The sequence below is a fragment of the Tympanuchus pallidicinctus genome, unplaced genomic scaffold (genome assembly GCF_026119805.1).
Source record: "Tympanuchus pallidicinctus isolate F22 unplaced genomic scaffold, pur_lepc_1.0 scaffold3, whole genome shotgun sequence".
Taxonomy (NCBI): Eukaryota; Metazoa; Chordata; class Aves; order Galliformes; family Phasianidae; genus Tympanuchus; species Tympanuchus pallidicinctus.
Window position 1 is genome coordinate 7,938,492 of NW_026294747.1, and position 144,179 is coordinate 8,082,670.

At 36.4% G+C, this 144,179-nt stretch overlaps 2 long non-coding RNA genes across 2 annotated transcripts; both read right to left on the minus strand.

Annotated features, from left to right (window-relative positions):
• Positions 1-2,927: 2,927 nt before the first annotated feature.
• Positions 2,928-92,979, minus strand: LOC128086562 (uncharacterized). Its single transcript, XR_008209420.1, has 4 exons — positions 92,849-92,979; positions 36,648-36,801; positions 5,087-5,147; positions 2,928-3,467 (listed from the first exon to the last, which is right to left on the minus strand). It is a non-coding gene; the product is annotated as an uncharacterized LOC128086562 (long non-coding RNA).
• A 36,560-nt stretch (positions 92,980-129,539) lies between these two features.
• Positions 129,540-135,783, minus strand: LOC128086246 (uncharacterized). The gene is made up of 3 exons (XR_008209303.1): positions 135,499-135,783; positions 130,172-130,236; positions 129,540-129,639 (listed from the first exon to the last, which is right to left on the minus strand). It is a non-coding gene; the product is annotated as an uncharacterized LOC128086246 (long non-coding RNA).
• Positions 135,784-144,179: the final 8,396 nt, after the last annotated feature.

Sequence of the window (144,179 nt, forward strand, 5' to 3'; positions counted from 1 at the left end):
CACTGGTGCCGAGCACAAGATGTTCAACATCTTGGGCACAGACTGTAACAATTTGGGTGCCAACCCCATCTGGCAGACTCTTTCAAAAGAAAAAAATTACAGGGCAGCCTGTGAAGAAGCTGATGCTGTTGCATGCTCTGAGAATTTGTACTGCGATAGGAGACTGAAGAAAAGAGAAACTTGAGCAAAGTCCCTGGACTACACTTTCACAAGACTTACAGCTGTTTCGGTGAAAAATGAGGTGACTGATAGTCTTAAACTTCTGCATGCATAAAACACAGAGCTGTGTGCATGTATTTTTATATAAAGAACTTAAAAATATTTTACAGGATTATATCCCTATCCTTCCACACCATGTGTAAACTAATTGCAATGTGAGGAAACAGAACATGCCTGTTGAAATGCTAGTGTCTTCTTTTTAACTGTATCAGTCTCCTTGCACCACATTCTTTATGTGTGGCCACCAACAACAACCTGAGATATGACTAAGATAAAGTGCGATGCAGTTTTTAACCCAGTGATTTAAGACACAGGATTGGAAAAAGAATTTAATTAGATACATTGAAAATAACATGGTATTAATTCCTTGACTTCCATCAATAAGATTATTTAAAAATATATTCAGTTGTACTCAGTTATGTGGACTATGCATAGGTGATAGCTTTTAAGCTCTTTGACTTCATTCTCATTTCAGTGCATTTACAAAGTGCATGGCTATGTAAAACCATCATAAGTAAGGAAAGTGCAAAGAACTTCAGACTGTGCTGTTATTGAAAACAGTACCGGTATAAACAATTTATGGCACTGCTAAAAGCATGTTACTATTTCAAACCTGAATGTTAACAGTAGCTCCCTGAGTTGCTAATTCTACTCTGAAATTACTTGGACTTCTCAGCATTCTACTTTTTGTGGACGAATAGACACTGGCATCAAGTTCCTCATTGTTTTTTATGCCATTTTTACATATTTTATCCAGTTTTAAAATGAAATAGATTTTTTTTTTATTTTCCAATATCTAAACATCTGTTTTTTCATATATGCAACTATGATTTTTGTTAGAAATTTTTAGTTCTGCTCCATGTGTCTCTTTGCTTCACAAAGCAAAAATATAAATGCATATATGTATACTATGGATAGTATATTCAACCTGCCACATTGCCTGATTATGTATAAATATTCAAGGATCAGCTATAAACATTTGCTGCCAGAGCAGAATTTCTTTTTTAAAAGAACATTATTCTTTTTCTGCATATAACATAATCAGGAAATGGTGGATGACGTTCATTTTTTCAGTTACTTGTTTACTAGGTCCCTTCACCTATAAAACTTGATCGGTACAGAAATTTGCTTATTATCATTTATGTTAAAAGGCTTCTCAATTACCTGACAGTTACATGTCAATTTAATTTGTTCCCCTTGATAAAATTTCTTTAAAAAATGATAACTTCACAGACTACTTACAGATATGAAGAGATCATAGTGTGTCTCTTTACCTATCTTTAACTTTCTGTCCCTACAGAAGGCAGTATTAGGAATAAGGTTCAAAGGGCTAGTAAGCAAGCCTACTCATTTACTCATGTAGATATGCACTGAAATGCATGGCTGCTTTCACGCTATGCACAGAATCATAGAATCACAAGGTTGGAAAGGACCTATAAGATCATCTAGTCCAATCGTTCTCCCACCACCATTGCTACCACAAGCTACTAACCCATATCTTTAGTGCCTCATCCAGACGCCTCTTGAACACTGCCAGGGAAGATGACTCCACCACCTCCCTGGGCAGCCATTCCAGTGCCTGACCACTATCTGAGAGAAAAAGTTTTTCCTTATGTTTAGTCTAAATCTCCCATGGCACAGCTTGCGACCATTTCCTCAGGTCCTGTTTGTTGCTGAGAGAATAGGCCAAACCCTTCCTCATCACAACCTCCTTTCAGGAAGTTGTAGAGTGCAATGAGGTCTGCCCTGAGCCTCCTCTTCTCCAGACTAAATAATCCCAGCTCTCTCAGCCACTCCTCATAAGACTTGTGCTCCAGACCCCCACTAGTTTTGTTGCCCTTCTCTGGACACGTTCCAGGACCTCAATGTCTTTCTTGTAGTAAGGGGCCCAAATGTTTGATGTTTCCAGGACTACATTTAGGATTCAAAGTTAGAATTTGTTGGCTGACAAAAGAAAGTGGGTATCTGTGTTTCAATAACCTGCAGCATCTCTGTAAAAACAATTTCATTTCTGCCTGGCAAAGTGAAGTTCGAGTTAATTAGTTTATTAATTTCATTTATACTGCCAGCATCTTTTTCAGGGTGATGGCAGTGTTCTCTGATCTCAACAATGTAATATTTTTTATGCAGAAACGAATTCTTAGCTTCCTTATTGCTGCTGCCAGTATGCGTAAATAAAAATAATATATTACTGCTCTAGTATGTATTCAGCTGATCTATGATTCTTATATTATGTTCCCCCTTGAACTTCACAACTTGTTCACTCAGGTATAATAAATGATGTCAGATGTTACACTTTGCTTAAAGATAGCGGCAATAAAAATCATCTCAAAAGCTGAGAAGTTACTCAGCTTTCAGACTTTGAAATATCTGCTTAGTTTGATATTTCTATGCACAGCTCTATATATTGCTTGTAAATTAATATTAAAGTATCAAATATCCCAGGATTGATTTACTGATATAAATCAAAGTGTGACCCTTATCAGTCATAATGCTGTGTGTTTGTTGTTTTTTTTTTTAATTATAGATTGGTTGATCTTTCTAATTAAGAGCCAGAGGACAGTTTGCTACACTAATGCTTAGTCCCTAGAATAACAGTAGGACAGCAGAATAGAAGATCAGAAATTCTCCACACTAGGTGAATCTTCTCACTTCAGAAACAGACCTTCTTCAGGTGTTCAATGGTAAGACCTTACCGAGAATAGGCTATGTGGAACTTCATATGGCCTTGTAGAGGGGTTCCAGAGTGTGTGTTCCTTTTTTTCAGGGATTTTTTTTTTTTTTTTTTTTCCCAGAGGAAAAAGGTTCAGACAAAAGGCCACAGAATTTTACTTCTACTATATTTAATAATTAAGACATTGAGGGAAACAGCAAACTGATATGACACTTGTCAATAGCATAATATTGAAAAAGGTATGGGTTATTGGATTGAGGATGCATAAGTGAAATTTCTTTTTAAGCCCTTTATTCTTCTGTGCAAGGTCTTTTTATCAACCTATTCAGTAATTGCACTCTAGAGAATAAAATTACTTTGTACTTATTTCGTTTTTCACATAGCAAAAACTTAAACAGAGATAAAAACATAAAACAGTTTCCCAATCAGACCAGGAGGACATGGGATGTTTTGCATACTTTTGGACTACAGCAGAGGAAGAGTACCCTCAAGATGTCATTTAAGGGGCAACCCTAGAAAATGATGTGTGTTACAACCTCACATTTTCTTCAGGATGCTTTGTGCTGCTGAGTTACTGCAAAGAGACAGGAAAACTATATCTGAGAAATCCTATCCTGAGAAGTGAGACACTGAAAACAGAGAACAACATATAAATATAGACTGAAGCCAATCCTCTGCTACGACCTGTGTGTGAGACTGTTCTCCAAGTGCAACTGGGCGTAGTTGGCTTTTGAATGCCTTGAAAGTCCAAAATTTCAGCTGGGGACATCCAACAGATGTTATATACAGTTCTGAACAAGAAAATAGTGTACTTATTGAATAGTAAGCATGAGCCATCTGAATTGAAGGTTACCCTCACTTAAGTGAGGGACAGCATTGTTATTTTATTTATTTATTGCCACAAGACTGTACATCTTTTCCGTCAAGATATTCCAGGTCTAGAAATGGCTTCACGCGTGGGATTCACTGTAGTTTAATCACACACACCATAAACTACTCCCCAGTGAGTTAGATCTGATTCCTCAGCTGAATTTCTAATCTCTAACCACACACACTTTGGGAAATTGGATGAGAATTATCTCATGACATAGGAATTTACTGCTATTTTGTCTTCAGCAGCTTTCCTTTCATGTGGTGAGAGAAGGCAATGTTACCAAGGGCTAACACAACAAATGCTTCCTTCTAAGATCATCCAAAATCATTTTGATTTTTTTTTCTAGTGGACAATGGGTAAAAATCTGTAACTGTAGAATAAACAAGGAAATAAAAATTATTTTTAAATGTTTGCCATTTATATCACTTGTTTATCCAGTTCATAATACTCTCTGCATTTTACTGCATCATGAATCCCTCATTCATACAATTACTGTTTTTCCTTTAAACATTTTTCTTCCTTGTGGTGTTGCTGTGTTCTTTTCTCTAAGAAATGGCTGTTATCACTGTTAGATAATAGAAAAACAGGCAATGTTTGTTTTGCTTTTGATCACAGTTGCTATTGCATCCTATTACTCTTTTTCTTTTTCCAAGCAGTGAACACCACATGGGTTTCATTTTCTAATCCAGAAAAAAGATGCTGCAACCAAATTAGCTTGGATTGGAAACACTGAGATTTCCTTTTTCATCACTGTCTCCACACATAGCAACGACAGATACTTCACAAAACATTGAGAACAGATTTATTTACATGACTGTAATTAGTCTTATCCATGCAATTACGGAAACAGAACTACACTCTCAAAGCTTAAATATACGCTTTCTACTTAATACTGATCCACTTGAAATCCCTCCCATCTTATTTGTACATATTTCCAAGTGTGATATGAACTGTTTATATCAACCACTTTAGTAGTTCTTCAAAAGCCGTGAATTACTTAATTATAAACAAACTGGCACACTTAATGGGTCCTACAAATAACATATCTCAGGTATGTGAATGATATCCAGCTATTAGCAGTGATGCAGTTCACTCAATGATGCCAAACACTAGAACCCTTTTAGTACCAAAAGGCACGTCTGTGTGCTTAGAAAAGAAAATAACGTACCTTCAGTATATAAAAAAAGCACACGTGCACTGTGTTCAGATAAACTGATGTGGTCACTTAAGTGTAAGCAACTAACTCTGAACTTACATTAAAAGAGAAAGATCTCACATGATACTTATGTTCTTATAGAATAAACAAGATGCATACTTACTGAAACAATGTCTTGTCACTCATCATCTCAATCAAAAATGAGCAGCTGTAGTTTTGTTTCCCTGTAAAATAAAGAAATATACAGAAACTAAGTACATGAAGTAACTTAATCCTATTTAGCAAACTGACAAACAATCTGTTTATCAACTTATCTAGACTGTTTTATATGGCCATTTAAACATTCTCTCTATGAGAATTAGAACTTACGGTTTTGCAGAAGGCTTCATGGAGATAAATATATCCAACGTCCACTTTTTTTTCAGCTTTGCTATCAAGCAAAGCCTTATGAGTGGTAGAATTCAGAAGCTTCAAAGAACACTCCTGACTTTCATACTTACTACCAAAGACTAAAATATAGTGCCGTATACAGGGTCACTACAAATACCAAGCAGAAGCATGTTGACATCATTCAGCTATGAAAAAAATACTGAAGGGAGATATGGTACAACAATTCATGCATTTCTTCAATATTTTGGGACTAACTTCATTTTTCAAAGATTTGATGCTGTGCCTCCCCTTAGCTCAGTGGTTAAAACCTTTACAAAGAAGAAATCTGGGCTGTTTCTGAGGAGCATTTAAAATCACTTAAACTTTTTCTCCAGCAAAGATATTAAAGTTTAACTAAACCACTTGGAAGGCAGATAAAGAGGCAAATACAGATATGCTCTCAAAATCAATCTCACAATCAGTTGACTTCATCTGTAATTGATTATGTATTTACAAAGGAATAAAGACCAACAGCGCTCTTCTGCACAGTGTACCACACAACCACATACCGTGCAAAGTTCCCCATCTAGAAGACATCACTTGATGATATGGAACGATGTGCAACAGAAAATGCCTTGAAAATTTTCTTTCATGGTACCCCTGCTAAAACAAACCCCAAGCTGGAACAGTCTACCAGGGTGTCCACCCATTAAAATACCTGTTAAACTGCAATTTCCTTTCACAAATGGAAGTCCCAGAAATAATACAAACTGTTTACAGCTGCCTTGCATCCTGAACATACTTTGCTGAGCTAAAAAATTCCACTACAGTTGCAGAAGTTTTACACCACTATTAACTTTTCTTGTATTTTCTGTCTTGAGAGAGCTAAATAGGTGACAGAGCAGATGTTTTCTACCTTTAATTTCTCTATTTGTATATATCACTAGATACATTAATATAAAGAAAGCTATGGGTTAGGTCTACCTTGAATATTTTTGCCCTATAACAGCATTATAGGTCTAATGTTTCTCTCTGCAAAAGTGACTACAGAGAAGAGTTTTCTAAATTGTCCAAATCTAAGTTTCAGTGACAAAGTGACTCAAGAGCCCACGGGTTCTGATATGTAGAGGTCTGTCCAATTTTTTAACCTGATTAAAACACATTTAGCATTTTCTCCACTCAGAATAGGTACAGAAATTTCACCCTGTCTCAGCATCTTTAAAAGTCAAGTTCATTATTGGGCTCGGAGATTTCCTGCCAAAGCCGGATGTGAGACATGTACATTCATCCTTATTCTCACCTGTTTCCAGTTCAGAAAATTTCAAGGTTTCTGGCAGATGAGAACGTTGACCTGTCCTAGAGCTTCGCTATCAGTTATCAAACTAATAGTTCACACAGTTACCTGCACTTCATTTTTCGTTTGCTCAGGTTTTGAGCTAGAGTTTCAGAGCACTGATTTATTTCTTTGTTACAGTTCAGATACTGCTGTTTATTAATGAAGTCCATATGAACAATAGCTGTTCTCCTTGGCTTTCTTAAATCACAGATGTGACATCTCTTACTTTTATGCTAAGAATGGAAATATTTTACTTTAAATGTAGTAACACTATGCACTACTAAACAACATTTTCTTTTATTATCTTATTTGAAGCTCTAGGTTTAGTCATGTCATATAGGTGTACAATGTGAAACAATCCTTTATTTAAAAAATAAAAATAAAAATAAAAATAGTTCTCCAGTCCTCTTCCACTTTGCTTTGATTCCATGTTGCTTTTGCCTAAACTATTTCACAGGAAGATTTATTCTGCTACTCATGAACTGTGTTGTTCTCTGTCATCTCAGGGGATTCAGCTGAACCGTAAGAACTGTTACACCAACAGAATTACCTATAAATAAGGGAGCCTGTATGTCAAAGGAAGCGCAAATTATCTCAGTAATGCTGAAGAGATACAGCACTGGTATGACCCTACTGAAAAAGTTTTGTGTTTTCTTCGCTTAAATAAAACCTGGAATGAGTTGAAGAGTAGCCAGACCTCCCACTTTCTACCATCAACAATTAGGGAACCGTTGACAAATTTTTTTTAAAATTTAGGCACTTCTAATATAAAGCAAATCCCCTAAATAATTAACAAATTTATTAAAAGATACCTATAAATATTTCACCATCGAATCATCTCTACCTTCTCTGCCTACATGAAAAGAAATGTTTGCTGCTTTGTATCATCAGCACTGCCATCAGCATGTGTGCCACACAGCTTTAAATCACTGGGATTGCAACAGGAAATCATTCATGGAAATAATGACCTTCCCATAATTCGTTTCTATGTGTATTGAGGAAGAAATCCTTTCAGGCACAAAAGCAACCTGCAAGAAAAGTGTTTGAGAAAAGGTGTAGATTTAAACAAGAATCAAGATTCAGTTCACTATCTATGCCTAGTTCCAAATTCAGGGATTCAAGGTTATGACAAGATCTGTATTGTAGGTAATACTGATCATCTTATGTCTCCACTTAGATTCAGTGCATTGCACAGTACCAGAATCTCCATCAATTATGCCAAAGACTATTCAGAGGAATATTTAAAATGGGTGCCATTTCCCTTTTACATATTTTGATATAAGCCAAAATGCATTTTGCAGAAGATCTTGCATAGTATTAATCTCTAACACAAAGTTTTCACTGAGAGCTTTTTTGAATTGTTATAAAATTGTACATCTACCATAATAATACACAGCTTCATTTACTACAAAAGAAAAATATCATATGATTGTAATCATCGCTGAACAGTTCAACTAAAATTTAGGCAACCAAAAATGTTATTGTTTTTTAATGAGCAAACAAGATGCAGATCCGACACTTCAAAAATCTTCTAGAGCTTGATATCTGGCACATACAGCTGCCAAGTCTGTTTTCTAAGGAGCAATACCAACAGAGAAAGCAGTTGAAAGAGAGTCCTGTTTACATTTTTCACCATAATAAAAGATAAGTACTTCAAATGTTCTATTTAGACATCTGTATTTGAGGCTGCAGTGCTACCTGAGTAGCTATTTTTTTAACCTTAAGTAATGTCCTAAAAATACCAGCTATTTTCTGTTCATGTGTGCACAAGGTAAGAACTTAGAATGCATGTTAAAAATTTACAAGGCAATATAACAGTTGTTAGCTCCTCTGACAATACAGAGACCAAAATATTATTGAACAGCTAGAGATATCAAGTACCAAGGCAGTGGATTATAACTCCACTAGTCATCTAAGATTTTTCTAAAGGGACTACGATTTTATCGTCACTGGCAATTCTGGAATGAAATGGATCTTTAGTGTCAAGCAGCTTTCTCATCTCTTTCCTATCTCCACACTATTTCAAGTGATGACAATCATCAAGCGATGACCAAGACACAGATTTAGTTTTTAAATCTGTGGACAATGAAGTTCAAACTATAAAATTCATAAAAATCAAACCTCAAGCCTCCTCAAAACTGCTTATACATACGTGCATTTATTAAATAAAAGACCTTCATTAGCTGTAATAATTTTAAAAAAACTAGATGTCTCCTGCTTTTGGACCCAATTCCTTCATTATTATGACAACTGAATTGAAAAATATCACTATAAACACTACGATGCTGGTAAAGAGCCAATAAAAAGGTGCAATCAGTACCTTGAAACAGTACAAAAAAGGACAAGTATGTCTGATGAAAGGTGGTGCTATGCATAGCCCACGATACATAATTTGAGTTTTCCAATGTAATGTTGTAAGCGTTTTCTTTGCACTTATTATCTACATGAAATCTCAAATTACTTATGTCATTCATAGATTTCAAGTTTTACACTGAAGGCATATGGGAATACTTTCTATCCTCTCATCAGGTAAGTTCTGAGAACCTGACCATAAGTTGGATACTTGGGCAACTTCATAAGGAACCTCATTCATGTAAAAATGGGTATCTTGCATTGCATGATTTTGTACGGTGGATTGATGATTTATGAAAAAAACACAATTCTTCTTGACAATAAAGGTGATAGCACCTTAGTCAACATTTATACAAATCTTCTTCCATCAGATCAAAAGTGCACACAGAAAAAAGGGTTACCAGTCCACTCAATTTGTGTGGAAATGTCCTCAGAGTTCACAGAAGCTTTTGATGGTGGAAGTTCACATTTTATCATGCTGAGAGTGTTTGAGATTTTATTTGATATTTTATTTTTATGAAATTTTTATTTGAGATTTTATTTTATATTAAATATTTGATCGTATGAGACATACTATGTTTAAAGTACTTCACTGAGAGTGTTAGAAAAAGCTTTTCATCCAGAAATCATTTATGACTGTCCATTTATGACTTAGGTTCTTCTAGAATTCCTTAAACTTAGCATACTTTCTCAGTAATTTATTTCCTTTTGTTTTTCTGTTGAAGAGATGGCATGACCCTAAAAAAAAGAAAAATTCTCAGGAATGTCAGGCTATTCCACTCACGAAAAACACTATTCATTCCCTAGTCTTACTCAGATGACAGTTTACTTACTAAATAGGTTTTTTTTTCTCTGTTACTGTGTACAGAAAAGATTTGGAGTTTTACTTCTTCATAAACAGGACATTCAAAAGAAATAGTGTAGATTTGATGACTACAGGTTCTACCTTTTGGCAATGTCATTTTTTCTAGGTTGATCCAGAAGCAGGTGAAGTGCACAGGTTCTCTAACAGATTGAAAGCTAAGGATTGGTTCTGGTTCTCCACTCAGAACTGTGCAATGGACCAGATCTCTAGATCTCCTCTGCACCTTGTTTCTGTAGCCTAGTATCAGTCATACAAGTCATTTTAGACTGTATGCTTGTATTCCTGAGCAAAGATGAAGAATTATGAAGTAATCATTTCAGCTGGACTTGGGAAGTCCAGATAAGCAAAATGCATTCTTTTTCTCACCTCTTCTCCTCCCTCTATTCATTAACAACGTTTAAAACCCCAATGTTCACTTCCAATTCTGTTACCTTTTCTTAGATTAAACCATTTATAGAACCTCTTCATGAAGGGCTGTTCTCCCCTCCTCTCTTGCTTCGTAACTTTCAATAGCTTTGCCAAGGAAATGATGAGAAGATTCCTGTTTTGTTTCTTTTTAATTTAATGGAATAAAAGCCATGGTAGTTCCGTAGTTTTCTACTGGTCATCTGGTGACATATAGTACTAATTACTAGGACAATATTAAAAATTAACAAAAGAAAATACTTAGAAATGATGTTGTTAAATTAAAAAGGCTATCACAAGAAGGCAGATTAAATGTTTGCTTAAAAACTTACTGAAATTAAAGTTATTGCACTGCAAATAATATCCAAAAGAAAAACATATTTTTGAATCCACCAGTGTAAACTGATATGTTCAGAGATGCAACATTCTCAGATTTTAATCATCTGTGAAAACAAAAACAGCCAGTCATTCACTTATCTTTTGGCTGCCTTTCATGTAAGCCTCCTTTATGGAGCTTGGAGTCCAGCAGCAAGAAAGAAATCACTGCTCCTTGGGCTACAGCCTCCTGTTATGATCCTTCACCATCATGTGGTCCTACAGGGCAGAACTGTATGACACCCTCTGGTGATCTACTGTGCAGTGCCTCAGCTTAAAAAAGTTGAAGTCTGTCTTCTACCTGGTAGAATTGTTTTTATCATAAAAAAATAAAGAGTTACCAAATAACAGATTCCAGTCACATCTCACAAAGTATTTCTAAGGAAGGCAGGGTCTCAAAGAGTCTTTTATTTAACTATTGTACTTGTGCCTCAGAGGGATGAAGCAACATTCAATCTAAACCTGCCCTAAAACTGTCTCCTTGTCTCCCTCGGGTCTACTTCTTGTTAGATACTTGCACAGTTCACAGTCTGGCATTGTGTCACATCCCTTCTCACAAAACAGCAATACCTCCAATGTCTGAACAATGTCATATGAAGGTCAAGAAATTGCTGAAGCCTGAACACAATTACTCATTTACCCTTATAAACACAATTTTCTTTTAATAGATGATGGCAGTTTTGTAGACACATCCATGCAGCTCTACATTAAACATTTTTTAAACTCAGGTTTCTTCCTTCAAACACTGCCAGTTATTCCAAATATTGTAGCATATAGACCCTAAACCATGATAAAAAAGCAAAGAGAAGAGAGTACAACTACACAGCATGCAACTGTGTAGAATAACAACAGTCCGAATCTTAAAACTCTCCAGTAAGAGTATTAAAAGATTATTTTGGAGAAGTATGTTGCCCTGGTTTTGGCTTGGATAGAGCTAATTTTCTTCCCTGCAGCTGGTATGGTGCTATGTTTTGGACTTAGGATGAGAACAATGTTAATAGCATGTCAGTGTTTTTGTTGTTGCTGAGCAGTACTTACACTAGGTCAAAGATGTTTCAGTCACTTGATTCAATGCCAGCAAACCTGGGTTGATGCAGCATATTTCAAAAAGGCACAGTTCTGTATCAAATGGCTGTTATAGGAGTCATATAAATATCTGGAACTTGACCTCTCATGTATGTAACTGTAACTGCGAAAAACAGTTACTGACATAATGAAAATAATTATTCAAACTGCCTGAGTCACTTGTTGACAGAGAGGTTAATTCAGTTTATGCACTTTTCTGAGAATAACCTGAACCTAAATAGTGATATAATAATTAAAACAATTACAGTAACTACATTTCAGGAAACCTGGCTCCGTTCTCAGATCAGAATAGCAGAAGCTTCTTGTTATCTGTATCTACTAACCAAATGAACGTCCACAGATCTTTGCAATAAAATCTGTTTTACTTCTGTCAGACTTGATGTCTCAGAAAAGTTTACGTCTTTAATTGCTTCTGTGTAAATATAACTAAGATGACAGTTCAGCAAACTCACTGCACTATAACAAAAAAACAATTGCATTAACAATAACAGTGCTTCTGATCTAAGATTTAGCACTCCACTCCTGAGGGAAAGCAATGGGCATTTGGTTGTACTGAGTATATCTACTTGATGTCAGATCTGTGGGAAAATCCTCATCAGCTTTTTAACTGATCCTCTGATTACAGCAGTAGAAGTCTGTAGAAGACCGGATGAAAACATTTGGGTAAATTCACCAGAGTCTGTTCAAAGATAATAATGGTATTATATCAGCAAAACTCAGAATACTTTACAAAATAAGTATTTGTGCTTCCAGCAAGAGAAACAGCTAGTTTCCAAGTAATAAGAAACATTGCAGCAGGTCAAAGGAACAAGTTGGAGTTAAACCTGCATTCTCTTCATCTGTTTTTACAGTATTAGTTCCAGATTCTACATGATCCTTACAAAGAGCTCACTGAAACAAACAGCAAGATCTCACAGAGAGAAAAGCTTTGAAGCAAATCATACACACAGATCTTGAGAAAGAACTCTTTGAATTGAGCAACAAACAGAATTGAGCTAACACTGGGAGTAAAGCTCTCTACTACAGCAGAGAATCCTAAATTCATTCATTGACTGTTAACTAACTGTCAAAATATTTCACCACCCTTGAATGCCAAAACTCAGGTATTACCAATTACAAGCTTTCTGGAATAGTTACTTAGCTAGAGCAAATGTAATTCAGTGAACACTGCTAATTTTACACTTCCATTGGTTTACATTGCAATTGACTACAGCCTCAAGTCATTCTGTTGACTACCATTTTACGGAGTCATGGGCATGCTCCATTCCTATTGAAGTCTGAGAGGGTTGACAGTGTTTATGCTCTCTCAAGAATGTGTTCTATATGATTTGCAAAAGATGTGTATAGCTTTTTAATAATAAAATATGTATGTATACTGGTCTTCTAGCATTTTATTCTCAATAACATGCTCTAGGAACTGGAGATGATATTTCTCTTTTCTTCGCTTGCTGCCCTGCCCTATAATGAATCCTTCTACATTCAATCCAATAACCTAAAAAATTAACCAAAGAATAACAAGAGTTTAGAAACTGATGGCATAAAGGATTTTAGACTATTAACCACAACACATGACTTTTGTCCCTTAAACAGTTTTGTTCAATAAAATGAAATTACAAACAAGTAACACAGGATTTTCTTTTTCTCCCTGTTTTCCATTAGAAAACAACCAGCTCAAAGAAAAGAATATCAATATTGCATTATTTACTTGACAAGAATGCCAGGAAGAAACAGCATGATTTAAGTCCTGAAAATATCCTGACTTGCGAAATGCTTCGTTCCATTTTAGACTCAGTTATCAATGATTCTACGTTCATCATCTATTACTCTTGTAATTGTTGATGACTGTGAACGTCATTCAACTGTGTTCTAAATCATGAAACTGAGTGTTTTCTATATGGTTGGAATGGAGTTAAATTTCTTTGTAACAGCCCATATGGTATAGCGTTTTGGATTTGTTACTAAAACAGTGCCAATAACACACCAGTGTTTTATTTATTTGTAAGAAATACTTGTACAGCATTGAGGTTTTGGCTTTTTCCCAGTTTCCCCCCTCAGTGTCAGCCAAAAGTGGGCAAAAATTTGGAAAGGATTATAACCTGGACAACTGACCCAAACTGACCAAAAGAATATAAGGCTGTAAAAAGTCAAGCTCAGATGAAAAATTGAGGAAAGATGATCTGGGGGATTCAAACACTGCTCATAGACTGTCTAGTCCTATCTGCCTGCTTAGGAGGGATGGTGAATCAATGCAACCTTGGTTTAGGCATTTTCTTTTTCTCTTCATTCTTCTGTTTCCCAGATTTTTTTGTCTCAAACCACGAGTTTTCTCTTTGGGTAGGGGCCAACGACTGAAGAGCTGTTGGCTGGGGCCAACTCACCAAATGAGATTTAAAAAGTAAATTCACATCAACTACATGGACACTCCCATACCATATCAGTCTCCTGCAGCTACTGGTTTTGCAGTATACCATACCAACGCTAAAGCTCTGTTTTCTTCCTCTGAGCAGTTCGAAATACTGAGACACCCTGATACCTAGGAAACAAGAGGGCCTCAGAGCTGTATTAAGATCAGCATTGCCTTAGGTGAGACTGTAAAACAGAACCCTAAGTTCTTTTTAAAGCTTTTAGAGAGATTTGAATATATAGTTGGAAAAAAAGCTGTGGGCATGTAAGTTGGCACTGCTCCCTTTTGAGTGGAAATACCCCGTGTTAGTGAGAGATTCACTGATGGGCACAGATGGTTTAACAGAAAATGAACAAGACAACTATCAATTTCCATGCCTGCAATTCTTTTTTACACTGCCATTCCTCATATGGCTCCTTGACTTAACGGAACAGGTTACACAAGGCTTTAAGGAAGATGCCACAGCTGTGCTAAGAAATAGTGCAATTTCCATTTAAAATTTTCTGAATGTGTAATTTTCCAAGGCTTTAGTCCAAGATTTTCTCTTTCTACTGAGAAAATCTTACCATTTTACTGTCTAGGTATTAGTAGTTCAAGCTAAGTATACATTTCCTGACCCTAAAAACAATTTCAAATTTTCTATTTCATCATCTTTTTAAATGATCAGAAGTAGTCAGTAGTTTTACTATACAGCTTTTCATCCGGCCACACTACTATTTAATCACTGAGGAAAGTAATAAGTTAAATCTGACACTGGTGGAATACGAAAGAAATTGTGTCTCATAGTTAGCAACGTTAGCCTAGTTTAAATGCTGCTGTTGCTCACCACTGGAAAAGGCATTGCTCAAATTTTTAGTAGATATTTATGAATATTTAAAATCCCTTACTCATATATTGAAATGCAAATTGCTGCTGCCATGTTACAATAATCACCTCAAAAGACTGCACTATAGATTGCAAATATTTGCTCCAATTTTGGAAAAACATTTATTAGCAATGGATCTGTAAGCTGTACTTTTTTTTTTTTTTTTTTTTTGCTGTTGGAATTCCTTTAAAGGTTTACAAATATTTGTGACTTACTGCTGATTTTTCACTCAGTGCCAAAAAAGCTCTGAATGCTTTGCAGATTAAACGAACAGGCATTTTCTATGTGAGCTTATAACTCAACTGCAGGGTAATAAATGGAAAGATCAAATAATAGATCACAGGAAATATTAATATTCCTATTGAGTTTAGCAATAAGTTCAAAATAATGGGCACTATGTACTGATTAAGTTGCCTTTGAGGTAGACAATATATTTTGCACTAAGAAATGTACCATGCAAGATAGAAGGTACCTCAGAGAAATGAAAGAGAAAGGGACAATAGCTAATCACACCTTTTGGTTAATCGATTTCAAAAATCTGCTCCACAAATCTGTAAGTTAGTCCAGATGTACTGTTGTTTGAAAAACTGATCAAAAACATGAAATGCAAGTTCTTAAGAAAGGTCCCAAGTCTAAAATTACATTTTCCATTACAGTCTTCTAATTTCCGCAGTTTTAAAATACACATTTTGAAATACACTCTAGGGGAAAAAAAAATAATGGATAAGCAAATCATGGATTGCTTTTCTCCTTCTGAAACAATACACTTACAAACTTCCTCTTCGTTCTTCTGTGAACATTTCATTGTAAAGTCACAGAAAATGGACATTTCCCTCCTGAAGCTGATCACAGATTACTTTTCTCAGAGCAATTCCGTACTGTTTTCATGCCAGTTGAATCCTCAACAATGCCATGCTGTGAGTTGCTGATTATATATCAGGTATGTATCACAGCTTGATGATTTCATAGCTCAGAGAAGCGCTCAACTAGGAAACATTTCAGTTACACTCCAGACTGTCACAGATGTCCAGACCAGACCCAACAGTTAACATCTAACACTCATTAGAAGAAACCCACATAGAGAGGTCCAGTAACATTGCTAAGATTTACAAATCAGAGTAACACGATGATAATTCTTCCAAAATGGAAATATTAATTGCTCCTTTTTGTCAGCTTCAGTTTCTGTTGTGTATTTATGCAATAACTTCTGAGTAAAGACTTGGTGTGTATCCAATCTGCATGCAGTTACTGATATAATTGTTCTCAGTCCTGCTGTTTTCAACCGTGTCTGCAAAACAAGTACATAGTAAAAAGGGAACCATTCATTTTGCCACCAAAAAAAAAACGATTCACAGACCTTGCGGAAAGGTGGTTTCAGTTCTAATAAATGCTTGCTATTGAGTTCTTTTGGGCTGAAATAGCTGCTGTAGATTTAATAGTGAAGTTAATTCATAGTTAATAGAGAAGTTTAATTCATAACTCTGTTAATTGGTAACATACTATAATATTCAACATCAACAGCTAACGGGCATTTACTTCTGTATCTTTTTCAGATTCATGCAGGGGATGACAATATTAGCCTTCAAAATATTGTTTGTATGCTCTTCAGGATCTAAACCGTTCTTCATGCTCATCAAAGTATATGGTTTGTTTAATTCTTAGCTTCTCTAGAAGTAGATTGGTCAAAACTGCTTTTCCCAAAAGGAGCAAAATCAGAGAATACTCTTCTATTCCAGGTACTAGCAAACTGCATCATAAACTCTCAGTTCTTCAGTGCACTCTTTTTCCAAAGATATTTTCAGTTGGCTGTAACCTCTACTGAATTTTTCTTATTGAAAATTCACTTCAGGAATAATATAGAAATAGCTTGAAGAGATTTATACATTTTTATTTCTTCACCTTCTCTTGAGTGAAATGACCTAACACTGTAGCATTCTTTGTTATCAAAAAATTAAACACCTAATTACTTTTGATAGGGCTTTTGACCACAAATGTCATTAATTTCAGTTATCCCCATGCAAATTGCACTACATTGCAACTGTGCACAGAAGATTATTATCATTTTCATCTTCAGAACAATTTAAATGAGTGTATTTATAATTTAATGTCAATCCTGAAACTACTTTTAAATCTTAGCAACTTTTCCTATACTTCATTTACTGACAGTTTTCTTCTAGTCTGCTTTTAAACTCACAATTGACTATGAATAAAAAGGCTACTCGGTTTTTTATTTTTATTTTTTCTATTTCCCTCTAGGAATGGTTACCAATAATGCAAAAACAATGGTACTTCTTATGCAGTGAAGGGGAAGATAAGCCCAAATGTAAAGCAAAGAAACAAACAAACAAAAAAGCACAACGTTGAATATTCAGATACGGATACACTGAGAGAATAACACAAGGAATGCATCAGTGGAACAGGACTAAGTCCTCACACAATTTCTGTACTAGTCTAACAATCCAAGCACAAGGCTTTAGAAATGTAGAGCATTGCTACAGGACTTTTATAACTCCATAGGCAAAGTCTGTGCAAGACTGTCTAATGGATTCTGAGTTTTTGTTGTTGTTGTATTTATGTATACACCTGCAGAAATTACTAAAATGTAAGTATTTGTTTTCAGGTTCAAATAACTAAATGCTACAGACTGAAATACTTAATCCTAGCAGAACATCCTTTCAGAATGCCTTCTGTCTGTGAAAGTCAGTCTCCAAAGAATCCATTCTAATGAAAGTTTACAGTAAAAAAAAAATGTATTCTAGCTTTTAGTACTGTCCAATTTCAAGTCTGATTCCAAAAAAGACAGTGCTGAAATACAAAACCTTGGTAGGGTGGAACAGCAGGATGAATCTTCTGAAGGCTGTAATTTATTCTTGATGCTAAAGCAGCTAACTAAAGATACTGTAGATAAAAAAATATTTTGTATAATAAAGTAAAATTTCAAGGTTTTTGCCATCTTTGAATTAACTGCAGTGACAGATAATGAGACATCAAAAGGAAACAGATGCTAAACTCTAACTCAGTACACAGTGGAGGTTCCTACCCGTGTAGTACAAGAGCATGTATACTACACAAAAACATTTCCAGAGTATATTAAAGCCGCGTGATTGAACTCCCAAATAAAAAGACACAATTGTTCTAATGCAGCACTCACAATCCTTTTTACCCACATTTATCAAAGCACAATACTATACTCTACTATCACATACAATTTATTACATATAATCCAAAATTATCAGCAGGTTATCTTATAAAGAAATTGTCACCAACACCACACAAAAGCCAGAAATACATACAAAAAAGCTAAACAGTGGCATGTTACAGTAATTGGATTGATTTTCTGCCATCATCTGTACAATATCTGAATGGAAAAATTATGCTCATCCCAGAAAAATTATCTCTTGCCCTGGCTTCCTGACAGTGTGTTAGAGTTGCTATAGTTCACATAGCTGAGACAGCTGTCTTCTCCAAACTTAGAGAAAGGAAGATTTCCTTTGGTATATTAAATAATCAGGTCATATCAAACCAAATCCTACAGAATCTAAAACGAAATACAGCATTACATGACAGTCTGTCAGTGGTATAAACATTAACATAATAGGGGCTGCTTAGGGTAGAAAAATGAGATGGGAAGAAACGTCCTGAACAGAGAGATTAATGAAAATAGATAAATAGGAAACCTAATTACATCTCCTAAATAACTGAAGTATTCATGCCATCCAGAAATGATGTATTATTTGACTATTTCTACTACTAAGAATAGTACTAGCATTCTTCAGTAGAAAGTCCAACTCTAAATCTGTATTTCTGTCCTAATTATGTGTTTATTTCTTGATTAAAGAAGCATTTTTAGTCATAATAGTACATAATTACAGACTTCATTTCAAGCACTTACAATATGGTTCATTTTAGATTTTTGCTTACCTCCTACTGAATAAATGTTTTAAAGCAAAAAATAATTTGCATATTGAAAATGAACTGCTCTATTTCTCTTGGAGAAATTCTGGGTACAATAAATAGTGAAGGAATCCTAAAAATCAAAAAGGAGAAAAAACTGAATATTGTATCCAGCTGAAACCCTAAAAATTTGGCCATTCAACTGTATTTTTTATTTTGAGCTTTGTAGGGTGAAATGGACCTGACAGTAGAGCTCAAATGTGTATGTGAACTTGCAAAGAACTGCATTTGATTGTCTACAATTATGCCTTTCCTTTCAACACTTTTCTACAAATTTAAATACAGGGAAGTGGAAGAGTGATAAGGATATACACTTGTGCCAGCTATAAGGCTCTGCTCTTTTCCTATCCTAATTTTCTCTGTCCTTGAGTCTTTTTCTGGTTTCTTTTTTCATACTCTCCATTTTTTACCCTCAATTCCATGTTTTATTGGACACTTTCTCTATTCTGCTAGATCCCTAAATACCTTCCACCGCAGCCCAGCAGTTAATAGCAATAAAACTCTCGATAACAAACAAGAATCTTTCAAAGGACAATACCATTCTCATTCTTGTGACCTCAGGAGAAGACAATAGTATCTTGTGCTTTTTGAACTATAAATTCAAGGAGTGTAAATGGCAATACATTTAGTTCACAGCTTGAAGAAAAGATTTGCGAGCTGAAAGATCATTAAAAAAAAAAAAAATTACTAAAAGATTAATTCTCCTGTGCCCATAGAAGACAGCAAAGATAACTACCTGATATCCGTGGTATCTCCAGGGAGAAAGAAACTCGACTGAAATTAGATCAGTGTAATTTCCTTCCTGCATATTACGTAAACAGTAATACTGAAGCAACAAAGATTCTGAGAGGCATGGCACAGAATTACAACTTGAATGAAACAGTGAGCTAACCTACCAATTTCAGATCCTGTTCTGATGTAGTGTTGTGACTTATGCAGTACTCACTTGGTTTTTGCTAAATTAATCGGTGGACAGATTCACTCTATTCCATTATTCCATTTGGCATCACAAAAAGTAATTAAAGAAACCTAAGCCCTTGATGCACCATAAAACTACTGAATAAACTCAAAAGATTAGGGGAGAAGAGTTTTATATTGGAATAATAAATGAAGGGGTTTTTTTGATACAGCCAGTGCTTGGGGGGTTTTGCTTCTTGTCTGTGGGGATAAAAAAAATAATAATCAAAAGTGTCTGAATAAATTACCAATCTTGCTTATGGCAACAGCCTTCTCTCCCTAAGCATTAATACACTTCATAATAGAACACATACATAAAAAAAGAACATGCAAATGTCTTCAAAGAGTGCAACAGGATTTTTCCCCCCATTTTCCTGTACTTGGAATAAAACTAATCTCTTAATGTTTTGGAATATTCTGCCTCTTTTCTGTCATTCTCTGAAGTCTGTTCAATGCTAGAATTTTCAAGGAAAAGGGTAAAACCAAAGATCATACAAGTTACTTGTAATTTGGCTATCATCTGAAAAGTCAGTGAATGGTTCATAATTAGGATTAGAAAATAAGGCCATTTTATTTCAAAAATTATCACATATTCAATCCACAGTTTATCACTGGAGTTTATAAATGAGATATTCCATCCTGTCTAAAGTTATAGCTATAGATTAGTAGATTGCACCTTTCCCACTTAATTTTTTCATCAGCTTGCTGCTACATCACAGTTCTACTAACCTCTCTAGAAGTCAATACATTCTCCTTCACTCTCTAACGGTTGCTTTGTAGAAAGTGTTTTTCTCTGAAGAAAGCACTCAAAACAGAGGTGTAGTGGAGACTCGTTGTAAAGGTACTGTGGAGCAGAGTATATCTCTGAAATCACAATCTGTCCAATAAAGCCACTCTTCCCAAATAAATACTTGTAAAGAAAACTTCAAGTAAACTGATTTCAACTTAGTCCCCAGCGTAATTCATAGACTGTCATGAATAGGTTTTTAAACAGGTTTGAGGATCACAACTCACATATTGACAAATACCAGCAAAGGAGAATGGTAATTCACACAGGGGGAAATCTTTGGTCACAGAGATGACTTCAGAAATCCCCCACTACCCTGCGCTAAGTCTCATGTGAGTCACACCATGCTCAAATCCTTAAGTTGCTGTTTTAATTGAAGCAAATTCTGTTCAATCACCGTGTTAAACTGGCTGATGATTAAGTGCCAATTAACTGCTGTTAAGAATCATATGATCTAATCTCATGATTTACCAGAAAAAAGTATTAATCAATCCTAAATTATTGCTAAAGTAAAGATTTTTAGAAATCTATTCACAGCATAGACAGGACGCTTGTCTGAATTGCATACACTGCAATTCATCTAGTGCCTGTGAATGAACAAATAGGGTCTGTCATCCATGATATCTCTCTATGGAACATTCATTGAGTACAAATATCTGCACAGAGGAGTTATATCTCATGAGGTTGGTAGCATAGGAAAATTCTACCATCAAGACTTCATAACATTATTTGCATTTTAATTGGAAATCTAACTCAGTAGATGGTTTTCTAATATTCTAGTATTTTTCTACACCCTAAAAAGAACCTTAAGAGCATACATCCAGGAAAATGACTTGTTTAAAAATATACCCCTAGAACATGTGGTATGCCTAGTAGAAGACACATCTCACATCTCCTGCAATAAAAGAAGGTGGTCCTGTTCTGCAGCTGACTCTGCGTTCAGACTATTCAATCTTTCATCACTAGAACCAGCTTAGTAACATCTGCATACTATATATAAATCTTATTATAAACAACAAAAAGCAGAGACAGCATTTCAAGGTTAAGGTACTTCATTTGCAAGACATGGCAATGGTGTGAAATGATGATTTGGTGAATAAAGCCATTCACAACTGGAAACTACAAGTTACAAGTCCTGGCACGGCTAATGAGATGGTGAAAGATAGAAGAAAAGCAGAAGATTGGTGGATGTGCTGTAGCTGCCTCTGGGCACACCACACTGAGTTGATGCCAAACATAAATATGGGAGGTAAATACTCTGGGCTTTATTCCATAAATGAAAAAAAATGAAAATAATCCAACCACTTATTCAGAGTGAATAGGATGTTAGCATATAACATCCTGTATAACGACAATAGCAGAAAGAGTTGTCTATTTTATGCCAAAGGACTTAGAAGTGTTCTGTGGAGCCCAGTGGAAATTTCCAAGGGGCAGCACTGAAGCCTAAATCCATTCTGTGCACAAATACAGCAAGAGCAGCAGCAGTGCAATCTCTCCCTGATGGTTCTTCTCAGATATCTCGGTTCTGAGCTTCTGAATAAAAGTTAATGTATGAGCCATACTTAGGACACTTAAACTGCCTGCACTGCAACTGAGAGGTGAGATCACAGTTCCTGCTAATATCCCAAACATGTCAGAACTACCTAGAATAGGTAACTGTAGAAGAATGACTGTGGCATTCAACATGGAATAACTAAAACTTTTGCATAACCACAGCAAAGCATTTAAAAGTAAGAAAAATTATCAAAACTTGCATCATTGAAGCTCTAGGGAAATTGGCAGTTAGATGCCTTTACAAGTAGAGTTACAGCTGTAGATTTTGGTGCTCATGGGCCCACAATAGGGCATCTACATTCATGGTTCAGTTCAAATCAACGGTACGTATACTTTTGAATACGTATTTTGAAGAATAATTGAATAATTATTCTTACCGTTGTCACTTTTTACAGTGCTTTACTTTGAAATGTAAATGTTTTTGTACTACAAAAAATGAGAACAGAAATATAAATAGCTCAATAAATATCATTCCTCTCCATATAGTGCTCCCTCATGCAATTAGAGGTTATGTTGTTTCTGAAGAGTATTCTGCTTTATTTTCTCTAATAAATGAGTATACTAAGAGCATTGCAAGGCTGCAAACAAAGACTGTGTAGAAGCGCACAAAAACAAAATATATGAATGCAATATGTTTACAGTAACTGAGAATAATACTTCATAGTACTGAGAAGAATAAAGTTATGAATTCTAGATATACATAGGGATCCAATGGTGGTGACTGGCTCGTTATGACACTAATTGCGGTGGCAACACTTTTATTGCATTGTTGCATTTTGACAATTAGATGAAGGTGTATTCTTGTGGGAAGAAACAAGCTCCTGCTTCCTTACTTCAGTTATGCTACCTCCTTCTGACTATTGGATGCATCTTCCATAAGGGAAGAATCTGAATTTTGCAGCAAAAAAGTGAGCAGACAGCACAACAAATTATTAAAAGGGACATTTTCTTACTCAAAGTGACTTCATCTTAATTGTACATTCTCTTAGCAACTTTTGGCACATAATATTATGATTAGGGTGATTGATCATGGGAGAAGATGCTATGTCCTAAATCCTGTACTTTTATTCCAAGCCATTTCTGTTTCAATTTGGAATAGTGCATCTGTCCTAGAAAAAAAAAAAAAAGAATAGACTCAGAATCTTCTGTCCCAAATGTTTCCTGTGAACTAAAATAATTCCTAAAGTAAATCTGAAGGGCCAATGTTTCCAGGCATCTTCTCACAATATTTTCATTGGCATCTGTAATGTCCAGGCTTACATGCTTCCAACATCTCTCTTTGTATCAACTAAACTCACTCATTGTTTTTGTTTCTTTCCTTCACATCTGCTACTTCTCTCCCTGTGTAATTAATAAAGCCACATCATCAAACCTGAGCAGTATATGTACAGGAATGTGTCTTGAAACTCCAGAGAAAACACAAGGAAAGGAGGAGGTGCATAAGGAGAAGAATGAGCAAGAAAGGAGGAAAAATACCGACCAACTGATCCTTTTCACATCAATGAGCTTTCATTGTGGTGGAAATTGTGTTACTACCTGGTGGAATTACACAAATAGCTTAGGGTTAATTCAGAAAATAAAGACACAAGTAGCACTTGAAACAGAAAGGAATGATTTGAAAAGCCAGTGAAACAAACAAAAAAAGCACTTTCAGAAATGTAAGGCATCAGTAGGTTATAACGGGCTATAACACAAATGCTCCTGTTGCTTCTTTGTTTTTTCAATAAGCTGTACAGATTTTACCTCCTATACTTCAAAGGCACTGCCTATATTTCCCTTTAAGATTGATGCTAAACTTGAGAAGCGTAAGGTCTGAGATCTGATATGTGTGAAAAATGTTATCCTTAAGATAAACCTGCCTTTTACTGATATTCTGTGTATTCAGGATTTCACCCATCTAGTTCCTTTTTGTATCTATTTGGATAGATTTCAAGAAGGAAAACAACACTCTTAAAGGGAATAAAGCAAATAGCAATACAACATAATTGTGATTTCCTCTCCTTAGTTGTAGCACAAACCGACATACTGACAATACACAAGTACTAGTTAATTCTGTCTCATCTTATATTACCGTGCAAACATGATATGAAAGAAAAACAGGAACGTTGTTATTCTTGCAGGGTGAACTGAAATAAACTCTATTCAGTATAAAAAAAAAAGTTAAAGTAAAATTAATTTTTAAATTAATTTTAAAAATAAAAAAATAATTTTTAAAGCGAATACTGTTGTTAAGCCACTAACATCAAATAGGAATGCTGTGGTGTTCAGACCTCATTAATATGTTACAGAACTTTGTATAATGCTGACACAGAACTGTTTGAAGAAATCTTTCATGTGGCACACATTACCTTCCGCTATATGGGTGCATTTAAGAGTTTAGATACTTTAAATAAGGAATGAGATTCTATTTCACATCAAATTCCACTGAGGTTCCTCTACATTACAAAAAACGTGTTTCTGCAGTGATATAAGCCTATGAGCAATTCAAACATAGCTCTCAGTTATTTAATGGTTCCTTGAAAAATCATACAGAAAACCTACAGATTCAGGCCCTATAAGATTTTATCTGGTAAAACACTGCTTTAAGCTCAATGTGACCTCTATAATATGGTAACAAATAGCAGGGAGAATTCATAACAAATGGCAATATTTCATGCAACTGTACTTCAAACACATTGCAGTTTTCTATTACAATTCTGTACTTAGAATCAGTAAATGAAAGTTTGAAAATGCTGTTACAAATGAAGACAGAGATACAATACCAAAAGGAATGTGCTACAAATAAAATCACTGGCATCACAGAATCTCCAAGAACTATCTGGAAAGCGACCAGATGCCTGCGTTTTAAGAAGCTTCATTGCAATCTAGTAGTCACTTAGTTATCCTCATTCATAGTGATTTTCTGGTGTTCCCAGTTCAAAATAGACCTCTGTCCCCTATTTCAACTATGCAAAAAGAAACTGTTGGGAGCAGCTTTAGGTCATGTACTGGGATATTTAGGATTTAAGCGCGTAAGAGCAGAAAAATTGAATGATCAAATTAGAACTGCTAAGGCAGCATGCCCTTGTGACATGACTCGTGATTTTGGATGACTAAGTGAGAATACACTTGAGAGCTTGATTTTCCATTAGACATCCTCAACAGTGTGTGGTAAGAATCACAGCTCTATCCCATCTTTCAGCATGATGGAACTGGAAAAAATGGTCATTTCTGAAAAATGAACTCTTCAATAAACTGTAGAAATTTAGACCTCAAGAACAACTCTGTATAAAATGTTACTGCTCTTCCTAACAAATGACCATTGTGTAGCCTTGAAAAATCAGATTGTTCTCCTTTGAGGTGATTTTGCTTAGTTTTGGACGGAAATGCAACTCAAAATTCATTACAAAAGCTTCACCTCCCTTCACCGATCATTAGAAGTAGTCTTGATCCCTTCAAGAAAGTATTACCTCATTAATTACTGTGACTGTTCCACCTGAGTTTATCTGATATCAAATTAGAGATGGAAAAGGCTTATTTTTTAAAGCAAAGCTTTTTCAAAAGTATCTCCTTGAAGGTGTGCCATGGTTTTATGATTTTTATTATCGGTATTCCACATCATAACATCATGCAATGCACTGGGACTTAAAGAGTTAATGCTGCAGTTCCAGCATTGGATTGTTGATCGTTCTGGGCACTTGGTCATAGAAGTGAAGGATAAACTACAGCTCCCAGAAGACTTCACTATTCCATTTCCATTTTCCATTCAGGGGGAAAGGTAGAACTGCTCGTGAGCCATAGGTTTGTCTCTTTCTGCTCGTCTCTGCTATGTTCTCTCTCTTATTTGATTTATTAGCTTCAATTCCAATTATACTGCAGTATATTGTGTTCTTTCAAATTTCACTATCACATTTTGTAAATCAAGATTTTCTCATTAGCTTGGTACTGCTGTTTTCCTCCTCTGGGCCTACCCTCCTCCTTCCTCCTTTCCTAGAGTCCATGAGTTCCTCCGCCCCATTAGTCACAGAACTAGACTGAAACAGGCCAGAGCTGACGACAAGGTGGCACAGATACATGTGACAAATGTATTAAAAACAAAACAAAAAAACCAAGATAATGTCAGAGAGCCTTCTGCTTCACAGTGCTTTTAACGTAGAGAATAAATCAAATACCTTAAAACAAAAAGCCTGTACAATGTGTATGACAAAGACAGAAAAATTAGTACTGCAGTTCTTCTAACCTCTCTTTTACTGGCAAGAATGACCTAGTTGTTCTAGTTGTCCCTTGGGAATTCACAGTTTTAGGCAGGAATATGGGGAGGAAAGACAGCCTTCCAGCCTGAATTCAAGCAGCTGCTCTTCAGAGTTAATGCCTCACACCATTTTGCAACCCCTGTTTCTGCAACAAAAATACTTCCTCTAGGAACCCAGAATAAAACATATAAAATAAAATACCCTCTAAAGATAATTTGGAAAGAGCAGATATATGTTGTACATGCCTCACAGTTAAACATGACCGAAGAACGTTGCAACACTGAGGTAGCTTTTTGCTCACAAAAGTGACTGCTGCAGTTTGAGGGAAATCAGGAAACTGGATTGCAAACTGCAACTCATACCTTAGCAAGCAGGCTTCCACTGATATAATACAACTAGTAGGATTTTATAGCTGAGTGAACTTGAATGTCACAACAATATGGATTATAAAGACCTGGAAACTGACCTCCTTTTGGAAAATTCTCAGGTAAAAAAGGATGCTGGAGTTGAAAATGAGCGTGGCTTTTTAAGTTATGCTGTCATTACTGCCCATTTTAAGTTGTTTCCTTCTAACTTTTCCCTAGGATTTTGCACATTCAGTAACGCAAAACATATACATAATTAAAGATGCAACATGCACGTGACTGGAATCTCTCTTGGATCAGGAGACCAAAGGTGAGGAGCAATGCAGCAAACATCAAAATGCACATGCGTGGTCTGCATAAGTTTTGAAGTTCATTCGTAGAACTTGAATCTTAATAAAAAAAAAACTGAACTTACTGGCCCTGTGCTGGTAATCAGGCGATTTCCTGATTCTTCTTCACCATCAGACTTCCATTCTTCCATGTGTAACAAATAAGCATATGCTAAAATAACAGGTTTCAGAGTAAAGAAAGTAACTTTATGAAGATTACTTAAAAGATTATAACATGCTACAATAACTGTCACCATAAATGTTGTTCGTTTTCAGGTATGAGAAGTATTCTTAAAAGAAGAAGTGAAAGTGAAGGTCCCTTAGTTTCAATCCTGCACAGACATTAACAGAACAAATGGATAAAAAGATAGAGAAGTAAACAACTTCTCCTTTAGTGACATTACTGTCCCTTATCAAAACTGCAATAGCTGTGAGGTTTATACCATCATTAGCTTCATAGATGTTAGTTATTTATTTCCCAAGACACAGCATTTTAATGTTAAACTGGTGTCACAGTGGGGGTATTTTAAACAGAACATATCTATATATGTTATTTTTATTTATTTATTTTTACATCAAAATACTGCAGACTATAACCAGTGCTGTAAAAACTTGCTTGTGAAAACGTCTTTCATAGGTAACGAGCATTAACTGCCAAGCCACTTGATAAATCAAGAGGAATATTTACAGTTAAGGTAACACAAATGAACAAGAAATCAAAACAATATGAAACATATGTAGCGCATGGTTGAAAGTGAGTGGATAGCCAATACCAGTTCTCAGCTGTGAAGCGCAACAAAGGCCTATATTTATTCAACATGTTTTTAAGACAGGAAAAAAAAAAAACCAACCCAATCCACACCTGACAGATTTCAGTACTGTTTTGTAGCTTGTTATCTGTGGACACTGTCCTCGGTACGACACCACCGTGCTCCACTTGGTGCGAAAGAACCTGACCAAAAGCTGAAAAACAGCATAATTGAAATTCAAGCAATGACTGTCCCATAAGCCCCCAGTGCCACCCGTCCTTCAAGCAGGGGATAAAAAGAAAGTAGACCCAAGTCTTTTATCTGTAACATTGTCTCTCCCTCCAGATCAGTATGCATGCAAAAGCACATTCACAGGAGTCTCAGCCAGGATTTAGGAAGTAAGTAGCAAGCCAGCTGAATGTCTCCAGCACTTAGAAATCTGAATAGATCAGACACTTGCCTTTAGTACAGATGCACCAACCAGTGTAAGTGAAGCATGAATTTGCCATTAGGGCAAACACCTTCAGTAAGCGGTGTGGTTTCCTTCTCCTCCCTTGATTTCCAGAGACAAAAATCCTACACCCTACTTCCTTGCATACGTTTTTAAAGGCATGCCTCTCTCTCACATCTTTCCTCCTGTCTCCTACTACGCTCACATCCAAAAATTTTAACAAAGGAATGTAGAAGTTAAAAAATGTTTTTATATGCCTTAACAAGAAGTTAAAGTTAACATCACCTTACACCATGCTGACATTAAGCAACTGAATTATCATTCCCATGCTTCAAAATTCTTTTCCACATCAGTTTTAAAAATGGAAAAGGAGTTCAGATACTATAGTATGTAACCTCGTACACTCCTGAAAATATGAAATGAAGAGAAAGATAATAAAAGAGACTAGCAGCTGCAGCTTCTGTCGCTCATGCTCTGTGGCCATATTCTTGCAGACTACAGATGCATCCTAGCCAAAGCCTTTATTTCTTAGATATTTGCTCTAATTACCCCAAGTTTCTGAAATGCTCAAATGATTTATAAATTCACTTTAGAACTCTAAGCTCCAAGCCTTAAAAGTGGGCCTAAGATTTTCATATAATTTCTTCTTTATAATTAGGTCTTTACATTTTCATGCAAGTTTCTACCCCCCATAACCTCTGGAGTGGATTAAAATGTCAGTCTCACAGACTGAACTGTGGGAATCTTTCAGAGGTCAGGAACTTCAGAATCCAGCTTTGGCATAAGTTCATGAATGAGATAATTGTTCCTTCAAATATTACTTTGATTTACTTGATACAAGTAAATATTTGCTTGATTTATTTGATTACTTGATTTAATTCACTTAAATGGAAGAAAGGAAGAACAAGATTTTGGCAGCATAAGGGAAGAAGACTCCTTACAATATTTAAATTGCAAGGATTTATGATTCAGACACACAAATCAGTTCTGAACAAGTAGAACAAGACTGACATGACTTCAACTACAACTGCAGCAAGGAAAGTCTCAAGATTCAACATCAAGCTCAAAAGGCACCTTTGAATCAGCATAACACTGTAATTCCATGAAAAGCCAAGGTGTTCACATCTCAACCTAATTTGCCACTCATTACCACTTCTTAAAGTGCTCAACATAAAAAAGAAATAAATGGTTTTGTCAATTTTTATACCATCATCTAAAAATTTTCCTATGATTATCCAACAAGTAGTTATCCAGTTCCTTTTTTAAAGCTTTTAAGATATGTTTTTCTTTTCTGTGAAAAATAGATTGGAAAAAAACTCTGTCCATTTATATTTTCCTAACACATTATCCCTGTGACATTGAATTTTTTATTTTTTTTTTAATGTTTCCTTTGTTGTTTTCCTGCTCTCAGCTGTCTCAGAGGTAAAATTCTCATACTCTGAGCTCCTAATTCACTTGCATTTCCTAACGAAATTGCACTAAATTTTGACTTTCGCATATCCATTTTGAAGGAACTCTTGTTTCCACAAGCAAATGACTTTTGCAGAAGAGACAGACAGGTTCTAGCCTGTAATCTGTTACTTAGCTGACAGCAAGGCCGTTCATAGGACCTTGAAGTCCCACAGTTTTTCTCCAGATTGAAGACTTCCCCCTCCCATGGTTCCCAGCAATGGCTTTAACTGACCTTGAGAGTCTCAATTCCTATCTTATTTCTACTGACACTCCAATACTCTCCAAGATTCTCTTTTCTAATAATCCTGGCACATTGTAATAAGTTCCAAATTTCTTCATGTTCTGGGGAAATGAAGAATCTGCGTCAGCCTCCAGCTCCTTTTACCAGCACATTTGAACCAATGTTGTCCAGCTGCCTCAGTGCCCACAGGAAACACACCATGTTAACATGTTTGCTAGTTGTCTGGATTCTGCCACCCTAGTAACACTTCTTCATTTGAATGCTTCACAACCAAGTCCATTCAATAATTTCTTTCATTGCTTTCACATAATGTGATCTAACTGGATTTGCACTGATGTCATAAAACTGAGTATATTGCTTGCCATTAATGTACAATTACAACACTGCAGTGCTACACACTGATGTAAAACTGATGTTGAATACATAAAACTTAAGCACTTAATAATCATATTCATTCAGGTCTCTTCCAATTTCAAAGTATACTAATATTCTTGGGGTGAATTACTGCTATATTGTTGTATTTTCAGAGCTAGTTAATTCACTTTGTACTGGCAGACAAGCGTCATTAGCTTAAGATAAGCATGCACTAATTGTCCAAAGTAGTCAATCACAGAAAGTAGCCTTTGCTATCTGAATATTTAAAACCCATTCAGAGATTTTTTCTTGCTAATGGCAGTAATATTTGTGTTCTGAGAGTGGAATTAGTGTGTATTTCCATCTACACTGCATAGCAATTGGATCAGGTTAGCCGTGGTGAGTCGCAGTTTATGAACAAACGTCAACCATATCATGACTAAAAAAATCAAAATAAAAAGTCTCATAATTTTATATGCTGACTGAATCTAGTTTACATCAGTTAAAATTTAAATAATTTTAGCTGAACTTTGGAAATTCAAAACATATCTTGCTCACAGCTGTAAACAAACTCCAAAAGATAATGTCTATGAAAGTGTACTTAGCATTAAAGTTGAATGAACAATTGTAATACAAGGCAAGCTTAATTTGTCCTATTATGTATGATTTATAAACCATGAAATGCTAACATTTTTCCACATCCAAGGAAGCATAAGCCACACAAATTCTAATATTTTTTCAACAGTGATATATTTTTTAGGCAGTTTGTAATGGATTTGGTAAGCATTTCATAGGTAGCAGACTAGTATCCAACACATTATGAATCTGTTTTTCTCATTTTTCATGGGCCTCTGCCAACAACACAAGTAAAGTGAAACCAAAGGTCTTGAAATTCTGGATTTCCTTGAATCCAAATTTCACTACCTGTGATTTCTACAGGAAAACATAAACTAACTTGGTGAAAACCAGGGCGCTTAAGGAGCTTGAAGACTTAAGAGTATTCAAAAACAGTAGGACTCAGTGAGAACCTCACAGTGAAAGTTCTTAGAGCCAAATGTTCAAGTGAAAACAACAGGTGATTTTCCAATAAATTAAAGACAAATAAATCAACCCCAGAGTAAAACTTCTTGGACAGGTATTGGGAAGCAGTTGTTACTGTGTTGAAACACAGTTCTCTAATACTTAAAGTATTGCTTGTTACTACTGGATTTGAATTCCAAATATTAAGAACACTACAAAAACTGTTATTCCTGGTTATATCACCATAAATTTCATGCTGAGTGAGATAAACAAAATGACCAAGCCTTGAACAAAATAACAGTTTGTTTTCAGAGTGATGACAGAGCTGGGTTTAGGGCTCCAACAGTATTTTAAAGTTCCCTCTTCACTAACCATAGATACTTCAGTGGTGAGAAAAAGGTATCAGAACTCAAAAAGCTCACAGCAAGAGCCAGCACTGAGGTTCTGGCCAAGTTCTTTCCACTTTCTTTCATTTGGGTATATGGATGAATATAAATGGATTCTGATTTGATGCTTCTCATTACAGATTCATAAAGTTAATCCAGATTGCCTTCAACCATGGCTTGCAATCAGCTCCAGGAGATGCAAAATTTGTAATAAGTGCTCTCTCTAGTAACACACCATACATTCTCTAACAGAAATCAAGCTTTAAAATAGGCTTTTCCCATTTCCTAAAATTTCATTTTAACTACACTCTCTATTACCTACTACAGTATTTTGCAAAATCTCTGGATTAGAGATTACCACAATCAGATCTGCAGTCTTGTCATCTGTCCATCTCATTTGAACCAGAAATGCTCTCTCACCTTACAAAACTTTATTTCCCTTACTGTATTGTATGCAGAGACGGGCTGTAGAAGCATAACTGAAATGAACAAGCCCAAAGCGTTTATAAACAAGTAATTCTGATACACTGAAGAGAATAAAAGTGCTCTGCAAGGATTAAGTTGGTTTCCAGTATAGTCTGTGGTCTAGTAATTGACAAAACAAATAAATAAAAGGGAGAAATATGTTCAAATTTATTTTTATGGCAACTTCCCCTCTGTTAAGAAAATAAGGGAGAAAATGTGTAAAATATGGCCCTAGATATCATGACACTTAATTCCTTACAGGAAATCAAAAGCCAGTATCAGAAAAAGAATTAATCTTCTTATAATGAATATTTTGGATTTCTTTTCTCTCATATCTGAAACTTGCTGAGAATTAAAATCTGCGCCAATCCTAATTAGTATGCAAATAAACTCTCCCTGCTGACGCTACAGGGTAAAGTTCAAAGGAATTTACAAAGGATGACTGTGTTTTGAAATTTTCTCCATGGAAAGATACCAATCATAAACATGGGTGATCTATATTTCAGGCAAAATACTCTCTATTGTACTTTTGAAATAACTCATTTAAAAATATTAATTAAAAGAAAAAAACATTCTCTTTTGTTTATATTTTATACAGATGTACTTTTCCCCCCATACTTAATATTCACAATAAAATACTTGAGAGCAATTAAGTCAGAAAGGATTCTTAGCATTGATGTTACAAACATCAAAAATTGAATATTCTATAAATTGTTTTATTTCATGAAACTTTCCCATCCTTAGACTTCTTTTGCCTTTTTGGTTCCAATGCAAAAATAAATTTAGTGGTTTTCTCAGTAGTCAGTCTGTATCTTTGTTTCCGTGTTAACTCAAAATGAGTCTAAGTAATCATCTCTCTAATTCTCTGCTCTTCCCAGTTTAATCTACTTATTGCAGAAGATCTAACACTATTCCCCCACTGAAACACATCCCTTAATACAACATCTAAGCCTTCCTTGAACACTTCTGCTCAACCACCTCCCTGGGAAGACAATCTTTTTTTGAAAGAGAACAACATGCTCATCACCCTTAAGTGGTGCAAAGTAAGTCATCAAGGTGATACCATATCTTGTGTTTAGTTAACCAAGGTCTGCCACAGCAGTAGGCCAGAAAAATGAAGGCAAAGAAGCAGCAGAAGGGAAGAAGTCTTTTGAATTGGCATGAAACTAGTGAAAGCCAGCTGTAGTCCTTTCACTTCACTTTCACATCCGAAGTTCTCTGCATCAGATCCTGAATACAAGAAGTCCAATGTGGAATCCAGCTGGCAAGAAACAGCAGTTTAATGCATACTGTTTGTGCAAGTGCCTACTTATAAACATGGTTGATAATACTTAACCGTTTAATGAATCCTCTTCAAAACAGTCTGGTCTGTTAAGGAGCCAAGAGACTGTGATTCTATTTTCAGCTTTACTGAATATCTGATAGGCAGCCACACACAACTCATTTTAATTCTTTAACTCCTGCTTGCATTCCAAAATAAATAATTTTTAATTTATTTTTATTTATTTTACATTGCGGCCTCTTTCAGCCAGGAAATACCTCTAAGTGTCACAATCTCATATCTTAAGATACTCAAAAAACCTGGGCTTAAATGTATTAAAATCCAATTGGAGCTCTGATTTGAGGGCATTTAGATGCCACGGTAAAATCACGTGTAAGTAATAAACACTGGACAGTTCTGCAGTCGTATTGTAGCCTTGTTTTCTCCATAGTAGACATTCCCTTTGTCAGTGTGTGTGTGTGAAAGAAAAGTTGACCAGTACAAATCAAACTCAAAAACATTCTTTCAAACAAATCAACTGGTTCTGAGAGGAGTTTACTGCATCCTGACCATGCCTTGAATAATATCATATGCAAACACCAGATTCTCTCTTTTAAAACCCTATGCTATTCCAGACTGTGCTTTCAAAAGGAAAAAAAAAAAAAAAAAAACCACCCCAAATCTTTTAAGATTCAAGAGCAATTATTTTAAAAGCATTTATGCTAAAGAAAGTACTATTGATCATTGCTCATCAGCTTTCAGCACACGTACAGTACAACAAAAGGAGAACTAAATTGAGCTGTCTAATTGCAAGGGATGCTTTGAATTACCAGAAAACAGTTCAGTAGCTCACCCTGAGAGTGAATACTGTAGATGCATGGCATTCGACATCAGAATTTCAGACTGGATTCCTATCATTAGGGATCTGTACGTATTCCAAATGTTTCACAAGATGCTTTTCACAGGACTACAGAGTATTTTACTGCTAAAAGCTAGTAATTAGAACTTTAGAATGTATCTACCTAATAGAAGCATAAACAAATATACTACATAAATTTGCAGATGACTTGTATTTAAAATTTGGAATTCTAAGCTTAAAAACTTATCAGAATGCAAATTATTTCTGGAATATAAAAATCCTACCTGAACTGAAAAGTGAACAGCATAAAAATTTAACCAATCACTTCACTGTACACTTAACTGATATTTGGAAGGAGATTAAAGATGTATATATTTATGTTTCAAGCATTATACATTTGAAGCCATGCTCAAGTCTCTTAGTTCAGTTGCATTAAAACTTTCTACATTTATTAAGTTAATAGACAGATTTCAAAAGCTAAACAAAACAAGGCCAGTAAAATTATTACATATAATTTAACAACTAAAAAGAACATTATCAAATGCCAAGATTAATTACAGAAGTGGAAACTAAACAGAAAGATTTGCAACACATTGGAAATGAAGTCAAAGCATCTGTCATCGAGTCAAGGTTGTCATTGGATAGGCAGTGCAGAATGCATATGGATGTGATTAAAATAATCCCTCCGGTAAACATATGTAGACATAAAATTTATCAAACTTAAGTACAGAGAGGATTGAAGGAGTAGCCAGCAGCAGATTGACACATTACCTTTCATTTATGCCATAATCAGCATATCTTGTGGCCTAGAAACGCTGTATTTTAGTAGCTTTTATGTATGTTTAATTTTCACACCTCTATTGCCAAGATAACTGTAAAGCACTTGCAGATGCACACTAAAACTGAAGCAAGCAAGGACTGACATAGATATAGCCTGGGAATACAAAAATGTTGAGATTAAAAGAGCCATACTGAAAAGACTCTTCCTCAAGATGTTTATTTGCTTAGTTTTGAAATGCAAAAGTTCACAAATTTGAGCATTTATTGTGAATCAGTTGGCAGAAAATTAAATTATTTACTTTACATCTTTCCATACAAGGCTGGGATAAAAAGATGGACATCAATATGTTTTCTACTTGAAATGTTAATGAATTTGGCCTCCATTTCTTCTGGATGGCCAAGTATTTGGCAGAAATTTAAGAACAACCACCAAAAACATTCAAGTATTATTAAGAGATTCTCATCCCATTCATTCTGGTTTGATATTGGACTACAACTACTGACTTAACTAGAGTGTAAATAAGAGGTAACTCAGGCTCATACTGTCAGTTTTTACATGTGTGTTCATCAGACATGAAAGATCAAAAGATCTTTTGCAGAAGTTGCTCATTTTGTTCCATGGCATTTTAGTAGTGGACTAGTTAGATATTTGCTAATGACAACTTTGATAATGATCAATAAAGGCAGCAGGTGGGCAGTCAGCAGGTTTATGCTCACTGCTGCAAGCAGCAGCTAGAAGCAACATCAAAGAAAGGAACTATTAACAGAGTTATCAGACCTGTAAAAATGTGTTTAAGTAGTTTCACAGAAACTGTTTTCAAAAAATTTCTATTAGCAAAATTGATCACACAAAACCTGAGCTCAGCTATTACATTACACAAATCACTTAGTTATTACAACATGGAGACATCAGGTTCAAGGTTCCACATCAATTGGTTGCCATACATATTATGGTGCAATAACGACGTTGTACACCACTATCTAGGACTGTAAATATAAGAACGGGAATTTAAGCAACAGAGTTAAGTCCAAATTATTTGGTACAACGAGAGGGAATGGCTTCAAGTTGCACTAGAGGAGGTTCAGGTTGGATATTAGGAACAATTTACGTACAGAAAAAGTAACAAGACACTGGAACAAGCTGCTTAGGGAGATGGTGGAGTCGCTGTCCCTGGAGCCATTCAATAAACAGGCAGACATGGCAAGTAGGGACATGGCTTAGTGGGCAAAACTGGTGGTAGGTGGATGGTTAGACTACATGACCTTAGAGGTCTTTTCCCTTCCTAATGATTTAACAGCTCTATGTATTCCTCTAGAAAAGAGACACGTTAGACCATCTAATCATCTCCTAAAGCATGCTGTGCTTCAGGTTGCACTCTGAGCACACACATTTGAATTATCTTTCTGTCAATAATGTGTAGCAACATTGTTTAGTAGTTTAAAAGCACTGCTTATATTGAAATTTACAAACCTCTTGTAGACATTCCAGCAGTAAATTGCATCTTGCTGTCACACTGGCCAAGCTCCTCCCCCTTTGTCAGGATATCCTGGGTGACGTTTCAGTGCTTCCATGCAGAACTTTCCATGCCAGTAAACAAGCTTCACTGCATTGGTGTAATAAAGGGCTGATAAAGAGATAACAAAGATCAAAAGATCACCAAAAAATAACCACATTCTTGATTCATCTCTCCTACTGCTTTCTGGGTATGAAAACAGACTTTTTTTTTTTTTTTTTTTTTGCATATTCAATAAACAATGGCCCAAGTATTAAAAGCAAAAACAATCACATCTGTTAGAAAATTAATTACCTGTTTCATATATGCAGTAATACCAACAAAAAAGATAAGACTGCTCTGAAGCAGCAGTAAATAACATTTACCAGAATCTTGGGAATATTTCCTAAGCAGAAGTGCTACAGATTTCCTTGACTTTTTGTTTCCTCTTATTATTACATTTAAATATATCAGAAAAATCAGCATTTCTCACTCCTTTCATGTTAAAACATACGTGACTTACAATTTTTCTTAACATCACCCAACAACAAAAAAAAAAAAAAAAGAAAAAGAAAAAAAAAGCAGGAAGTAATGATTGTGAGATAGTGAAGTTGTGAAAGTTTTCACTAAGAAGAATTTGTCCCATTTTGCAGTCACTTAATACCAAAGTTTGGTCTTTATTATTGCTTTTTAAGTAGACTCATCTGCAATAAAACAGAATATGTCAAGAAACATGGACATATACAGATCACATTCTATGGGGAAAAAAAAAAACAAAATACCAGCATTATTTTGTCTACAGAGAACAGATTTAGAGAATATCTTCAAAAACATATTAAAAAAATACTGCCGAAAGAAACTGTTTTCCAACTATGGCATACACATGAGACAAAGCAAAAGTACAAGATTTCTACTTGGTTTTGGACTCGGCAAAGATTTTCTAATGTAAGGGTAAAAATGCTAAAGGTATACTGTTCCATTTCCCACAGAACCTCTGGGATGCCTAGTCTAGGTCATCGCAGACAAGATGATGGACTCCTGGAGGAAATGACACTAATCCAGCTCTATTAAGCAATTGGTTTTGAGTTTTTCTGTATCAGGTAATTTGTAAGGTAAATAGCAAATCTCTTTCGACAAAATGGACATTCCTATCATCAAAACAAAAGTCCCTTCTCCAGATGTATTTTACACGTTTATTATTCTACCTTGTTTCCTTGTTCATTTAATCTCATGCATAGAAATTAGCATGTAACATTAAAAAAAAAAAAAAAAAAAAAACAAAAACCAAGCAAATTATACAATAGTTATTCTGAAATCTGTGACACTGAACAATCTGTGCTAGGGAACAGGTTAAAAAAACCTTTTGACTTCATCGATTTTTTTTTGTCAGCTGTACTAATTACAACCCGCTTACAGATTGAGAAGCAAGAAAATATGCTAAATTCATTCACTGAGTTTCTCCCTCTGAGTATTCAACTTCGCATAAGCGAGAAACCACGCTTCTTGAATTGAAAGAATACAGAAGATTCAGAATCTGTAGGGGATGAAAAGTTTTCAAGTACATTTCTTGAAAAGCTTAAACTAGAACACTTGGATTTATTAAACTTTCTACTGGGTCTTTGCACGTAACAGCATCATTTATAGGTAAAGAATTAATCTCATCTATTTAAAAACAAGGATAAAAGAAGAAAACAAAACTAGTTAACAGCTTTTGCCCTTGTTTTGCTTACAAAGAAACAAAAGTGCTTCTGACAGGTTCTCAGCGTCCAGGAAAGTATTCACAAGTAGACCACTAGTCATATGCAGAAAGAAGAGTCACCCAAGAGTTACTAGCACTCACCCAAGAGATGAAGGGGCTCTCTAACTACGCAGCACTCCTCAGGAAGCAGCCTAGGTCCAAAAGAAGTGCTCCCACCAGTGGTTGGCCGTTATATGAGCCCACATGGGCTCCGCTCTGGGTTTACTCCTTCTGGTCACATGAGGAGCACAGGTGCACACAATGTGACTGTGCTCCCTGAGCCAGCTGCACCCCTACACCAGGTGCTCAATCACCAGCTCAAGCTGTGACCTAAGGTTTTCCCTACAGTTCCCATTACCATCACTTTTAATTAACCCATGAGACATCCAAATTAAATTAGAGAAAATATTGTATCAACAGGCAGCACGTGCCAACTCTTGGTCTATTTGATAATAACTTGATAACGAGCATTTACATACACTCTTGATCTCAGCATGGAAAGCAAAAAACATTACACTAGTAGCAGATAAGTTTAATGGTGCAATTCAGTTTTATACATCAATCATACGTCTTATTTTAATGTGGTTTCTCTAACCACACTTATAGGAATATGGAAGCACCAGCAATACGAAAAATTTCTGAAGTGTATAACCTTTCTGAACAGTAAAAACTTTGGCATATGGTATCTCTGCTGCCCTTCTTTTAGCTTAGAAAAAAATCACCTTTCAGTCATCATAGGTGTAAATGAATACAACAAAAGGACTTCATTGTAAAACTAACCAACATGCAAGATCTTGTGGGACATTTTTATCTTTATTTTTTAATTCTACAATAATAACTAAAGTATTCTGATGACTATACTTCAATACTAATTTATAATTAACTTCAGGTGCTTCTTTGATCTTACTGATATATTTTTTCCCATTTTCTTATCAAGAGTCTCCATGCAGTCTGTAATTATGCTTCTTAGTGTGACAGTGAGTTTGACTAAGTAGATGCATTAATACATGCTTTGGGAAAATATTGTTTAAGCCAAAGCAAGCTCTTACCACTGAACTGGAGTATCATCTGAAGCACTGTTGATTAGAAACATATTATATAAGCTCATAAAAGGTTTGCCATAAAAAGTAAAATGTGATTCTCGATTTAAGGTAATGGATGACATGAATACTAAAACTAGTGCCTGCCCAACAATATGCACATTAAAGCATTTAGAGCATTAATATCACAACTCTATAAAAGGCATGTGTCATGTTTTACACATGCGTAGGCTCCTTTTGCTAAAGAGGAAGATATTTCAATTTTTTTCTGAATAGTGAACCAAAGGATTTTTTTTAAGTGTTAAAAGCTGTTGTAGTAAGGCAGCGATACAGCATAATGTACCTGAGGCAGTCAATAAGTAACACAAGGGTGCAGGGCAGTGCAACTCTTTCCCTCAGCTGAAGGAGTAAGCTGTAATTCTCAGAAGACAAACTTTATATTTTTGACACATAAATAAGATGTGCATCTGCAGCAAGGTAACTGAGATTCTCACTTTAAGCATTTATCTGAGAAATACTAAGCAAAATCTGTCACGGAAGTGCTAGGGGCAGCTCATCTGTGAAGACATTAGTCTACAGCTACAAATTGGGACTGATGTAACTTCTCCAGTCAGGAAATGAGTGTTTCACCATCAGGCTGCTCCTAAGTTCAACAGAGACCACAGTTCTAATTACTCATAGAAAATGTGCTTTTCACAATACAGCACTTCTTTCTACAAGCAGAATAAGTGCACTGCGGGCTCTGATAACATCAAGATGCATGAGGAGTTTATAGTGAATAACATCAGTTCCAATTCTTCCCTACCTCTCCTACGGGGTTCTGTGACACACTGCAGAGACAAGACTGCACAGCATCACCTGTCAAGTTCCTTTCTGAAAGGAAGAATCACATCTGATGCACTTGCACAAGCTCCCTTCAGCTTCTGCCTCCTTAAGAGTAAAAATAGAAGTAAATTAACAAACAAGAGAAGAATCAGAACGAGTAGTTCAATTTTGACTGCTTCATTATCACCTAGACTGTCCCCATTTATCTTGCCTCTCCAAAATAGTCACAAAATCATGGTTACAAAGGACCAGTTTATGAAAATGAAATACCGGTAAACACACTTTGCAAAAGAGCAAAAGTGGAAACAACAGCTTCCTGTAAAAGATGAAAAACTTCAAGATTTAAAAAACTTCAAGAATGTGCAAAATTCACAAGCTGAACCTAAGACTGATGGGTGACTAACATGAAACCACATCTTTCTTTTTATTAATTTTCTCTTCCTGCACTGCTGATATAAAACCAAAGTAACACAGACATTAGTTATTTGCTCTGAAATATGTACAGTCACTGTCAATCACAAACATTTTAATGAAATCAATCATAAGAAGAAAAGAATGTTTGAACAGGATCTGCACAAAATGCTGCATGACGATAAAGAAAAAAAAAAAACAACAACAAAGTACTAAAGAGATTACCCAAAACTAAAATGGCTTGTTGCCTCAGGGAATCATGAAAAAGTCTTTTAAGACAGAAAATTACAGTTCCCAGCCAGATAACACAATAGATGTTCATTTTCTTCAAAATGTTCAGTACTATAAGGCGTAAACCAAGAAGACCCAGAATGAAATTGAAATAAGAGTTAAGTGGATGATTTACTACAAGGCCGTGGAGCCTTCTCTTCTCCAAGCTAAAAGCCCAGTTCCTTCAACCTTTCTGTTTAGGAGAGGTGCTCCAGCCCTCTGATCATCTTATCGGCCCTCATCTGCACCCACTCCGAGAAGTTGACTAATTATTAGACAAGACCAATTCATTTTTATTTATTTATTTATTTATTTATTTATTTATTTTATTATTTTCCATCCTGGCTGGCATCACAGCCCCTTCCTGACCCCTGCCTGCCTGCCTTGGCTGGCTGGCTGGAGTCGTGGCCCCTGCCTGCCTGCCTTGGCTGGCTGGCTGGAGTCGTGGCCCCTGCCTGCCTGCCTTGGCTGACTGGCTGGAGTCGTGGCTCCTGCCTGCCTGCCTTGGCTGACTGGCTGGAGTCGTGGCCCCTGCCTGCCTGCCTTGGCTGGCTGGCTGGAGTAGTGGCCCCTGCCTGCCTGCCTTGGCTGGCTGGCTGGAGTCATGACCCCTGCCTGCCTGCCTTGGCTGGCTGGCTGGAGTAGTGGCCCCTGCCTGCCTGCCTTGGCTGACTGGCTGGAGTCGTGGCCCCTGCCTGCCTGCCTTGGCTGGCTGGCTGGAGTCGTGGCCCGTGCCTGCCTGCCTTGGCTGGCTGGCTGGAGTCGCTGCCCCTGCCTGCCTGCCTTGGCTGGCTGGCTGGAGTCATGACCCCTGCCTGTCCGCCTTGGCTGGCTGGCTGGAGTCGCTGCCCCTGCCTGCCTGCCTTGGCTGGCTGGCTGGAGTCACGGCCCCTGCCTGCCTGCCTTGGCTGGCTGACTGGAGTCGTGGCCCCTGCCTGCCTGCCTTGGCTGGCTGACTGGAGTCGCTGCCCCTGCCTGCCTGCCTTGGCTGGCTGACTGGAGTCATGACCCCTGCCTGCCTGCCTTGGCTGGCTGGCTGGAGTCGCTGCCCCTGCCTGCCTGCCTTGGCTGGCTGACTGGAGTCATGACCCCTGCCTGCCTGCCTTGGCTGGCTGGCTGGAGTCGCTGCCCCTGCCTGCCTGCCTTGGCTGGCTGACTGGAGTCGTGGCCCCTGCCTGCCTGCCTTGGCTGGCTGGCTGGAGTCGTGGCCCCTGCCTGTCCGCCTGGGCTGGCTGGCTGGAGTCGCTGCCCCTGCCTGCCTGCCTTGGCTGGCTGACTGGAGTCGTGGCCCCTGCCTGCCTGCCTTGGCTGGCTGGCTGGAGTCGCTGCCCCTGCCTGCCTGCCTTGGCTGGCTGACTGGAGTCGTGGCCCCTGCCTGCCTGCCTGGGCTGGCTGGCTGGAGTCGCTGCCCCTGCCTGCCTGCCTTGGCTGGCTGACTGGAGTCGTGGCCCCTGCCTGCCTGCCTTGGCTGGCTGGCTGGAGTCGCTGCCCCTGCCTGCCTGCCTTGGCTGGCTGACTGGAGTCGTGGCCCCTGCCTGCCTGCCTGGGCTGGCTGGCTGGAGTCGCTGCCCCTGCCTGCCTGCCTTGGCTGGCTGACTGGAGTCGTGGCCCCTGCCTGCCTGCCTTGGCTGGCTGACTGGAGTCGTGGCCCCTGCCTGCCTGCCTTGGCTGGCTGGCTGGAGTCGTGGCCCCTGCCTGCCTGCCTTGGCTGGCTGCCTGGAGTCTTGTCCTCTGCTTGCATCGCCTGGAGTAGTGGTCCCTGCTTGCGTCAGCTGGAGTCGTGGTCCATGCTTGTGTCGCCTGGACTCGTGGTCCCTGCCTGCCTGCCTTGGCTGGCTGGCTGGAGTCCCAGCCCCTGCCTGCCTTGGCTGGCTGGCTGGCTGGAGTCCGGGTCCCTGCATGCATCAGCTGGAGTCGTCGTCCCTGCCTGCCTGCCTTGGCTGCCTGGCTCGCTGGAGTCCCGGCCCCTGCTTGGGTTGGCTGGAGTCATGGTCTGTGCGTGCTTGCTTTGGCTGGCTGGCTGAAGTTGTGGTCCCTACTTATGTTGGCTGGAGTCAAGGCCCCCGCCTACCTACCTTGGATGGCTGGCTGGAGTCGTGGTCCCTGCTTGCGTTGGCTGGAGTCAAGGCCCCCGCCTACCTACCTTGGATGGCTGGCTGGAGTCATGGTCCCTGCTTGCATTGGCTGGAGTCAAGGCCCCCGCCTACCTACCTTGGGTGGCTGGCTGGAGTCGTGGTCCCTGCTTGCGTTGGCTGGAGTCAAGGCCCCCGCCTACCTACCTTGGATGGCTGGCTGGAGTCGTGGTCCCTGCTTGCCTTTATTGGCTGGCTGCTTTGCATCATAGCTGGTGTTCTGTTGCCAGGTTTCCCATATTTAGAGCTTTTGTCAGGGAGGCGGCTCATGGCATCATAAAGCCTTGGCTATGCATGCCTTAGAATGTCCCTTGACAACTAAAACATGGCGGCCCTGGAGGACTGGGTGACTTTGTCCTGACAGTTGCCCTATGTGTCACCACTGGGATTCTGCAGGGCTCCATTTTAAGGCCATTTCTCTATCTTGTTTTTACTGTTGATTCCAATAAAGATCTGTTAGTTGTATCAATCAATTTGTGGATGATGCTAAGCTGGGAGGAGTTTAGACCTCCTTGAGGATAAAGAGGCCTTGCCTTGAGATCTGGACAAAATGAGGGTGTTCCCATCTGCACGCAGAAGGGCGAGCGCTGGGTTCTGCACCTGGGATGGGCTGCCCTGGCTCTGTGTGCAGACATCAGGGGGGAAGTTCTGGAGCGCAGAACTAGTGCCAGCTGGACTTGTGGTCCCTGCCTGCCTGCCTTGGCTGCCTGGCTCGCTGGAGACACGGCCCCTGCTTGGGTCAGCTGGAGTCGTGGTCTGTGCGTGCTTGCTTTGGCTGGCTGGCTGAAGTCGTGGTCCCTGCTTGCGTTGGCTGGAGTGAGGCCCCCGCCTACCTACCTATCACTGCCAGGTATCAGTGATGTGATTCATTAAGGCTATGGTCACCTGTAAAATTTGTCACAAGCAAAAGGGTGAACGTACAGCTTGTCAGCTAGTTATTCATAGACATGCTGCTGTCCTGTCACACAAAGTTTGTGGTGTGGTAGAAGGCCTCGTATTAATCAAGAAGTGAAGTCAAACATATCAGTAGCTACCAGAGAATACTAGCACGCTAAAAATTCTTATTCTACTCGTGACACCTGGCTCCTGTCCTAATAGCTTGCTATGTATCTCGGGTGCCAGAGCTCCTAATTAAAACAACTTTCCTCTCAAATGTATCTGTAACTCTGTATACATGAATGTATTGTCATAATGAACCTCTGCCTCCTCTAAGGAAAGAGCCATACAAACAACCAATTAGTGATAAAAAACAATGCATGTTTTTTGCATGTGTAAACCTGCACGTATCCCTTCACTTATTTCTGCAGCTAAATTCTTCCAAAGGAAAGAGACCAAATATTTTGGAACAAATCTTATAGCATCATAAGAGTTTGGAATGATCCTTTGTGACTAACTGCTTCAATATATACAAATTCTGGTTTGTGTGGAGACACATACTGATCTGCACACATAGATTGACATTGACATTAGAGGCAAAGTGCGAACATATCCAAATCAGGCTTTCCATTCAGCAGTAAGAAGTCATTTGTCAGGAATAAGCCTTAAGAATTACAAATTATAGTCACTTTATGCAGGAATTGCTGCATGTGACTGCATCAAAATGTTGTATTTGATGCCCACTGAAGAAAAGCCAACACAAAGGCTGCAAAACTAGCCTGCATAAAGTATCTGTTGTTTTTATTAAAAGTCCCCATAATTTGTTAATTATCTTCCTTCAAAATGAGTGTTGTCACTGAGTAACTAATCCTGAGAAAACAAAGCAAGGCTTATGCTAGCACTGAGGTCCTTCCTTTCCATGTGAAAAATCCTGCTGAGATCGAGAGGAAGCTGCAACTTGTGTCTGCCCAAAATCCACAGCACTGTGCAGCACTTTAGGCTTGCAGGCTAAAACCAGTGCAAAGCCAGTTCATTGTTCAATCAGGATGCCTCACTGCAATGTCCTTCTGCCTTGTTCCCAAAGCCATGCTACCTATCTGGCTGGAGACAAGGTGCTCACCTCTTTGCAAGAGATCACTTCTCCCGCTCTGATGTTCTGACAAAATAGGCCAGAACTAACACTTTCTCCTTTCAAAAGCTAGTGAAAATAAAGTAATAGACAAATACTGGCTTGTTCACATTACAGTAAGCAGTGAATTGAAATGGCTCCATCTATGAATATTCCTTTATTCGGCAGAACCATGGAAAGTAAATTATTAACCAGTTAGATGGGAACAGCTGAATACTTTGAACCCTCAGGAAAACAAATGGACAACGGAAGCAATCAATGCAACATGAAATACTACAAAATGCACATATATCTCTGTAAAAGAGATAAAAGCCCAAGTCCTCATTGCCTCTTATTTTCATCAGCAATCCTTTTCTCAACACTCATAAAACCCCCACTGTTACAGAGGAAGATCTTTGACTACAAGGAGCCTGTTTCCCCACACAGATATACAAAAATATGTTGCCGCTATCTTCGTTCTGCTTTAATGCTGTAGATAGAACTGAAAACCTCCCATGAATAAGAATATATTCAAATTCCATCTTTAATCCCAGGTTAAATATTTCTTCCAGAATAAAAACTGCATTTTCATAACTCTAGGAGACAACGTTATAATGTTTACAGGAAAATTAGTTACTGCTTTCATTCCTTGTAAAAAAAAAAAAAAAACAAACACAAAAAAAGCACCCCTCCCTTGTATCACAGATAACTCCAGGGACAATCCTGTAACATAAAATACACAGCAACTTATTTCTTTTTTCTTTTTCTTTTTTTTTTTTAACCCTTTTTTAAGCAAAGATTTGCTAACAGAAAGTCTTGCAAACCCACACCACACACAGTGATCGCAGACTCATAGCACTTCATGGCATGACTCAGACACCTGTATCCTACCCTAATGCACACATTAAACTACACATTTTCCAAACTGACTGTTCCTGGACGCTTAACGCTGAATCCTGCGTTACATATAGGCTTAGGAAGCATGCTTGATGCCTGAACCCACTCTGTCTTGCTCTCAGCCCTCACCCAGGGCAGCCCTATAGGTGCCATATCTTCCCCTCAGATCAGCAGTATCTACATTGTCAGGAGCTCCTTTAATGGAGGCTTTGCCACTCTGTGCATCCCACATCCAGCCGCAGCTTTCATCCCGATCCACTTGTCTAAACACCAACAGACCATGACAAAAGAGAAAATGTTTCTCAGTAACATTTATGTCCTAATAGCGACTGCTTATAAAACTTTATTTTATAAATTCAGTTATACTGCCAGTGATCCATGGGAAGAATTCAGGTAGTCATTGCTTGGTTTTGCTCAATGTCAGTAATCACCTCGTGAAGTGAATAGCTTTATCCCAAATAACAACAGAGAAGTCTCATTTGCCAAGACAATTAACTCTATTGTAACTGGAAAAAGATGTCACTACCAAGCAAAATTAGTGTTTCGCTGAGAAAGGACACTTTTATTTGCTTATTTGGGGATACTTGGATTTAGAGTGAGTATCTCCAGCCTGCTGGAGGCCTTTCAGCATCATGGTGTGAGCCAGCCAGAACACCTCCTGATCTCATGAACTATTTCTTTCCACTACAGCTTGCCATGTACCACCTGCCTACCCTGTGGGCTCATGTGAGCTCTCCAGGTGCAACGGTGGAGCAGAGCTCATCTCAGAGCTGTATCCCAGGGAACCTCTCAGACCTGCAGGCATGCAGCGCTGGGGGCATGTTGGCATCCTGGTGTGGCTCAGAGAGCAGTAAGTCTTCAGCAAAACAGAAGATCCTGCTCAGCCATATGTAGGCATCAAGTTAGAGATTAATTAAGACATTTCAGTTTGGAGAAGGTTATGCCAATACCTTCAGTTTAAGACCACTCTGAACATTTTGTTCAGCATGAAGTTTTGATGCTTGGAGTTTTACTTGCTTAAGGTTGAAAATAATGTTGTAGTGGCATTTCCCTCAGGAAAAACTCTACTTTTCAGTCTTTTCTAGCTATCATTTCAATCATACCTCTTAAAATACATATACACACACATATGTTAAATGATCTGGCTAGGCATCAAACTGAGAATTATTAGAGAAAGTATGTTCTGTTATTCCATTTCTCAAAACTCCATTTACAGATTTGCAAAGCTTTTACATGCAGCCAGTATTTTTTTCTGCCTCCATAGCAATTTTGCTTTATCTCTGATCTAGCACTTTAGGAAAGAAAAAACAGAAATATTTCTTTTCTACCTTCAGAATTAGTTTTTCAACTTTTTCAAGTGTTCTCAGCCTTCTGTTTATAAACAAGAAGTGGTTTTTGTTTCTTCAAAATCTACTTTTACTGAGCATTTATAAAGAAACATAATTTGCAGCATGCCTGGCCACCTCTCCATCATTGTGGCAGCTTCTGCCCTGCATGTCCAACCATCGCTCAGCTGCAATGGACTGCTGCACGACCCCAAACCCCACCTGGGCTGAAAACAGATGGGTAATGGGTGGATGGGTTTTGACTCACTGACAAAACGTAGCCCTGTGAACAGTGAAATATATACATCCATGCTTTCTGCTCTGATAAAGGAGTTTGAGTACAGACTTGGGAATTTTCAAATCAGTGTAGAGTTGCAGTCTGAATTCCAACCGCGTCACTTCACCAGACTTTCTTCATAAGCCCTCTCTTACCACAGAGAAGTACTCCTCAGCTCTCAGTCACACCGTACTTGTGTCACCACTTTTTGGCGACACGTGCATTTGTGAACAGCAGTTTTCAAGGCTGAAGCACACAAACAGTGCTATGATCTGGATCTTTTCAACAGGGCTATCTAACAAGCACCTTGAGAGCTCACTACAGATTGCAGCTGCTGTCCTCCAACCAGGCTGACACATTACTGTCACAAAAACATGGTCACATCTCCCATTGCTTTCATGTTTTTGTTACTCTCTTCTTTACGTTTTAATAAAAAGCATTTCAAATTAAAATAAGTTTTGTTACTTACATACATTGACTATAGTATATATTTTATGGTGGCTGCTCCAAAAATAATACCTCCTATTTTATGATGTTGGCCCATACGTCAGAGGCAGATGGTGGTGGTTCAAGAGTAGGGTCTGAACCTTCGCACCAATATCCCATTACCTGTTGCTGCTGTGTGACAGACGGCAGCAGAGGGGAACTCTGACAAAATGGTGTCTGACATGGAAGAGCAAGAATTCCTCAGTGCAGAAAAAATTGCACACACTGACATTCATCACTCCTTGCTGAACATTTACAGAGGATAAACACTGTGATGTTTATCCACATCACAGTGGATGTGAGCACAGTGAGGAGGTGGGTGGTGCATTTCAGCAGTGACAGCAGCAACAGTGGCTCACCTTTTCTGGTGCAGATTTTTATCAGCACAACATGCAGGCTCTTGCTCAACACTGGTGAAAATGCATAGCTAATGCTGGTGACTATGTTCAAAGAGAGTGTTTTGCAGCTGAGAATTTGCTTTTTTAAATAGTGTTATTGTGCTCTTTGAAGCAGTTGTACTTTAGATGGAAATAATTAGGAGACATTACTTCTAGAGCAATGTTCATAGTTGCAGCCCTAGACAATTCCTCTTCACCCAATGCGACCCAGGAAAGCTAAGAGGCTGAACACCTATGATTTGCAGTATAAGAATTGCTAAAACTTTTCCTCTACTGCAGTTATTCCACTTTAAAGCCATATAATGAAAAGGTGTTAAAAGAGAGCCAGATAAAGAATAAACCTGTTAGACAAATGAAAGTAGCCAATGGTAACATGATAAAGTACTGAAAGAACTATTAAAAAAGCCCATATCTCAAACTCTCAGCTAGATGAATACATATTTTAATACCACTTGATGAAGTGCACTATCTCTCATTTTTCTTCTACACAGTCTGTATAATGAAATTCTTTACAGGAATAGATCTGTTCACCCAAGTGTTCATTTTTCATTGGCATATACATCTTAACACTCCATCTTTGTCATAGGAAGGAAATTTGTTTTACTCACCTAAGTTTGGAGCTGGAAGCTAGTGCTTTATTTACCTCCGTATCATAGAAGCACTTTCCCTATCACTTCTACATCATACCGCCCTCTACTCCTGTTTTTACAGAACAATGTTCCAGTGAAGGTAGACAGCAGCCCTCTTTGTAATTTTCTTGCCCTCTAACTTTTAAGCTTTGGAAAATTCTGTACATCCTCTGAGAAAAAGTATGCTGCCAAGACCTGCTATTAGAAATACCTTTGTCCCAGGGTAATCAGGAATATATATTTTTTGAAGTTTTATGTGACCACTACATCAATATAAAATAACTGTAGTAATTCTATAAAATCATGATATTTCAACATTGTTAATTTAAAAAACAATTATTAATTACAGCTGTTTAACAAATGATATCTAAAATGATTAATTTTTCTTTTTAATTCCATGAAAAATATTTATCCCTTATTGGATGTGAACAGGTACAACTTGGCAGGTAACAACCTAGGTTATAGTCTTTCTCTGAAATTAAGCATTATATTTGAAAGAGCAAAAGAGTTTGATCCACACAGGCAATAATTATTAATAAATATATACAGAATTGTGTGTATTTAATGCAGTTTTATGACTCACTACAACTTTAAACAAAGCCAATTTATATCACATCCCGATTCCCCCAAACACAGATTTGCTGCACGTATGATGTTGATCTCTGAGTGTACATATGATGTACTTTGTGAAATGCATGAACAAACTGGCCTCTTCATCTTCTATTGTTCTGCATCCAGGACTGTGCTTTGCCAGAAATTAGGTATACAAACAGTTACAAATGAGATCTTCTAACTCCACAAGAAAAATGATTGTGAGGCAACTTAGAGACAGGGTAGTACTGAAAGGTTTGTGCCTGTAATAACAGAAAAACCCCCAGTTACACTGGATGATTTAGGATTCCTGCTTCCTCTAACAATTGAATCAGGATCAAGACGGAGATAAATTATTAATTATGATTTCAGTTTACATACTGTTGGTGTACTATCTTTACTCATCAGTATATGAAAACAGCAGTCAGTATATATAGTCTGTATATGTTGTTTATATTTACTATACCACACATTTGCAAGTGTTAGAGTACAGAAAGATTGCTAAGTTATCAGGAGTTATCAGCTTGAATTTCCAAACAAGCCCATCGATTACCACTATTCATTGGCATTGGTTTATTATGCAAGTAGACTGAATAAAAATGTGGTGTTTGTGTCTGCACACATATAAACTCATAAACACAGCTTCAGCTAAAAACCAGTTGCCTTCTCCATTTGCCACAATATCAGCTATGTAGCAGAAAACATGTTCTCTTGCTTCTCTCTTTTACCTCATCTCTTCAACACAAAGTCACATTCAGCTTCATTTATTTAAATTTTAGTCAGCTCTCATTAATTTCTGTTAAGATCTTGATATTTCCACAGAAATCTTAAGAACATTAGGTTCATATGCATACCATCTATATTAATAATACACTGCATACATATAGTGCATACTAGTGTTCTGGAAAAAAATGCATGAAGAGCAATCACACATGCATTGTTTGCAAATCACCTATTTATTCCATGTGAAGTTGTGAGATTTTTTTCTTAGTATTACTAACAGTCATGATGTACCTCTTGTATCACCTAAATAAATGGCCCTCCAAGGAAAACTGGAAAACATTATCCAACTTTTTTTTTTTTTTTTGGCTGGCCCCAGCAGAAAAACATTTCATTACCACGGAATTTAAAGATTTTCTTTTTCAAGTCAAGCAACCAGTTCTACTTCTTAAAACATGCCTTCCACATTCATCTATTGCTGCTAGTCTTACAGAAAATTTCTTTGTAGCAGGCCAACCCCCACTGGGTGCTTTCATTACTACAAACCCATACCATGCTTAGCTTAAATATTGCTTAAATATAAACAATAGACCTAGTTTTGTAGTAATTATTTAAAAATACTTCACATCCTCTTTCTGCCGTTGTTCTTCTACTGTGATTCTTAAATCCCTCATTTAGATGACTGCGCAAGTAATTTGAAAAATTCATTGAACATGTGGCATTTCCATTTCCTATGCTATTAATAAAGATAGTAAAAGATCTGATGTATGCAAGGCACATTTCTCTTCTGGAAATTCTGGTTATTTGGGTAAGTAAAACATTTTTTAATGATATGGTATATGAATTATTTTCACATTTTAGCTGTCAGAAAGAGTAAAGCCGATACTTTTGAAGAAATTGAAGGTCTAGTTGCTAAGCTGAAGGCACTTAGCATTCCTGTCATATCATATCTGATTAGGAAGACCAGTAAAGGATTACAATTGTTAGACACTGTTCTTCTTTCAAAGCTTGTGATGTTAAAAAAATTTCCTGTCTCAAAAAATTTTAGTTACTAAGATTCTGCTAGCAAATGAAATATCTTCTGAACAGCAAAGGTTTTATTTTCCATTCTGCCGCCAGTGAACCTGAAAGGTTCTGTGGCATGGAAGGTTGACATAATAGATGTTTCCTGTGTAAAACATGATTCCATCTGGGATGGATTTTTTAATCTAACAGGGCAATCAGAGTGGTAAGCTGTTACCACATTACCTACTGTTTCAATCATTTCTTACAGGGCATAATTTCTGCCCCCCACTGTTCCCATCCAGCAGTGCATGGAATAACTTGAGGATGCAGTCAAAGATAGAATATTCTTCCACAAGAAATACCTCTAAGTCTATTCTGTTTGGTAGTATACATTTATAGTTTTCACTGAAACCAAACATCTCAGATAAGGCATACAAAGAATTAAGCAGCTTCTTAATTTTTTCCAAACAAACAAACAATCAAAAAACCAATACTGCTTTCATTTTGTAGGTCTTGTGATTAAAAGCAATACTTGAATTTTCTTCCTTGCAGTCAGGGCAGCCACATAGAATGCTAGGGGAAGTGCAGAGGTCTTATCCACTGTGTCTGGAGGTAAAATAAAAGTTTCTGCCTTATGATATCCATTCAGCCTTCTCTGTGCATCTACCAAGTCTCCTCATATGTCAGACTCCTATACATTTCTGGACCCTGCTTGTTTTGGCTGAGTACCTTTTTGGTCCTCTCTGTAGATAACAGAGGTCAAGTATCACTCTTGTAAAAAAAATTACATTAACAGATGAAGGGCTGAATCATATCAAAAAGCATGCAAGTACCTCTCTGAAATCTCCTAAGAGGCACTTTTCTTGTACAAATTGAATGTTTTCTTGAAAAAGCCTTAGGCAAAGCCTTCTTAGACTGCTGGGAACGTATCCCCATTAGTACCCATTGGCCTTCCTATTCATGAAATTGGTTGACAAATAGTGGCAGCTAGGCAGTACTGGGAACACTCCTTGCATTCACATTTTTCACTCTGCAGTTTCTGTTTCCACTCTCAGTGTTACTGCTACTATTCAGTGTTCCTGCTTCCTTACAATTGCATCTCTATTTACACTGCTACATCATCAGATGCCAGGCCATGGCACACATGTATATAATCCTTTCAAAATTTGCTCACCTTGCAACAAATAATCCTGCTCTGGTAGTAGATCCAGACTGATCTTTGCGCTGTGTGGCCAGTCAACAGAACTGGATTAACTTGACCAGCAGATACTCAGGTGCTTTGAAACTGTGTGATCAGAACTGGTTAGTCTATTTCTGTCAACTCAAGCATTTGTTATATGTAACTGCTCTTCTAAGGGGCTCTCCACAGCACAGATTCTGAAATTTAGCTTTTCCATATACTAAGGTTCATTTAGTAAAATGCACTTTCCTTTCAAGCCAGATTCCTGCATTTCCTACCTAATTTATCTCTGCAATAGCACTGTTAAGTTTTCCTGCAGGCCAGGGAAAGAAAGCAGGAAGGGTAAGAAAGCTGGTGTAACTAGTAAGACAAGTGAGAATAAACAATACTCTGGAACAATTTATCTCTTTGATAGGAGAAAGTATCGGGGGAGATTTAATTATTGGGTAGAAGTGACGATTTTGATTTTTACCCTGAGGCTTTTACAAGGTGAGACTGAATCTTTAGTCAAGCTTTAACTAAGGGGCATCAACTACAAGCTGAAGGAAACAGAGAAATTACATGACAGCACTGCCAATTCTTCCTGCAAAAGATCTACAGCATCTCACCGCAAATGAGATGTCAATCCTGTAATTAGCAATTCAGTCAGCATTAATTGTGTGTATGTTACTTCACATCAATCACTGTCATTTCTAGGATGCTTTATAGGACTTAATTTGTAAACAATATGCAAAGGTTTAATACACTTTAAATTAAAATTGTTAAACATCTAGCATAACCTTCAATGAATATAGATAACTGTGTGCACATGTGCTTTGATTCCTAAGTAGGAAAAGGGAATGTTTCTCCTACGTGTTTCCATATGCAGACTATTAAAATTGTATTAGGTCCTAGAGGAAACCAGGGATTTATCAATAGCCAAAAACATTGTAGCCAACCTGTAACATTTACCTTCAAGAATGAAAAAAGAACTGAAAAAGCAGGACTATTAAAATGAGTTAAAGGCAAAACTCACTTCAGTAATTCATAGCTTATGAAGCAGTATCTATTCTTGATTTAAGATGCTTCCAGAGAAGCATAATTCATGGCAATCCTTGGTAACTGTGGGCCCAGATACTAAAAATATTTTATCCTCCAATTCTCATTTTTCAGTTTCAAAGATCACAACTGTTTTTAATATTTATTTTTGTGTGACAGACTTTAAGAAGTCCTCCATAGCAAAAGTTCTCATATATTATGACAATATATATTTCTTACACAATGATTACTAGGACTGCACTTACACCTTTAATTTGATAGAGTAAATAGATGGAGCTCTGAGAACTATTCCTCCTTAGTATGTTTTTCCTAAGCTTTAAATATTATGCTGGCTCTTCTTACTGATGATCAACAACCTTACTCAGTTGTGAACATTTGTCTTCCACTGGGAGATCTCTGAAAGTGCCAAATAAAACTACTTAATAGTCTCGTGATGACATTAAAATCTTTTCTCTCCTATACCATAACTACTTCTGACTCAAAAGTAATTGTTCATCCATTACTTGTGTCCCAGTTAGATACTATACTTAATATAGGCAGAAGGTTCCTTAGACTCGTCTCTTACTGTAAGATTAAGGAATTGCTAAAGCACAAAAAGCATAGAAAATTTCATCTGACAGAATGTCACAAAATTAAGTGGATCCTTGACTTTAGCCTGTCTCCTCTGGAGAGCTCAGCTCAGACCACAGTCTGCAACTCTTGAGGGAAGCTGCCAAAATGCAAATTTCAAACTGGCTGCTGTCTTTTCTGTCACCTGAAACCATTAATCTAAAAGCATATGCATTGTAAAGCTTAAACGCTGGTTTGCATAGTTTTCAGTTTACAAGTCAAACTTTGTAAAAGTATGTTACTTTTTTAAAATACGAAATATCTTGTTATACAAGTTGCCAGAATCAGAGGGGCATCTTTTGCTTTTAAAATAAGGTAGTATTTTCAACACTTCATGGCTTTTGCTTACACTCCCCTTTTTTTTGCCTAATCCTTTCTTTTCACACTGCAGTCAAGAAAAGATTTCCTTTTCCTACTACCAGTTTAACATCTCAGATTCTTTTCTACAGTCGTTGTAGTCAATCTTCCTATCCCCAGTTTTTCTCCAATTCCTTTCTACAGTCAGTGCTGTCTACACTTACTAGTTCTTAGTCACACGTACGTGCTTGAGCTCATTCTTCAACTTGTGTTACCACTTTCTTACCTTTTTGCTACAGCCAATTCCCACTAAGTCTGATGACTAAAGACTTTCTCTCTTACTTGTTTTTGCAAAATGCGTCAAAACATCAACACAAGTGGCCCTGTGTGTTTCTTCAAATGGGCATTTATTTGCAGAGCAAAGAATCTTCTCAATAACATGCACAGCTAGCAGATGGAAAAGGAGAGGAAAGATCAGAAGATCCCTCTATCAAAGGATACAAACCATCCACACCAATATCTTAGGCAAAATTGACTTACATTCTAGGGCAAAAAGTATACAAAACAAAGAGTAAGAAATTTTAATTACCTTTCTGGCTAACAGATAGAAACGTATTCAATTTACTTATATGGACAATGGATATATTTTGCACTGTATTCTACTGTTATCTATAACTAAGTAATGACTTATCTACAAAACTCACTTAAAAATATGGATAAAATAATGAAGTAAACGGTTCTGCCAAGAAATAAATTCTGGAAAGCAAACCAAGTTTCAATATTTTGAGAACTTATGGATGACATTCATGGGAAATAAGATGTATCAGCAACTGTAATTTACTGTGCATGCCTTTTTTCATTGGAGGAACTACAGCAAAACGAAAGAGCCCCAAAGGAATCCTGAGCCAATGTTGTACTAGGTTCTGAAGCCACTGTTTAGGAAGACGTTTAAGAGCATGCTTGGCTTCCAGAATGATTAATCTTATTACTTTCAATGAAACTGTCGACATCGTCCAGTTACACTTGCTGAAACAGGGTATGTTTACACAAAGTGATAGGAAAGAAAATCACTGTCATCAAATTTTCACAAAACAAACTCACTAAACTAGTATTTTACTACTACAGCTTCAGCAGTTGGCTGGCCTCAAAGAGCCATTCAGCAATCAATCCACCTAAGCTTAAAGCTATGCATCATCAATCCTTTCATCTTTTTTTTGCAAATGGAAACACTTCTGCTCAGTTAAACATTGACTGGATTCCCAGCATACACCTTGTTTCTCACTTTGGCTTCTTTCACTCAGAGGAATTAGCCCTCTATTGCACCATCAAGTGCAATAGGAAACAATGCAGAGACACAAGGCAGCTTATTCAGAAACAACAACACTTAGAACGGAAAACAACTAGGTCAGGATAGACAAGCAAAGAATATATCTGTCAATATCTGGAAGCATTAATTAGTTCTGGATTGTTCCTGAATAACCATTTGTGACTCCTTTTCACAGTGTGCTTGGCAGCTTGCTTTTGTAGAGATTTTCCTGCATTCTAAGGCCTTTAAGAGCAAATGCTCACTCGGTCGTGGTGTGCCTGTTGTATGGCCATGGTAACAATGTTCATTTCAAGGTTCTTGCAAGTTCATTTGGATTTGCATTTCTGACAAATAGCTCAAGAAGGAAATTACTATCTTTGGTTCTATTAAGACACAATACAAAAGTAGATGAAGAACAGCCTCAGGTTCATTTCACAGAAAAAAAAAACAACAAAAAACCACAAGAATTGACTGCTTCTTCTACAGCTATCATTCCTCCTCCAAGTAATTTCTGTTTCTTTGAGAGTACCACAGTGAAGTTCTGCCCTTCTGAAATTAATGGCACTTTAAAGGAGTTGAGACCTCCCATGGACTCATTCCATCCATCCCCACAAACTGATTGATCGTACTGAGTGGAAAGACTAGGCCAAAACCAGGTTTGTACTAATATGCCAGGACCCACCAGCAGAGCTGTTACATTACCTCCAGATATCATTTCCACGCTGTCACTACTCCCACTCTCCAAAATTAGAAAATCAGTTTTTGTTCTTATGTGGGTTGGAACAGAGTCTATGCCATAAGTGACAAAAATGGTGTCTCCACATTGCTTATCTCAGACACATGACTTCTGTATATTTTGAGTCACAGTTTGGAGATTATCTGGCCTGATATATCCCATTTCTTTTTAAGACATGTTTCTCATCTTCAAATAGTCTTGGATCTTATACTTGCTGATGTTAGAAGCGCCCAGAACATAGCAAGAAATTTCATCAATATCACAATTTGATTTTGTATACTAATGTCTGCCTTTAAGGCAAGAAATACTACATATGAATTTACCTTTGCTATAAAAGGAAAGTGCATTTTGGTATACGGACAGAAGAGACAGATATTCTGTACTTCACAACACCTGTAGGAATATGTTCATAATAAAGCAGATAATAAGCTATGAAAATATCTTATGAAGTTCTAGCAATTAGTTTAGATGGATGCTAAGATATTAATAATCCACTCTTGCATATACTGTCGATCTATGCTCCACACTGCATTGGAACATATGCACATCAACAACTTCCTCTGCATAAGCTAATGTTGACATGGGAGCTAAACAACTTCCTCTGCATAAGCTAATGTTGACATGGGAGTTTGATAAGCTTTTGTTTCCAGTCTACAATAGCAGATGGAAGATTACCAGAGAACAGAAGAGAATGAATTTTCCCCAACATTATATTTCAGAGATGAGGAACACAAAACCGATTCCATTACATGTTTGGAACAATGGGCTCCTGTCTTTGGGCCAGATGTGAATTGCTTTTTAAAGGAAAGTGGAAATTTAATTAGAACATACTGTGGAGAGACTGACCTTACACTCATCTGAGTTTTCATTAAAGTTGCTATATAAAGCACTTGATACATTGTGGGCTGCAGCTGTCAGCTTCAAGAGCTAGTTTTGAAAGCCCTAAAAAAGAATTAATTGCACAGTAATGTTTGTAGCACTATGATTAGCACAGCTTGCAGTTCCATTTCAAGAATAACCATTTAATTACCAGCAGTCAAAAGAGGCAGTTCATACAGACTCTGGGTCAAACTTTGAAAACTATTAAGCATGCACAATTCCCTTTAATTTTGGAGGAGCTTGCCAGCTTTTATCACCTCCCAGGATCTCACTCAGTAAAAGTTTATTGCATTTTTTTTTTTCAAAAAACAAATACTTTCTTCTGAAGTTTCTAATACTAAGTCATACTTTTGGTAGGGCACATGATGAGGGCATTCACTTTTTTAAATTTTAAAATGGCATATTTACTTACAAAGAAGTGTCTACTTTAAAGAGCCTGGAGGTCTTTATTTACAAATATTCTGTATTTTTTCCACAATGGTATCAACCTACAGCATCCATTTTTTGTGACCTTATGCAAAATGACTTGAGAGGATGTCACAAAAAGAACTGAGTACCAAAGTATTTGCCAGTTTATCTCCTGCCACAATTAAATTCATAGTTTTAAGAATCCAGAACTCTTTCTTGATTTGACAGGTAGCAGAACAAAGCACTTCTATTTTAGGTGTTATCTGTCATGTTTTATCTGAGAAAATTTTTTTACATATTTCAACAATGCCAAGAATACAGGCTTCCAGATTCACATACAAAATGGTAGCTTTCATTAATCACTGATTAACTAGGCAGCAAGCCAGAATAGCAGCTTGCTCTGAGCTTGATACCAACTGTACATCCATCAATAGATCTCTAATGTATCCGAGAACATTGCGTACTTCCACTAAAAATTTCAGAAGCAGAAATGCCAGAGATTGCAATAATGAATAATTACTCATTATTACTGCCAATGAGTTAATATACTAATGGATCTCTGCCTTACTCCCTGCTTGTAAGCTAACATAATGTTAATGTATGTTTTTTATGTGGTAACATTACTCAAACCCTGAAACACGACATTAATCTTAGCAAGGAGGCTCCAATACTTTGCCGAGTAAAAATACTGAAGCACAGAATAAGTGCTCCCCCATTGTCTTGCAGTACCACTGCAGTTCTGCAGAAAGCAATGTTAAAAGCTGCTGTCTCTTCAATGGTTTCTAAATTAGCATATACACTATTACTGATTGCAGAAACATAAAAATAAATGCAACTACAATTCATTTGTTCTGTTCTTCACACAAAAACACTCAAGAGGTGAAATAATCACTGTTGTCACCGTAAATCTTTTAGCATCAGATACAGTAGTGCAGAGTTGGGCAGACATGCCCAACTCAAAAATACAAGGTTGTCTGTACAAGCACAACTGGTATTCATCTTTTGCTAGATGTAGTGATCCTATCTCTTAAAAGCTTCTGCAGCTACATCGTTCACCCAAACCTCTTGGACAAACTAAGCCACAGCCATTGAAAAAGGCATCTAACACTGGCCTAATTCTGTCTATTTGTAGAATTAGCACAAAATGTTAACCAGAAGTTTGTTCTCAGTGTCAGAATTGCCTTCATTATTACATTTGAAGTAGTCTTTTTGTTGACTTTGATGCCTCCTTCTATATCCATAAATCAAGAGCTGCTTGTATCTCTATGTGCTAGCATATATATCTGTACTGTAGCCTTCTGCACTGACACATCACCCTCTTTACTTGTATCAACCCAAGCAATAAACTTCAACTACCTGAAATATAAGACAAGCACAAATATAGCAACATTTACGTCTCCCAGGGAAACTGTAATAAATATTTCCAAGCAGACACCAATCCAGCCAACATAGTAGTTTAACTGATGGATCTAAGTCTGGATTAATAATGATGTGACATACATTTCAAAGTTTTAAAAGAGTTTTATAAACCAAAAAAGATTAAGTGCAAGCTTGTCAAGCACAGCCTACATTTAAGGGGCACCTGCAAACCACATTGGCTCTGACTGTAACCTCGACTATCTCTTGATGTAAAATATGCATATGTATTTATATTACTATTTTCTTATAAAATTTTCCATGTGTGGAGTTTGTGCATGATTGCAGGAATAGTTTGTAATAAATCACTGCTTAACTGTCTCCCCAGAATAGGCCAGCAGTCTGGAAATGGAGAAGAGTAGAATGTTAATTTCATCTTTCCATTGCATAGATAGTACATAGTTGTCCTAGTTTGCTTATGCTACAAGGCCAGGAATGGATCACGTTGGGAACCAGGAAGAGTTCTTCAGAGAACATAGAGTTTGTCCAGCAAGGCTGCTGTATAGTACAGCTCATGCATCACATTCACCTCGTGCAAAGCAAAAGTTCAAAGCCTCATAGGGCAATCAAGCCCTAATCAAAATAGTGAGGAAAAAAACCTTTCTCCAGTAAGCAGCAATAATTATTCTAACTGCCAGCAAAATAAACCAGTAAGTTTTTCAGCCCTTCTGCAGTTTCCCAATGAAGTTACAGACAGCTCTGCAGGGGCAACTTTGTTCTTCAAAGCTTTGAAGAAATATTGAATAATCTTTACATTCCTACTGTGGGCAGGAGAGCAATAGTATCTGCCAATTAAAACTATTACAGAAATAGAGGTGTAGAGAAGCTTATGAGTATAGTTCAGATGTTCTGAGTGGAAAAGATGGCCCACACATTCCTGAGCTAGAGACCACTTTCCTATATTTGAAGTTCTGTTTTTCCTTTTGCTTTGCTAAGAGACAATGCTTCTGGTATAAAGATGAGGTTCATTTTTTTCCTCTCTTCCCAATGAATTTGATGCTAATGAAAAGGTGGAGAGACAAAAGGGCCTGAATAGTATCTAGAATACCAGCTCTGTTTTGCCCATCTTTTAAAACTCACAGATAGATTTGCCTAGCTGAACATAAAAGAGGAAGTCACTCATCTTTGACTTCTACAGGAAGACAATTAGACCATCTGAATTCAAGAGAAAAAAAAAAACCCAAACATCACAAGGTAAGAACTGGGCTTGTTCAAATCTAAAAACTATATTCTCAATGATGCCCCAGCTTACTAACATACAGGAATAAGCAATATTTCTTCCCACCTTCCACAGAGATAATTCAAATGCATTTTAATGATTCAAAATGCATCATTATGCACTTCCCTATATAGAAGGAAGCAAACAAGGAGAAGGGAATCATCTTTCACTGTTCCATCTTGAATCACATTCTTTGCATGAAAGATATTGCAAATGGAAGATAATTTTGCATATTCTTCTAGAAGACAAGTAGTACATTAATGTCTAGCAGAAGACAATTCTCACTCTCTGTAATTAGCAAAAAAACAAGCACAATGCAGAAAGCAGAAGAAAAGAGATTTACTGATGCCAAATAGCAGATGAATTAAGATCCCAAAACTACTAAACACTAATTCATTGGTGCAGCTTTGTACTGTGAGGTTCCACAGTATCACAATAAGCGACCATATACAATCTCAGTACTAACAATAATCAGTTAAAAAAGAAGTCTTCCAAGAAATAACGTCTGAAAATGCATTGGGGAAATCTAGAAACATTTGTTTACGTGCAGTCAAAGTAAATGGTTTGTTTAGTTCACTCTGCAGTGAGATTGTGGGTTTTGTTTTTTTTTTTTTCTGCATATTCGTTTGCACATCTACAATAATGCTTACAAAGTGAAACGTGAATTGCTTATCTATGATTAGACTAATTTACTGATGAGAAATGTGCGTTCTGTTTGTTGTGAGTGCCATGTTATCCCTGGGATTGCCAAATGAATTTCTTCTCACGGAACTGTTTTGTTTGGTTAACATATATATCCTCATCTCATTTCTTTGGAGAAGAGTGATAGATGACAACCTAATTAATGGGTAATCACACAATAAAGTTTGTGGACCTGTCCCAGGATAACACACCGTAGAGATACCAAAACTGTTACTGTATAAATACTTTGATTGTTATTTGAATCCTAAAAATACATTCCTGGGATCTTTTATTTGACTCTCTCTGAATGTATGAACTGTTTCTTTTGTTGTGTGCAAGACACAGCAAAAAAAACCAAACACCCACAACTCTGAATTGTATTTGTTTTTCTCCCTTAGAACATGAAGGATCCCTCTGAAATAATCCCAGTACATTTAACAAGGTTTGACTCTTCTAGTAATTCCTGTCTGAATAACTGCCAACATGTCAGTTTTGACAGCCACCTGAAGATACAGAAGCATTTCCAAAACTTTCTAAAACATCAGTTTTGTAGCCTGTCATGATGTACAAAGATCTTTGGAATTTCAACATCTACCCTCAATTATCACACAGCAGTATGTAAGATAATATAGAAAGAGAGTTACTATCATGTAACAGCTGCAATCACAGCAGGTTGTTTTTTTTTTAATAGTGATCAAAGCTAATGAAAAATCTGAACAAGGACGAAAGAGAAAAACAGAAGATGCCAGAGAGGGAGATTAGAGGAAGATTTGTAGACAAAAAGTAGAAAAGATGGCAACTAGAATAAATCTTGGGATGATGAGAGTAAGATTAAAAAAAAGAAAAAAAACAAATACAGAAAAAAGAAGTACTGATTTTTTGGTAACTGTAGAAAGAAACAAAGATTTAAAGAAGATTAAAGGCTGGTGCACAAATGGAGCATGCTATAAGGAGGGCAGGTCCTGTAGCGTTACACATACAGTAATTACTGAAAGGTTTTATAAGGCCAACTCCTTAATATGTGCCAAGCTCCATTTATTTATTTATTTAAAGATAAACATCATGGTAGATTATTCTCTTTCATAGATGGGAATAACCCTAGTGCAAAGGAGAACATTTATACTACCTGCAAGTAGGGTGATGGGGCTGTAAAGTTTCGAAGCTATACAAGACACTTATATCATACTACAAGAGTATGAAGAATATGATATAAGAATCATGCTTCCTTCAGAAGGAAATCTAAATATTGATTTTCCAGAGGTGAAAAGGAATTGATACAAGTATTCAGCAATGCGGGTCCCAGACCGTACATTTTCATCTACCATAATAACTTATTTTAAACAAGCAAATGTTACAAAGTGTAATCTCTGTTATTCAGTTTTCTGGGAACAATTACATATATTCCCAACATATTTTTTAGCCCTGGAGCAGTAAGGTATACACTCTCCATAATCACTTTGTGCAGTTACCTTATTTGTATATTTCTTCACGCTATTGGCGCTGATTATTCTGCAGCTTCCTTTCTCTCATACTGTACTCTGACAAATTAATTTCACAAAATGCCATTCAAAACAGCAGAAGAGGTCTGCCCTCTACTATCTCCCACTAAATCTCTCTAAACAGCTACCTATGGCCAGTCAAACTTCTGATTTGAAGTTTGAAAAGTAACTTCACAACTGAAACATTACCAGCGTGGATGCATATTAACCTTATGAACAGAAGAAAACTAGTGTCTTAGAGAACTAGGCAATCACCTAACATAATTTTCATATTCCTTAAACATCTAATATGGATCAGCCCACAGAAGTGGATATACTTTATATATTTAATATATATACTTTTCATATCCCGAAAAGAATCTAAGCATTCTTTCTTTCTGGCAGATAGCCAGCCTGAAGGATTATTTATTTTATGCTAAACAGTGATCTCTAATTTGCCCTTATTATTTTTCATAAATTATATTTTGAAATTGCAAAGTACAATTCCACAACCCAACAGTGTAAAATCAAAGACATTAAAAGTCATCAAAAACCATATATATATACATGCTAGACAAAGAGTTAAAAGCAAGCCAGTAATTTCGTGTGAAGACTTATTAATTACTTTCCTATCCAATGGCAACACAAGATTTTGTGAACTGATTACCAGAGTAATACACTGTACTCTGGACAATTATATGCCCCATTTAGAAAAATTTCTACTCACAAAACTTTACATAGACAGCCAAGACACTCATTAGAATTTAATGGGACCCATTCCTTGCAGTGGGCATAACTGTTGTGCATTTGTCAAAGTTTCAGGGATTGCTCTTTAGCAGGTACTGGTGCCTTTGCTTATCTGATTTTTTTTCTTTAAAAAGGAAGAAAAATCAAGCACCAGTTGATGTAATACTTCACATTTGATAGAAATTCCCCAACATGCTCTCATTTTGCACACTAACTTGTCAACCAGAAAGTATGGAAAACATACTTTCTGCACACAGATCTCTGTGATCTACTCCGTAGGCCATAACAACTGCATCAGAAAACAGGAGAGAAGTAAAAAAGTACTGACATGCTATTAATCAGTATGATACCGTTTGTTCCTTGCAAGTCAAATTTGTCTGTGACTTTTGTTTTGGTAAGAAAACAAACAGCAACCATTTAGTCTTCTTCTCAAAACACATTGGTTTTTCCAGCTTTTTTCAAACTCTTCTTCTATATACATATATATATATATTACCCTTATTTTAAATTAATATTCACCACTTCATTTTTCAAACCTCACTTAGTAAAGTCAGGTAACGAGTGATCATTTTTAGTAACTGATTTAATTTAAACATAGTGCAAAGAAGCGACAATTCAGTGTTTACTTTAGTGAAAATAAAGTTCCTGGGCAAAGGGACCAGCCTTGCTAGCAGATTCTTTGTTCCAGGCAGCCATCATTTTTACCTCAACTGACAATATCAATTTAAGTAAAAAGCCAAGTCATTATTAAATCACTTCTGTGGAATTGTTTCCTTTGCCCTACGTATGCCTGCTGCCACAACCAAACAGGTTAGTGGCCTTTCACTGCTTTTTCAGACAACAGCATGTAGACATACATTCATGAAATAGCTAAACATATTTTAGCCCGAACAACAACTTCACTGTCCCAATGTACTCTAAATGTTATGCCCTTCTACTGCATTTTTATTACTTTCATATATAACCTTATTTTTAGTAAGAACATTTTTATTGTGAAAGTATGTTTGCCTCAATAGCACTCCTGTGAACAATGCAATTTACATATACTAATCATTAAAAGAAGAATTGTAGAATACGGTGCTTATATCTCTTGAACAATTAGTCACAACCTGAGGATTCACACTTAGGAATGAACAATGAAGCTCAAAAAGAGCTTTCAATAGGCACTCCCCATGTTAATGATAATACAGATAAATAGAGAACATTGTATATACATAGAGTGGAATAACTAACGCAAGCAAAAGAAACAGAAGTTATCAAATTGAGATCAAAATTTTCAGTCCAGTTAATTTCATCTCCCAGCCATAATGACTCACAAGTGCTTGAGGGTAACCAACACTAAGAACTGACCATAAAAATCAAGCAGAAGCAGACAGTGCCAGGGTAATCAGCTGTGTTTCAAAACATGGAATATTTTTGTGCTGCTGTTCTGAAAGTTTTATATCTTTTGCAGATGCAACTGTTGATGAACAGTTGGTGCCTTCAAAAAGTGTTATTATAGATCCACTATTCTGGGTAAAACCAATAAAATATGAAATCAAAATCTATTTTCAAACTTGCAATGCTATGAAATACAATCACCTGAATGGAATGTATATCAAAAAACATCTCCTACATTGTTGAAATGGTGCTTCAGATTTGGCATGTGTGTGTCTGAGTATACATTTCTTGCTGTTTAGTGGGTTGCTGAAGATCTACTCTGAGACCTTGACTTGCAGGAGAACAATTAAAAAAACCCTTTTCTTCCATTGAAAATGAGAAACAAGGTCATAGAAGTTTATAGAAGTCATGGCTGAACCCATATTATCAAGTATTGCCAATGAGTCAGCATGAAATCATCTCTGTGGAAAGACAACTTACTGATTTATCATTTTTTAACATGATTCATGTTGCTGGTTTTGGAAACTTTATACAGGCAATATTTCAACCTTTATGACAGTTTTGCCCAAAAAAGGTGTCTTTTTTTATTTATTAGTAAACCAGTAGTGTTAGGCAAGATTTATCAGAAGAGACATAGTCTTCTTCTTATTTTAGGTGATGATCACTTGAAAGAAAGAGATTTTGCACCCTTTCTCAGATTTCCCCTTTTATGTCACTGTTCATGCTGCAAGAAGGGATACAAGGGATGGTTTTAAATAGCGTATTTGAGACAAAAGCAAATTTGAAAAATTTCCATCTCTGAAATAGTTGAACTGTGATACAATATAACAAGTTAGCTTTAAGAAAAATAGCATATTTCATATATGTATTTAACCTTACCCAAGAGAAAGCAAGGCAGAGATGTTTAGCTGTTTAGTTACAGTCTTTAGCCTTCACACACTCACTCACCTCTTCTAGTCATTGGTGCATTAAGGATGTATTTTACCTGAACTACGTATTTTGTCCTGCTGAAGTCAACAAGCTTTACTCAGCAAAGAATATGTACTATACCATAGAAAGTAGCACTTACAGTCACTTGGTGTTTTCTGTGTTTGTAAATGTTACAAGCCATGGTATCTCACAGGTGTTGAAGCTTAAAGTTATTACTATAACTACAGTAAAGCTTAGAAAATGTCTGGTTCATGATTCTTTCAAAAGCACAAAGGATGTGAAAATCATAATTATTGTCCTGAGTAAAGCTCATTTTTAGAAAATATATATTGAGGAAAAAATTTCCATAACATTTAAGAGAAGTGTTATTTGACACTGACAAATTTAATTAAAGCTACCTTTTGTCCTCTTGCACAAAACAGAAGAAAGCATGATTTCTGCAACATTAGTTTATCTTCATTCATTTTGAAACCATATAGTAACTCCCATATATTAACTAGATACATTTTAGTATTAAGTATGAAAAAAAAAAAAAATAGAGTAGTGCTACACTATTCTCTTACTAGTTACTTGGAAAGTTCATTCAACTGTGAGAACTGTGAGCTTGAATTGCTCGACTTGATTCAGGAGTTGAAATGGCTGGTTCTGTGTTACTTTTGGAACCTCGTGGAGCATGATATGCACATCAAATTTTTGTCAAATCTCTAAAGCCTGAGACTGTTGATTTTTCATACACACACAATTTCAGTGTACTTCATGCACACTGGTGCAGGCAGAAGGATGTCTTTGTGAAGAAATGGAGCAGAAATGGAGCTTTACTTCCTCATCCTATTTTTACTTACCTGGCTATGTTTCCAATTCAATTGTTACATTTTTGTTGGGGCATGATTAAAAGCATATCAGCTTTTGGAAGTCATGTCAATACACAAACTCCCTAGAATTATGTATTTTCTCTGGCTTTGTGTGTACACCTGATACTGTAAGTTTGAAACAGTGTTTAACAGAGGATCTCTCAAGAAGTCATATAAACTTGGTGGGTGGGATAGGTTCTCAAGGTTTTTTTTCCACACCTATTTTAAGAGGTTACCTACAAACATTTTCTTTCTTTCATAGACGAAACAGTACAGGAAAAACCACAAAGAAATCTACAGTCTCTTCCACTTGTGGAACTGGGACTGGCTGTTTTACAATAAGTGTAACTATTAAGAAACAAGCAAGCCTCAAAAATGCACAGGTGATACTGAGGGTATTTGTACCAAAAATATTTTCTCTTTCCAAAGTTTGAAGGCAATATGTATTATATCCTAGCCAGCAGTCCTTAGCTATCTCTTAAGAAGATGAGATTACATTAATACAATGAAAGGGAAAAAACAACAGATCATACATTCTCTGTATGCTGAAGTATTTTATAGAAAACTTGAATTGTTGAGAAGCGAATAATATGCCCAATACAACTTAAGAATTACTGTAAATGACTGCATTGTAAAACAATAAAGGAAGGTTGGTTTGTGAAAATGCAGTTTGGGGAATTACTTCCTTTATGATGAACCTGAGAAGAACACAGTAAAATTAGGTTCACTCTAGCTGAAGTCACGGTTGTCAAAAATGTCATAATCTGATTAAAACTTTCACAAACATGCACAGGTATCCAGAAAATCTCTCTCTGCAATTAATTATTGATTCAGGACACAGACGCATTGGTCAAGAATCTTGGAATTAAAACAAACGAACAAACAAACAAACAAACCAGCAGCCTTGACTTTTTACATCTCTTGTGAGAACAAGAAACCAATCTACAAATACAAATTCCAGGTAGTAACAAAGAACAGGATTGAAGATGAGAAACGTGGCAAATTAAAAATACGAGGTATAATGAAATTGCTGGGATATAATATGCAATATAAATGAATCACAGAAGAGACTACTGCAAGAATTTAAAAAAAAAAAAAAAAAAAAAAAAGGATAGCATTTGGTTAGAACAAACCGAGTTTCAATATACAGTAAGACTAGTAAGGTCCCTTGACACATAATTAGCCATGATCTGCTGCAGGCATCAAGCTACACAGAGCAGCAGTATGAAGTAACACACATATACAGAATGCTCATGACTTACTGAATGAAATGAAGTACTACAGAAGCTAAAACACTGTAAAAGTACTAACATTTGGAGGAAATTACAAGTGAGAGGAAATCTTGTAGAAAATGGGAGGGAAAATCAGTTTCAGAAAATACATTTCTAGAACATGTTTCAGATCAATTATCTAGTGCAAAACTAAGCTTCTGAAGAGATTCCAGAATGATCAGAAATGATGAAGTCATCAACTGTCAACAGCATTTTCTCTGGATTAAAAACAGTGCTGAGTAGAATCAATACATTGTAACAATTAGCAGCAAGTAAAAACAGGTCTTAAAAAATAATCACCTCTGCACTTCAGAAAGGAGGCTTAATTTTGATAACGACATCAAGACAGAACTTACATCTCCAGTGACATTCTTTCCTTACAACAGATTTTAAAATCAGAATATGAATTTTCCTTTTTTTTCTTTTTTTCTTTTTTTTTTTCTTTTTTTTAACAGTTTAAGCATCAGGGAGAGATGAAATCTCTGTCTGGACTATAGATTACTCCAGTGCTGAAAAAAGATTTTAAATTCACGACAACTTAAGGAAAGAACATCAGCATAAACCTTCTTTAAAAAAAAAAACAAAAAAAAATATATTATATATTGTGAAGTAGTCTTTGCATCACAAAGAATCGCTATGAAACTGCTTATATCTAAAAGCTGGTGAGAAAGCAGTAAAAATTTGTCTCATTTAATACACGTAGTATGAAAATAGAGGAGACACTCCTTATCCTTGATAGTTTTTGAACACAGAGTTGTGTCTTCACTATATCAGTCTCAGAGCGGGGTGAATCCAAGCAGACTGAGTGAATTTTCACTGTCTGCTATAGGAGAGACTGAAAATACTATACAGGATCCTGGAAAAGGAGAAGAAAAGTATGACTTAAGATCAAGACTGTAGCTGTTACCATGATGGAGAGATATTGAATAGGTTACAAATCAATCAACAACTACAAATATCAGCACATCAGTTTAAATTGGGAAGGAGCAAGTGTTCGGGAAGGAAACTAATTAAGACACCAATTCAGACCAAGGCCAATTATTTTCCTGTATATGTAGAATGCAAGACACTTGCACTGACTAAAATGGAAAGAAATCTAAAGACTTCCAATAAAAGGGGTACAGGAGTGATATTTGGAAGAGAAATTTCAAGAGAACATGGCACAAAATAAATGAAAAACTAATCCTTCTATTGACTTCACGGTCAGATCTTAAGATCAGGATAGCAGAAGGTCAGAGTGTTCTTTTCATTACTTATCATTTACTTTTTTCTTTTTTTTTCTTTTTTTTTTTTTTAAGATGTATATATGCACACTTATTTTCCTGAACTTCACTATATTTTTAATAAAAATCCTTACTAAGAGGAAAAAGGCACTTAAAATATTAGACCTGCAGGAATGTAACGCTATGAACAAAATTCTCAAATAAGTGCCCTATTCAGTATGTTTTAACAGACTTCTATTGGATTTTTCCTCTCTCTCTTGAAAAATTTCTTATTTCTTACTTAGTATTAAGCATCAACTGCTGTCTGCTAGCCTTTAATTAACTGATATTTGGGGGTTTTCTTCTCATTGCATTACTTTTCTCACCTACTCTGTTTATAATCACCTATTTCTTGAAATTGCAGCCAGCATTTTCAGAGGTATTTAAGTTTCCATAAGTGGTATTTGTGAGTCCAAAGTTTAAGCTGCATTTTCAAAAAGTGATCTACGTGTTTGAACATACTTCAAGAAGTATTTAAGGTGCACAAATATTCAGCTGAACACAGTGAAATGTTTAAGACTAAACAGATAGTCTATTTCATTCTTTATCATTCAAAAGAACTTGGAAATCTGGTTAGTAACTTTTAATACAGCCTGCTACCTAAAATTAAACATTTAATAAGATAACTGAGGTAGGGGGGAGGAAGGTTAGAAATGCTTAGAAAAACCATTCTAAGTGCCTCATCTACTTTTTTTGTTTTAATATATCATTACAGTCTTTCCTTAAAGCTAGTGGTCTAGCAGACATTAAAGGGATATCAGATGCTTTTTCACAGGCCTTTTAACCTTTTATAATTCTTGTGTAATAGCATACACTTGCTTAAAGGATTAAACAAAATCTTAGTACTATGCACTTCTCAGAGACAGAAAACTTTAAGAAACATAACGGAAAAACATTCTTCATGTCATGACTGCTACTCTTTCAGGATAAGATGTTTCTTTCTTAATTTGAATTGTTCAATCCTAGCAGTTCAACAATATCCAAGAGAACAGCATCCATAACTTTGCTAGAAAGACTGGCTTATAAGTTGAAATACTGCTTTGATAACTGCACTGTACTGTAGTATTCCTCCCCTCCCTCTTTTGGCAACTATTTTTAAATAGACACTTCTCTTTGTTTGCTCTTTTTGACCAATTTAGTCAGTTCGTTTCTACCAACCTCCTATCACCTTGATGAACATTTCACATACTACTCCTGAAAACCATCAATTCCTTATACACCAGAAATCTCAGCAAACATCTGAGCCTACAATGTATTTCAAATTCCACCTATGTTTTTAATAAAAACCACCAGTGAAACTCAGAACTGTAAATGTAGAAAGATTAAGATCATAACTTAAAGCATAAAGAAAACTGGAGCTAGATTGGAAAATATTTTCACAGCTTTTCTGATTGAAGTTCAGACTTAAGAGTTTGGAGAATTAACTTTTAGGTTGACTGACGTTACTTTCTACAGTTGTTCACACAGCCCACATAATCAAATCTGTAGCAGACTACATTAAAAGAGCATCTGTTTAAGAGCGCTAAATGTGTAGCATGCAGCTACTGGTAACTTTAGTTGCCTCACCAGCATTCACCTCTGCTCTCTGAGCAAAGCCCACAGACGATTACCAGCAATCTGGACATTTGGTGTAAGCATATTTTGAAATTTCTTTTTTCCTAGAGTATCCCTTCTACATGTAGACAGTTCTACCCCTTACTGACAGCAGCTCATGGTCTACAAAGATATTCAAGCATCTTTTGCCAGGACACTGAATTTCAGTTTTACTAGATTGACTCACTTTTGCTATGCTAGGAAACCTTGACAACTGTTCCAAATTACGTTTTAATATCAGCAAATACAACCCAACCAGTGTTCAGATGATTTCCTCCTTCACTCCAACACAGCAACTTCTTTTGGTAACTACACCACAGCAAGTAGTATTTCAAGCTATTGTATTACTGCCCATTTCACAAATTGCCGATCCTTTTGATAGGCTTATGCCATAAAATTCAGAACAGGAATTTTATTTCAGGCAAATTTAACATACCTCCTTTTTAACCTCCAGAGCAAACTACAAGGCAGTGTAGCAAGCCAAATTTGTGTTAACTCTGGCCTCGAGAAGTAGGAATTTCTATTCCTTTCATTTACCATGTGCTAGGAAGAGATCTATGAAGACAGAGTTTACTGTACAGTGCTGATGCTGCATTGCCTACTCTTGTAGTCTGTGAGAAACCAGTATGAAAAGGGAGAAGGGCAAGTGGTATGAAGAGACATTTGTGTTGGGGGTTTCAGACAGGAGGAAAACCATTTTGAAAAAACTGTTGTTCTAAGCCTGTCTCAAAGACAATCCCATTCACATGAGACTACTTACATGTTTCCGTTGCTATGATATTTTTTGCATACCTTGGTTAGAATGGTTTTATGGTCAGTTATATCTTAACTTCCACAAAAAGTAGAATTACATAGCATTTCATAGCTTTATGACTATTCTCATTTTATTTTATGCTTTTTTCTTGGCACAGTGTTTAAAACAGAGATAGTAAATAAAGGACAAGCCATTCATTTTATCATCAGCATCCTATCAGAAAAGAAGTAGAAGCTGTTTAGCTAGATAATTGGTTACTTACATTCCTGTGTATCTCTTACAAAAGCTGCAAAACCAATCAACGAAACATAAATTGCTCTTGAAATTAAGAGCTTGAAAGCAGGAATATCAGCTCCTAAATGAGTTTATACTCTTCACAGTTCAAGAGAAAAGCACAGTAGGCAAACTCACTGGAATACTTTATTTTTTTTTAAACTTCAGATTGAATATATAGATAAAGCAATCATAGAACACCTAAGGCTCTGACACTTTTTTTTTTGCTTCATTAAACTTCAAATTCAATAGTTAAAACATAAGGATATCTTAAAGTATCCCCAGCTGAATTCATAAGTTGAATTCAAGTGAGACAGTGTGCTATCTTGCATTCCAATATCATAGTAAAATAAGTTTTCCTCCATAGATTGTTGCTGCTGTTTGTTTGGGTTTTTGGTTTGTTTTTTTTTTTTTGTTTTGTTTTTTTTTTCCCCCTCCCCTTCCTTGAGCCCAGCTCTTACCTCCCTATCACTTTTCCCTTTCCCTTCCATTCTGTGGGGCTTTGAAGGGGGGGTGAGGGGGGGAGTGGTGTCCAGGGGCCTACTACCCCCCTGTCACAGGCATAGATTGATCTAGTTAACTCCGTGACGTCTATCTGAGCATGGCATGTTTCTATATATCTGGATGGATTTTTTGGATGCAATCACTTCTAAAGTTAAGTTACTTTGTGTTATGATACTCTGGCAACACACTGAAACATCCATCATTCCAGTGGGTTCCTGCTTATCAGACAATATGATTTATAGGTCTTCAGTCACTTAGATACTAAGAACACACTGAGTAACAATTGAGAGTGGTTCCAGGTTGATTTTTTTTGTTGTTGTTTTTTCGTTATCGATGTTGTTTTAAAAAGCTACATTCAACCTTGGCTGTTATCCAAAGTATCCAATGTAAATGTCTAATTACACTAAAAGCAGAAGTGTTCATTCTGCTTGAAACACACAATCAGTTGGCCTTCCTGAATGCATGCTGACATTTTCAACTAAATCAAAAGTTGGTGTTAAAAATTCCCACTATCATTCCTTTTACAATGGACAGTCAGCAACTTGTGTTGGCACTGGGAACAGAGCAATATTTCAAAAAATAAAATGAAATGAGGTTATTCAGTGAGAGAGATGCCACGTGACCTTTGCTTTATTGGCTGCAGAGACACTAATTACCTAACTTGAACATGCACTACTACTGTAGTTATAGACAAAGATATATGAAAAAATGTGAATTCAATTTTTTTTAAATATGAAGCTATTTCTGTCACTTGTTCTCCTCCCACACTTCCTTCCATCTGTCAGTTGCTTTTATCTGCTTGGTGTAATTATTCAGACTGAAGAGCAAAAACTCTCTTACACATACACACCTCATGCTCAACTGTGCAGACACCCCAGCCTGGTTAGAAGCCTGAGACATCCAGCAAAAAAAAAAAAAAAAAAAAAAACCCACAAACACCCATATATATTATTAATCAAACCATTTAAAGGGTTAATCAATTTCATTCTTATAGCACCTCCTTAGTCTTCTAAGCAAACTGGCATGTACAGCACTCTACATGGGCTGCTTTAAAATGAACTATCACTCTCTCAGTTCTAAACTATACTCCTGAACATCTTTAATCTTTTTAAACATTAAAATAACTCAAATTAGAAATATCTCAAAGAAGCTGTTGCACTTTTACTCAAAGCAGCAAAAACATTCAGCTCATATAGGACATAAAAAATTGTAACTAAAAAGCCAATAGCAGGTCAGGAATGTTTAATACAATACTTATAATGGCCATGGAAATTTAAAGTGCTATAAAACCAAGTCAAAATGGATATGATAAAAAACGTAGGGTCAGCTGGATTACTTAAGCACTCAGAAGGATTTTAATTTGAGCAATACAATGTTTCTGCCAGCGTTAGTAAATTCAATAAAAATATTACACTCCATTAGAATCAACAGATTCAATTTCTACAGCATCTCATGTAAGGTTAAATTTAATGTTACCAGTGTCCCTTCCTCCTCTGAAAGACCTCAGCAGGTGGTGACTCATATTAACCATTTCTGAAGTAGAAATTCCACAGCACATACTACCTTTAAAAACTGGGCTATTGCTTTATTCTCTGAAGGTTACATACACGCTTCTATGTCTGGAAGATACTTTCCATTATCTAAAGCCATGGTTAAGAAAATAAACAAATTTTACTAAGCCTCCAGTGAACATAATTTACTATTAAGTCTATTCTTTCTGTTGATCAATTCTATTGATCTTGGAAATTAATAAAATGGACAACTGTATAAAAGCACGTACATCCAGAAGAAGCTGTATTTTATTTTAGTCTTGTTGATTCCATAAGAAAAGGATATACAAAAACTCAACATGAGGCATAACATGATTAATGTCTGATAATTTAAAGTGAGTAATCACCACTTTCTATGAACTAGGTTTTTGGTTTCAATCCCATCAATTATTTGATGCAACTCATAGCTAAGTAATAAGAAATACATATACATAATAGAGTCTCTCTTTGATACTAGGACACTATCAAAATAAACAAGATTGTTTTACAGTGAAGAGAAGGAGGAATTTTTCATGTATCTAGCAGACATCCCTTTTGTTAGTTCTGATCCCCATATACATTCCAGAAACAGTTGATATCTCCATCAGTATTCTGCTGAAGACTCCAAGGGAAAAAAAAAAAAGAGTAAAATAATACAAGCGAGAAGATGTATGTTGCTCTCACCCAATTTTCTTTTAACTCCAGAGTGATCGAAACAAGATTAAAAATGAAGGCAGGAAGAAAATGTTATTTCTACTTTCTAAGAACTTGCAATTTCTGAAACACTGCTCATCAATCATTCCTTCCACTTCAACTTTTTTATAGCACTGCTACAAAAAATGGACAGATACACCCCAATTTATAGGACAACAGAAAAAGCTTCCACATTTTATGAATATCTACTGAAGATCCAGGTAGTTTGAACATTCACTTGCATTTTTCTACATATTGTCAGAACCATAGAAAAGGTTTACTATAGATCTGCTATTTTTTTGCAGTGGTATCAATCCACAATCCTTATTAAAGATTTAGAGGAGAGAGGGATACCTGCTTTGATGTATTGTTATTTATCAAACACTTCAGGATATTTGCAAGTTTTTTTCCACAGATAATTTCATAAATATGCATAAAATCAAACCTGGGAAATAATAAAGCTGGGAATGCATAATCAAACCTGAGCATATACATTCCAACAAGATTTTATGAAAAACATTGGAAAGATAAATAGAGATATACTAGCTCTGAAGCACTGAGAAGATCTATGGGATCAATCTTTAATATCAAATAATCTGGTTGTGAACACATACACAACGAAAAGAATGCTTCAGTCTCATATCTCACTCCAATGAAGTTGATGAAAGACTGAATGGACTGAAGATGAATTTTACCTTATTACAGAGAACAAGTTATAAATATTTGAGTATCTCATGAACAGGCACAAGAGTAGAAGTTTTTGTTAAAAATTCAAGTATCTACACGTTTTTTAAAATTAAAATTTCTTAATATAAGCTACAGAATAGTCTAAAACATGGAAAAGAAACTAATAAAGGTTATAAGCAGTTCATACACATTTCCTTCACTAATAATTGCCCCAGCTGTGCAATATACTGCACTGAATGTAATTTTAAGCTGACCTTTTTCGGAACAGTAAACACAGCTAAATTCAGCCAGATGTTCAAGGCAATGTGTCCCATCTGGAGAACCACACTTCAAGAAGAAAGAAAAAATAGAATGGATGCAAGCACTGGAATTCTAAGAGGACTACAGTGATAACGCTCATGGAAAGACTGAACGGATTAGACTTCCTATAGCATAGACAAGAAAGAATAAGAGAACACAAGACTTGACTCCTCACATTCAGGAAATGAAGAATGTCCTCCTTAGACAGCAAAGAATGTGTTTCAAGTGGGGAATCTAGGAGGGAGGTGGAGGAAGATATTTAAGATTTAGCAAGAATGGAAACTAATAGAAAGAATAGCGGTGTATGAAATGAAACAACCCAGCAACATTCTGACTACCTATAGTCAGACCAATACAAGTTTTGCAGAGCAAGCAGACCAGACAAATTTCTGTCACAAATTTTGCAGGAATAGCTGATCCTAACGTAGACCAGGGAAACAAACCCATCAAGAAAATCCCATTTCTCAGATCTGGGAGAGTTTTCCTATCAGAACGGCATCTTAATTTATCAATTAGAATATTTTTTTTCTGATCTCACATATTCCTTCCTACATCTCTTCAATCCTAGGCAATCCTTTCTTGCTACAGCGTACATTAGAGGGATTCAAGCCTGTTATTAGCTTAATTTCTGTAATGACTGGCATTCCACACAGAAACATGAGTGTTTGTGCAAAAGAATCACACATGGAAAGTTATACTGTTGCTTCACTAAGCCTATTAAAAAAGAAACAACTAGTTTAATTACACCCAGATTTGACTGTGGCATGGGTATTGCAATATTTCATGCACTTAAATTCAGTATAATTTAAGTCAAGTCATGTTGAAATACGGGAAGTATGACTCACTGTACTGCAGCACTAAGCAGCATAAGCTATTAATCTAGGAGCTAGAGAGCTGAGAAAATTTAAGAGACCTAAGGTTCATTCAGTGGGTGTGCACATTTGGCATCACTATTACTGAACCCAGGATATTAACATGCCCCTCCCCAGTCATCAATATTCTGGATGCAATTCAGTTTTTGCAGCCCTTTCACTGTAATTCTGTGCACATATACTCCATGTCAGGGTATACATAATAGAGAGTATAACTCTTCTGGAGATTCCAAGGCAAATTTTTAAAATGCAGACAATTATAACCCTTAGGGTCCCAGAATACTTTTTTCTTTTTTTTTTTTTAAAAAAAAAAAAAAATCTATGTTGATAGTAAAATATCCACTAATTTTTATAAGAACCACATTAGAAAGACTTTACTGAACAGAATCATAGAATCACTTATTTTACTGAGGACTGAATCAAGTTCTGCAAGAACTTATACATAAGCCGAACATCTAACTTCTGTAGTGATTCCACTGCAGCAAATATGACCACTTAATGTATACAGATGTATATGAGTGCAGTGAATTGCAGGATTGCATATGCTTCTTGTAGCACATACAGGACATAGCAACTATTATGGCAAGACTGAAAAACTATGTATGTACAAGAATTTATCCTAAGCCTTTGCCACACATTACTTGAAACACTGTTCAGCATATTTTCTGTAAGTCAAGAATAAACTAACATTTCCAGCAATTAATTTAGAAAATGTGAGCATTTATGAGCACAAAGAACGCTTAAAAAAACATGAATCAATAATGGCTGTGATTTCAGATAAAATGACAGAGGACTGAAAAGCTGAATCTAGCCTGAAAAAAGCTTTTCATGATGAGAAGTTCCTTCAAACATTCAGGAGAAATTGTTTTTGTTTTCATGAGATTGAAGATTGTTTATTTCGCTCAGTTCAGAACACCAAGTAGCTGACTACATGGAGCTGCAAGATTAAAAACAAGAACAAAAAACAACAAACAAACAAAACCAGTGTTTACAACGTATTCTTAGCCAGTGACATTACTTTTGTGATACTACATCTATATAAGTGTTATAAATCTTCGGACCAAGGCAGAGTATTTCAAGATTTGCATTCAAATATAATGATTACTATTTATCATATTCTTTCTGATCTGCTTCAACCAGAATGACACCCAAGAAGCACGGAATGTGATTCCAAAGTTACACTCAAAAGGACAGCAATGTGTATCTGTGCCACTGTCACAGCCTTCAGAACCTGGAAGGCAGTACTGACAAGATGATAATTTTTCCAGAGTTTTGCTTTTGTCAGTAGCAGAATGCAACTCCCATTGATAACCATAAGATCTCTCTATTCAACTACAAGGTGTCATAAGGATAGATGCCTACATAGATGCTACAGAGAACATTCATCTGGGATGAATGATATTTTGACTCTTGAGCAACACAACAAGGTTTTGTCTTACGAAAAAGTCAGGTCCTAATCACAGTTGGAGTTAAATATATAACATGAACACAGTGCACAGGGCTATAGTTGCATTAAAAGCACACACTATTTCATCATTGACTAAATATTTGTAGTCAGTACCACAAAGTGAAATTTTTCTTCTGCTGTCAAACTGACCAGTAAACGGTCAAACTGAAAATAAAATCCCGCCTTCTTTTGCCTTCCTTCTCTGAGTCGAAAAAAAAATCATAAATGAAATACTAGAGTGGCTAATAACTTGGATATATCAACCAACTTTCATATAGAGAACAGAAGAAAGACACCTTATTCCCTTACAGCTCATAAAGATATTGTAAAAGACTGAGTTAAAGTGTAATTGTGATATTTTTGTCTTTTGATTCTCTGAAGGTGCATACAATAGATAGCACTGCTGAAGTTTTGTAAAGATACTAAAAATGTGGATAGAGATACTTAAGGATTTCCTTCATACCGCATCTTGCAAAGAACGGACTTCAGCTATTAGTTACAGTATCTTTCAAGCTATAAGCACTTGTAAAGGAAAAGAAAGCACATACTGATTATTCATTCTAAGCATATAATATGTCAAATAACCACACTGGTAGAAAAAAATTCATGCACCAAGCACCAGGTTGAAACTGAGAATATGTATATGAGCATATTTACTACTTCAGACGGATGCACAAAGATAAGCTATAATGGAATGCTCTGTCACATACTAAAACTGTGTTTGAAATACAGTACAATTTTTTCCATTGTTACCTTGTCCAACCTGAACATTTTATACCATAACAACAATAATCATTCAACTTTAATATCAATCTCTGCAAGAAAAAGGAAGAAATCACTTCACTGAAATCAACTCAAATTGTGCCAAGTAACATACAAAAGCAATTGCGTTCTCAATTCCACTTGAGAAGATGACAATGAAAGCTGTGTTCTGTGTAGTTATTTGTATATTGTGGTGACTGTGGAAGGAAATGGTCTGTTTCATTGGAGAATAGCAAGACCCATGTAGAGTATTTTTTCCTCTGATATTTATAAATCTACCACGTTTTTGTTACATAAAAGATCTCTGGCCATCATCAACGCAACAAAAATCGCACAGCAAACAAATCTTTATACTTGTAAGCTAATAGCAAACCTCTCACTCATTTCAACAGGGACAGAATTTGTCCACTAGTAAGCTGCAACAAACAAAATCAACATGTAATCCAGAAAATTCTTAGCCTGTTGCCAAGCACTACTTAGCAGCAGTACAGACCAGTAAAGCTTTGACAGCAGGTTGCTGATGGTGTACAGTGAGTTAGAGCAGCTCTCTACTCCTTTTAACACAGTATCAGTACAGGTGGCCCATCCCTAAAGACAGGATGTCAACTGACAGCATGTCAGCAACTTGACAGTAACAGTTTACATGCAATATTCTAGGACAACAGAAAACATAGAAAATGGTTAAATCCCAGCAACAGTTATGCTACATTTAATCACAGGTCAGAGCATATATGTACATAGCAGTCATGGACTAATTGACACAGTATGCATTTACCTGTTGTATTGAAAGCCAATGTGCATTCACATGCATGTGAACTATCTAGTCTTAAATCTTGAAGGAAACATTTAGAGAAAGTTATTCTCAGTCCATTTCCTTCCAGTCTCAAAGTCAGTACCTGCTCTGTATTCAGTAATGCTGGTATGTAGAGCATTTGAAAGAAAATAAGCAAGAATCTTACTTATAGTGATGTTTTGCCTTTGTTTGGATGTATTTATGTGATTTTCAAGGCATACTCTATGTTTGAGTACATTACATTGCCAATTCAAGCATATAGGAAAGGACTCAAATATGGAAATATTTGGAAATGGAAAATATGGAAAGCTTTTTAGCTCTCTCTCTCACGTCTCCAACCTCATACAGTAAACAAACACACAAAATAAAAATTCTATTATTGAAATTAATCTGCAAGCTTGTTAGACTGACTCTTCCAGAATTCTTTGAGAAGCAGCAGTGTTAGACATTTCACACTCAGGGTTAATAAGTATTTATCATGTACGTTCAGAATGTAAACTAATGAAATGTCTGTATTGGTTCTCCAGATATCATAGGGTGTTTTCTCTGTTGAAGAAATGAAATGCAGTAGAGCTGAACGCCTGATGGTTGATTAGGCTCAAAATTTGCTATTCATGGAGAAAAAATATAATCAGAAAGAAAGTAGAAACAAATTAATTTTACCTGTAAGACCATTAAGATTCTACTGATAAAGCAGTAAAACGTTAGAAATATTATTACCATAATTAAACTGTAATTGCAAAGTTTGATATTATTTTAAATTATTTCCAGATATCCCACGATTGCAATGGAGGATGTTACTTTCACAAACTTTGACACCACCTATTTTCATTAATTATTCAAGAACAAGCTTCATCAGGCTTTCTGGAATGTTTACAGCAGTGTACATGCCTTTGTCACTTTCTGAATATCCTGAAAAAGAAAAAAAATAAGGAAAAAAGCAACCAAACTCTTTGGTTGTTTGGTTGGTTGTTTTTTTTTTGTTTGTTTGTTTGTTTGTTTTGTTTTGTTTGTTTTGTTTTGTTTTTTTATAACAGTTACTCTTTGTGATGAATTGTTTCTGAATTTAAAATCACAAAATTTTGTAGCTAATTTCTCTTAGGTTTAGGATTAAACTTCAATTCCCAAAGCAACAAATCCAGAAGCTCTTCACAGTGAAGAATGAAATTTCCAAGGATGGGAATGGTCTTCAGCATTGGCAGGCTTTCAGCTTTTTTTTTAGTTTTGTTAGTTCTTTTTTTTTTTTTTTTAATTAAAGTAGAGCCACAATCCTTACTGCACATGGAACAAAATGAAAGATACATCTCAGTTCAAAGCAAATTAACAAGCAAAGCAAAACCAAAAAACAGCCACCAGGAAACAGAAAGGAAAGGGAAGTTATGGGCATGCAGAAAAAGAAATGGACAAGTGAAAGAGAAGGGAAAAAAACTCAACCTTAAGTGGCCTGTAAGACGTAAAGAGAAGAACTATTCCAGAAGTTCTGCACCTTCCTGGGCATTGTTTATTTGGGTACTTTGAACAAATACTGACAGATAGATATTTCACAGAATGGTTGATGATGAAAGGGGCTTCTGCAGGTCACCTCATTGCACCCCAGCTCAGAATGGTCACCCTCACCAGTTGCCCAGAACCATACCTAGATTCTTTTTAAGTATTTCCAAGGATGGAGACTTCACAAACACACTGGGCAATGTTTCAGCACTTAGCCTTCTCAAAAGACAGGCTTCCTTTCCAATAAATATGCACAAGTCTTCATTAATGGAGTGGAATCTTCCTTAAAGTATTGTCCAAATTTCTTTATCTGAATGAACAAGGGATGCTTCTTTCCAAAAGAAATATTTTTATAAGACATGAAACATTTCCTACGTAATCATATTGTTTTTCTATGAAAATTCATTTCTTAATTATGCTCTGAAGCTTTGAAGTCAGATATTAGATTGAAAAAAAAAGATGCCTCTGTGACATTTAAACACTGAATGTCCCTGAATGTTGATAGAATGATTATCAAAGTATTTTCTACTAATATTACATGAAAGAAGAAAATGGTTAAAAAGTTAAAATATTTAACATTTTCCATGAAAATTCTACTAGGAAAGATAACATTCCTGTGAAATGTTGTAATCACTTCTACAGCCAAAGAGTGCACCATCTTTGCAACACAGGTCCACGTTGTTCATTTCTAGCCTGAAATGTACTTCTTCTTCAGAAACTGCACTACTGCCTTCATGTTCTATGAATGAAAATAAATTTTTAAGTAGAGCTGCCATGTACTCAGTCAGGTTTTGCTTGTTTTCCTTATATTTTTCAGAGTTGTGAAGTCATTATCCTTTGAGTCCTATTTAACGGTTGGACTGGATGATCTTTTAGGTCTTTTCCAACATTGGTGATTCTATGATTCTAATCTCTCATTATTTTCAACATACCAGAAACAGGCCAGTTCACTAGATCTAGTCTCTTTACATACAGTTTTCATGAAGAACATCTACAGAGGCTTAACACTATCCTACAGCCTATGGAAATTTTTGCATACTACTATGATTCTATGTGGGGTGGTCCTTGGCGCTATGTTTGTCTCACATCCCTACTGTTGGGAGAATATTTCAGTCCTTGTTCCTATTATATCTTAAATTAGTACACTGAATATATCTTTATTTAGAATCCAAAACATTAAGTGAAAAGATCTATTAATATTTACAGAAACCACAGCATTGCAGGCAATTGCTGAAAATTAAATACACTCATTCTATTACTATTACAAGAGCAGTTATGCCACACAATAATATGTCCAGCAAAAATGGCAGACAAATGCAAGGAACCTTCCTTAATGAAAGCACTGTTGAAAATGCTGCATTTGAACAAAAAATAATAAATTTAAAAATTGAAGCAGGCTCCTAAGAAAGATCTTCTTCAGGCAGTTCTGCAAATTACTGTTGCTGTTTAGGGAACTGCAATGTACATGTTAAACTAAGTGTGGTACTTCAAGACACTCAAGTTCAAATGAGGCTGTGGGTTCTTTCCCTCCTTTCTCCTTTACCTACCAGCATGTTTAATCTGAGGGCAATATTATGTTTTTGTTAAATGGCTAGGGGTTGGCATATATTAGTGGGATTCAGGAAACAAATGAATCCTTACTGAATGCTTTGGATGTAAACAAGTGTATGAATTCATTTCTTACTGTCATTTGTCTAAAAAAATAGAGAAAAAGTGTGGAAACCCTGGAGGTCTCCATGCAGTAATCTCTATAAAAGAAAATAATAAATCTCTGGCTGATATTAATAGGCCTGATCATCAACTCTGTTACACCAGTTTCATGCAATTTCACACAAGTAATGACTCCACACCACAAATATGTTGATTTTAACTTTAGATTTACAAAACTGCTAAAACACCTTGACCAGACTGCAAATTCATGATATATTACTTCAGTACAGTGTTAGAAATAGGTGTTACATTGATTACCCACAAAATCCATCAGCAAACAGATACTTGGCTACACTGCTGTCACTGACAATAGCTAAGCATGTATTTAAGGTTTAATTACTTAACATTCATAATATGACCTGCCTTTCAAAAAATACAGTCATAAGCACAGGCCCAAATACCATTCATCTGAGATCTTAAAAAGTAGACCCTTTTCTACCCATATCTTTGGTTTGCACATGGCCTTCCTTCACTGTCAAGGACAAACTGAGCAACTCAGTGTGTGTTGATACAGCAAGACTTATATCCACAGAGGTGGGGAGAAAATTCACCAACCATTAAAACCAAGTCTGGTTCTGGGTGAGACAAAGCAAGAGCCTGCCTGGTGCTATGGAGAGCTGAGAGCAACACACACCATAGACCGCTGCTGCTAAGTCCTCTCCTCCAGAGTCCTAGATCATCCCCTTCTTTCTTTTGCTTTGAAAAGAAAAAGCAAGGCTGGGTGTGACAGGAGTTCAGGGAGGGGGCCTGAATGGAAAGACTTCCACCAGAAAAAGCTACCCCTCCCATTCCATGCCTTAGCACTAGCATGAATATGTCAGGTCCCATTTTTCCCCTTGTCCCTCTGCTTCCCTCAGGATAGCTAGAGAAAGAAATAAATTTAAAAAGCCTTGGGCTACCTTAGAGCAATCCCTCTTGAAGCATGGAGTTCAAATCCCCACTGCACTACATTCTGGCTATCTCCTCCCACACTCAAGTGGAAAGTCTCAGCCTGCTGCAAAATAAGATATATTTTAACATCTTGAAAGTATCCACAGCATATTAAAAATATTTCTCTGCTGTAATTTACCATAAGTAAATTATTTAATTTCATTTATCTCATTGCTTTTTTTTTAAAAAAAAAAACTTAAAACTGAAGCAAATTACAGGTTGGAACACCCTAATCATTACAAACACACATTCAATCATTTAAGCTAAAGATTTTATTTGCACAAATTTTTTAAGATTAAATATTTGCATGTTTCTTATTTCAGAATTAATGCATAACCTCAAATACATGCGTTTTTGGAAGGGAAAGAAATGTTGGTTTCCTCCTCTCAGTCTCCCAGTGCTCCTGAAATTTTCGTAAGGAATAAGGTTCCCAGTGACAATCGAGTACATCATAAAAAGCTTTAGTACTTTTCCTCACTATTTCTCACCTGCTTCTCAAATTCATAGCAACTGCCAAGAATTATTTCACCACATGCAAAATCCACTTATGTGGCAGACACCACCTTACTTTACTGCACCACTTATCTGCTTACCTGCTTCCAAAGAAAGGTTTGTTTAATCTAATCCTCTTATCTTCGAATCATGAAAGAATATCAAGCCCCAAGTCAGTCAGCTGGAAAACTGGAATAATTTATATTTGGAAATGCTTCTCTGCCTACATCATTTTCTCCTCAGAGCCCATGGAAAGACACTGGCATTTCTACCAAGTTATGTGCAAACAAACTTAAATCACATTCTCTCTCTGTCTAGCAAATAGGTAGCCTTCTACGCTTTCCTAGGGTAGAAAACAGATTTTGTAACAAAGTATCTTATATTTCATAAAATATCAGTGAATGTTTTCGCTAAAAGGGGGGTGAGGATACCAACTGAAACACCATTTGTTAAATAAACTTATTTTCATTCAATATGTCATCTTCTCAGCATAGGTGTTATATAGAAGTTCACAATATTCAAAGTTGAAAACTAGCTGAAATCAACTGGGAAATATGATTAAGCAGTTATACAATATTTTTGCATAAAATTAGAAATATGATAATGCCACAATACGTTTATATAACCAAGAGTATTAAAACTGCATTTAACATTTTCCAGATATCTGTCATCCTAGATAAACGTTTTCCTTGATGTTACAATTCACAGAGGCGCCAGAGAAGATTAGGTTCTCAATTTGTTCCAAGCGCACAGTGAAATAAAGTCTTTCTCTAAGGAAATTATGGTCTGTAGAAGAGAGGGCAGGATACAGGTCAGGACCATTACCAGCCCCACTTACATATAATTAATGGGAAGACATGTACTATCAAATCAAGAGAGAGTGAGTAACAAAACACCACATCTTGAAACATTGACACCAGAGTCTGGAGTACAGATTACAAAACCTAGATTTCCCTGTGCCTGAGCACTCACTTCTTCCATTGTATTTCAGTTCCCTCCTCATGAGTTGCACTGAGACAGCTGTTTCTGAAGCCACACTGTAAGTCACACAATAGAAATGTTCTAAACTAAATATAACCTTGTTTCTGTTTGGAAAAGGTCAGAAAGGTGGAGCTTTAATGGTAGAGAAAGAAGAGGAAAGAAAGTAGGAGAGACAACTTCAAGATTTGACTGGAAATGTTCCCCACCTAAATCTTAACTGGATAATTCATAGCTGGCATTTCTCTGAAATTTAGTGGTTAGCTCTCCAGCCCTGGGCCATTCTATAAAACAGAGGAATGATAACTAAATCAAGTGATCATCTCTTCACTGTTCTGAAGAGCCTGATCTTGTTTGACACAACATCATTGGATGTCCTTGAACAAGTATCAACTAACCCAATCACATTTTCAGTATCCTTTCTGATGGCAATATCCTTTTCATACCTCTGATTGTAAAAACTGTACTAATATCACAATTAAAATGTGGAACATGCTTGAGATACATGCGTATTTTAGGCCAACAAATTGTTCTGCAGATCTCAGAGCAGATCTGAAATGACACAGAAGTTTTGGGTGCTGATCAACAAGAAGAGCAGGTCTTGACAAAGTTCTAAAAGTGAGAAATGGAAACACAGAAGATAGTTTGAAAATGTAATATCAGCAAAAGTATCACTGGGAAGGGAAAACTTATGTTCTTAAATCAAAAGAATAAACGCAGAAGAATTCTTCAGCTATGAACATACAGCAAAATTTTTAACTGTAACTCCAGTCTCATAAAACTCCCTCTCTAACATGGTGATGATTTCATAGCCTCTTGCTTCACTGGATTTAAGATTCCCTTGGTTGTAAAGATTTCTCTAAGCTGCTTCCCCTTATGAACAGCTTGCAGTGGAATAATTACTTTTCTTTGTTTTCCTAGTGAAAGGGTCTGCAAATGAATTTTTCATCCTTCTCCCTTCCTCTTCCAATTCAAATTTGAAATAAGCAAGTCAGACTATCACTGAACATGTGTATATCTTACACCTCAAGTTGCTTTCTAACAAGGTAATATGTATAAAGCATTAGATGTGCATTAGGATCTAAATCTGCAAGAATAGCACACAAATACATTGGATGGATTCATGAAGCTTCTAATCTATATACTCAGGAAAACAAAAAATAAACAGAAATAAAACAATTCTACAGAAGAGGAAATTTAAGGGGATGGAAAGGATTTCCTCCCTCAAATCACAGGAAGTAGTTACAGGACTTGTTCTATGGGAATCCCAAGCAACAGAACATTAGAACATATTCTAAATATTGAGATATTTTTACAGATCAGTTTTTGCTAGGTGTGCTCCATACTCATTATAAAGCAAGCTACCATTATATCCCCTAGGAAAGTAAGGGGTCTCAAAGGAAGCTAGGACTCAAACTATTAAAACATTTCACAGATTTAAAGCAATTTCTTAAATGGCACCTTGGAACAAAGCTCACAGTTAGAATATGTTACCTCAAGAGTAAGTACCTATGGCTGTCAGTTGCATTCCACTGAACTTTGTGACAGCAGCCTGGAGAGTTCTTAAAAATCTGTTAATGAAATGCATGTTTTCAAGCTAAACAGCCACGACAAAAAAAGTGCTTGCAGGTATTTTCAATATACATGACATCTTTCTCCACAGATAGGTCTTTTTATACTAAAAAAAAAAATAAAATTAAAATGCTGTCTATTACTGAACGATTTTTTCATCAGATAAATTCTTATTTTTAAGAAACTGTAAAACTTAAATTTCTATGTTGCTAAGCAAAGGATTTTTATGGACTGCAATGCATCAATGGATCCCCATTCTCTATAACTGAGCATTAATTTATAGAAATCAAATATAAAAACCACACTCTGTCCTACTGTCCACTGACACTAAATCTCACTGTGATTTTTGCCAAGTCATTCTCCCTTTTCCTCTTTCAAGGAAGGATCAGAACTTCCTACTGGTGAAATGAGATGATCATAAAAATGCCACATGACAGAGAACTGATGAGATTTAACATAGCATTTGGAAAGCCATTTGTAGTTTGCAAATACCAGTAAAAACTACGTTCAATTATTTTCCTATACAGAACGTGAAACAGTGACATACTGTATTCAAGCAACAGAAATATGAGGCCACAGCTGTGAGCACCCACTGTTTTGAAAATATTGTATACCATAAATACTTGACACTGCATCTTTATGACCTACTTTATTTCACCTGCTATTCAGAATGTTTCTTTGAAAAAAGAGCATGTGTATGTAGCTTGTAGTTAGTGTGTTACATTAGAATTTAGAGCTCTGAGCACCAAGCTGCTTTTTGATACACAATGAAAGGTCTTTAGTTCTGTTTGAACTGAAGCAGGAAAACTGAAGATTTCACTGGGATTATTTCTTTGCCTCTTCTTTGAAGTTATAAAGTAATTGCAAAACTTGCTTCTATCTGATTTCAAAAATTCTCATTCCTTTCTGAAGCCTACACACATTTCTTCTATGAGAATATTTCACTTGAAATATCTCTGTCAGTAAATACCAGTCCCTCTCTCACCAGAGACTTTCTATACTAATAACATTTTTTTTTTGGCCACTATTAATTAGGGAAACTATCAAACTACACCAGCTGTTGCATTAAAAAGCTTACAGCTCACTGAAATACATATCCTTTTCAGGGTATCCATGCCTGATCTGGACTCAGCATTAGAAAGGCATGCCTTCCAAACTCTCTTAAGGACACAGACACCTCTGCATCCCCTTTTGCCAGGTGGAAAGCAGGTAGGTCAGTACTGGTAACATATCTACCAATACACTTCAGGTATTTTTCTTAATACTTGGAGCTGTACAGCCTGAAGTCTGCTTCCAGATCAGAATGAGCAGGAGCCAAATCTGAATGTAACAATATTTACAAATTGCAAACCATTTTGAGAAGCTGACTCTTGGCTGAATTTACACTGGGAAATTCAAGCATACACATTATCTTGTTGGCACAGAAATAGCCCTATGTTGAGATACTGAGATTTTTTATTCATGAGGAGTGCCTTAATCCATGAGAAGATGACTATGCTGTGTTTCGGATTAGTTTAAAAAGATGGTCAGGAGCACATTTCTTGTACATAGATAACTTATGAAATATTTATAAATACGAAATTCCACAACAAGAAGATTATCTTCTTCTCTTTTCATGTAGCATCAACGTCAGAGGAGTAAGTTAAAATCCTGTTACTTAATTGCCTAAAATAAAATTCTGTTCTCATATTTCCTGGTTATGAAAAATCTGACTAATAATCCAGATAGAAACCCACATTCCTGCTAATGTATTCAGAAGATTCAAGGCTGTCACACAGCTAGGCATTTCTCAAAAGGCTGCTCAATTTTGACATTTCAAATCTTCTAGAAACAGAAATGTAAGTCTTCACATTACTATCATTTTAGTTTTAGCCTAGGGTTCTGAAAGGTGTAGCACATTTAGTTGCGGAAGAGTGTTTCACACACTTTCCTTCATTTTCCTAATGAACAGCCTCAATTAAATGTCTTTTACTGACAAGCCCCGGCGGTCAACCCCATTCTCTATTAATAATTTTGCTGCAGTTTCTGCAGTGTCATTAGATACCATTAATTGTCCAATTTATAGCAGTAGGTTCTCTAAAACACTGCGAACCTAGCAGGTACCTAATTATTAATCCAAAGCTAAATCCTACTGTTAAAATTCATCAAAACATTTATTCCACTGTAAATATTTGCTGTGGACAGTAATCAAGCTGCTGATCTTTAGTTCTTCATCCCACTATCAATTGTTTTGGCCCACTAAGACAAAGTGCTGCTATTTAAAGGCAAAAGGAGCCTATTAACCGTATGCAGGAAACAACTTTTTAAAGCATGTGTTCACATCAGTACTCTGCACCCAAGGATTATTTATATCAGTTGAGGAAAAAAAAACAAAAACCAACAACCAGAAGAGGAGGTTTCTGTGACCAATTAGAACTAACTAGCACTACTCAAATAGTGAATAAGTAATATTTACTACGCATTAAAAAGCTTGCAAACCAGAATTTATTCCTAGACCTCGGTAATTATTATTGAAAGACTGCTGATTTCAAGAGAATACTGGACTCCTGTACAAACTAGAAAACAGAAAAAATGATGTTGAATTACTTAGCTATGGGATAAGAGATGAATTATTTACTAAGCTTGATTCATGTGCAGAATTCCTCATAGCGAAGCTTGCAAATCAGGTAATGCCACACAATCATGTGATTCCTGATTTCATATGCAATTACTTCAATACCTGTACTTATAATATTTAAAATTACAAATTTGATATGTGTATTTACATATTTTATACAAATACTTAATACATTCTTAGAGTCCACATAGATACTTAATATTCTAATACCTAATTTTTATACTTCAGTAATAACATATGACACAAAGATAAGGCCATACGCCAATTACATTTGTTTTTAGCTGATTGCAGAATAGCATTGCAACTGTTTTTTTTCCTCTCATTTGTAAGGCATAGATGATAAAGTATTAAAAATGAGTTATTTTTTGCTAATGCTAGACAATATGATGGCTGCTCCAAAAGTAACACCTCCTAGTTTGCCCATAAAGTCAGAGGCAAATGTTGGTGAGATGGCAGTAAAGGCTGAACCTTCCCACCATTACATTTTGCTGCCATGTGACAGATGGTGGCAGAGGGGCAGTCTGACAGAATGGTGTCAGGCATAGAGGTGTATATGGAGCAAAAGCGTGTTACAGAATTCCTCCATGCGGAAAAAAACCACACATATGTGCATGTTAGCATGTGAGGCAGTGGGTGGTGCATTACAGCAGCAGTGACATGAAATATAAGACATCTTCCAGACAGCCATACACAGCTGCCACATCACAAACTGAAGACCATCTCTACAATCAATGAATGTACACATGTTATAAGTATGAAATATTCCAGAGAGTTTGGCTACGCAGTTATTATACCAAAACAGAATAGATAGAATGCTTACCCATATCATGGGCTCGCTATGAAACTCCAGAGAGGGGATCTCCAGAAGAGATCCTTCCCCACAGGCAGTCAGCTCTTTAATGGGTCAAGGAGAGGTGCAACCTGGCTCCAACCCTTCCTGCAGCACAGGTGAATTACCTTCACCTGTGCTCCTGTGGCTGACTCAGTGCTCGCTTCAGGTGATCAATCAGAGCTTCAGGCCATGATTCAGCAGTTCCCATACAGCATCTCAATCAGCTCATCCACAAGAATCAGAGAATTACAATCAAGGAACTGTGTACAGACCTGAATATGGGATTCAACACATTGAAAACAATGATAGTAATGTTGAAATATCATAGAATTCTTTGAGTTTGACACTTGAAGGTCATCTAGTTCAACTCCTCTGCAATGAACAGGGACATCTACAGCTTGATCAAGTTGCTGATCCCATCCAGCCTGAACTTGAATGCCTCCAAAGACAGGGCATCTACCAGATCTCTGAGCAAACTTTTCCAGTGCCTAACCACTCTTACTGTAAGAAATTCTTCCTTATATCCAATCATAATATCCCCTCTTTCAGTCTGAAACCATTTCCCCTTGTCCTGTCACAGCAGACACTACTGAAGAGTCTGCCCTGCTCTAGACACTGAAAGTTGCTATCAGATTTTCCTATTGCCTTCTCATCTCTAGGTTGAACAACTCCAGCTCTCTCAGACTGTCTTCACAATTATGAATTGTAAAAAATACCACAAAGTTTGGGCCAGGTAAGTCACACAGAAACCGAAAAAACATCATATGCAATTTTGTCAGCACGTATTGAACCAACTAGATGCTAAAGGTGAGAAGTTGCTTAGATTGCATCATTACTAATGAGAGGATGTGGTACTACCCCTATCAACCAGAGTCAAAAGAGCAATCCAAAGAATGGTAACATGAATTCCACGTTGAATAAATAGTTCAAGACACAGCCCTCAAAGGGTAAAGCAAAGTTCACTGTTTTTTGGGATAGAAAAGGGGTGGTGCTTCTGGATTTCCTGCAACTCAGGCAAAACATCAATTCTGATCAGTATATCACAACACTGGCTAAACTGAAGGCTCAAATTTCTGGAGTCAGGCCAGAGAAGAAGAGCATCTCTCTCGTGCAACATGATAACACCAGGACCCATACCAGCTTGAAGACTGTGGAACATACTGTCAGTGTTGGCTGGACTGTCCTACCACACTCACCATATAGTCCTGATTTGATACCTTCTGACTTCCACCCCCTTTGGGCCGATGAAAGATGGGCTACATGGTAACATTTTCCTAGAAATGATGTTGTCATAGCAGCTGTGAAACAGTAGGTCACCTTCACTGGTGCAGATTTATATGAGCATGGCATGCAGGTTGTTGTTCATTGCTGGTGAAAATGCATAGATAATAGTGGTGACTATGCTGAAAAAAAAATATTTCATAACGGAAAATTTGATCAAATAGCATTATTGTGCTTTGTTGTAGTTTCCTTGGAAATTAATAGGAGGCATTACTTTAAGAGTAACCTACATATATTTCAATATTCATTTGAGAGAGGATAAGAACAATGCAATAATGCATTGTTTTTTAATTAAGTTCTAACAGCAGCTACCTTGTTGCCCATATATATTCAATTGTTTACTAGCAAAATTATCTTCTGAAACATTTTTTTCTTCTCAATGTAGGAATGAACTTAAGAAAACTGTATTCAAAATTCAGAATTTCTGCAGATGGTTATTCACAGTCTCTTCTTGTTTGCTGTTTCTATGACTACTGGAGCAGCACTAATTTCTTCAAATTGAATGGAAATAGAATCTAATTTGTACATTTGAACAAGAACATGCGTGATCTTCACTGAAAGCTGTGCCAGAAAGAGCATATATACGTATCTATGTGTGCTCCCTTTCTCACTTTCTCTCCATATTTCACTGCAAAACTCTGGCATACGTATTCATTTCCAAAGATTTAACAAAACAGAACAAAGTACAATCAATTTTAACTACACATTTCATATGAAAACAAGGAAATATTAGCCAGAGAATTGTACTTTTCCAGACTTTTAGTATAAGCCATGAGATTTTTAGTGGGACAAAACAACAAAACAAAAATGATAATAAATACACTCTGTCTTTCTGGGAGGATTTTCCATGTATTGCTGTGGCTTTCAGCTTACACAGTATCCTTTAGTATCCTTTTCCCCCTGTATCACTTAAACCCATCATTTCATTTGAATTCTGTGAACATAACACAAGGAAGCACTGATATGTATGTGCAGACGTGAGATTATGACTTGCTGTATTGATTTCAATAATAATAATAATCATGTACTTGAACAATGTCTTTTCCAGCAAACCCTGTTCTTTTTCAGCAGAATATGGGGATCTCAGTCACAAGAGATCCAAACATACCAGAAAATGAGCTCCAAGTTAACACAGCCAACTAGCTTCACCTTCTTTTCAAGCCAGCTGGCTTACCTGCACAGTTTCCTTTCAGGTATTGATGAATTGACATAAAATGTGTCTGTTAAATCAACATTTTTCAAAGCTCTACTGGTCTGCTATAAACATTATGACTGGATTATTGTTGAGTACCAGAAAATAAATCAGAATTTAATTTTCTGATTTGAATCAATATATGAGTGGATTCATTATTTTTTCCTTTAGGCATTCTCCCACCCTGGTTTTTCTATGTCAGTTTACTTCTTTCCTTTGAAAAATCATCTTCTTCAACACGGTGAAGGAATTTTCTCCAGTTTTCATTCCCCTCAGCCAACATTCAATGCTAAACATCATTCGGCCACCCTTGGAGTCTGACCAGGTACTCTCATCGTTTAGACATACAAAAAAATCTTCTCTGACTTACAGTGATCACTGAAAGATATTTTCTTCCTTAACTTCTAAACCACCAATTTGATGCCTAAGTCAGGTAGCAACATGAAAATAGGCTTGCTTACCTTTCAAGTTGTCCTTAGAAGAAGAAATGTCAAAGCTAATTATCTCAAGAAGTTTGCATTCATGTTTGAAGGAACAGAACACTTTGAGTTCAATCAGTTGTTTTGAAATTACTTCTAACACAGTCCAGGGTAAACTAAAAGCAAAAAAAAAAAAAATTATTTAATTTAAGAATAAGTAAAAAAAATCACCTTAGTTAGAAAGAACAATGAAAGGTACAGTGTATACATTTTCCAAGCACTTGTATGTCTGAATAAGTTCTATCGGTAGGCTTCTCTTACGGAATCAAATTCAGTTAATATGCTAACAGATTTTTCATAGCATTCCTAATTGAAGGCATGAAATTCATTCTGCCTTACATCTTCAAACTATGTTTACAGAAAACAAATCAGGGAGCCTGAATTTTATCTGATTTTGGAAGAACTAAAATCAAGGTCTCCTGTCCTCCATTCTTTTCCTTCTCCTACCACCCTATTATTTAGCACCCAAACATCGAAGCAGGACTTACAAACCTTTTCTTTTTATCAACCTTTTTCTCTCATGTGCCACCCTCTGTTTTGGCAATGCTCACATAATGGCTGAAGTATTTTTCTCTGTCTGCTTGACGGACAGAAAACTCAGTGATTGCAGAGCTGTCTTCACTTTATTATGTCCATCCATCAGTTTTATTCAAACTAAGAGGGAAAAGCAGTATTTGACAAGAAGTGTTCCCACAAATAGTCTGATCACTTATTTTAAGAGCTCAGAGGAGAAACTCGTAGACAGTACATAACCACATTTTTAACCACAGTGTAGTTCCCTAAAACCTCTAAGCTTTTGAGTCTCAATCCAGCAAACACATGTTTATATTATAGGAATGATCATAATTTATTTTAGTTGTACATGTCAAGTATCTTTTGTTGGATTGGCAGCACACTTGCTACCTACCTTTTTCAAAATCTTTTTGTCTTGTTATTCAAACAATTCTTAAATCTGGCTATTCTTTGGAGAATAAATCAGATAAAAGATAACTACTTGCTTTAGGGAAGAGTAAAGCCATTAGGTTTGCCTGTATTACATGCAGTACATAGAGGCCACTAAATGCATTCTGGTGTAACATTTTTTTGATACAAACAAATATTTTGCTGGTACAGACTTACTTCTGGCTCAAGGCCTAAATGTAATTATGGCTCTAGGGTACAAATTGAATAGATTACTTTAAGCACTGCACTGCAATTGTAACAGAGACTGACACCAAAAGAAAGGTAGGAATCCTGACAGATGAAATACAAGACCTTCTCAGTCAATAAAAGTCTATGGTAGGCATTGCATATGGTTTAATTGTACAACAGCTAATGAATGTGGGCTGGATTTTAGGGGTTTTAGGTTGGTAATTTTTTAGAGGGAAGTTGGGTTGTGTTTTTTTTTGTTGGTTTTTTTTTTTTTAGAGGGTGGGAGGAAATGTTTGTATTTTGTTTTTTGGAAGTATGAAATCTTTTTGATGTGCACAGCTAGCCTCAGATAATGGCCAGCTAACCAACAAGTTGTTATTTTTAGGAAGCATACTGCACATAACTGGTTCAGAATATTAGAGAAATTAATGAATTGAAACACTACTGAAGATTACTGAAATTATATAATGTAATATTGTATATAAGTATTATTATACATGGCAAAATGCTGGAGACAGGAAAAGAAGATGGAGAAGTTTTCACTGCAGCTGTTGTTTATTCCTACATCCTTCCTTTTGGTCATGGATGGTTATGTGATCATGTGCAACAGAGCTGCTCTTATTTTCTTACACAGTGTTGAAAAGGAATTAACACACTGCTCTCTGATCCTAGGAGTTGTCACAGGACCTCTGATTCAGTAGCCAAGTGTCCTCTTCCCTGATCTCTCAAAATTCCAATTTCAGTTCAGTTTTTTAAAACGAACATTTATAATCAGGGGGAAAAATAGATTCAATAATTTTACCACTTATGCTCGAAGCATTAGCAAGTAACAGCTCATAACTAAAATATTCAGGTCATTGTTATTAAACTAAGTAGCATTACTCTCAGAGTGCTGGCAGTTGTGAAGTATGCAGCAAGAATTTTTTTCTACTATCACACTTAGATTTCTTACCATGATTTATGTTTTTAGAATCAGAAAAGGAAACATTTTAAATTTTGCATTCTTCAAACTCTGTCTTTAAAGAAGCTATGTATCTAGGGATGCAGCTATGTAGCATGTATCTCCTAAATATTTCCTGCAGTTCTTACTGTCAAGCTCAGTTGTAAAGCGTCTGCAATTAACTAAAAAAAGGTGGTTTTTTGTCTTACAGTCACTTATTTAAGAATCTGCAGCTCAGCTGCGCTTTTAAAATCCCCATCTGATAGTCCATAAAGATTAGACATTTATAAGAGCTTTCACGTTACATTTTTCTTCCATTTCTTGCTAATTTATATTTTTGCTTTGCGTAGAAACATTTGAAATAATGATGCTGTTGTTCAGAGTAAGGATTTAACTTCCAGAAAAGGTTGTGTGGTTGTATTCACTGAGGAAAATGCATGATACCAAAACCCAGGAAAGAATAAAGAAATTTCATTGAGATTTATCTTTCTGCACTCCAAAATATCATTGTGTCTGCAGTTCTCAGATTATTTCAGGAAGAGTGCCAGCATCATAAAATACACGAAACAATAATGAGAATCTCCCTTGGCACTGTGGTGGCACCTTAAATTATTTTTTATGAACTAGGTAGGCTTCCAAGATTTCCTCTTCAGAAATCCCAGCCAATACTCAGATTGAACAAAATCAAGCTTGGCTCAGTGGCAAGCAATTGAAGTCTTGGGAAAAGAGAATTAAGTTTCCTTCCCCTTTTCCAGAACTCTTTTGCTTAATAGCACAAACCCATAGGACCCAGATTGTTTGCTCACAGTCACACACTTTACAATAATCTGTGGGAACCATAGGAGCATTTAACTGTTCTTCTCCATTAGTCAGCATCCTAATCCCAGATTTCTCTAGCTTTTCTTCATTAACAAATTTAAATATAAACAGCTTTTTCACCTTTCCTGTCTTAGCAGCTTCAAAGTTTGAAGGACAGACAGACATTTTTTAAACTAAAATTTTGTTTTAAAAAGAGGCAGTAGTAAATACATGGCTAGAAAGCGAGAACAAAATAAGCTGGCATTTGTCCATGTCAAACATAAACAGGGAATAGTGTACACTGCATTCGTTTCTATGCTTGCCACAAGAAAGCGAAGCCAGCATTTCAATGTTTGCCTCTGCAGGATAGCAAACCACACCAAAGGAAGACTGACACATGAGGGGTGTACAAGCAGGACTCCATCACCTGCGGCATGTTCAGAATCATCAAAACCAGATAATTCCAACACATTTCCAAAATAATAATGAATGCTGCAGCAGCAACTTGAAAAGGTCTTCCTGCTGTTATGTCTGTGAATGAAACATGCTTTCTGTATTATTCTCAGACTTTGAGACAGAATTGTGCATTTCCTAAATGAGTAGAAGGCTGAAGATGTGTTTGTTCTTAAACCTACTGCAGAAATGAGGAACGGCTGAGAACAAAAAACCTACACTGGACTGGATGATCTTATAGGTCTTTTTCCAACTTTGGTGATTCTATGATTCTATAAATTAAGAGTTTCCACAAAAGCTTATATGTAGCTCCGTAGTGCCCTTGGATGTATTTATTACATATAGGATAATAAACAGAACTATAATTTCATTGCAATCTTCACCAGATAGCAAATAAGGGATGGATTAAAGTTCTTGTAAATAGTGAAAAATGTATTTGAGCTCAAATACAATTAGCTCTGAAAAAAAATAAGTTTGTTATCAGAAAAGCATGCATTAGAAAACCTTATCTGCTCCCACACACTGAGTTCAACAATAACAGTTTTGATTCTCATCCCGATATTTAAGATTTTTCTAGAGGCATCAAAAAGAAGCATAATTGTGGATTTAGGATTAACTATAAATTATAAGGAGATAAGGGAAAAAGATTTCATTTTACTATGAAATAAAGAGGAAAATTGGCACACCAACCAAGAGAAAAAATGACCTGGAAACCGAAATGAAAAAGGTATACGTAGTTTTCCTTCTTTTTTTTTTTTTTCTTTTTTTTTTTTCATTCAGTATTTCACTAGAAATGTTCTTCATTCTTCATAATTATTCAAGATATCCAGGGATCTGATGGATCCAGACAATCAACAACTCAAAACAGCGAGTTTCTAGAAACTTCTTTGCAATTGCTATTATGAGCCTGGCTGCTACATAGCTTGGGGGGAAAAAAAAATAAAAATCCTTCCACTTATTTTGTCCTTATTTTAACCTCTCCGAGGAGATAGGCCTATGTGAATCTGAGTCTCATAACTCCTTTAATAAGAAATAAGTCACTATGGGGAAAGAGGCAATATGAATTAGACAGGAACAAGGATGGGAAGAAATACAAAGCTGCTGAAAATTTGAAATTCATACTAAAAATCCCTCAGTCTGCAAAGATATTTATTGAAAGTGCACATCATATAATTTAAAAGTCAGCTCATCATTAAATCAGTGTTATGTAATGAAGCACATACTAATTTTTCTAAACCATATGGTATTGGATGCTTTGTTCACAGATTATCAAAACTGGAATATGCTTGGTTCAAGGTTTTCTCTGACATTTTCTGCAGACATTTCACAACCCATAAACATCAACTATCGAAGTGCACTTACATCACCTGTGCCACTACCAGCATTTGTACTTAGCAGTATTCCATTTTCTATCTTGCTCCAGCTCTTTCCCCTTTACTCCACATCCTCTTTCTTTGATTCTCTTTTAATTCACAAGGGAACATATGAGAAACACTATGCTATCATGTCATATTAAACAACATTTTAAGAGCTTTCCAACTAAACAATTGCTGTGGGTTAGTGCTACTTTCAAAGACTGTTAGGTTCCCAGCCATCCATCTCACCCTGTGCAGGAAATTACTGCCTTTACATCAGAGCACAGCAACATGTATGCATGCAACCTTGATGGCTAAGTTCATGGCAATACATATTAGTACCAGCTTAAATGATAATCTGAGAATGACACTGGCAGAAGTACTGGCACACAACTCACTCTTCTGGGGCAGAACTTTCTGACAGAGGACTGGGATGCACAAAAGGAACAAGTCAGAACTTCTCCTGCTAATTCATTCAAATCATTCCACCAAAGTTCCAAAACTTCCCCCAAAATACTTGGCCAGGTTTCAGAAGCAGAAAAGCCAACAACCATAGCACTCAAACAAAGCTTCTCTTTAGAACAGTTAGCTCAAACGCTGACATGCAAACACCACAGCTTGTATCAGTATGAAAGACAATTTTGACCTGTACCATTAAAGAACACTGCTCTAAGTGCTTAAATGCCACTGCCCATTCCTACTTCAGTTCCTCATTGCTTATCTTAAAGAAGCTTCCTATCTTAAAGAATTTTCCTAAAATCACTATGCCTCTGCAAAAACAAAGAGCCCCTAGCAGTCATCATTTCTTGGTGGTTAAATGTTTTATGTGTATTGTGGAGGTGGAGGGGAAGGAAAATTGATGGGAACAGCTGTCAAGATTATTCTCTTTCTCCTTTCTCTCCACAAGTTTTAGACTGCCTTCACTGCATTCCCCTCACACACTCTTTGGGGTGGGCAACACTGAGTATACTGCTTCAAAAACAAGTCATGTAGAGACCTCATGCCTGCAGGCTGGTGGATGTAGCGTGAAAGGGGAGAAAACATCTATTTCCGTAGGAGAAGAAACGATATCATGAATTTCAAGAGATGGGCTCATACCAAAATGCCTGCTCTGTCTACACAAACACCTTTGAACTTCTGCAAAGTAAAAAAAGGTATTTCAAACAGTGATCTGCTTAGCTTTCTGTATAGCTACTTCCTCTATATCCCAGTAGAAAATGCTTATCTGAACAATCTTTTTAAGATTTTCAGATTTTGTCACAGACACAGGTATAGAAAAACTACACAATTAAGATGTTTTTATTCTGCACTAAAAGGTATTAAATAAGAATTAGACCATATTCTGCAGCTGATTGATTATATATGTATTTTTCATTTTACTCTAATGAAGAGTAATAAAATAAAATAAAATAATGAAGAGTCTAAAATAGTCAAAACCAACATAATGCTGTATCAATAACAAAAGCTTTTACAATTGATTTTGTTCCCAAGATTTTGCAAAACAGACGTTTGTACAAAAGTTCCAACCTTGGGTCTGCCTCCTAGCAGTCTCATTAATATGCAGTTAAGCTGTTCATACATAAATGTACACAAATGTCCACAAAAAAAAAGAAGCAGAAAAGATGGAGATCCCTAGCTGGATATTGGAAATGCTGGTGTTCTGTCAGTATGGGAAAAGCAGCTTTGAATATAGATGAAGTACAAGAGGACACTCAGAACAGTAGAACATTTACAATCTATAATTTATCTTGATTGTATAAACCTAAATATTTATAGACATGTATTTTTCCTCCGCAGTACTAACCCAGTTTTATTGAATGAAGACATATAGTCTTCAGAGCACTTTTTAAAGTGCAGCTAAAAAATTCTGATCTTATGCTCCAATTATAATATGTCAGACTTTATACCTCAATAAAACCACAGAAAATATTAAAAATAGTAGTACTTTACTTTCTTGAAAACATGTTAATCAAATGTCTAGCCTTTATTAGCACACAGCTAACATTTTCTAATATTTTAGGGAAGTTAAAGCTATTTAAAAAGATTTGATTCCAAGTATTCAAACCTGAAATCCCAATTAATTGGAACCACAGAAACCTATACCTACAAACTCACATTTCTATCCAGTAAGCCACAAATATAACTAAAATCAGAAGATAAATCTCCCTGCCTAAAAGTCTCTTTGAAGTACTGATAAAAAAATTATAATAATGTGAACCATTTTGAGACAATTTTTACATGTATTAAAATGAAAGCATCAGGAATTCTTTTTTTTTAAATGATGTTTCATTTTATAATGAATTTGCTTGTGATATTAATAGGACATTCCTTTAATATCTTCCTCAATTGTTTGGACAAGAGGATCAAGTGTATCCTCAGTAAGCTTGCAGTTGACATCACACTGGGATGAAGTACTGACCTGTTTGACGATCAGAAGGCTAGATCTCTCTACAGAGAGATCTGGATAGGCTGGACCAGTGGGTTTAGAGGTCTTTTGCAGCCTGAATGATTCAATGATTCTACAGTCTGAGTGTCCATTCTTAACAGGAGAGCTCTATTATAAAGGAATACTGAAATGTTTTTGCTTCAGTCTTGTGGACTAAGAATGTATTTAGTAACACAGCATTATTAAAGTGGACATGGAATCTGTTTGCGCTGAAGAGGTTTTTTTCCCATGCATGTATTCACGGGCACACATGCAGGCACAAACCTTTATGTAGTAGAAGGTCCCAAGTGTCCTACTTCATCAGTTATAGCTCTAGATGCCTCTCACAGAACCATGTACAATCACAGTTATAGACATGATAACCAAATTAACACCAGCAGGAATTTCCTCTTACAACAGCACTGATTTAAAGCATGACCAACGTAGAAGTTGTGTTCATGTCATACCAGGCTATCTAGAAAACCCTTTTTATTTCTTTCTCTGTCCTGGATGTAGCTCAGCAGATAAGCAAAGCTGGAAAAGGTCTAAACCACTTGAAGAGAATAACTGCTAAAATATAGCTTCTGTCTTATGGTATACAACCACTTTTTCCCCCCTCTCCCCCCCCGTTTTATTTACTTAAACTTAGAACTTACCAGATAGTTGGTTTGAATAGATCCCAAGCCTCTGACAGGCAAAAATTATATGCCATTACTCAAGGAGGCTATAAAAATTCAAGACAGAGTTTAAAATCTGAAAGATACACCAAGTCAACTCTAATACATCTATTTCCAAATTACGGTGATTTACATGCACAGCTTCAAAGATAAAACACCACCAGCTTCCCATCTTTACTTTTGCCAACCAACTCTGACTGAGGTAAATTTACCAGCAGTGAAGCCACCAATGATGTGCTGAAGTACACAGAACAAAACATGAGGGCTGCAGTCCAGATTAAGGAATCTAAAGGGCAGCTCAGAAGTGACGCCCTAAACTGTTCAGTACCCTAAAAATCTCCAATTTCTCAATAATCCTGGCCTACTGCAGCACAGTCCACCTGCCCACAGCAAAGGAAGTAGTTCCTACCTTCTCAGGAACCAGCAGTTTTTTTTACCATTTAAGCAGATATGTTGGAAAGACTATCCTTCCCCACCTCCTTCTTCCAGAGATAGAATATGGTTTGAGGCACTCACCAGAAACAAGCTCATATCTTAAATCTCATGTCAAGGAATACTGAGGATATAGCAAGCAGAAAACTGCTCTGTTCTAATGCTCCTGCGCTGTGAGTAAACAAAGGATTAAGCTTCTCAGGTTTTCAATTCTGGCATGCTTCCATGACATTATACTCTCCACAAGAATTTTAATTAAAAATAAGCCAATAATATCTCACAGTTCATCCAAATTATCACTTAACTTCTGTCATCACTATTTAGTTCTAGAGGCACTTATGAAGAATTTTTATTCTTCTTTTAATTCTATTACTTTAGATTTTTTCCCTTTTCTTGCACAATTTGTGTGACTGTCTTACTTCTAAGTCTCAGGTGTCCTGAAAGGCGATCAATATTAATGATCCACTGGGTGAGTTATTCTTAATAATCCTGTTGAAGCCAAATGCCTGGTTGTGAAATTCTTAAGACTATCTTTGTATTTTATCCACGGTTTCAGCTACAAGACAGAACTGGCAAATCTAGATCTGGAATGTTGTTCAAAAGGTTGCTATCAAAATTCATAGAGCCACATCCAGGAAGCGCAAATCTAACTCTTCTTAGAGAATACAAGAAAAACTGAAGTAGAAGACTGAAAGAGAATCATAGATAAAATCTGAGGCAAAGTGCCATAATGCAGCAGGATTGTGGAAGACGCTGAACAGAAAACAAAATACTCTCAAAAAATTTGGAATGTGGAAACATTAAGCAGCACTAAAGAATATTTCCTCTAACTGTTGTTTGGTTGCAGGTAGAGTCATTTTTTTTTCCTTGATGAATGTTCTGTTTGCAGGACAAATTTAGGGGCATTCCTTACACGTCTTTCAGGAATCACATCTACAGGACAATTGGAAAGATACCATTAGATTCTGATACCTTTCCCACATCCTATTAGGCCTCTAAATCTTTCAGAGCTCCCAAAACTCTGTTGAGTGCTCTATAATAACAAAATTCTCTAGCAAATCAGTACGGCCATTTAGATAAATATGCCTGACAAGCAGTACTATTTCACTCCTGTGATGGACCAGTATCCTTACTCACAGTGAAGTTTATGCTACTTGCCAATCCTAGGAACACATTATGCATCCTCAGAGCTTTCTGTTAGGCAGCCTTCATTCACCCCACAGGCCAAGCAGCCTGAACAAGCACACCAATAACACGACTTCAGAATTGCTTCCATTAGAAGAAAAAAAACAAAGATGCACTCCAGTATATGCAGTTCTTCCTATGCAGGCAAGGATGCAAATTTGCAGTCAAAACATTATTGACCTCTTGCAACTACAGTTTTCAATCCAGCTCTCATCATCGTAGACATTAGCTTCAGACTGTGTTATTCTGACACGCACAGCCAGCTTCCTGTGTGATTGCTGTGAGGAGACGTGGCATCTGTCAATCTGACTGACAAGACATCCACAGTTTTGAGCATTGCTCTGACACCAGTCCCTTCCACAAGGTTTGACAAATAAACACTTCAGCTTTCCCTCGGTAAAAAGTGAAGAATTATGTCATAAGAAGGAATATAGGCCAGTAGGAAGTCCGTGCCAGAATGATTGTGTTACTTGATAGATCTTTAGAAAACAGCAACTCTATTCTGAGTAGATACATAATTCTTCACACACTCAGATGTCTTCTCAAGATGCAGAAGGAACCAGGGGCATAAATGTTTATAGTACTGCCTCATAGCAACAGAAATGCACAGCAGCCATTTAAGGAGTTAGATGAGATTAACGTATGTTGGTACTTTCATAAATTAGGACTCAAAGGCACACCAGCCAGGAAGAGTCAGTCCTATTCGAGGGTCAAAGGAGTCTCAAAGTTGAGTGAAATAACGTGAAGTTTAAAGTCTGCTGCCACATGCTCTCAAGATTTCCTAGGAAAAGTATTTGGCTGGTTTCCTATCTCCAGTTTCCAGTGCATATTGCAAGATGATAAATTTGTATCCAACTCAGATGAGTTAACTTCTTCGTTTTCCCTCTGGCACTATTAAGAATGTGCCAGTGGCTACACTGTGAGGAGAAAGTTGTCTGACAAACTTAAAGTAAATTCATGGTCAAATATTAAGCTTCATTCATCTTCTATTTGTGGTTCTTAAGCAAAACAGGGTTCTGCAAAAATCTTTTGGGAGGCATAATAGAGGCCATGCAAGCAAAAGCATAGTCGATAAATTATTTATGAAGAAAGAAAAGGGAGAACATTCCCAAATGCCAATGCAAGGAACATTTCTACTAACACATGAGGCATAATAAAAATAATTCTAAAACAGACAATTAGATAACTGCCATAACTTGCGCAACAGGGAGAAGATGTGAATTATGACTCACAGAAAGCAAACAATCTAGTGCTCATTCAGCCAGTTACCTTGAGAGGTAGTATTTTCTCTGTGAGAAAATAGTTTACCTATCTCATATGATAAGATTCAGTGGATGAATTCAAGCTGCTTAAGTCTCACAACTTGAATGAGACAATTGTGCTTTACTAAACAACGAGCCACATACTTCCTTGTCTGTCACCAAAGCAGTAGAGTGGTGCTCATTTGCTAATGTTGCCAACCACAGCAATCAAGAGACTTGGTTCCTTGTTTCTATTTTTAAAATTTCCTTCATCAATAAAGCATTTGTTCTATGGGGAATAAACAGAGTAATGACAGAGTAATGTCAAAGGCATCCTATTCTTACGAAGTATGGGTTCCTATCGTCTCAGATGGAATGCTTTATTGAGCAGACTAGCACCAATTTCAGCAGACTTGCTACTTTGCTCCCATAAAGGATCTAGGTGCAGTGTCATGAGGTCATATTATAACAGGTATAACAAATTGAACTGTTAGAAATTTCGGCTACACTGAAATACAAAGTTAGGGTTTAAATACTCAGAAGTTACCACAGAAATTGATATGTGTTTGTCATCTTTTCAACTGCTTATGCTCAGCAATTATACAGGAATTAATAATACGCAGCCTTGGCATTTATTCCTGTCAACTAATAGAAGATCTTATATTGATAACATTGGCAATGAGTAGTAACAACAGCCTGATTTCTATGAATGATGTTATATGAATTGAATTATTTCTGTCTTTACATATATGCAAAATTATTTCTACTGGACAAATACCTTGCTGGGTATGCTCAGGTCTGCATGTTTAGGGATTATTAAAATTCACTGAACTTTACACAATTAGTTGTGGCATTGTATAATTTCTTGCCATTTGTCCTACCCACTATCAGGCATTCTGCTTTTACATGAAATAAAATCATCAAGCAGGTCAAAAACGAAACTAAATCTAAAGCAATGAAAGGGATTTTGTTAAACCTCCAGTACTTTAGGTGTGAAACAAGTTAAAGAAAATCACATCAGACAGATAATGATCTGAAATTGGGATTAATATGTTGCTGATGTGTTCAAGCTCTAAGGTAGGTTAGTAATAGCCATGATCTCAGATCTGCTTGAACCAGTGAAGAGAATCTCTTCCTCCTTCCAAATCATTTTGAATCTGGCTCTATATTCTCTGTGAAGAGAGAATATGACCCTCTCTTAATGTAAAACAAACAAACAAAATCAAAAACAAAATAATAAGTAGAAGAATATGGAGTAGTCATCTACGTTTAGAAGTCAGAATTAGCTTGACAGAACGTCATTAATGATTTTATAAATGAAGTAATAAAACAAAACATGAACAGCAGTAGCACAATGCAACTAATAACAGGGCTGGAAGTCTGTGCACAATTTTTCCCTTCATCTGAGCATCCATATAAGCAGTGTTCAAGCATAACATCTTTAGACTGTTTAAATTACTTGAAATTGGTGGAGGCTTCCTTCAGAAGGAGCCTGCCAGGGACCTAGCAGAGAATCAGGGACAAGATCACACTAATAGAACTGACCTCTTTCCTGCTTACAATTCATAACCTAGCTACAGTGCCAAACTGCAGATTTAAATATTCTTCTGAAGACTAAGTAAATGAATATATACAATTAGTAAAACCATAATTATCAGTGCAATGTTCTCATTATTACAATAAGGAGAGCACATCTGCGGAATAAACTATGTCTGCCTCCCTTTCCAGGAGAGTTAACCATTGAAATTAAAAATAAAAATAAAAAAAAATGAGAGAAAACCATGAATAATTCAGGATTTGACCTGCTTTATGCAAAAAAGGACCCTGCACACAGATTTCAGATGAATCCCATATTCACTGGAAAACAACTCATTTACTTTCAGAATAGTAAATGGAGAAAATAATTCCCGTTTAGTTTACTGCATTGTATGTCTATCAGGCACCCTGTTGAACGTTCGGTGAAAGGTTAACTTAGCGTGACAATCTCAGTGCCTTCTTCCAGAGATGTGAATTGCACTATGAAGTAGCTTTGTCTACTATTTTACTTTTTTATTGTTAAGTAAGCATACTTGCATAGGCAAGGTTGACAGAAATTAGGCAAATGGAATTTATTAAATGATAAAAAAGGATAATGAGATCACATTTAAATATCAAGTTCTATGACCCCAGCGAGGGAAAAAGAAAAGTATTAAGTTCTCTGGTGCTTTTGTCCCCAGTTATAATTTCATGAAGTAATTCACTCACTTTCAAAGAGCTACAAAAAGCTAAAGAAAGGGAAGAGCATTCCACGTGATGTATGATTACCACTGTTTTAAATTTGTCCAGAATAGTTCTACAACATACAGCAGGGAAAGCTTGAGAACTTGCTATCACCTCAGATATCCTGGTGTGCCTTCACAGCAAACACCAAATCAGATCAGGGGTGAAAACTGTCTACTCTCACCCCATCTCAGACTGCAGGTCTGTTCAGGTACATCAGAAGCAAGAAAAGGATCTTGTCCTGTCATGGTACACTATCTTAACTTAACTGCGAAATATTTACTGCCATCAGTGCAGTCCCAAAGAGTTAGCCCTGATCTCACCTTTCAGAAAGCTTTTCAGGACTTATTTGGGATAAAGGCACTGCAGTTTAATTTTCTCCTTTTAGAGTGTCTGGATTTTGACCAGAAATTCAGTTTTCACAAACTTGATTTTAACCTGTTTTTCAAATATCTGTGCTGACATGAAAAAATCATTGAGCATCTGAAGTAGGTTCCTCACTAAAGGTTCTTTATATAAAGGTTACTGTCTGCATCCTGAGAAAAAAATCACATAAAAACTTAATTCATGGGAGAGCATCAGATAAAGCAATCCTGTTTGTGTGTTTTAACTCAGATCTCCATTTGAAAAGGAATAAAACCTAAAATATATTCATGGATTTCTTTGTTCAGCATGAAGTCGTTCTACTATGGAATGAGAGTCTGCAGGTAGTACCTCAAAGCAAGAACTTCTCTTACTGCAGTGACCACAATGACTGTTACACAAAGAGCTAAGGCAGGTGAAAGGCAAGTTGTGAGAGTAATCAACAGCACTTTTACAGTTTCTGTTTGTTGTTTAATACCAAACAGAGCAAAAACTGTCTTTTGACTGAGGATGTCGACTGAGAAAAGGTAAAGACTGCTTTCAGGAACTAAAACTAAGGGGCTCTCATCTATAACAGTGTGCTCATTGATTTCTAAGTTATGGCTAGTGAATGGTAAGAATCTAAATGAGAAACTGCTCCACATTTATCACAATCATAGAATCATTAAGTTTGGAATGATGTAATGTATAAAGAGAAGTTTTCACCATTAGAGTCCCACAGGACTCCAGCGCATATGTAGCAAGTAGTAACTTCTTAAGGCAAACGTACAAACCATTTGTCAGTATTTTATCTGCATTGCATATTACTAAGACATTCTGCCATGCAGATAACAAAGAAATGGTGGCTGCCTGAGGAGCTTCCTGTCGTAAACTGTCTGCAGCTGCCCCCTTGTGTGCCATCTGCTACTCACTGACAAAAGCTAATAGCCTCCATCACTTGAGCTATGGATAAAATAGGACAACAGAGAATGAACAGAGGGAAAGAGTTCTAGATGCTCCAAATGCAGAACAGGAGGTCTCCAGGAAAAATGAAAAATGAGGGGGTAGGAAAATTACAAGCTCTGTGACTTTACTGCTGACATTTTTTGTTGTATGTGCTTATAAGAAAAAGATATGGAGATGCACACACTCCGGGTGTTTATTCCTATAAACACATCAGATGGTCTCCAGAGCATAAAAGGACTGTTACTTCATTTCACCCGTTGAGCAAAACAAAAAGGCCAGCTGTTTATGGATTTGACTCACTGAACCCAAAACGCTGCAGTGAGTCATATGTTTCCTTTGCTCACTGTGGGGTTGTCATAGTAATGATTTCTCCCTGTCAATTTTCACTTTACCACAAGACTCCATGGGATCAATTGCACTTAGCTCAGCATGGGTAAGTGTATAAATAGTAGGCAAAGGAATGGCATTGCAACTTTTGCTTTTCCCCTCACTCCATTAAATAGTATATCTCAGTAGCCTGTTAGCATTAGTTCCTAAAATGTGCAAGGATGTTTCTATAGGCACATCAGCCAATAGTGCTGGCCCAAGGCCAACTAGAAAACCTGTTTACAGAGCCATAATCAATTCATATGCACCACAAGGAAAATAGATTATCTGACTTATACTCAGGTATGCTTGAACAAACTCCAACATTTAAGTGTTTTCTACTTGCCTTTGGACATAAGCTCATAGTTCTCTCGAGTCTTTTGTAGGAAGCACATTAACTTCACAAACCACTGAGCATGGCAGTGGCTGGTAGAGCTGCATTTTCATATGGTTCAGGGCCTTGGAGTAGTTCACTTGGTAACTGAAAGATAAGTGATGAAGGGTCAAAATACCTTTGCTCATTGTTATTTACCCTAAACAGAGAAAAGCAGAATACGGATAAATCCTTGCAGAAGCCACAGCTCAGATGCTAGCACTTTCAGCATCTTAATGCTCTGATAGTCAGACTTTTCCTGCCTTAGATCCCAGCATTCTCATCTTGGAATACCCAGACCAAAGTTACTCATCTGAGAGGATATAGCCTTCATGTAATCGTTCTTCAGAAAGAGAGGAACTTCAGGTATGCTAGCCTGGATCCAGCTTTTGACCAATGGAAATCACTCAACCTGAGGAAATTCTCTCAGTGATCATCAGCGTGTATTTATTCCATGGGTTTCCTCACGTGAATCTGACTGGGTTTAACACTGATTTAAGTTTCACGTGGCTTACTGAACACAAAAGCACAAGAAAACAAAAGGCTGTCTGTGTCACATGCCCTCAGACAACACTATACTCAGTGCATGGTTGTGTTGTGTTTTCATTAACTTTTTTTTAAATACTCCAAAGATACAGCATCTCAAACCACCCACGATAAATTACTCTTTACCCTATAAATATACTGCAGGCCTAGAAACCATTTCTTAGTATCTGAAAACCTTCACTTACTACACTATCTGGAAAATAATTTCAGTGGAGTTCCTTTCATTACTTCCCATAATTATTGACCGTGAAGTACATTCTGACTGACTCCAGTGCTGCACCGGAGGCCATTTTGTCAGAGTGCCCCGACGCCGCCATCTGTCACACAGCAACAACACGTCATGGGATTTCGGTGGGAAGGTTCAGGCTCCACTGCCAACCCAGCAACGTCCACTTGTGACATTGTGAGCCTACATAACTGAAACAGGAGGCATTACTTTTGGAGCAGTCATGTACAGCGTAATTATAGACAGCAATTAATTCAGTCTACGGTAATAGGAAGTGAAATCCACATATATAGCAGTGCATCAGTCACGCCTAAGAAAATTCACTTGGGGAAGATTCTAGTATCAAGCTCATTGAGGCAAAACTGAAGAGAAGATGGGTGTGTGAGCATTACACTCTTAACACAGCAGTGGAGAGCTGCAGCTATTTGCAGCACACCTGAACCTTGGTGTTCCCAAAGACGAGAAAAGAACCATCTCCTAAGCCATTTCTTCGTGTGAAATACTCCCCCACTGTGAAGCTCCTACCTCAGAGAAAGGCAATTTGAACTCCAGTGCTAAGCATAAACAGGCAGGAAACATCAGTCTGCTCCTAAGGCTGGGAACTTCTCAGCATGGGAAGGAACACCGCTGAACATCAGCACAGACTTTGTTTTTTTCATGGCACATGTTTGCAGCTGATAGCAGCGTCTGAAGCAAGTGGTTTAAATTAGCTCCTCATACTTTTTGCTTATGAAGAACTTTATCTTGTTAGCCACATATTTCAAGCATTACAGTAATATCAGTGCCTGAAAAATACTCACACACTGCATACACAAATGGTCTCAGAAAAATTCTTACCAAATTAGAAGAAAAAAAGCAACTTGCAAGCGTGCATGTATTCTATATGAGCATGCCAGTCTCACTGGTTTCTTTAATTGCTCGTATGCAGTGTACGAGCAACTTTCACCCAGCTTTAGAAACGCAACCTACTTCTGTTTAACCAGCTTCACAGTATATACTATAATTAGCATGCTTATAGCCCCCCGTGCACAGTGTTCCTACACCGCTGACTGAAAATATAGTAAAAGTTGAATCATTTCTTTTTCTTTATTTCCTACATCATTCAAATATCACAATTGAAACCTCACAAAACCTGGTATGCTATTAAGACTCAGACAAAATAAATGATGACCCCAAATGTTTTTGAGACAACCCCCTGAAGGTAAGTATTCCACACAAAGTTCCACAGTCCAAATTTCAGAATTAATTATTTTTGTCACTTGTGACAGGCATTATGAATCTGAGTTAATTAAATTAGGAATGACTGTAAACAGAGTAGCAGCTCAGAGGAAATGCATCTTTTTTATATTTGCCAGAAATTTTTGATGCTGAAAGACAGGATCTGCTTGGGGAGCAAAGACAAATTTACCCACAAGATGAATTATATTATATGGTTAATATGATTAAAAGTCTAACTTAGGACAGACTTCCCTGAGAAAACTGACTGTTCTGATTGACAACAGTAGTACAACCAGTACTGGTATTTTAATGAGATTTTAATGTCCCTGAGAAATGCAGAGACAATATGGAAAGTGTTTACCAGTCTCAAGGCTATTAAAACACCACAATTTCTCTTTGAGCAAGGATGCAAATCTCCAAGTCTGCAAGTCTGCCAAATCAAAAGCAGAATAATCACACTATGATACCAAATATAAAGATACGAATATTCCAATAAGTTTAGAAGTCCTTATATAGTAAAAGCATATGATGAGCTAAGACAGTTCAAATAAACTTTTACAATGACTTCAGAAATTCATCATCTCAAGCCATGCCATCAGTATATAATATGTTGTCTTGTACAAACACCTTGGAGTTTGATTCTTTAAAGCAAACAGGGAATTATTCTTAAAACTGAACAACTAAAACATAGTTTATCAAAATTATTTGTCAGGGAACCATTTAATAGTTTCATCAAAACTCACAGCAAATGTTTGTTTTAATTTTAATTAGCATCCTTATTGGGTCCCATTAGGTCCTATTTTAATTCAATTAGCAACGAGCTTTGATGAGTTTGGAAGTTAGCCAAGTTCTTCCCAACCACTGTGCTGGAACTTTATCATAAATTATTAAATAGATCCTTCAACTAAAGTTTAGTTTACAGGCACATTAGTCAAATTGAGACTACATTATATGTTCTATATAGATTCAAAATGGTGAAGTATCAAGTGTCACAGAGGTTCAGGACTGCCTATGTGAAATAAGTACCAGGATTGCAAGATCCAACCTGCAAAATACTGGGAAACTCCACAACACGAACAAAGCTTCACAGGACTTACACATTAAATCTCAATAGAATTGGCCAGTTACATTTAGTTATCATCAAATATTTCCTCACCATCTTCTGCAAAAATTGTTAGATTTTTCCAGTATGCTCAAAAAGTTCCAAGGGGATTGCTCATTTGTATTAAAAAATAAAAAAAAGTACTATAATCTAGGCCAATGATTTTTGCCACAATATTTCTTCCAAATTTTATTAGAAATTACATTAACTTTTTTTTCCTGAAGGGTTACAAGCATAAATATTTCATCTCTTAAGATAGATATCTAGGAAATTTGCATTTTTTTAATCAGTTTTGTTTCAATTAGAGTTAACTTCGGGGCAACCACTACCTGAGTGCTGAGGAATTATCAGAACTAAATTTTTTAAGCTTTGAATTTCAGCACGTGGGAGAAAAGGAGAGAAAAGACTATTTTTTCTTTACACAGTCCATTCCTTAGAAGAACATATATGTTGGATTTTCAAGTTTGTATTATACTGCCCTGAAACACTTTAAGGATTTCCTAAAATATTTTAAAATCCTTTCTATAGAAAAAGAGGAGAAAATTTCAATGGAAGATAAACAAAAGTCATCTCTGTGTGTTTTTTTTTAATGGATACATATGACAGAGTATTTTCAGTACAGTCCTAGAAATACATCAGTCTTGAATCTATTCTGAAACTATCAAAGAATGCTCTCATGCTGGCATGTTGCAAGGTGTTAATATTAATTGATGTGTAAAATTCAATAGATGGTACACCCGCAAAAATGGATAAATACATGTAAACTTCTTCTAAGCCTCTAATAGAGTAAATCACTGGAGATGAAAAGAATCAATACTTGTTCATCTATTTTCTTTCCAGCTGCAGAAAATATGAAACTCCTCATCTCAAGAATGCAGTTATTATGAAGTAGCAAGCAAATAACTGTCTAGAAAACTGCAGAGAAGTACACTGACTGAGTTATAATGATTCCTGCTCTGCAAACCTGAAAGCTTCACAAGAAAGTTCCATATATTTCTCAAAACAGAAATAGTTCTCCAAAGTTTTCTTCACAGTCAGACCTCAGGATGATCTATTAATTCCTGACTTCTGTCGAGAAAGAATCCCTCTGATTTGTTGCTTCTTGCTCCTTCAGCAAATATTTTATAACAAGCTGAGACAGCCCATTGAGCTGGCTTGCTCATTAAGATTTTTAAGTACAGCAGATCAAGTTTCTAGACCTTGAGCTTAAGCTCTCTCAACAGCAGAAGTTAATTATATTGGTTACGCCTCAGTGACAAGAAATAAGTATGTATAGCACAAAAAGTTTTCAGGATACATCAATATATTTCATTGCTGGCTGCTTGCCACAAAAGCTTCTTTCACACTGACTTAATCTTTCCTCAAAATATGAAACAATCCATTCATATAAATTATAATCCAGATCACATGTTGCTTCATTCGGCCCAGATATATCCACTCCTCTCATAAAACAAAGAATTAACCCATGGAAGAGAAATAAATTTCTGATAAAGCCCAGACAAGATTTCCAGGACTATTGTTGCTGATTCATTAGCACAATGTAGCGTATGCTTTGCAGTGCCCCCCTATAAAATTTAATCAAGGCCATTTCATTTGTTTACAAAATAAGAATGAAACATCATCATGCTGATCATCTCACCTTCCAAATCATCAGTATTTGCAAAATAGGAGTACACTATTGAAACTGCATTAATAAATGCAGCAAGAAGATTCTAGAGGATTACAAGTTCAATCTCGGCTGTCACTTACACTTTAAAAATATTAACAATAATATTTTTGTTACGGGCCATAAGACCCTCCTTCGTTACCTCCTAACTCCCAACCCTCAGTAACAAAGAACTGTTGCAAATCAAAATATTTACTTACCTTAAGGACCTTTCTGGAAATCTGCCTGAGCAGACTCAGAAACTATATTTTTTCAGTCCTATTAGGGATGCTGGTAATTTTGAATGTCAATGATCATTACAGATACAGTTGCTCAAGCCTCTGCAGTGTCACAATGTCTTAAGACTACACGTATCCATGAAATATTTCAGGAATAGGGGGAAGGGGATGGTTTGGTTTTGGCTCTCAGCAGTTTTGGTTGGTTTTTTGTTTTTTGTTTTTGGTTTTTTTTTTTTGCATTCAGTCTGATGCACAGATTAGCTGGTGGTAATTTCTATATTTGTGCTACGTCACAGAGCATTGCATACATTTCCTCCTGTTGTCTTGCTAATTTCTCATCTTCCTATACGTCAGATAATTGGTTTTTATTTTGCAGACAAGACAGAAAAGTGCTTAAAGGATTTTTCTTTTTGCAGTCTGGCATTAAGCCTTAGTAGACATACATTGCTCAGCTTGTCACTTGAAAATGTGCACCATTTCTATCAGACTTCATACCACCTTCAAAAAGATTTCTACCTGAATAATAATGACCTTGGCATCCCTCTATCAGTTGCAGTCTCTGTTGCTATCCATATAGTTTGGTTCTCCAGTTTGTCAAACATTAAACAGAGGGAATTATCTATACCAAATTTATATGGTGAGCATGGATAGGATTTATGTGTTTAGTACAGACCCTTTCTTTCCTCTGCCTTTACTGAGGTACTTAAAAATATCTTATTATGGTTGCACATGCAGTGTCCAAGCTATTTATGGAATATATAAAACACTGAAGTAAAGCAAAGCCTGAAACTCATGAGAAAAATTAATCAAAGAACAGAATGATTTTTCAGGAATGATGAACAGCTTTTCTCATTTCAGAACATAGATCATGCATCATTAAGGCATCTGGGCAGGTACACTGCTGTGCACATGCAATAAGCTTTTTACTATAGAGATTACTTAGATGACACAGTCAATATGTAGGTGGGAGGAAATTTAGTAAAGTACAGGGGCTGAGAGAGAGATATGATTCAGGTTAACAATTACGGAAGGCCATTCTTAGCCCTTCAAAAGCGATCAAGCCGGTATTTTTTCTCAATGTTTCTTGTCATATTGAAGTACAGTGCAATGGATTCACCACTCCAGTTACCCTTCAGTAGACACGTCTCAAATGATAGTTTAGTTTTCTGAAGTGAAAGACAGATTTTCAGGAAATAGAGTCAGCATTTCAAGAAGTATAAGGTTTTATATTCTGAAAGCTATGGAAGTTTCTAATAAAACAATATCATATTGTTATAGAGCATTAAATTTTATTTTCACCACAGGCCAAGTTCAGCCATTATAAACATAATTTGTTAGAGAAAATGACTTTATCAATAACGTTTCTTTTCCTAATATATGATATTTTTTACTGTTTTATTTTCAAGCAGATAAAAGCTTTTGGAATAAATCACAAATGGGGAAGTTATGACTTTTCAACAATAGTAAGGATTTTAAAAATACATCTGTTAATTGCAGTTATAAAAGTATACAATTATTTTTAAACAAATGACAAGTAGATTCACTGTGCTAACATCAATTGCATAATGGCAATTTCTTTTATGATATTAAAAAAATGTGCAGAGGTACCAAAGATTGTAGCCCATAAGTAAAACACAAGATGTGTCATTGAAGTACAAAGACTATTAGCAAATATTTAAAAAAATATTTTAGCCACTACTTAAAAACTTTTATTCCCAGTCAGGCAACACGCAAATGACCTCAAAGCTCACAGGGTAAGAACAGCAACTAGCCTTACTGAACAAGTCTAATGGGAGAACGACTGAAGTGTTGCAGAAAGGTCTGGTTGCAATTCAAAATGTTCCACATACTACAGCAATAATCCAAAGCAGTACTAAGAAACAGCCTCAGGAGTGAAATAGGCAAAGCACTCCAACTTTCCAAATCCACTCAGTTATTTCAAATCAGCAGTCATGTGGATTTTCAACTTTCTTCAGCGTGGAGCTCTATCTTAAGTCCAGCAAAGGTGCAGATTATACAAAAACAAGATGTGCTAATTGGTGTAGAGCACTGATCAACAGTGATCTTTGGAGCACCATTTAGAAAGAATCCACATACTTTAGATTATAAGTCAAAATCCATCACTGCTTTTAGTATTTAAGTAGCAGTCCAAAGCAACAGAAGAACTCCACACTACTCCAAAACGTAAAACTACTCAAATATTTGGATGCTGTTTAAGGGACTTTTATGCTGCTCCTAAAAATAGCTACAAAGGCTAAGTCTCAGAGGCAAGAATATCTAGCCAAATTCCTCCTGCTTTTAAGGCAATTTTGGCTCCATGGGTTAAAAGATCAGATGTGAGTACACAGTTCAAATGAAAACAATCAAACAGAACAATTCCTTCCTAACAAACGAAGTCAAATCACTTCAATCTTGCATAGTCAGCCAACCAACCTGTAGCTGAAATCACCACATGAATCAGCCAGTGGAAAAACATATGTACCAAAAAGGACTTGAGCTAGCTTTCAGTTTCCAAACTAAGTCAATATTCAGTGTTATTTTTCATGTAGGAAAAACATGTATAAGTTGTTAGCAGAACTCATTATTTTCCAGTGCTAACAGTATCGCTTTACTACATAACACACTGTTTTAAGCTCAGCTAGTCAGTACCACAATCAAAATGCCTAAGAGACATTTTATATTCCTTAGACTGCAACTTCTCTATAAATACTTCAATCAATTTTTAAGGGCTTCTGATCAAGATCACATAAAATTCTTCTTCCTAACTCCTTGCTCAGTCTATTACACTGCTTTTTGCATTTTCCTCTCAGAAATCAGCACCAATATAAAAACATGAAAGAGCATGCACTGCCTCCAGCAGACAAGTTAGTGAGAGCACCAGGGCAGCAAGCTCCCGATTTCTCCAGATAGCCTCTGAATATCAGGTGTTACGGCAGTGATGAGAAAGCTTCTGTTGACATCAGAAGTCTGTAGGGCATTTGCAGAGAGGAAATTCTGGAAGCAATTGTAATTTTTGGTTCAACTTTGAGCAAGTTAGTTGAAAAGTGACAGACGGGTGATGCGTAAGGCGCTGCACCATAACAATCAGAGTGACACTAAGTGCTTGTAAAACCTAACAGTGCTTCTAAACTACGTGTTCCTGCTCAAGATTTAATTCTTGGCTGTTTTTCTATGATCTTTTGGCATAAAATGGAGTGTTAGAATTTTGGCCTTGCCTTTAAATCTATTTTCCCAGAAGACCAGTGTTTAAAAGCTAAAACTTTTTAATGAGCTAGATTATTTCAGATGGCAACATAAGGCATTTTTTGAAGTTAGGGAGAAGGATGAACTGCCTGTTTAGGTAGTGTAAAGCTGACAGCTTTATAAGACCACCATTAAAGACAAGTATTTTCTTTTCTGTTCCAGCTGGCTAGATCCAACAGCAACATAATCAGTGCAACTTGCAGATGGTACTCAAAACCATCACTTTGCTCCTTCACCAAAAATCCCTCTCTGCTAATGGAATCTCAGTCAAAATGTGAAAGGGGTAATATCCCTGTAACTTCATGATTTGGGAAAGGGAATAAAAAAAGCAGCACTGGGAAGTCAGAGTTGGTATTCGCAGAGCCAAAAAAAGTAAAGCTCACTAGATGGAAAGGTCACTAAATGTTTTTTTCCTGTTTTATTTTAATTCTTTTCCTAATATTTTATTTTCTATTCACATCACCATTAAAAACTGACTTTTTAAACAGATTTTAAACCGAAACTGACATTAAAGAGAGAGGTCTTTTCATGTTACATTTATTTCCATAGCTCTTTTCTCTCTGCTTAGACTTCTTTTAAAAGAGGGAGGAAAAAATACCCGTTGTGTGAGTTGAATTTGAGGATCAAACATCTTTTCTGCCTTTGTCTTGCAGCAAAAAATAAAACTTCAATAGTCCATTTTACATCCAAGATGCTTTCCTTTATTTTTAGTGATTCTGTTGCTCAAGTTCAGCCAGACTTATCCTTATCCTTCTTTCAGCATGACTAGCTGCCATGGCTCTTATTTGATAGTTCCAATTGATAAAACTCTTTGTATGTCAGATCAGCATCAAAGGTCTTAACCCTGCAGATGTTTTTTGCTGTTTTTCTTTTTTCAGACAATATCTCCCTATTTCAAACTGCAGTTAAATTTGGGAGGACTTCAAATAACCAGTCAGCTTTACCTACATCCCTAACCTTCTCTGACTTAAGATACGTCTTGCTTAGGAAAAACGTTTTGTTATTTATTAGCACTGAAATTGTGAAAGTGAAATTATACTTGAATCAAGAAGCCGATTACAAGATCATAGAATGGCTGATGTTGGAAAGGACCTCTGGAGGACTTCTTGTCCAACCTCCTCAGTTCAAGTAGGGTCACCTAGGGCTGTCTGCCCTACACAGCTTTTAGCTGGCTTTCAGTCATCTCCGAGAAGGAAGACTGCAAGCTGTCTGTGCAGCCTGTGCCAGTGCTCCATCACCCTCGCAGAGAAAGAGATTCTCTTCACGTTCTAACTGAACTTCCTGCATTTCAGTTTGTAACCATTGCCTTGCCCAGTCACTGGACATGCAAAGACTGTGCAAATGTCCTGCGCATATTTAACAGAATGTCTGTAAAACATTTTGAAGCCCTTTAAAGAAATTGAGCTTTAGTGGTGTCAGTGCTTCAGCATACAGATTATTTATGACATCTTCAGAATATTTGAAAACATGCTTCTCTGTATCGTTTTCAGTTGAAGCCAGGTTGCAACATTTTGTTTAGCAAAACAAGGATATATACAAGTTCAAGCTTCAAGTAAGGATTTGAACACATTTTTTTCAGAAACAGAAATTGAGGTTCCATTAAGTGTCTTATACACATACTCATTCATCTGATTGCAATTATTTGTACACTATTCATTTGGTAGACCTTACATAAATTCATGTTAAAGCACTGATTTTATGCTTTTATAATTCACAGTTGAATATCTCACAAGAAAACACGGCCTAAGTTGTGGTCAGCACACCATGGAGCAACATGCAGTTGGCAAAACATCACACTGCAAAAAAACTTGAATCAGCAAGCAAAGGATGACACTAGGTAAGTTCATCTATCTGTTCTTCAAGCTCACCTGGTGTGAGTGTGCAAGATACTTCTGAAGAACTACTTGGATCAAAATTAGAGTTCGCTGCTCTGTTACCTGTCTTTGTTTCAGTTACTTAAGAAGCAAATAAATAAATGGATGGATAGATAAATAAGTGTTCTCATAGCTTGTATTTCCACTGATTTTTTTCAGTGTGTGTAAGATGGACACAGACATCAAAAATCAGGTACTTAAACTTCTTTCTTTCTTTGCTTCCATAAGTACTGTGCTCTCCAAACAGAATAATCCATAATTATACTTGCAACCTTGCTAATCAAGCCAAATCACTCTTATCATTTCAACATCAGTCATATCTATGAACAGGTTATCAAGAAGAGAGGGCTAAGTTCTAAAGCAGGAGTACGTATCAACAGTTGCAGACTCAAATGAGGGAGATACTGTCTAGGTACGTGAAACTTTCTCACCACAAGTACAGTCAAGCATTAGAATTATTTGCCAGAACTGCATCCTTCATCCCTGGAGGTTCTTAAACCTGATGGGCTGAAAACTTGGGAAACTAGTCTGACCAGCTTTTAGTAGAAGGTTGGACTAGAGATCTTCAGAGGTTCCCTCAAACTTAAGTTATTCAGTGATCTACTGTAGGCTTTGTTGTGTTGCATTTGCTGAGTGTGACAGTGATACTCAAGCCTAAAATTTGTTTTTGTTTTGTTGGGTGCTGTTGTTGCTTTCTTGCTTTCTTTTTCCTTTCTCTTTTTTTTTTTTTTTTTTTTTAAAGCAAGCAAACAAACAGGTTTATTACTGTATTATCCAAGTGCCTCACAATCTATATATTAAGGAAATTTATTCATCCTTGCTGCATCTTGACACACACACAAAAAAAAAACACAAATGACAAAGTGTGATGAATTGTATTACTATACAAAGGTCTAGATTTATATATTTTTTCTTTTAAGTATTCTGATACCTAAAATACAAATAGGTGTCTCATGGGAGTCTCCCAAATATCTAGACACCTTAGCTCACCAAATTCAAATCAAATCTAGATTCAAGCAAATTAACAGGTTGACACAACATCTGTGCTGGAAAAGAGTCAGACTAAGTTACTGCTATTCCCTACCTACTTTGTGAACCAAATCCAAAATAGCCTCAGCTGGCATCACGCTGTAGCATAACACAGCAAAAATTGAATGCACACTTGTGTCATTTGTATGCACATTTATAGCTTTCCAGCATTCTCCACAGAAATCAGCAACCACTAATCTGATTCCTGGACAAAATGACTAGTCCAGAAATTAATAGGTGCCTTGACACAATGTAGTCTATTCTTTTGTTCCTATGGTGTCTGGCATATAGTCCTATCAGCTGCAAAATCATCATGTAGGGCCCTTTAACTGATGGATGAGCACTTCACTTGGAAATGGAATTACACAGTTTCCTATAGCTCTTTACCCCTTCCTATAGCTCTTTAACCGTCTCATACATAAATATGTCGTACTTCACTCTTCATTATCAAGACTGTTGATAAAAAAACTAAAAATTACTCATTTGGAAAAAAAATAATAGCAGGACTTGTTGCAGAATTAAAAAAAAAAAAAAAAAAAAAAAAAAGTAGAAGAAGAAAGAAAGAAAACCACAGTAAAAACTAAAGCTAGAAATTCCAAACATAAAAAAATTGCCAAATACCCACAAATTATTTGATATACATAGTTTTGTCTCCTCTGTGTCCATTTATGCATTTTTCCAGATTAGCAAACAGCATATGACCTATATTGGGAAAAAATCCCTTTGGGAAAAAAAAAAAAAAAAAAAAAAGATGAATTTATCTCTTGCAAGCGGATTTTGTCAGTACATTTTTTCTTCTGAACAACTTGCGTTGCATTTAAAATTTCACTAACTATAGCTGTGAGTATGAAAAAATGCATTAATGAATTACCCAGAAGGAACTTAACTGAAATGTCCAGGCTGGTTTTAATCAATGTATTTATTAAACTTCAGCACATGGTATCACCCCATATTGCAAAAGAGAAATTTCTCATTACTTTGTCAAGGCTATTTACCTGACTTTGATTTTACGAGGAAACTAAGAATGCTTGGTCTTGAGCTTGAGGCCATCTCAAATTCATTGTAGTACGTGGCTGTGAAATGTACTGTACATTTTAATCAAAAATGTATATGTAAAAAACATTGAAGTGTTTTTGATTATTTTAACAGCATTAGTAATTATTCTTTGATATAATCAAATCTACAATGTTCAACATTTTGAAAGCAAACTATTACTCCATTGAATAATTATTCTTCTCATTTTAGATCAGGTATGTAGGCTACATTGTTACTTGGAAAAAAAAATAAAAATATTTCTATTCAAGTTAAATTGAAATGACAGAATCATGATTTCCCCGAACTTTGAAAACAGCATTATGAAATTCAGATATAAATCACATAGTTTGACCTCTGTACTGCCAGAACTGCAGGAATAAATCACAATTTTCATTTCCCTTTTATCGGACGCATGCAAACCAAAACAAAATTACCCTGCCTCCTGCTCTCCCCTACAAAAAAGCCAGAGCTGTCCTGATAGAGAGGCCTCTTCACAACTTTATAACCCATTGCATCCTTCACAGTACTGCCTGTATGTCTCCCCTTTCGGAAAGAAGTCCCAATCTGCTGTTTATTCCTCTTCAAGAAGCAACAGTGGGTTCTTTATGGAGGCGTCTGAGTCAGACTGCATTGATCCAAGCAGAGCAGGGCTGCTATTTGGATTCAGAAGAGCAGAAAACTCCTCTAGAGTTCTTATCTCCTACACTGTGCAGGACTGCTTATGAAAATGTTAGAATGCATTTTTAGCATTTCAGCTTCCAGCTTTTTTTTCCCCTTCACATTTCAAATGTATTTACCAAAAGATCTCATAAAAAGTAAAGGTATACTGAAAACTGAAAGAAACATGTCATGTAAATTCATTATTTTCAACATTAGTTCATTCTCCAATTATCGCCAGTGACAAGAAAATAAGAAAAATACATCCCAGAACATTGTTGAGAGAGTTCTTTGGACAATTTTACAATTCTTGTGCTGTATGTTTGTTAGCTTTTTCACATAGTTTTAACTGACAGTTCAATTACAATACTGCAAATATAGGACAGTAAAAAAGCTTTTTACTTGTAGGAATGAATTTCTCCTTAAGATAAAGCAATCCTTTAAGTGTAGGTTGGAGAAGGTATGATATCACCACTTTTTTCTTTCACGATCCTCCTCAGATTGATCCAAAACGGTGTCATGCAGTCCCCTCCCTGTCCCAATAACTAAATCCATTTTGTAACCAAGTCAGCTTGTCAAGTGCCAACTTCACCTTGTATTGGCTTATAATTAAATCCCACATAAAGGTACTTTCTGTCAGGAATGGTCTAGATTCAAACATGAAGTAGTTAACACAATAATTTATAGAAAGACATTCTAATGTCTATCAATACATTGATACTTCTTTATCAAAAATAATACTTCTGATCAGTCAAATTCCTGTAACTTTGTGAGCTTCCTAACATTGTGCTTTTGTTCTATAGCTTTAAATCCATCACCAGACTACCTGGTTTACATATCATCACTTACTAGGCTCACCCATTTCGTATTTTCTTCACCCAATTATTGTTTGCATTTACTACTTTTTGTTTTACAATAGCAGCAGTCATCACACAGCCAGATCTTTTCTCAGCTGCTATCCACTGATTGCCATGACCAAAAGTAGCTTTCTTTCAATATGGACCTGCTTACAGAACCAAAGCCAATAATTAGAACAGAAACTAATCTGTGCAATCACACTGAGTCCCTGAAACCTGTGCTCTGCTTGGATAATCAGGATGGTAATGAATGTAAACGAAAGCTGAAGCAGATTACCTAGCTAAAATGAGAAACTAAACAAAGCAAAAAATAAATTAAAAATGCTTCCCACAAAACAGCACAAATCATTTGAAAAATTTCAATTTCCTGCATACACATGAGAATTAGCTTACATAGTTACATCAGATATAGATTAGTTATTCAAGGCCCTAATTTTGTCAGAATTGTTCACAGTGAGCAGCTAATTTCTTCAGGAGTTCTCCCCAGAACTTCAACTGGTTGCAGAACAAGTTAAATGGTACACAATAAATAGGAAGTACAGTAGGTAAAAGAGTACTATTTGTAGTTGCCCTAAAGCAAAAGTTGAGGATATTTTTTACCTTCAAATAACATTTAAGAAATTTTCAAAATATCTACAGCAAATGATATGACTTACAAAGAGAAAGACTTGCTAACACACCAGTTTAATAAAACCAGGTTTTCTGAATATTCCTGACATACCCCCCTCACAAACAGGTTACTGCTTAGTCTGTCAAGGCCTTGCATTGGCAGTGGATTTCAAGAAAGACAGTCCAGATTGGCCCAAAGCACTTGTTGAGCTCCCAGAGCTCAAATGGACCTCAAGTACCATAATAAATTCTTCAACCCAGGATCAGTTATAGTACCCATTTCTCCATTTCACAAAACCTTACTGCAAATCATTTCTTTTTCTAAGATGATGACTTGCAATTAGCATTTCTTCTGATAGACATAGCACCTTCCAAAGCTAGAAGGTAATATCCTGTCTCATTTCACCCTCATCAAGCATTCAGTGCAAAGTAAATCATGTTAATTTGAAATATACAATGCTTTTCAAAAAAGAAAGAAAATAACAGCTTTGCTTCTTACTTAGTCCCTGTGAGCACTGCCCAACCCAGATGCTATTTTATATTGCCCTTAACAGTATTTTCTGACAGTCCTGAAGCTTCTCTTTTTTCACTACTACCCTCAAGAGAACGGTACAGGGAATGGATTCATGCTCACCCCAGACCCCCATGATGTTCATCATTCTGTTCAAGGCCCATAATTTATAACAGCTTTCCATTTGAAAACATACAATAGATAACTAATATTGGTAAGAACTAAACTTAGCAAGTTGGTAAGAGGGTTTCTGAGCTCGTTACTAAATCGTTAACCCTGTGCTCTTTTGAGGAACAAAGCAACCGAGTACATTTGTCAAGCTAGAAAGAACTACTGTGACACCATTGTTCTTATCAACTTACAAGGTTCTTGTTCTATGCCACAGTGATGCAAAAATGAACAACTTAATTCAGAACTAGTTAATAAGTGCTTTCAGAAATAAAGTTGGATATAGAACCCATTCCAATATCCGTAAAGTAAGCAAATAAGAGATTCGTTTCTGGGAAGGCCACTGTTTTACAATAAGATGTCATCAAACATAATTTAAGAGAGAATTCTACATTAAGGTATGAGTTTGCAAAATTAACACGTTACTCATTCCTTTCTGTATGTATAAGTACATAAAGAGAATTCTTTAATGAAACTTTAATGAATCTTCTTTCATTTTTTCATTTTTAACTTCAATGCACTTTAATTTTAATTTCTTTTAGTTTGTTTAATGAAAGAAATGAATGCATCTTTCGTCTATTCTGTATCTCAGCATGGGTTCACAAAGAAACAGGACAGAGTTCAGAAAGATGAATTATAATGCCTGAGCCTGCACGGAAAAGTGTCAAAGATGTCCCACAAGTGTATCTAATACAAATAGTATTAAGATCAGAGGGTTTTTTCTGACTCCTCTATTGTTGGAATAACGTCTAATAGTATGGCACTCGTATTAAGAACAGAAGACTAAAGGAAAAAAAATAAATCCTGAAAAAGCTCACAATACAGGAACAGTAACTGGAGCCTCTGGACTCAAAGCACATAAAGAATTTACCATAGCAATAACCCAGAAGATTAAATTCCTCCTTAGAAGACATTTAATCATATTTTCAGATATGCCAGGGAAAGCTTTCATAATATAAGAGATGCTGAGATTTTTTATTTAAAAAATAATATGTTTCAGCCTTTGTGGCCCAAAGCAAAAATACAAAACTACATACAATGACTATGATTTCCAGAATGCTATATAGCATTATACCATTTAGTACACTAACACTAATAAAACTGGTTTCAAGGCTTCGTATTGGCTACAGAAAGTATATCCACTTCCCCTCTTGCAAACATAGCTTTAATAATTAAGAAAATAGGGACTCAAATGCTACTTGGCATCTTTAGCTCCTACCGGTGTTATCAGAAGTTACAGACATCTCTCAACTTCAAATTAATTCAAATTAGAAGTTTAGAATATGCTTATTGAGGTAAAAAATTCCTTACAGTTTATATACTCAGTTTATATGCGAAAGCTATAATATCTGCAGTGAGTTATGAAATGAGGTATTTCATGCATTAACTACACTTACATCCTTCCTATTGATCTTCTGTAATACACAAGCAGGTACCATTCACACATAAGACAGATATTCGTATTTCATGTCAGAACAGCCAATACACTTCTGTATCTCAGTCCTCCAAACTAACATTAATCACTATTTCTCTTAAAGTAATATTCTAATGTCCATGACAGACACCCACTTCACACCATAAGATTGTTTATCCTCAGAAGCAGTCATCTGTGCTGACAGAAGATACTATTCCACAAAGAAACCAAAACCCTGCCCTCAGACAACTAGCTTTGTCTCATAACATAGGCTACCACAAGTATGACAAGGTAATTCACTACAGCAAGATACACACTTGGCAGTCTGCCACAGCTGTTCTCTACTTTCCTGCAGTTCTGCAAAGAGCAAGCTGTGACATGCAGGGGAGGGCAGGTTGACTCACTACATGAGGTGTAAGAAGAGGAGAGAACAGATCGTATCAGGAGAAAAGGTGGATTGTTTTCATCAAATCTAAGGTGGAACATACACAATTGCTTTTTTTTTTTTTTTTTCCCAAAGTAACTGGGCTTGTTCCGACCACAGAAACACATTGTGTTTCTATCAACCTTGAATGCATTTGTTACTCTATGCTCATTCACACTCAGCAAAACAAATAGCAAACAAAATAAACATTTTAAAAAATCTAGATAGAAGGTATGAGACGGGCTGAATTAAAAGCTAGAAGAGCTAGGAGCCTAACAGAAAGCCCAGCTCAATCAGGTCACAGATTATGCTTGCTTTTAATATACCATAAATTTGCATGCACATTTTAGCAAAGTGTTATCTAGTAATTTCATTTTTATTACAGAAGTAAATTTTGCTGATGTTGAATTCAACCAGCCAACCTTCACTATTTATTTTTAATACTTTTGATGCAGTGCTTTTTTATTGCTGACGTGAGTACTGATTAAAGCCTCTGCCTCCAGTCATTCTGATTGCCTCATATAAATAGAAAGTCTAAAATGAATATGAACTGCAAGTAGCATCTTACATTTGCATGAATATCTGTGAAAGATCTTCAAGAATTAAATACTCTTCTAAATACATCCATGCTTGAGGTAAAGGACAACACATAAGCACGAAGCCAGTAGCGAAGGCATGAGAAGAAAAGTCTGGTGAAGTGCTGTAAAACTGTGTGGTGTCTTTAAGGTCTTCACAGCACAGACAAGATTCCTAATGAAGGCTGACCTATATAACACAGAAAGCTAAGCTTACATCATTTGAGAGGCTATATTCCTGCTATTTTAAACTGGAAAATGCAGCCGCAGAAAAAGTATAGCATAGTCCCAGATCTCTGAAACAGGCAGAGGGAATTTGCCTTAACAGACCAAACCATTTATCCGAGTGAGCCAGAAGTAGTTCAGTATCAGCAGTAGCTAACATTTGTTAGCTCAACTGGGAGCATAAATCAGAGGAATACCTTATGAAATTTTTCTCTGTATCTTCTGAAAACTAGTGTTCAGGTTTGTCACAGATGAAATTTCATTAGCAAGATAATGTAGCGAGTGACGTAGTAAGGTAGTTTAATGACGTTTGGCTTTCAGTGAATGAGTGAGAAGACTAATTACAGGTGAGGAGAATTTTGAAATATATTCTTTGAATAGATGTAGAACATGTTTTAAGTTAAAGTTCTGGGAATAAAATTACTCTTTTTTTTTTTTTTTTTTTTTTTTTTTAAGTCTGAGAAATCAGGAGTGGAAAGCACCAAACAGGCCCATTTTCCTTCCCTTGCCTACAGCACGCTGCATTACTCATTTACAGTACTGTTTTCCAGCCCTGTTTTATTTTAAACATAACTTCAAAGATATTAAAGCATCCCACACTTCCCTTGGGAAACTACTCCTAAACAGAACAGAGGTTAGTTTCCAACTTTTAATATAACTTCTCCTCAGCTTCATCCCACTACTCTCACCCTGTCACCTGCTAACAGATTTTGAAAATAAGTAGACATAAATTTTCTCAAATCTTGTATAGGCTTTGGACCCTGTCATATTCTGAAACCAGTCTTATAGCACCCCACACCTACCCTGTCTTATTTCTAAAGTTTCACCCCAAAGTCACAGACAGAATTATAGCCACTATCCTCTTACAAGGAACTTCAGTGAAGAAGAAAATGAACACCTTTCTTATACAGCCATGATTGCAAATGGCTGTTGAGACCTGATTCCAGGTGAAGTATTTTTCCATAACATTCCATCAACCTCAAATTCGCCTAAAAGAAATCTTTGCTGATCCCTGGCAGTGGAGGAAAAGTTAGTGTATCAAAATGGAGAATAGCGCATTACTGAATGTTACATTAGATTTCAAAAGAAAATATAATCATTTGTATATTCTATTATATAGATTAATGTAGTGGTGATATCAACTCATTTAAGAGAACAATTATTTCAACCAAATAGATGTGAAACAGATTATGAGAAGATCTACTGCATGATCTTTCCTTAATCTCCAATGGATCAAGAGAAAGTATTTTGTTTTCTTTCTCTCTGTGGAAGTCTATCTTGCTCTTTTTTAATCCCTCCGCTTCAGGGATTGGAGTATCTCAAAGACAGACAAGCAGAGTAAAGGGAGATGGTGGTGAGGGAGAATTCATTAGGACTCTCAAAGCCAAATCGACATTTTATATCTGCTCAAAGTAATCAGAACTTTGAGAAAAGAAAAAGAAAAAAATTTAAGAGAAGAATCTTAGATAAGAAAAAAAATCTGAAGATAATAAAACCTGACATATCTGCTGCTCTAAAGGACAAAAAATGTCAGGGTCTCTTAAAGCTTTATTGGAAAGTGAAAGAAACAATTTCTGACGATGCAACTGAATAAGTGTAGTTTCACAGAATGACAGAGTTTTGGGGGTTGGAAGGGACCTCCGGAGATCATCTAGTTCAATGCCATGCTCAAGCAGGTATCCAACTACAGGTGGCGCAGATTGATTTTGAATGTCTCTAGAGGAGGAGACTCCATAATCTGCTAAATCTGCTATAGCCATAGTTACAGCTATCTGGAGCATTATATAGATACAGTTCAATCCTTCCATCCACATCAAGCTGTTCCACAGTGGTCTTATCATGTAGCTGTTGATACTGTTAAAGTTTCCAGTTTACTGGCTGCATAGCTTCTGCATGTCATATTGCACTGTACATAGCATAAATTCTCATTTTTACTTTTGTGAACAGGAAAATGGTTTTGTTCACTACAGTTTGGAAATACAAATGGGATCAAGAGGCTTAAGAAGATTAGTTACAGTATGGAGAATTTATAAGAACTCTCATTCCACAATGTAACTTGCACAAAATACCAGCAGACAGCCTTTAGAATACTTACCTCAACTATGCAAACACTTGCAGAAAACAGAAGCGAGAATTTTTTTTAATGTATTACTGTTCTGGAAGATTCTTGTGTGTCACCAGGAGAATCTACATGCTGCTGCTCTATTTGTTTGGTAACTGCCTACCTCAAGGGAATTTGAAGGCACTTCACTGTGCCAAGAGCTGAAAAATACTGTAAACTTCACTATCTGTTTACAAAAAAAGACCTTCACATGAAATACTAACAGTAATATACAAGCTAAACAGCATGTATATAGTCTGGCCCCAAATAAAATCATTACATTTTTGCCCAAAGAGCAAGTAGGAAAACTACAATCTGAAATTATCTCATTTCTCCTCAGAGGAAGAAAACAGTATATCATATTTCTTTATCTTGTGTGTGCCATCTGACCAGTTGCTGTAACTGTGGTGTGAAGCACACAGGCAGCATTGGCCACCATCAGAATTCTTTCTGTTCTCTATTTCTTTGTTTCTTTCCTGAATATTTGAGGTGGTGTTAGAGATAGCAGGATACGAAAATCTCAGAAAAAAAGCAATAATTCTAAAACAAAAAGGAATTCTTATTCTAAAGTAGCACATCCATGATGCACAGTTTCCTATCTGCCTCAACAGACCTTTATAACGAGTTATGGAGCTTTGAACTGTAGTAAAGATCCCAAGCCAGTAAAGCCTTATTAGTGCCGTAACTGCTGGTGATATTCCTGATGTGTGCATAGAAGCTCATATTACCTTCAAACTAATTACAAACAAACTCAGTAAAACATACAACTTAACTCGCTTACAATGTGTTTTAGGAATAAGCATCTTACTGGCTCTTGCAGAGTTGAAATGACTACAACCAAATACATGCATTTTCTCCACAGAAAGTCTTGGACTGAAAACAACAATCATCATGCTCCTCGAGTGTTTTTTTTTTCTTTTTTAAAACAAGAGGGAATTTAATATCCTAGTATTTTATTAATCTTGAATAAACAAGGTTGACATTATTTGGTACTTTTACAGCTTTTCTTGCCATCTTTCTGGCTTTTTGTTTTGATTTCCTGTTCCTCTTCCCCTTCAGCATGGTGAGTTTTTCATTTTGGGCATTTTCCTTGTTTTCACTGTAATAGTTATGAATAGCAGGTAAGTGAATGATATACTTCCTTCTAAAATTTTAAATAAAGTTCAATGCTAAAATTAATTAGGGTTTCTGAAAGTGTTCCAGATCATCACATCTGAAGTTCAAAATCCCAAGCCACATTACATTTGTTCTAAACAAAGAACAAAGTTTTCTATTATTATTTCTCACAACAGCAACAAAAAATATTTCTGATAGCTTGAAGTAGTTTTACTTGGAGCCTCCATACAACAATAAAAATGATTTAAATCAAGTTTAATTACAGAAAAATTAACTAACAAAATTTATGGCTCAAGCCATATTTCCATATTTTTTTCCTACATCATACTACAATCTGAAAAAAAAACCTAGTGTCCTCATTTAACATAGATTAACCTGTACCCCAACTGAATATTCTTAGAATAGAACCTTCAACAGCAACAACTGAATGTTATTCTAAACTTCCCCAGTAGTTTGGAGTAGTCTGAGTTTCTTCATTTGATATTCTCAAAAATGGACTTAGGTGGTCAAGCATTCACAGAAAAAAAGGAAGAAAGAAAGAAGTCAACTTATTGCTCTTATTTAACTTACATCTGTACATCAGCTGTAGATATATATACTAGCTTTCATATATATAAATCCATTGAATACATAAAAACAGAAAGCATTTAGGCACACTCAGTCTTCAAAAATGAGATATGCAACCTTTTTAGTAGATTTTTTTTTTTTTTTTTTTACCATCTAGCCTTTTTGAGTTCCCTTGAAAACTATAGGAGATAGGAACAGAATATAATTACTTGATTTTGGAAGCCTTTAATGCTTACTTTTCACCACAACACATGTTGAAAGGAAAATACGATTGTCTACAGCAAGTGCATGAATGGAAATAGTTCACATACAAAGGGGAACAATAGTAGTGAACAATAAATACTTAAAGGTCCCAAGGGTATGTGTGCAAAACAGCACAACAGTAGGTACTACCAAAACAGCAGGTAGTAGCAGACCAAGATGTTTTTCCTGAGATGGCATAGCAACTCCTTTAAAAGAAAGAAGAACAAAACAAATACAGACAAACAAGCAAACAAAAAAAGCAGGGCAGCAAATTATTCATTCTTTAGTTTGGGTAGAGGAGCATGAGACAGAACTTGCATGAGCAGCATAGGGTTTGATCTCACTTTTCGTAATTTTCTTTTTTAATATAATTAATACATCTCTGCCTCAGTGGTGTTAATGTGACAAGACCTACAAAAAGTTCTATCTGTCTGAAGCATTTTCTTTCAGATTTCATCAGCACTACCACTAAGATCAGAATAAGCTCAAAAGGAATAACTAAGTTTTCAGAATCGTTATGGAGTGAGAGGAAAGACAGATTTCAGAATTAAGGTGAACTGACAGCCCACTCACACTTTGAATTAGTTTTTCTAGGAAGGCAGAACATTCTAAAAATGAAAGTAAGTAAAAATTGACAATATAAAGAAACGTGAAACTTTTATGAATGAGCCCACTGTCTGACTTTCCCACTGCTTTTATCCTTTTTTTTTTTTCCAGAACAGTGCAGAGCCTACTTACCATTTGCTGTAACTTCCTGTGAAACTCAAAATCTGACAAAGGTCACAGCTGTGCACATGAGGTTTCTACATTAACAAATGCAAACAAAAAATCCCATTACAATGTGTGAACTACAGATACCGAACACAGAGACAGTAAATGACTGTCGTGCTGGTTCTCAAGTGTTTGCTGAGATTAAGCAGAAGACCGTTGTTAAATGAAAGGAGATAATAAAAATATAAACCACCAAAACCATTTATGAAAATAATCAAATGATACGGCTGTCTGTAACAACTAAGAAATGCACCTTGTGTTAGAAGATTGCTTGCAATTTGAAGCATATCTGTATGTGGTAAATTTGATACTAGTTTGTAATACAGAAGCACTTGTTTTCTTCACATTACATTCTTAAGAACTGCACTGGTTTTGGAAGGAGGGGGAGTACAGGAGGGGAAGCAGTGTTCAAAATTTCTGAGATGTTTTAATTCTACATGTCTCAGGGACCAATCTTAAGAAAATGTTGCCTCTTGTCAAGGATTTTTATTTTATCATCTCATTCTCATTGGCTTTTCATTGCATTTTCATGCCTTCCTGCTTCAAGCACGCCTGCATGTGCAATACAACTACAGTCAGTTTGAAAGATCAAACTCAGAGTCATCTTGCTATTTGAAAGCTTATCAAACCTTGATATATCCTGTGAACTCTTTGATTCAAGGTTATGGGCTGTGATATATTTACCTGAATTCCACTGATACAGACATTTGGTACTAATGAAATAATAATGACATAGTGAGAACAGTTTCAGAGAAGAAAGCTAAAATACTCAGCCTACCATTCCTCCACCTGAGGAACTCCACAAAAGTAAAAAAATTCACTGAGATAGAGAAAATAAAGCCTTAATAATGCAATTTTACAGTTTCTGATGGTTCAAAATTTAGATGTGTGTTTGAAGATCTATGAAAGATGTCTTTTACAGGGAAGTTTTCTCTGGGAAAACACAACTTGGAAGCTACCAGGTATTTAAGGACTTGCAGCAATCTTTCCACAGATTTTGTCAGATGAAAGGGTACAGTGTTTTTACAGCTTTCGTATGACATCCCTAACCATGCTGAAGGCCGAAAAAAACTCACAGCAACTATCTCAAGTCCACACACTTGATTTAAAACTCAGTGCTCCCCAGGGACTGATTTCCCTTAAGTGTATGCCCAGATAGTTGCAGCAACAAAGCATTAAGGGTAAGAATAAATTCCAGCTAGAATTACACAAGTAAAAAAAAAATTTCTAAGTGCAGAACTGCATGCTGATGCTCTATGTCTGGCTATGTGTGCTTCGGGCAGGTCAGGATTTCCGCTTTGTGGGACTACAAAATAATTCAAGTTGTAAGGGGTCTCCAGGCCAGCATCCAGGTCACAGCAGGGTCAGCTCTGAGACAGACCACATGCTTCAGGGCTTCTCCAGTTAGTTTTTGAGAAACTCCAATGGTACAGACTGCATTGCCTCTGTGTGCAGCCTAGTCCAATGCCTGGTTTTCTTCAAGAGCTGTCAGAACTGCTCTTATTTCAAATTCATGCCCACTCAATCTTCTCCTTCCATCCTCCATCCTAAATATACAGTTTTAAAGAATTTATTAGTTTTAAAGAATTTATTATTGTAGTCTAAAGTCTACCTTGTATTTTAAAGCATGATACTTCACACAGTGCACAAACCTGTATACTGAAACCTAAGCCATAAGTACAAAATCATTTCCCCTTTCACATCTGGCGCTGATCATAGGCCTTATGGCTTAGTTGGTAGACTGTCTGAACTGCTTCTAGAGGGTTACAGTTGTTGCTTACATCACCCATTTCATTTCCCCAAGAAAAAGCTGGATGATAATGCCAACAGATGAGTTAGTGTCACGTACAGAGAGCTTCAAGGGCAACTTACATCATTTAGTAACTTTCACTATAATAGAAAACGAGCAGGGTGATATTTTTAATTCAAAGCTCGCATGATGGAGAAGTGATTACCTAATTTTATTAATAACCCCATACACATGGGTAGTGCCTTTTCCTGGATATCCTGTTTCTATACGTATAATAAGGTGATACATTACCATCCTTTTTGAATTCTGATAGAGATGACACTGATGCAAGTTACGCATCTCAATGAGATTGCATTCACAAAATTGAGATAACTGATACAAAAATGTTTTGTTCCCTCCTCCTTGTCTAATTAAAATTCCAGGTTTTGAGTAGCTGTTATCATGCCCAGAGACAGAGATGAATGGATGAATACACAGAATACTCTGTATAACACATGCATGGAATAACTTCAGTAGACAAGAGGGAGGCAGGATTAATGGTTACTTTCAAACTAATAACAGTTCTAAAATGTGAGCATTGCTCTGCCTCTGCCCCCAGCATACCCTTCTATTTATCCAACTGCAGTCTGTGAAAGAAAAACTAGTTTTAAAATCTAATCAAGGAGAAAAAAAAAATTATTTCTACAAGAGAGATTTTGGAGTATTATGCACAGAGATTCAATTTGAAGGATGTTTTCTTTTGTTTATTAATCTTCATTATTAATGTATTTATTTTCAAGAGTCCATCTTACTTCAGTGACACATCATGATAGATATCTCAGGTCCAGAGACCATTCAGGTACAAATAGTACCAGTTTGTAAATATTGGTAAGCAATACGTCAGATTCCTACTCAGCTGGGACTTTAGAGAGAAGTATTTGCTAGCTGTCACGTGCTTTCCAAGAATTCTATCTACATTCAAATAAAGCAGCTAGAAGTTCAGATGCTAGGTTAAATTTTATCCAACATTTTTGTCTAAAAAATAAATGGAATATTTGTCATGAAATTCCTTCCTCAATGGAAGAGAAGTAGCTCAAAAATAGAAGGGAAAGAACCATTTTCACTTTCAAAACCTACGATCAGCTAAAGAAACTTCCCCAGATATTCACAACTTGATTCCAAGTCTCCTTCTCAGTCCCCTGAAGATTTCAGAATTTATCCTTGCTCACAAATCTTTTTGTATTTCCTGCTTAATGGCAGAATGCAAGCAGAGACTACATATTAGTTTAGTTTAAAAGCCAAAGCATAATTAAAACAAACATTTCCATTTAACATTTGAACAGATAATGTGTAAAATAAAGGTGATTCCCAGAAGTTTTTTATTATTATTGTTGTTTTTTTTAAGAAAGCATTCTTTTGCATCGTATCACATAGGCCCAAGATCGAAGCCACCAGTGTAATCTTTGCCTGAACACAAGATCCTCCAAGGGAGACAAACAAAACAAGAGCTGAAGCCCAAACAAGACCATTTCAAATGAAGTAGCCGAGGACAAAATAAGCAAATTAATTCGGGAATTTACTTGTCACAAGTGGAGAGTGTTCTTACAAAAACCAAATGAGAGAAACGAAACAATATCAGAGCAGACATTCTCTTTCAATAAACTGTTTTATCAATCACAGTTTTCAAGCTGTTTTTCTATGCTTGTTTAAACTTAATGTATAACATAGCAACCACTGGAATAACCACCACGGAACACAAGGAGTGGTAGGGAAATGTTATTACCAGATAATAGCAATGTCCTGAGAAACATCTGTTGTGGAAGAAAATCTGTTGCTAGAATAGCATTGTGGCTCACTGCATACTCTGCCAGAGGCCCTAATGCTGTCTTCCTACATATGCAGTCACAAAGAAATGGCGCCCTGTTTCTAGGCAGTTTGAAAAAGGATCATGGGGGTCATATTGCTCCTACAAGACAGAAATGAAAGACAAATCTCTGCATTGGGATGCTTTGATTGAAAATGAGAATAAGCAGTACCATCAAAATAAGCCATTTTGAGAATATGTCAAAAATAAACAAACTGACAGATAGTTAAAACACATCCAAAAAAACCTAAATACATGTTTTTAATGACAAAATAATTTCTCTCTAGGTAACAAGAAGAAACATGTAACTGGCTTATCAATAGAAGAAAAAATTTTCTCTGGCCCAGTCACACATTTAATGCACAGAAGTGTTTGTGGTGAACAGTGCTATGTTACCTACACACCCAGTATATAGAGATGAAGCCACTTGTTTTTCTTTTACATGTTGCATACATTAGATGAAAGTAAAATAAGAGTAAAAACATAATAAAATATGAAGTAACGTCCAAAAAGAAGGAATTCACATCTGATTGTTACAGTGGAATAAGCTGTACACAAACGAATACTGTTCAGGTCAATTCCTATCAAATATTTTGTTCAAATATTCTGATACTACGAATTAAGATGTTCCAGCTCCAAAGGTAACTCTATTTACTGTTTACATATAACTGATTATGCATTTGAAACCATTACACCATAGAGTATGAACAACTGAAAGTGGATAACTTGAGATAAAATCTAAATCATGACTGAAGTAGTGATGCTCATTTTTCTAAGCTAAAAGTTAGAAAGAGCAAAAATTAATTCAGAGATGTTGCAGGTCACAACCATTCCCCCTCCCTCAAAAGAAAAGGAAAAAGGAAAAAGGAAAAAGGAAAAAGGAAAAAGGAAAAAGGAAAAAGGAAAAAGGAAAAAGGAAAAAGGAAAAAGGAAAAAGGAAAAAGGAAAAAGGGATACCATCCTATCTTCTCCTTTCTAACAGCCAGCATGGTTCTAAAGGAGAATAGCAATTCAAGAAGCAATTTGGTATTTTTTTTTCTCTGCTTCCTTGACTCTGCTGTCTGAATTTCCAGGACACCTGTATTGTCGAGATTACCATCTACCCTCACTCCCCTGCCTTTCAGTGACATTACTACGTTAGATTGTTCTACATTATCCCGCTGTATGTTATTAGGTCCTACTACCTGCTATCTATTTATTGTCATATTCTGGATGCCTCCAAGAAGTTTGTGACAGGCCGAGGATGTTCCTTTTATACGGGCTAGTTTTACCATTTACTTCGGACTGCTAAAATCATTGAAGCTGGTATTGAATCTCATTTTGTTCACTATTTCAGTGCAAAACTCTGCATCAAAGCATTATGACACAGATGTTTGCATCTCTCAGTAACAACACCTTTCAAAAAGTGTGTTCCTAGTTAATGAGAAAATTCAAATTTCCATGTGCATTGCAGTGTCATTGGTAGTGCTTCTAAAGTCATTTATGCTGGAGTTCTGGATTAATGAATTTTCAATACAAATTATATATTATTACAAAGACAGAAAAAAAGAGGTCAGACTACTAGTTCATGTACCCTTAAGCATATAGACACCCAAAACACCCAGCAGGAATATTATACAATATAATTTAAACTATCTCTTCTCCTGTAGCCCAGAATAACACCTAGAGAGAGCCAATCTGAGGACAGAGCGCCCACAGTACCTCCAGGAATACACAGCAACAATCCAAACAAGCCTCTTGCATGAAACCTCCTAAAACCCAATATAGCATGGTTGGTTGTTGTTGTTTTCCTCTGTCAGTTCTGAAAAAAACCTTTTACACTCCGTTCCTTCTAGAATGGCAATATCATAGATGTAAAGATGATCTCAAGTTGGAACCTCATAATTCCCACTCCTCTTCCTTTTTCTAACACAGAAGCTCTTGAAAACAAAGGAAAGGAAAAAGAAAAGAAGTGGTAGAACTACAGCTTTTCAGGTTAAGAAGCATTTTAGCAGTCCAAAAGCTTGCATGCAGAATTACAGCCAAGTCAATATTTACATTCCAGTTACGTTAATCTATTCCGTGGCAGTAGGCTACCCATCACTGCGAGAGAAAACACATGGGAACACACTCATAAATTGTTTGCTCAAGAAGTTGCTGTAAAATTACCATATTCTCAGCTCTCTCCCTTCCCCCCCAAAAACCTGTACAAACCACTATGTGAATTGGTCCATCAACTTTGCCTTTGATTTCTACAATCCCCTGCTGAAAAAAACACCCTCAATAATAACTCCAGTTTCATGACAGACTTGAAGGGTTGTGAAATTGATTGCAAAACTTGAATAAACTTGAATTCCCTTTGCTGGTCACTACTGCCCAGCAGGGCTGCAGATGACATCTCACAGAATAGTACCTTCTTCCTGCTTCAAGCACCTTGAACCCCAGTGCTGCAAGATTCTGTTTATTCTAAGAACTGTTAACACATCCTTAATACAACTCCTTAGCATTTACAAGAAAGGCTTCTATGCGTCTTTGAAGATATCTCACAAAGTTATTATATATAGGCAGTTAATTGCTCCTTTTGCAATATGTATATCATTATTACAACCTGGAAAGCTATATGAACTAAAACACCCCCAGCAACCCTCATTAGAAGCATAGCTGTAAGCCTTTTTAAACCCCTCATAGCTACTGAAAATGCATTTTTGTGGATGTCTTTCAGTGAAGTATCCCGACTATCCAATATTTATCACAGATGTCAACTAAGAGCAGACTCCACTTTGTCAGGCTCTGAACTTTTCTTCTGAAGTTTGATCTTTCCTGCTTCACAAGAATCACAACTTGATGTCTGTTCCTAAGCTTTTCAACTGATATCTACATCTAAGCATTTTACCCAGTTAATTCTTGCTTTAAAATACATTCAAAATTTTAGAGAAAAGAGTGGAAACCAGGTGGGCACTCTTCCATGTAAGTGCTTTCATCACTGTGATGGGATATGTGTTCAGGAATCCCTCTCTCTCTTGACTGTGAAATCCTGACCTTCCTTTCTGCAAGAGGTACAGCTCTAACAGGATCATTGAGTCATGTCGTACCTCTGAATAGCAACACACCCAAGAAGGCATATTGCACACAGGTCTGAAGACAGAGACTTCTGCAGTCTTCCAGGATCATCTGTAGAACACACATTTCCAGTCTTGTCCTTGTATCAATTCTACTTCTCCCTCTTGATACCATTCCCTAATATATCCTGTAATCTCCTAGAAACAAAGCATGCAACTTTGATCTTTTTTTTTTTATTATTATTTTATTTTTTATTTTTTATTTTTATTTATTTTTTAAGTTCTTCCCCAGACAACCTCAGTGCCTGAATTTCAGCCTCAGTATGAAATCATTCACTAACTTCACTGGGTCCATTTCTCAAGGCCAATCTCAGAATGCCCTCACAGGAGAAAAAAAAAAAAAAGAAAATACTTTTATGGACGTAGATACCCTATCTTATGCTCTGAATACTCAGAAAGGCCTGATCCAGATCAAATCTATTGGTAATATCTTCAAAACCATTCACAACATGTGTTATTTTGTGTATCTAGCCTTAGAAATTGGGTCTAGATCCTATTAAAGGTGCTTTATTGACTTAAAAAATTCTGAGAGAAAAAAGAAATCATATGAGAATGAAAATATTTATGAACTTTACAAAGCTGACTATTCAGCTTGAATTGGCAGATTTACAGAATTTAAAATGCTTACTAATGCAACCAACCCTAGTGCAATCTTTTCCCCCAAAACAATTCTTTTCCCTCACAACTGTAAAATACTCAGTAGCTACAGCCATTTAAAATAACTTATCTTACACTCTATAATTTGAAAACAGAGGACGATGACTGCACATTTACACAGCTCTCAGTTAGACTTTGATTAAAATACAAAATGAACTGAAGTAGAAAAGTCTTCCAATGGAAAAGGTATTTGGAGCATTTCACTCTTCTAATTACTACACAATTTTCCACATGTCCCAGAACACATAAATGTTAGTGACGCTCCAGAAGTCCACTCAACTAAAAACTAGTAATCTACTCCACGCAAGAACTGCATCTGAAGGCATCCCTTCAGTAAGTTGCAAACCCATCTCTCTGTCATTTAGGTAAAAGCTTGGCAACATTCTCAAAACAAGTTGTGCCATCCCAGATGTTGAAAACAATGTTGCTCTTAAATAATTGCCTTGAATCATGATACTAAGTTAATTCCTTATTTTATATTTTAACTCACATCAAACCATTCTGGGAAAAAGGAAAAACAATGGATCTATTTGAAAGACTACAAGGACTGTGAAGAACCATTTTGTGATAAGTTCTCAGAAATGAATATTTTCCATTATGTGAGGAGATCTATGAATCACTTCCACCCTGTAGTTAGAGCCTGTGACACTAGAAGCAACCCAGCAAAATAAATTTTCACACTAATGAAGCAGTGCTAGTCTTCTGTTAGCTACTATTTGTAGCCCAATCCATCATTTGTTTCAAGGAATCCTGAAGATACAGTCAAGGCAGTGCTGATAAATAAGGTAGATACAGTTTTTCAATCAGATTTCCCCAACCGCTGTATATAGTGGCAGTTTGTGCTGGGAGTGTGAATTTTTTCTTAGCAGTTTCTTGATATTACTTACTTCTAAAAAGGAAAAACATGCTACAGTTGCCTTGGATTGGAATCAGCAGAAACAGCAGCCCACGTAATAAAAGCCTGGATAAGTAAGCCTTAATGTAACTGTTGGATTATGATGATATTAAGAAACAAATAAACATGTTTAGTTTGGACCAAACCTTGAGAGCAGCTTTGGACTCTGGCCCAAACTTTCTTTATACATCCATTACCTCTGTGGGATAAAAACAAACTGAAAATTCACTTATGAGAACATGTCAATTCAAATCAATAATGTCACTTCTATGCTGTGACACTATACTCAACTGGTACTCAAACTGCAATAAGTAAGCAACTTTTGAATTAACACCTTAATACTAATTTTAAATTACGGAAATACTAATGCCACTTCTTCCACGTATGGTTAGAAGTACCTTCCATTGATTCCATGATAGTTTTGTCCAAGAAGAAAACCTTTGTAAAAGTCATTTAATGGAATGATCCATCTTGCTCCCTTTGAAGTTACCAGGAAAAGTATTGTCCAAGTAGAACCGTACAGTTATTTTAAGTACTCACCTTCTACTCTTATGAATAATAATATACCTTTATGCTATCCAGATCATCAGCGTTATTATCAGCAATGGATCTGTTGCCTACTGTTTTCAAAGGCCTCTTTTGATCTTAATGAATACCCAGCAGAATCATTATGTTCATCTATGAAACCTCTGTAACATGGATCCTATATTTTAACAAGTACCCACATCTCTGTAGAAGTGATAGCATGATTTTGAAACAAGAATCCCATGAGTTGCAATATCTTTAAGATATTCCTTAAAGTAAAGTGGAGTACTGAAGTAGCTCTCAGTCTGGCTTAATCATCTGTGGAAGATTTATTCCCATTAAAGAGTTAAATTATGTTTACTGCTTTCATTTAGAGGACACTGCAGGTCCACTGACACTAACAAAAGGCAAATATATTTTAATTGTTTCAAATGTGGGCTGCTTTGGTCTGTCATTATAAACCCTGTGTAAACTTAAAAGAACTGATTTTCAGAGGTGCTCAGAAATCCTTTATTTATTTAGGAGAAGCAAGAACATAAGTGTGAAGCAGCAGTACACAGTTACATGTGTGATTTTCCCATAAAATACCCAGCAGATTCAAAAGAATGAACTGATACATCTCCTCCAACAGACTTCCTGTATAACAGGTCAAAGTGGACATTTGCACACCATTTCAGTGCTCAGTGCTATGCCATGACAGTTTTATTTCACTTCTCCAGGTTGCCAGATGAACATGAAGCCTCTCATAGACTCTTGCGCAATCAAAGACCGTATTCTTTCTCTGAGAAGCCCTGCCACCTGGAAAGAGGAACTGGCAGGAGCACAGCCTACCCATATATATCTCTACAAGGGCTGCAGACAAATGACTAGGCTCTGGGAAGTGCTTAAGCCAACTGCAAAGGACCGGGAAAATTACTCAGTATGGCATAAAAAACTGCCAGAAGGTGACGCAGGAAAGCGAGAGGCTGGTGAAAGTTACAGGTAGCACTTCAAGGAATTACTGTGTTTTACAGGCAGCAGTGGCAAAATTATACCCAAGAAAATCCAAACTTCAATAATTGAGGGATAGTACAGCGGACTTTCTGGAGAAGAGAGCAGAGCAAGGCCAACAACACATATGCAGGAGTGCCAGTAATGGCAGTGCTCTTTTCACAACGGGTGTTACCTACCTCTCCATAACACTATCGCCTCTTTAAGAAACTACAGACAATCTTATGAATCCTGTCTGATATTCTCAGTAAACTAAACACTTTTGTAGTGATTATACTAATGTGGTTGAACCCGAGTACAGTTTTTGTAGTTTTTTTGCTAGAACATGCTGCTTTTATCCAGTACCTGAGTGATCATTCAGATTGAGAGAGGTCTACAGAGCCTGCTACCCTGAATGAAACAAATGAGGGTAACAAAATACATTCATCAAACAAATTTCTATCTCAGAATTCCATTCAGAAACGTTGGAGTTTATTTGATGGGGGTCTTTTTGTTGTTGTTTTTCTTTTGTTTTGTCCAAAATGCAAACCAGAACTTGCAAGCATATATGAAGAAAAAAATGTTCTGCCATAGAGTACAAGTCTCATTACAAACATGATCCAGAGTTTAGAATTTCCTGCACTGTAACTAGAAGAGAGTTACACCATCACTTTGTAGCCTTGTAGAGTGGGGGACCAAGCCAGATCTTTGTAGCTCGATCTGCCAACAGCACAGAGCTGTATCTGAGACACTCACAGTCAATTCAAATTCAAGATTAATATTTTGCCTAATTGGACAAAGCACATGACTAAGTAAATTCAATATATTGTATGCATCACAGCAATAAGTTGTACTACTGGCTCAAGTTAGAGTTCTAACATCCAGTTATACCTGGAATATAAGGCTGTTGGCAGAGGAAAAATGCCAACTTTAACACAATTCAATTTGGATTTTCAGTAAGAGCACCTTCTGCTTCTCAATCTCAGAAGCAGTAACAATCACCAGTGGCTATTTGTGCACATTTATAGTCATTATTTTACATTTCCCTCCACATTTCTGAGTATTTTATGGAGCTTGTAAAAATACATGGGTGAGCACCTACAAGTTATGAGCCGTGTAAATGCAGAAATGTTAGATACTAATAGGGAAAATATCTTTCATTTTAAAAAAATATAGCATTCTCACATTGCAGTTCAGAAAAGATCACTCTCCATAACATAGACTGTTATTAGCCAGTAGCCTGCTTTTCAAACAACATGCAATGCAACAAGATGGGCAATAGAGATCCGTACTGCAAGCCGTGAAGCATGGCAAAGAAGATTTTTTATATTATTTTTTTCTAAAGGAGAATGCAAACCACTGAGTATGTGAAGAACTTGTGTGCACTCAACTAGTTTAGCCTACCTGAACAATGACATCCAAATATGTTCTGACACAGGGCCAGGATTTGAAGGACCACTGGAATAAAAGGCATAAAAGCAGCTGTTCCTTCTCTAATCAGTGCATGCAGTCAAAGGCAATCACAGCCTCTACCAAGTATTCTTCAAACAACCTCATTACCAGGTGGACCAGAGCTGATCAGGAAGACACAAAGATATAATTATACATTAGTTTCAAGGCTGCCAGGCCAAGCAAGTTTAAGGGGCAAGAAATGGCATTTGGGAAAACTTGGGAAGGAAGAGAACACTGTTAAACAAGCCCTTAATTTAATGGAGGAATATACAGAGTAACTCAAGAAAAAGTTATATGCTGAAAGAGTGCAAGAATAATTACAAATTGTAGATTTTCTGCAGTCTTTTTTCTTGTCATATGTGATTGTCAACCTTTCTCCTTTTTCAGATGACTCAATACATAAAAGCACAAACCAAATTGATAAAGGCAAAATAATATTTACTGTTTTTTTACTGGGATTTTTTTCTGACCATGTTTAGTTCAAGTGGAATGGTCATTGTATTAGAAGCCTGCCAACTGCCTTCCAGTTACAGAAAGACAAGTTTCTCACATCTCTATTCACTGTACTTTCCTAAGCCAAACAAAACCATATAAACTGTCTAATGAGACACTCTGCAGGTTTAATCCTTCCACACAGCACATCTACTACACATCAGCTACATCTACTTAATTCTTACAAGAGTGCTGAAACAGAAAAGCACTAAGGTATACCATCCCCATTGCATTTGAGGAGCAGGACTTATTCTAAAAATGCTGTAAAGCAGTGACTCATGCACTAGTATCAAGCACTGGAAAATATCTTCTCACATAGTAAGAAAGAATCAGGATTTCTCCCAAGGTGTGCTGCAGCATTTTGAATTACCTATCTAGAAATAGCACTTACAGACTTCTTGACGTAAGCTGGCAGTGCTGTAACCCCACTCAGCCTTTTCTAACATGCTTCATGCAGCACTTGCTGCTAAAAGTCTGTTTTCCTCATCCTTGATCTCCTACCTTTCAGACACTTTTCTCAGGTCCAGAAAATGCAAATAAACCTATAGATTTTGAGATCTCTTTTGCACAGTGGAAACACTGCAGGTATTCAGTAATCCTCAGTTTAGCCTGAAGTTCTCTGTGGCAATCTTTACAGAGCTTCATGTATTATTTTTAAAGAAAAGCACATTAATGACACGGGAAACTGCTATTAGTTGCCCAGAGTATGTTATTAAGAAAAAAAAAAGGAGTTATGTCCTTGAAATATAATGAGGAAGATTATTGCAACATGAAGCCACTCTCTTGAAACAGATTGTATCTGGAAGAGAATTTAAGTCCCATTAGAACACAATGGAAGCAAGTTTCAAAGAGATTTCAAAGTAATTTTCTTTCAAATTACTCAGTTAATTTAGTGTCTTACTACTTTTAAATTCAAAGAACACATTTTCTAAATTACAGAATTTATTTGAAATAACTTTGAAATCAAATCTCATTGAGTTCAGGAACGGTCAGATTAAATAACCACATCAGAAAAGAAACAAACTTAAAAGTATATATTTGCACACATGTGGCACATTCCCATATTTGGTACCATTCTCTTCATTTTTTGGCAACACCAAGACCAGCTGACAACGAGAAATGAGCTACTGTAAGCTGGAGATACAATCTTCAGTCTCCAGTGAGGCCAGTGTGATAAAAACTGGAATAGAAACCCTGTATGGATCTTTGACAATGGATCAAAAAATGACAAGTTTGTGTGTAAAAGTATCAGAAAATAACTGAATCTTGAGTTCATGCTTTCAAATGCACCTAGTGCCTTAGATGATACCACAAACTACTGTTTTCCAAAAAAGTATTTCAAGCCATTCTAGGAGTTATGTTCCCATAAGCATATATAAAAGTAGGATGAGAGTTTACCATGCAGCTCACCATAAAAATAAGAGCTTAACACTTCCCACTTATGGATGCTACGAACCAGTGAGAGGCAAGGATCAGTCAATAACTCTCTGGATCTGTACATCAAAGGATCTCTTAATAAAGGTAAATGAAGTTATCTGAGCAGAGTCATTACTGTCAGTAGCACCATGAGGACCACTGCTGAAATTCATGTATCTTACAGTTTAAGAAAGTTATTTGTAAGGGCCTGGCTGTGTTCTCACTCTACTACCTAAAGAAACTCCATTGAGATGTAAGCTAGTTTGCTCAGTGCACAACTCTAGGTTGCCTGCAGGCCCTTCTGAGACTGCTCAGGATAAAGAAGGTCACTCCTGCCTGCAATTTTAGCCATTACGGCCTAAACAATTCCTCATTTTCTAAATACAGTTTTATTGATGTCTGAAAACACACAAATACAACACAAGCCAGATATTCTAGCTATTTGTATTAACATGTGAGGAACCAGGCTGAGACCTTCCTCTACTGTTTAAAAGCTTTTCCTGCATCTCTGCATCAGCCTTTAACCCATGATCATTTCTGCTTTCTCTCTGTTGATATAATTGCATTGAAAGTAACTTAACAAACCAGACAATTGGAATACTTCAGCAGGGGCTGTAAAAGGAGCTCAACAATTAAATCTCCAGAAAGAGAAATCATGAATAGGATTTCTGTTCAATCACTCTCTACCATGCATCGTACACCAACTGCTGGTTTTTTTTAAACTCAGAATCTCCAGTTTCAGATAATCTAGAAAGAAAAAAATATAGAGCATCTACATGATAAACATGAGATGGAAAAGAGAAACTTGGAGGGAAAAGAAAGATAAGAAGATAAGCTACTGCTATTGGCAAAAAGATTTTGTCATACACAAGTTGTTT